Raw genomic sequence first — 137,655 nt, 5'->3', positions numbered from 1 at the left:
CGACTTGCCCAGGTCACCTTGATCATCGGTGTCCAGGCGGGTTTGAACTTCCTGACTCAGCGCACCATCCACAATCTCCTAAATACTGATTAGAGACCTACAGGTCAAGACGACCTAAAGATTCCACCTTATCCCCCCAAGAATGGCCAAGATATGGGTGCACATTTACATATACAGACATGCACACAAACATCCATACGCCCCTTGTTCAGTCGTTCGGCGATGTCAGAGTCTCAGAGTTTCCTTGGCAGAGACATTGGGGTGGTTGGCCATTTCCTTCTCCAGCGTGTACCTATTTTACGGATGAGAAGCTGAAGTAGATAGGTTAAGTGATTTGCCCAGGGTCACACAGCTAGGCTCTGAGGCTGGACTTGAACTCAGATCTTCCTGATACTGCACCGTCTAGCTGCCCCATACATACACACACACGTATCTAAGTGTGTATAGGTATATATATGGACACCTACATGTGGATGTATACACACATACATGTACATATGTGTGTGTTTGGAGGGCAGGAGGGTGGCCCAATGGACTCCTCCCAAAGCCTGCCTTTGTTGAGAGCCTGGACTTTTCCAGCTCCTTTCATTTACCATCCGCCGTGCTTGATTTCAACTCCGGGAACCTCATCCCCTTCCCTCCCCACTCCCTCTCCCCCTACCCCCCCACCCCGACCTTTCCAGCTTTCTTTTGTGTGTTGTCTTTCCTTATAAGATTGTAAGCTCCTCGAGGGCAAGGATTGTATTTTTCTGGATTTGTATCCTCAGAACTTAGTACAGTGCCTGGCACATAGTAGGTACTTAATAAATGTTTATTCACTATTACACACACACACACACACACACACACACACACACACACACACACATTCAGGGTGTTCCAAAATACTTAGTGTGGTTTTAAGCAAATTAAGAATAAGTTGAGGGGCAGTTAGGTGGCACAGTGAGTAGAGCCCCAGCCCTGGAGTCAGGAGGACCTGAGTTCAAATCCGGCCTCAGACACTTGACACACTCACTAGCTGTGTGACCTTGGGCAAGTCACTTAACCCCAATTGCCCTGCCTTTTCCCCTGCAAAAAAAAAAAGTAGAAGGACTAAGCATTGTCAATTGATGTCGCATATAGTGTTTTATCTATTAGGTAAAGAAAATAGAGATAGTAGGATGGAAATGTTTATTTCACAGTAAGATGATAATATCTGCTTGTAATTATCTGTGCTCAAAATGAATTAGCACAGGTTGTATTTAGTATTATTATAGTAAAATGTGGTATAGTAGATAGAACTCCAGGTCTGGAGTCAGGAAGACTCATCTTCCTGAGTTCAAATGTGACCTTAGACACTCACTAGCTATGTGACCCTGGGCAAGTCACTTAACTCTGCCTCAGTTTCCTCATCTGTAAAATGAGCTGGAGAAGGAAATGGCAGACCACTCCAGGATCTCAAATAGGGTCATGAATGGAAACGATTGAACGACAACATAGCAAAAAAAATTTTTTTTTAATTTTATTGTAAAATTATTTTTAGAATTTCTCATGAATTGAAATGCCTATTCCTTTTTAATATTAAAGCTTAAAACTGCACCAAGACTTTTGGGACACTTTATCTACTAATGATAAAATCCAAATGCTGGCAAGGTTTTGGAGAGCTAGGTACTGGGTACACTAGTCCTGTGATGTGGAAGGGCACCCAGAACAAAAGCAATTTGGGGCTTGTTGGTCTGTTAAGTAACTTGGTTCTACCCTGTTAAATGTTAAGGACTTTGTAAAGGCTCAACTCCTTATTCTGTGTATTTAATCAGTTATGTGTTTTTGATGAAGTAAAGACAATTGATACAATGGAAAGCTCATTGCTTCGAAGACCTGGATTCAAATGCCGCTGCCAGAGCTTCTTTGGAGATGTTACTTCCCCTTCTCACGGCTCCCCAACTATAAAATGATAGGCAGGATTAGACCAGTGAATCAACCAAGAAGGCTTTGGTAAGTGCCTACTATGTGTCAGGCATCGTATCGAGCAGTGGGGACACAGAGACAAAGTATCAGTCCCTGCCCTCAAGGAGCTTCCAGTCTAATAAGGTAGCCAACAAATACACGTATGTTGTTGTTGAGTCATTTTCAGTTGTGTCTGACTCTCTGTGGCCCATTTGGGGTTTTCTTGGCAAACATAGTGGTGTAGCCTGCCATTCCTTCTTCAGCTCGTTTTACAGATGAGGAAGCGATATGCGTGTGTGTGTGTGTGTGTGTGTGTGTGTGTATGTGTGTGTATATATATGTGTGTGTATATGTGTGTATATGTGTGTGTATATATGTGTATCTGTGTGTATGTGTGTGTATATGTGTATATGTGTGTATATGTGTGTATGTGTATGTGTGTATATGTGTGTGTATGTGTGTATATGTGTGTATATATGTGTGTATTATATATGTGTGTCTGTGTGTGTGTATATATGTGTGTGTATGTGTGTATATATGTGTGTGTATTATATGTGTGTCTGTGTGTATGTGTGTGTGTATATATGTGTGTATATATATGTGTATATGTGTGTATATGTATGTGTGTGTATATATATGTGTGTCTGTGTGTATGTGTGTGTATATATGTGTGTATGTGTATATGTGTGTATATGTGTGTGTATATGTGTGTGTGTATGTGTGTATAGTGTGTATATACGTGTGTGTATATATGTGTGTGTGTATGTGTGTATATGTGTGTATATATGTGTGTGTATGTGTATGTGTGTATATGTGTTTATATATGTGTGTATATGTGTGTATGTGTGTATATACATGTGTGTATATATGTTTGTGTGTATATATGTGTATATACATATGTGTACACACATATACACACAGATATACAGCATAAACATAAAGTGCAAATAAATAAATATACATAAACATATATAAAGTGCATATGAGCATATAGAAAGTCATAGAATGCAAGGGAGTTTGGGAGGGTGGGCGCTAGCATTTGGGGGGTCAGGAAAGACTCCATGTAGAAAGTGGTGCCTGAGCCCCCCTTTAATAGAATATGTGTGGGACAGCCGGCCGCTAAGCTCCTTTCCAGCTCTAAATCGATGAGGTGATGATCTATGGGTAAGTTGATAATAAGCAGAAAGTTTGTTGGTGTTTTGGTTTTTTTCTTTCAAATTCAAGAATAATTGCTTGAAGAATAATTGAGCTGCTTAGCTGCCTGGCCACAATCTCAGTTTAAGCCAGTAGAGGGCAGGCTGACGCCAGCTCTGTCTTCTGTCGCCCCCAGGCTCCCCTATGTCTATCTCAGGGCTAACCTCCAGTCTGTCTTTGAGTGTAACGAACATCATGGCTCCTCCCCCTTCCCCACCCCCCGCCACTTTCCAGAAACATAGGCATACTCTCTAAGCCAGGAGGGAACCTAGAGGACTTACTTTTTTTTTTTTCCAATTTCATCATTTTGCCAATAGGGGAAACTGAGGCATGAAGGCATATTTTTTTCCTTAGGACTATTGGTGGTAGTGTCTGTCTTCCTCAAATTTAATTTGGATTATTCCTATAAGGAGTAAATTAATGACCTGGAATTTACAGGAATTTCACAGGCATTAATTCAGTTTACTCTGTCTGAAAATGTTTTTCTAGTTCGTTGTATCCTCAGCACCTAACAGTGTTGGGCACATAACAGATGTTTAATAGATAATTATTATAAGGGTTTTGTTTTCTTTTTTTCCAGTGGGATGGAGAGAGGAAATAAATGCTCGTTAACTGAAAAATATAAATTAAAAGTACTCGTTGATTGGTTATTGAAAATCCGTGACTTAGCAGCTCAGCACAGTAGAATGAACGACATATTAGATGTTGTTCCTTGTCTAGAATTTGCCACTGACTTGATCTGTAATCTTGGACAAGTCACCCCAGCTCTCTAGATTCCCTGTTTACAAAATGGAGATAGTGAGTTCATTACTTTTACTGATCTCTCTCTCTCTCTCTCTCTCTCTCTCTCTCTCTCTCTCTCTCTCTCTTCTCTCTCTCTCTCTCTCTCTCTCTCTCTCTCTCTCTCTCTGTCTGTCTCTCTCGGTCTCTCTGTCTCTCTCTCTTCTCTCTTTCCTCCCCTCTTCTCTCTCTCTTCTCCCCCCATCTCTCTGTCTCGTCTCTCTTCTCTCTTTTCCCCCCTCAGAGGTTCACTTACAAGATTGCAAAGTCTTTGAGCCCCACAAAAGCCCTTCGAGGTAGGTATTCTTTGAAATAGGAAGAGGTATTTTACAAATGAGGAAACTGAGTCTCAGGCTGAATAATTTGCCAAGGATACTGTCAGAACAAAATATAGAATTAAATTCTATCTGGGGTGAACAGTGCTCTTTTCCCAACTGTTAGATTCTATTTGGAATACTGGCGAGCCAGGGACTATGATTTCAAGAGTGTCAGGAAATCTTGAGGAGACCTTAAGGATTCTCTGGATCACACCTGACCCCCACCCCACCCCCACTCCCACCCAAGTCCCCAGGCAAAGAAAGGATTTATTGGCACCATCCTCTTTTTGGCCACTAGAGGGCAATAAAGACACACTGTGAAGGTTCAGAAATGGGACCAATTTTTAAACATTCAGAAGTTTGGCTGCTGAAGAGGACCCGTGAGATCACAAAGCCCCACCCTATCATTTTTACAGAGGGGGAAACAGAGGCAGATCTGGGGCTCCCCTTTCCTGATTCATCCTGCCCTAAGATTCTTACCCAGGTTTAATATTACTTTTTCTTTTACAGATAATAGGATCATAAGATTCTAGATTTAGAGCTGGAAGAGGTCATTTGTCCAATTCTTTTACTTTATAAATGAGAAAGTTGAAGCCCAGAGAGGGGCATGACTTTCCCAAAGCCAAACAGCAAGTGTAAGGGCCAGGATTTGAACCCTAGTAAAAAAGAAAAAATCTGAGTTTGATTCCTGGCTTTGCTATGGATTACCTCTGTGACCTTGGGAAAGTCATTTCCCCCCTTTTTGGTCTGACTGGACCAGATGGCTTCTGAATCCCCTTTCTTCTCTGGGCTGCAGGTTGTTCACCTGTAAAATGAAGGGGTTGTACGAGATGCCTCTGGGGATACCTTCCAGCTCCAAATCTCTGAAATTTCTTCTATGTGTTGTCTCCCCCAATTAGAGTGTGAGCTTCTTGAGGGTGGGGTTCTCATTTTTCCTATTTGTAGCCCCAGTCCTTAGCACAGTGCTTGGAACATAGTATGCCTTTAATAAATGCTTTTTCTTTCATTTATCCACCCAATTCATTCATTTATCCTCTGATTCCAAGTTGAAAACTCCTGCCATAACACTTTACTACCTCTTAATGTTTTCAGGGAAAATATTTTGTGTGTCCTCTTCGTAACATTCAATTTCCACCACCAGCCCATCCCCCTTTTTATGGTTAAGTAGATCTAAAACATGAGTGGAGAAAGGAAAAGAAAATGGGGGGAGAAGTGTAACAGAGAAAAACGTCTCTTCTTAACCACTCTACCAGCCCCCTGACTCTCTTCCCAAATTCAAGCATGATCCTGAAGGGTATTCCTCAACTTCTGAGTATTTTTTTTCTTCTTCCCTACATGAGCTGAACAGCTTAACATTCACCCCCAAGTAAGAGTCTTAGACCAGCCTGCCTTCTGCGCAGGTACCGAGCAGACAGCTGGCCAGTAATGAGATGACTGTCCATTGAATGGGAAGCCCCCTCTTGGTGGTCTGTGGGTGGCACAGGCCGTGAAGGAATTGTGTTAGTCAGGCCTGGGACAACGGAACCAAAGGCAGCGGATAAGCTTTCCAAATCCCTTTCATCACTTTTGGCAGTTCTGGGGGGATTTGGTAGTCAGGAAGACACCATCAAAAAATGTCAGGGAGTAGAAAGTAACAGGGCTAAGAGGCAGCCTGCCAGAGTAATCACTGGATTCAGAATCTGGGGATCTGTGTTTGAATACTGGCCCTGCTGCTCGCTACCTGCGTGACCATGGACTGCTAATTTGTCCCTTCTGGTCTCATTTTCCTGATCAACCAAATGAGAGAGTTGGAGTAGCTATAATAATTAATCGGAGAGTCATTAATATTGTGTGCAGCACATCTCCCAATCATCGCTACCTCCCTCCCGCCCATCCCCATCCAAGTTGTCAGGGTTTGATTGCTCTGTGGGGAGTAGGAAGATGCCTGTGAAAGCAGGTGAGATGAGGTGCACCAGCCAAGGGGTTGGTACTGTACACAAGGTCTAAGACGTTGAGGGAGAGAAGGATGATGACTGGGCACTAGAAACAAATACTGAAGGGTTCAAGGTCAGGCACTCCAGAGTTTCCTGGTGATCAGCTTTTCGTGCTAAGTACTAGACATTCACCTTGCTCCATGAGTCAAGGATCAGAGAGTAGTCAGAGGTCCTAGCCATTGAAGGGACACTGAGTGGATAAACACTAGCTGTGTGAATTCCAGTTCATATCAGGACCTGACTCCTTGGCCTATGTCGTGAAGACTCAAGTCTTCACTTAATGACTGGCCCTACTACATGATGTGAGTCCTGTGAATTGAATATTAGTTGGGAACTGTGCTGCATTGTCTTACAAGAGAGGTGTCAAACTCATGGCCCCTGGGCCCCCAGTGGGCCTCAAACAGATAAAATTAATTGGGGAATGTTTAGCAAAATAAAAATAAAAAGCAACATAGATAATGTTAATTTGTGGTTTTCTAAGTTAATACACAGTCAACAGGGATGCATTTCGGTTTGAGTCTTATACCACTGGTCAATAAATCTTTGCCTACCCACAGGAGGAGTGTACTTGGGCACCAAGCAACTGAACACAACCTTTCCTGGTACTCCTGGGTCTGGAGTGGCCTAGGCATTGTCTGGGGGTGCCAGGGTCTAAGACAAGCCATGTATGGGGACTTCTTACTTGGTAGATTTTTAAATACATACTGTTTTATTGTTAAATTAAAGGTATAAAGTAATGCATAGCTAGGCATGTTAGATCCTTTGGGAAACACTTTTATTATGCTAAGATCACTATCATCCCAGTTTCCTGGCTCACCACCTAGGAGTCATCCTGGATTCCTCATCATTTCTCGTTCCCGAGTCCAAGCTGGTCTGATGATTTTCCCTTCGCAACATCTCTGGAATACTCCCGGTTGTCTCCTTTGACAGTCTCCTCACTCTAGTGTAGATCCTCATCCCCTCAAGCTGGCATTATTGTAATAGCCTGCTGGTGGGTCTGCCTGAATCAAGTCTCTCTAATCCATCATCTATTCAGCCACTAAAATGATTTTCCTGAAGCATAAGTTCAACTATATCCCCTACCCCACCCCCTCCATAAATTCTAATAGCTCCCTGTTGCCCCCAGGATCAAATACAAAATGCTCTATTTGGCTTTCAAAATCCTTCATGCCCTCCTCTCCCCCTTTCTTTCCAGTATTCTTACACCTTACTTTCTGACACATACTTTTCTGTCCAGGGCCACTGGCCTCCTGGCTCTTCCACAAGCAAGACCAAAAAAAAAAAAAAAAAGACAAAACAAAACAAAAATCTCTTGACGCAGGACATTCCCTCTGGCTGTTTTCCATGCCTGGAATATTCTTCCTCCTCCAGCCTGACTACTGACCTCTGTGACTTCCTTTAAGTCTCAACTAAATTCCTACCTTCTCCAGGAAGGCTTCCCTAAGCCTTCTTAATTCGAGTGTCTTCCTCTTTTAATTATTTCCGATTTATCCTGTATACAGCTCACTTTGTATATAATTATTTGTATGTTATCATCTTGCCCCTCTCTTCCCCATTAGACTGAGAGCTCCTTGAGGGCAGGGACTATATTTTGCCTCTTTTTGTATCTCTACCACTTAGCACAGTGCTTGGCACATAGTAGGCATTTAGTAAATGTTTATTGATTAATTTTTTAAAACATCATGTGAATAGGAGTTAGTGAAATTTTAACAGCTTCAAGGAAGAGTGAAGAAAGGATTGGGGCTCAGAGCTAGTCTGATTAGATAAACCTCCCTAACCCCATCACCAGACTGATGAAATAGTGCCGTGACCCAGAGAGAGACAGAGCTGGGGAACCGAAGGTCATCTGTTCTTTGAAAACCACAGAAGGCTTGGTTCTTGTACCCAGAAGGATGAAGTCTACCAGGGTGACCCTGAGCCTTTCTGTTGATAAGGATAGTTAGTTGTTAATGGTGCCACCTGGTGGCTAAATGTGCAAGGCACATACAAAACTGAAACCAAATAGTGTCTGTCTTCAAGGAGATTTCATTCAACTAGATGATCTCTGAGATCTCTAAATCTGTGGTCCTTTGATCTCTTTCTGCTCTAAATTCATGATTTGATTGTGGAATAAGTACTGGACCCAGAAAATTATGAACTAGATAAAGGACAGGGCTAGAAGTCAGGAAGACTAGAGTTCAAATCCTGCCATGACGCTAGCTGTGTGAACTCTGGGCATAACATATAACCCTCATGGACCTCAGTTTCCTCATCTGCAAAATGTTTGCAATAGCCTTTCAGGTCCCTTATAGCGCTAAATCTATGAGGCTATGACCTGGGTTTGAATGGATATTTATCATGGTCAAGTCATTTTCCCTCTCTGAGCCTCAGTTTCCCCATTTGTAAAATAAGAATAGGGACATTTACGGGACCTTTCTCACAGGATGATTTTGAATAATGCACTTTTTAAGTGTTCAGATGCCACAGGAATGGGAGTTATGATCATTATTATTTTATATGGGTACTGGGTAACTTCAGCAATGGGTTTCCTCCCCTGCTATAATTTGAAAATTCCCCACTCTAGATCATGATGAAGTTGGGCAGTGGAAACAAGTCTGGATCTAGAAGCAGAAAATCCAAGTTCAAATCTTGACTGCCACTGAGTGACACTGAGCAAGCCCCTTGCCCTCTCTGGTCGCACTGTCCATCCAGGAATGAGAGAGTAGGACCAGATGAGTTCTGAGGTCCCTTCTAGCCCCAAATCTCTGCTCTTACAAACTCCAGCTAGAACTTGCCAGAAGGCTTCGTCCCCCAAAGTGCCAGGCGCTGTTGCTAAGTGGCCACGCTCAACAAGCTTAAACTTTGCATAGCCCATGCTAAACTAATTTGAGTCAATTTGTCTACATCAGCCCAACAATCATTCCTTGCATTTTCATTCCCCCAGGCGAGGCCGAATGATAAAGACCCACCCAGCAGATGCGGGCCGCCCATTCTGTTGGGCCTTGCTGCCCCTAGTTCTTCACCATGGTTTCTTCATATCCTAGTGACAATGTTAGTTTTTCCACTGTGGGGTGAAGGCTCGGCTGGCTCGTGAAAACTTTCTTTACCAGGGACAGCTCCTGTCTGGCCGCTTACAGCCTATTTTTTTTTTTTTAAGAAAAGAAAGCGAGATGAATATTAGCACCAGGGTTTGCTGATACTTTTCTGCAAAACATTCAATGAAGCTGGAAGAATTAAATCATTAAAAAAAAGAATATCTATATTCTAGATGATGAAATGGATTTCAAAGTTTGGTCATGAAATCAACCAATATGGGAAGGATAATATTCAGTAAACAGAAGAAAAGTTAGCATTTCAGACAAAAGAAAGGATGACAAACAGAAAAAAAAAAGAAATTTGAAATTTTGGAGTATAGGAAGAGTTGGGGAACTTTCCCATTTGGTTCATATAATATAGTAGATAAATGATCATAGCATAAATTTAGAGTTAGGAGGGGCCTTTAGAGGCCATCTAGTCCCACCCCCTCATTTACAGATGATTTCTAAATCATCTATGACCTCTCTGAAACTGAGGGTCAGAGAAGTCATGGAATCATAGATTGAGAAATCATCTAATGACTGGGATTTTTTGATCATAGACCCCTTTGATAGTCTGATGAAACCTATAGACCCTTTCTCAGAATAATCTTTTGTTGTCTATAGTCATAATTGAAGGAAATGCTGAATTTCAATGAGAAGTTAGTGGAAATAAAAATCTATTTTCCCCCATCCAAATTCCTGATCTTGGGGTCTGTGGTTCCCAGGTTAAGACCCCAGACCTAGTCTCCAACTCCCTTATTTGACAGATGAGAAACTGACTCAAAGGTAGGATTCAAAGCCTGCTCCCCTCTCTCCAAATCCAGCACTCTTTTCAATGTATCATGATTTTTTCAAATAGATTCAACAAATATTTATGAAGATGGTACAGTGAAAAGAGAAACAACTTTGGTGCCAGGGGCCCTAAGTTCAAAATCCTGCTTCTGAAGGTTACTCTCTGTGTGACCTTGGACATGTCCCTTAATTTCCCTGGGCCTGTTTTCCTGTTTATGAAATGAGTTGAACTAGGTAGCTTTTGATGTCCCTCTGACTCTTGCTCTAAAATCCCATTATATGCAAAGCGTTGTGTTATATTTTGTTTGGTAGAGGACTCCAGACTTGTGATTTCATTAGTATGGGAGACTTTTTGCATTGAAATTGTCCCCACAGATGCAGGTTGACAACTCCTCTGTAACTTGTGTTTTTAGTTTTCTGGTGACACTGAGAAGTTAAGTGATTTGGCCAGTGTGTGCCAGAGGCAAGATCTGAACCCAGTTTTTCCTGACTCCAAGGCCCATCTGTTTTCCAATCCACACAGTCTCTCTCTCGGAAATACGAAAATCAGACTGGCACAGTCCAGGATCTCAAGGCACAAAAACAAAACCAAACAAAAACAAAACGCCCTAAAAGCCTAGGAGAAAACACAAAGAGCCAATGATAGTCAATAAACATTTATCAAGAACCTACTATGTGCCAGGCACTTTAAGCACTGGGGATACAAATTTTTAAAAAAATAAAGTCCCTGCCTTCAGGGAGCCTGCACACTAACAAGGGAAAACAAAACCCAAAAGAAAGCTGAAAAGTTGGGGGTGGAGAGAAGTAGCTGATATGGGGGTATGGTGGAGAGGTCAATTTGAACAGTCCAAAAGTAATGCAGCCAGGTGAGAAATGAGATGTCTGAGCTGGGCTTTCTCTTTAAATGGAGGTTTGGCATTCCTAGCCCTACCCTCCAATCAGAGGGACCAAGGGTAGCAATGAGGTGAAATCCAAGGATACAGAGATCTTACTGGATGTTGAGGTGATCCCTGAGGCATCAGGGAGATACCAGTAAGAGAAATCCCAGTATAATACAGCCAGGTGAGAAATACATACAGAAATAATTGTGTAATGAGGGTCTCTGCTCTGCCCCAGAGGACTGAATGAGTTACAGGAGCAGAGGTGACATGAGGGCACATTTAGGCTTCAGGTCAGGAAAACGCCCTCACAAGTGGAGCTGACCCCAAGTGGAATGGACTGCCTTAGGAAATAATGGGGGCACCCCTCATCAGTCAGAGCCTGGATGATCACTTGTCCAGGATGTCATCCTGAAGATTCTTTTTCAGGTGTGGGTTGGTCTTTGATGTGCCCTCCAACATTGAAAGTTGGTAATCCTAGACACAAATACAAGGGATGATAGATAGATGGATAAACGTACAGATATATGGATGGATAGAGGTAGATGGACAGATGGATAGATAAAAAATTGATACATAGATGATAGATAATTGGATAAATAAATATATGTATAGATAGATGGATGGATAGAGGTAGATGGACAGATGGATAGATAATAGATTTATATATAAGTATATGGATGGAGAGATAGAGGTAGATGGATATATGAACAGATGATAGATTGACATATAGACAGATGATAGATGAATAAATAAATATATGAATGGTTAAAGAGATAGAGGTAGATGAATAGAATAGACTGACACATAGATGGTAGATGGATAAATATATGGGTAGAGAGATAGAGGTGGATGGATGAATAGATAATAGACTGACACATAGATGCTAGATGGATAAATAAATATATGGGTGGAGAGATAGATGGATGGATAGATAACAGACTGACAGATGATAGATGAATAAATAAATATATGGGTGAAGAGATGGATGGAGAGATAGAGGTAGATGGGTGGATGGGTAGATAATAGACTGACACATAAATGATAGATGGATAAATAAATATATGGGTGGAGAGATGGATAGTGGAAAGGTAGAGGTAGATGAGTGGATGGATAGATGATAGGTTGATACATAGACAGAGAGGCAGATAGATAAATATGTGGATGGATAGATGGATGGAGAGGTAGAGCATTTATGAATATCTACCTTGTGCCAAGCACTGTGTGGTAAGAAGATAACTTCTCTGATGTGCTTAAGGTTCCTTATTCCTCCAACATTTTGTTAATATTAGAATTTTAGAGCTGGAAGGGACCTCAGTGACCATCTAGTTTCATCTCTACATGCAAAGAATTGTGTTTTAAAGATCCCCAGCAGGTGGTTCAACATCATTAGGTCAATGCCTTATGATGATGTGGATCCCAATAGGGAGCTCTTGGCATGCCATCCTTAAGCTCATGTTCTCTGAGATGCCTCAGTGTCAATCTGTTGCTGCTGAAGTAAATTGGGGTCAATCTCTCTTTTATGTAGGAAACCCATTTCAGTCTGGAGTAGGTACAGCATCATGCAGTGGAAAGCATGCTGTTTTTAGAGTTAGAAGACCTAGGTCTGAAGGCTGGCTCTGCCTGCCACCTACTACCTTTGTGTCCTTGAGTAAGTCCCTTCCTTTCTCTGTGCCTCAGTTTCCCCATCTGTAAAAGGAAGGGGTTGAAGCAGATGATCTCCTAGGTCACTTGTAGTTCCAAATCTATGATCCTACAATTGTATTTGCAAGATTTGCAAAGCACAGTACAAGTGTTATCTCATCCTCACAACAATCCTATGACATAGGTGTTTTATTACAGATGAGGAAACTGAGGCTGGAAAGGTTAAATGACTTACCTAGTGTCATATAATTATACATGTCAGTATTTGAACTCAGGTCTTCATGAGTGCAAGTCCAGCATTCAGTTTATCAATCACACCTCCGACACCATTTACTCCAAGCTAATTTTATGATGGAATAAATGTATTGAGATGAAAAAAAAAATCCTTTGTAGGCTCTCTGCAAGCATTTGTGAAATGACTAAAAACCTCAGACAAGATGAATGGATGCCGCGCATCTCTTCCTGCTTTCGCATGGCTCTGATGTTTTCACCTGACTCTATATTTTGCAAGCCTTCCATTCTATGTAGTTTGGGGATTGTGAGTATTCCTAGACTCACTGATCTAGAGCTAGAAAGAAACTTGAAGACAATAAAGTCTGATCTCATTTTACAGTTGAAGAAATGTCCAGGGTCACCTAGCTGGTCAGTGTCCCAAGGGTTGTTCTTTTTCAAATGTTCCTGACTCTTCATGACCCTCTTTGGGGTTTTCTCGGCAAAGACACTAGAGTGGTTTGACATTTCCTTCTCCAGCTCATTTTACAGATGAGGAAACTGAGGCAAGCAGGGTGAAGTGACTTGTCCAGGGTCACACAGCTAGTAAATGCCTGAGGCCGGATTTGAACTCTTGAAGATGAGTCTTCCTGACTCCAAGCCCAGTGTTCTATCCACCTAGCTTGCTCATAGAGTCAAGATCTAAATTCAGATCTTAATTCCAAGCCAAGCTCTCTATCTGCTGCACTGTGTACCTTTCTCTATGCAGTTTGGCAAATTAATAATCGTTATTACTATTATTATTAATCATTTCTATTACTACTGTTAGTAACGTTACTATCAGCAAAAATAATATTATTACAATTCATAATAATAGCTAGCAAGCACTGCTAATTATTATCTCATTTGGTCATCACAACAACCATGGGAGGTAGGTACTGTTATCATCCCCATTTTACAGATGAGGAAACTGAGGTTCAGTGACTTGCCCAGGATCATGCAGCTAGTAAGTGTCTGAGGCCAAATTTGAATTCAGGTCTTAACAGTAATGGTAATGTTATTACTAACAGTAATAGCAACATGATGACCATTAGGAACAGCATTACTAATATTATTACTAACAGTAATAGAAATGCTGTGACTATGACTATGACTAATAGTAACATTATGACTACTAGTACCAGTAGTAGTAATATTATTACTGATAGTAACAATACCGCCGTGCGACGTTGTTACTGTTCCACTTTTAGTGATGTTCTGTTTGGAGCATTATTAGTAATGTTACTATAGCATCACTATTCTAATCTTTATCCCTGTTGTTTTTAATTCGGTCTATCTCTATCTGAATTCATCTCGGAGCTGATAGTTCTTTTCCGTTTACTATTCTGACAACTGTTGCTAAAATAACTCCTTTCTGTGTCTGAATGAAAGCATTCGGATATACTAGATCCCGAAGACATAAAAAACAATGTCGGGGGTTTTGGAGCTTGGGAGGGGGGTACAGACACATACCCCACACCAGAGAATGTCCTCATAGCTGAGGGATCTTTGTAGACTCCCTGAAAGCATCTCTGGCATAGCTTCAGTTTATGTGAGCGTCTCTAAGATCATTTCCAAGACTTCTTCAGGGTCAGAGGTTTCTTGTGCTTTGGAGAAGGGAGGGGCACCCGGCTAACAGATGCTCCCTAAGTGGGGATGGGCGGCTGAAGATGAGGGTCCCTTTCTCCATCTACTTGAATGGACTATCCCTTCTTGGCATGTCCCCACTTTCTTCCAGATGCACCTGCAGGTTACGAAGGTTCTTGGCAGGTGAGGAGGATGGTGGAGAATAGGTCCTTTTCTAGAACTGTTCCCCAGAATAACATCTCTTGACATCTGGAGGAACAAATGGTGGGAAAGGCCTGCTGTTGCATGTTAATCCCTAGCCCCTGAATGCCCTGCCAGGCAGGAGGCAGGGAGAGTGGTTTAGCGCTGAAGAGTTCCTTAGGGAGCCATCCGCTTGGGGCTGAGCACGTTCCGGGTGCTCTGAATGAGACGGCTGATGCTTTGTATCATTTTAAAGTGGTCTCTTTTCAGATTGCTGGCACCGGAGGCCAATGACCAATCAGGCCAGAGCCCAGAGTCTCTCCGGGATCTTGGCACGGCCAGACGGGTGGCACTGAATTGAAGCTCTGTTGCGGGGGCTGCTAAGGACTCAAGAATCCACTTGTTCTGGGGACCCCGGGTCTGGCAAGAGGGCTGACCTACAGCATCACGGAATGTTGGAGTAGGAAAGGACCAGAGAAGTCATCTAACTCAGCCCCTTCTTTCTATAGATTAGGAAACTGAGTTTAGTGGCATAGTGGACAGAGTAATGGACTTGGAGTCTGGAGATCTGGGTTCGAATCCTACCTCAGATACTAGCTATGTGACCTTGGGCTGGTCACTCTCTGGAACTCAGAGACAAAGGTAGACCAAGCCACTTCTTCCCTGCCCTAGGGTTCAAGAGCACCTAGGAATAAAGGAAGCAGAAAGCATGGGAGAAAATATGATGGGTTTGAGGATGAAGTTTGCAAGAAGAAGAGATGATAATATATGGTAATTATTATAAATGGTAATAGCTGATATTTACATAGCAATTTGTGGCTTGTCAAGTCCATGGTGTAGTAGATAGACAGCTAGCCCTGGAGCCGGGAAAACCTGGGTTCAAGCTCTGCCTCTAACACACAGTGACTGTTTACCTCTCTGGGTCTCAGTGGAATGGCTACTGTGGAAGGTAGTGAACTCCCCATCACTAGGAGTCTTCAAGTGATATATGGGTGACACTTTATTAGAAATATGTTCAGTGAGCCTAGCTCAGTCACAGGCCAGCCTAGATGACCTCAGAGGCCCCTGTCAGCTCTAAGGTGCCATGAGTCTGTGATTCTGTGAATGGAGCAAGCTGGCTTCCCTCATCCCTCCATTTTTCCCTCCCAGGCCTGAGGTTCTCTGGTGCCAAGAAGGAGGCACAAGTTAGAGCTTGGGGCGCCAGTTTGTCCGGCAGCTGTTGTCACCGCCAAACCGTCTCCAACATGATGAGTGGGGTTCCGGGAAGGGGCTGGAATTAGCAAGCCCTATCAATCGAGGCAGCAGCTGAGAAAGCTAATGAGAGAAGGGTCCAGACCCAGGGAGGTGGGAGCTGCTGTGTCCTCTGCCTCACCCTGACTGCTTGTGGAATGTTGTGCTCAGGTCCGGGGCCCGCATATGATAAGGCACGTCAAGAAATTGGAGCACTTCCAAGGGAGAGCAAATGGGGATGGTGTGGGGACTAGACACCATTCCCTGTAAGGGTGGATGGACAGAAGGAGACTCCACAGACAATATCTGGGCCAGTTCCACCATCCAGCAAACGATTATTAAACAGCTCTTTGTTAAATGTGGTTGGCATGGAGGTGATCCAAATGAAAAGATGCCCTCAATGTTTAGCCTGAGTTTAGACAGAGTACTGGACTTCAGGAAGACCTGAATGTGAATTTGGCCTCAGATACTACCTTAGCTATGTGTCCCAGGGCAAGTCACCCAATCTGCCTCATCTTCAGCTTCCTCATTTGTGAAATGGGGATGATAATGGCACGCACCTCACAAGGGGGGAACAAATGAGACAGTATATGTAAAGCAACCTATATGTAGTATAAATAGGAAATAACAGGAAAAGCACTGGAATGATTTGGGTTTGGGGAAGGCTTCCTGGAGGAGGTGGGTTATTAATCATTGTTATTATCTGTCTCTCCATCATTTCTACCCACTCATCACTCCTAGTTTGTTCTCTGATGTCAATCAAAACAGGCCTGGCTCTCTCTTAGGAAAGTCCTTTCAAGTCTTTGAAGTAGCTGAGATATGAAGGCAGCTAGGTGGCTGAGCGGATGGAGGAGTGGGACCGGAATCGGGAAGACCCGAATTCACATCTGGCCTCAGACCCTTCCTGACTGTGCGACCCTGGGCAAGTCACTCCTCTGAGGCTGTCTGCCTCAGTTTCCTCCTCTGTTAAACAGGTATAATAATAGCACCTGCATCTGAGGGTTGTTGTGAGGCTTCCATGAGATATTTGTAAGGAGTTTATTGATGGCTGGCCCGTCTTCTAATAACTGCTGTTACAGCTATTAAAGTTTTTGCAAAGTGCTTTACATGTATTATCTCACTTGTTCCCCACTGTAACCTTGTGAGTCAAGTGTTATTACCATTCTCATTTCACAGGTGGCTTGCCCAGGGACACATAGTTAAGTATCTGACAGAATCCTTCTCTCCTGCCTAAATTATTGTCCATTGGCAGCATCTGCCCAAGATTCATATACTAATGGATGAGAATTATAGGTTGTCCATTGAACTACATATAATCTGGATAGGAGGTGTTCTTCATTGACTTGGTTTTTCCTATGTAGAGAGTGAGGCCAAATGCTTTACAGCAGGGGTGGGGAACCTGTGGACTCAAGGCCACATGTGGCCCTCTAGGTCCTCAAGTGCCACCCGATTTGTTCTGTGAAGTTTGGATTCAGTCAAAGGGCCACACTTAAGGACCTAGAGGGCCACATGTTTCCTCAAGGCTGCATGCAGGTTCCCCACCCATGCTTTAGAGTGATTATGGATTTTATTGCAGGACCTCTCCAATGGTCTGAGGCTGGATGGATTCAACAAAATGGCATTTGCAATCAGAGACATCTGGAGGAGCTTGCCATCTTTAGGGAATCCTCCCAACTTGGATCTCCTCCATGATAGTGGTGTTTACCATTTGATACAGTATTTGAAACTCCAGAAGGACGGAGACTGCACCTTATCTCAACTTTGAATCTCACCCACTTTGAATCTAGTATAGTACTAGGCAAACAGTAGGTGTTTAACAATTGTTTGCTGAATGGTTGAGCTGGCCCAGAAACTGTGGAGCCTCCACCAGTCTGTGGGGGATTGCTGTAAAACATTGTCGCATAATTAATTCATCAACTGAGTATTGAAAGTCCGTGAAGATTCAGCTCTGGGGGGAGACCAGAGCTTCCTGGAGTCAGGAAGAGTTGAGTTCAGATCTAGTCTCAGACACTAGCTGTGTGCCCCTGGGCTTTAAAGGATGGGTCAGTATGAACCCTCTGGGCTGGTGTGGGTAGGGAGAGTGCATGGCAATGAGTTTAGGGGCAGAGTGAGGGCTGGGGAGTGCAGAAAACTTCTGTCTTGTTTTCTGGAACCTTGATTACATTAAAAAACCCAGCACCAACTGGGAGGGGCATAAGAACTGTCTTTGGCTTTGACTAAAAATCAGGAGGGACTAGAAGGAAAAGCAGTTCCTTCATTGCTAATGAAGCCCCCCAAGGGGCTTCCGGCAGCCACTAGCATTCTTTGTCCCAGCCAACAAAGGGCTCCGGGATGTTATTTTTTTTTTTTAAGGAAACCAGGGCCAAATTTTCAGAAAAAAAAATCTCTCCTCTCCTCCCCTCCCCTCCCCTCCCTTCCCCTCCCCTCCCTTCCCCTTCCCTCCCCTCCCCTCCCCTCCCCTCTCTCCCTGTCTCTCTCTCATTTGTCTACCTTTCTTTTCTCCATACTTAAACCAATAGCAGTGAAACCCATCACTCATAGGAAAATGGTCCCATCCCCCTAATCATACTCCCCTTGGGGTGCATCATCGTTCCCCACAGCAAGTGCCCAGACCCACAACACACCATTTCATCTGCTTCCCCCTCACTCTTATCTGGAGCCTGTGGCAGCCTCCTCACTCATTGGAGGCTGAGCCACCTTTCTGTCACAGATTTCCACCATAGTCTTTACCTTTGGCTGAGCTCAGACAGAGCAGTGACTCAAGGTGTGACTCAATGCTCCCAGAAAGGAAGCTCAAGCCCTATGAGCAGGAACTAAAAAGACTACTGGACAAAGTTGAGGCCAGACCCACATAGACTCATTTAAATGTGGATAGAGACGTGGACCTGGAATCAGGAAGACAAACTCCTGTTTTGCCTCTGACATTTACTATGTCACTCTGGGCATCCTTGTCTGCCTCAGTTTCTTCATTTGTAAACTGAAGATCATAATAGTACCTACCTCTTAGTTTTGTTGTAGGGATCAAATGAGATAAGCTTTGTAAAGCACTCTGCAAACCTTGTGCACTAATGCTAGCTAGTGTGATTAAATCTACTTTTGTGTCCTGTGTCCTGGCTTCCAAATAGTACCAGACTTGACTATGGGCCCTTGGGGTAACACAAGCACACAGACAAGCTAATGGCCATATGTCCTGAAGTGAGGTACCATGGCTAGCATCACATACACTGCCATGAGGGAAGAAAGGAGAAACCCCAGACTGCCTTAGCCACAAGCTCCCTGGAGCTTAACCTTCTGTCCACTTGCTGCTGGCTCATGCTCCACAAGGGAACTCAGAGAAGGTTGGGCAAATCTGACCATGGGGCACCAGCATTGCCAATAGTGCAAAGCTTGCTTAAAAACCAACTTGATCTGGACGGGGGTCCTGGATGCTCATCTCTGGTGCATATCCTCAGTTAACTTTCTATATTATAGTTTTAAAATTTTATATTAACATTTTTTTTCAATGCACAAAGAGCAGTTTTCTCTCCCAATTCTTACCTTCCTGGAGATGGGTGGGAAGAAGAACATGCAAAAACATGCATAGTCAAGGAAAACAAATCCCATGATTGGCCATGATGTCTCTCATTCTTTGTCTTGAATTCTTCACCTCTCTCTGAATAGGAGGTGGGGAGGGGGCTTCATTATCTGTCCTCAGGAATCATGGTTGGTCATAGTAATGATCAGAGTTCTTTATACTTTCTAAGTTGTTTGCCTTTACAACATTGTTGTCAGGGTATAAATTGTTGTCCTGGTTCTTCTCACTTCCCTCTGCGTCAGTTCATACAAGTCTTCCCAGGTTTCCCTAAAACCATCCTTTTCTTCTTTCTTATGGTACAATAGCATTCTATTCCATTTATATGCCATAATTTATATTATATTATGTGTCCCTACCCTTGCATCCTCTATGGATCCATAACTAAGAATCCTAGCACCTAGAGCAAATTCACCTGAGGTGGTGGAGAGGCAGCAGCCACTGGTATAGAGGATAGCAACTGTTGTTACTGTTCTGTCAAATCTGACTCTGTGACCCTGTGAACCACACTTTCCCTGGGGGTTTCTTGGCAAAGATACTGGAATGGCTTGCCATTTGCTTCTCCAGTGGATTAAAGCAAACAGAGGTCAAATGACTTGCACACACAGCTAATAAGTGTCTGAGGCTAGATCTGAATCCAGATCTTCCTGATTGCAGGTCCAGTGCTCTGTCCACTGAGTCAAGTAGCTGCCTCCTAACTAACAGTAACTGTAGCTGCAATCAAACCAGGAGAAAGCAACCTGTTTTCAGGGATGTGTAGGGAAACTAATATTTAACAACTGGCTCTCAGAAAAGAAAATGTATGGAGGATATCCACTTAAATTTAGGCTGCACCATTATCATTTTCTCCATGACTTTCTTAACTCTAGACAGTTAACCCAACAATAAATTAAGCCCTGAGATATAGCATTTGATGACGATGTCTGAGGTGTAAGTGCTCACACTGAAAATTTAATAATTGGCTTTTTTTGAGCCAGTTTGAGTTGGCTCTGGCATGACCCCACCTGTCTTCTGTCTGTATCACTTACAGAGGCTGTGGGGAAAGATGGGGCTCAGAGGGCAATGCTATCTGAGTGATGAGATTTTGGCAGTTCAAGGGAGACAACATAAGGCAAAGCATTCATGGGCAACACAAGGTTGGGTATCCCCCAAAAGAGAATTTTGTCATCCCTACCATAATGGTGCTGTTGCAGAATGAGAAACCACTTCTCTGTTTAGCAGGCAAGATTACTCAAAGATTTTATTTAAAAACAAAACAACTGCTTGGCCAAGTTGGGAGGAAATGGTTTCTTTAGGAAACAATTCCCACCCCAAGTGTTTATATACTTCAGTGAACCAAAGGAAAAAAAAATTACAAGTAGAGTGAATATTTGTTAGGTTTATACTTTTCCAGAATATCTAAACTAATTCATCCTGGAATCAACCAGTCAGTAAGCATTTATTAAGCACCTGCTATGTGGCAGATGCTATGTTAAGCTCAAGAGTTCAAAAGCTTGGAGTAAGGCTTAATGAAGCTAAAGATAGCAAAAAGGGTGTGTTTTTTCCCGCACGCTATAGTAGGGGAGAGAGGAGGATCAAAAAGGATATGGGGCTGCTTTTTAATGTGGGGGATTGTGCTAAGCACTGGAGCTACCAAAAAAAAAGACAAAAAACAGTCTCTCAAGGAACTTATAGTCTAATTGGGGAAGGGGTAGGGGTGAGAAGAGGAGCTAGATCAGCTCAATTCTTATTTTCTTCTGTCTTCTCAGCCAAGGAGAATGACTTTTGCCCTGGAAATGTTGACCAAAAAGAGTAACAGATGCTTGATAGCCAAGAGAAGAAAGGAGATAGTAAGGAAGCACCTGTCTACTTCCCTGGAGAAATTCAAGTTTCTGGGACCAGAGGAACTGCACCCTTGGGTTAACTGTTTATTAACTGACTGGGGTAGTAAATGAACTAGCGAATGTGATTGTTTAGCCCCTGTCAGTGATATGTGAAAGATTGTGGAAAATGTGAATGGAATTGCTGAACTGGAGAAGGCCAAAAACAGAAGAGAATGGAGCATGAAAACCGTAGACTAGTGAACTTGACTTCAATTCCTGGGACATTTCTCCGAGGGAGAGTTAAAGAGATGGCTAGTTAGCACTAAAAGAGGAGGCAGTGATTACAAAGAGCCGGCATGTCTTCAACAAGCACAGTGCATGCCAGACTAACCTTTTCTCTTGGGTTACTAAATTGGTAGGACAACTAGGTAGTGCAATGGAGAGAGTGTTGGGCCTGAAGTCAGAAAGATTTAACTTCTTGTGTTCAAATCTGGCCTTGGACACTAACCAGCTGTGTGACCCGGGGCAAGTCACTTAACCCTGTTTGCCTCAGTTTCCTCATCTGTGAAATGAGCTGGAGAAGGAAATGGCAAACCACTGCAGGATCTCTGCCAAGAAAACCCCAAATAGGGTCATGAAGAGTTGGGCACAATTGAAATGACTGAACAACAAACACTAAATTGGTAGACCAAAGGAATTTTGCAGAATTTACCCAGATTTTAGCAAAAGATTTAATAAAGTTAAATACTTTTATGGAAAACATGGGAAAAGATGATGCAGACCATAAGCTAGACAGATTCAGAACCTGCTGAAAGGCCAGACTCAAAGTTCAGCTGTTAATTGTTTGATGCCAGCTTGGCAGGAAGTCTCCAGGTATCAATGCTTGGCCTTGCTTAACATTTTTGGCAGTGACTTGGAAAAATGCATGTTTGTGACATTCTTTTTTTGTTGTTGCTGGAAAAAGCATGTTTATCAAACTTGTAGGTGACTCAAAGTTGAGAGTGATAGCTAACATCATGGATAAATAAATGGATGAATTAGGCCACTTCTTAAGACACTACCTACCTCTCCATTACCAGTCTAGCTTAGAAGCCTCTGATAGTTAAATTGCCTGAGGTCAGAAATTAATCTAGCAGCTGAGGTAAGTGGGAACATTCCAAGCTTCAAGCTCTGTCTGCAAATTATTCATTTGAAAAAAAGTTATGGCAACTTATTGCTAAGCCTAGAACTTAGTACTTAGTACCAACTGAGAGATTCTCCACCATGATTGTCGTCAAGGGCCTAACTAAATGACTCGACCCATGCTGGGTGCCTTAGAATGTCTTAAGTGTAGGATACACAACTAGACAAGCTGATGTCATAAGTCTCACATCTCAGTAAGATGCTAGCAGAGTCGATAACTTCTTAGCTGGCTCATAAGAGTATGTAGCGCTTGAAGGGACTTTCAAGCTCTTCTGAATCCAGTCCCTTCATTTTACAGAGAAGTAAACTGAAGTCAAGAGTGGTTCCTTGAACATAGTTGTTATGTCCCTCCCTGCCTCCCCTAGTCTTCTCTAGGCTAACTTCAAGCCATGTTCACGTGACATGAACTCAAGGCCTTTCCCTATCCTAGTTTGTTTTTCTCTGATTTGCCCAAGGTCATGTAACAAATTTTTCATGTAGCCAATACAAATGCTCAGGCCTTTGGTCCTGCAGGCCACTTTTCTGCAACATTGTAGTCAGAGAATCTCCAAATTGAAATGTCAGCCACTAGTCTCTACCTACTCCAATCTATCCAACAGACTACCACTATATTTATTTTCCTAAAACCTAGTTTTTCCTTATATCCCTCCTGTCTCCCCCGTTTAGAACCTTTGGTGGCTGCCATCTTCCTATGGGATAAAATCCTTAGACTAACTGTAGTTTGCACTTTTTGGGTCCAACCTCTATCTAGCTCTAGACTTGTGTTTACTTCTTGGCTCGTAGGATTAGCTCTAGAGTTGGAAGGGAGGTCATTCAGTTCAATTCTCTCATTTAACAGAAGAGGAAACTAAGGCACGCAGAGATTAAGTGACTTGTCCGGGTTCACACAGCTAATAGTGTCTGAGGCAGAATGTGAAGTTGGGTCTTCTTGATTCCAACTCAAGAAGTGAATCTACATCACTTTCTAAAGTGTCTTCAACATGTGTCTACTCTCCCATCATCTCTACTGCATGGGAGACTTGGTCTTCACCTAGCTCTGACAGACGAGTGTTGTGTTTTTTTTTCCTTATCTTGTTGGGGACCAGGACTCCATCACAATTTTCTAGTCTCCTCACCACATCTCCCTCCCCTCTTTCCAGGTCCCCTTTATATATTGTCCAGTGCAACAGAGAATTAGGTGACTTCTTTGAGGATCTGTGGGACTCTATTTGGCTTGACTCTGTCTGAATTTGCTCCCAGGGCCCTCGGTGGGAACCAAACCTCATTTTCTGTTCTTTTTTATCTCCTTGTCTTTTGGACTTAGCTTTCCCTCAGATCTCTTTTTGTGGGGTGGGGGTGGGTTTTTAGGGTCATCACAAATCACTGCATTCCTTCCCAGAGTATTTTACACTCTTTTGCTTAAGTTCCCAACTCCGGGACTTAGCATGGTGCCTGCACGTCATAGGCATTTAATAAATGTTTACTTATCAATAGATTATTGCTTGATTTGGTATTCTATGAGAGGCAACATCAGATATCATCCTATCTGATGTATTCCTTCTCCAAGGCCTTCCCAAAGCTCACTTCCCACAAGGGATGGGGGCCCATCACAAAAGTGTTGGGGGAAAGCTGGAAGCCCCAAGTAGCTGAGCAGCCGCCCTCTGTCCCCCACCCCCTATTTCTTTAACCCGAAAAGATGCTGGTGGAGTTAGGAGGTGATTAGCATTCAGGGGATAGTCCCTAGGTCCTAGTTCACTGCTCTCTTGTTGGCCCATTGTCTCTCCCAGCCCATTTGTCCTCAGGAGCCATTCATTCCCCTCTAATTGGATGGGATTGGATTTCACTGCCATTGTGGGAGCCATTCAAAGCCCCCAGGGGGGATCAGACCAAGGTCGGGGAGGTTTCCCGGGAGCCCAAAGTTTAGATTCCTGTCAAAGAAGCTTGTATCTTTTTACAGAAGCCCCTTACTGTTGGACGCACTTAAACTTCATTTGCAAGTCTGTCCTGCGTCTTGAAGATGCTGGGGAGGCTGCTTGGCCTGTGTATGGCTGCTCCAATGGAGAGTTTGCCTTTTGCAGACTCTGGGTAGATGGATGTCTCTGACTGGTTCTCTCACAATAACTGCAGGGTTTATCCGGGTGCCTCTCAGCTCTCTGGGAGTCTCTGACTCCCTTTGCACATTCCCTTCTTCCATAGTCACCATTCATTCTCTCAAAAAGTACTTATTATGCCCCTGATGTTGACACAACTAGAGGTATGCCTAAGGCAGGACATGAGGGCTTGACACGAGGGTGCCTGATTTAATGGGTATCAATAGTACTTGTAGAGGCTGGATTCAGTATTTTCCCTGCCTAGCCCTATTCTCCCTACAGCAGTGGCCTTGAACCAGGGTCCTAGGGTCTGTGTCTCCTCTCTACATAGGGCATGATTGTAGCTGACACTCAGCTGGAGTGGGGTGGGGTAGAATTGTGTTTTTTCCCTTCTGTATAATTTATGATAACAGCACTAGGTAAGTCCCTCAAAAGGATAGAGTCACTCAGTTACTGCCTTAGGGTGGGAAGGGTAATCTCTAAGGTTTTTTTTTCCTATTCTAAATTTTTTAAAAAATTTCTTTTTAAAATTAAATTTTATCTTATTCTTCTCTATCACATGTATAGTTTTTAAAACATTCATATTTAAAAATTTTGAGTTCCCAATTCTATTCTTTCCTCCCTCCTCTCTCCCCACCCCACCTTGTGAAAAGGCAAACAACTTGATATAGATTACGCATGTGAAGCCATGCAAAACATATATCCATATTAGCCAGGTTGCAAAAGAAAACACAGACCAAAAAAGGAAAGTAAAAAATATGCTTTGATCTGCATTCAGACTCCATCAGTTCTTTCTCTAGAGGTGGTTAGCCTTTTTCTTCATGAGTCCTTTGGAATTGTCTTGGATCACTGTATTGCTGAGAAGAGCTAAGTCTATCAAAGCTGATCCTCATACAATGTTGCTGTTACTGAGTACAATGTTCTCCTGGTTCTGCTTAATTCACTTTGTATCAGTTGGTGTTTTTCTGAAGTCCACTCGCTCATCATTTCTTATAGCCCAATGTATTCCATCACATTCATATACCACAACTTGTTCAGCCATTCCCCAATCGATGGGCATCCCCTCAATTTCTAATTCTCTGCCATCACAGAAAGAACGGCTATAAATATTGTTGTACATATAGGTCCTATTCCTTTTCTTTTGATCTCTCTGGGATTCCTATTCTAAATCTTAAAATCATAAACTCTATTGTAGATTACCTAGTCCACTCCCCCATTTATTTCAACAGATGATGAAAATGAGCCCCAGAGAAGGGAAGCATTTTGCCTCAGGTCACATGATTAATAATAATAGCTGTTTGCAGAGCCCTTTAAGTTTTGCGAAGCACCCTCTGTACTTCATCTCATTTGTTCTTCATCTTCATCATACTTCACCTATCTACCCCTTTGAGGTAGGTCCCATAGATCCTCTTTATCCCCAGTTTACAGATGGTAAAACTGAGGCTGAGAGATTATTGTCTTGCCAATACTCACAGAGCTAGTGCCCTAAGTGACATTTGAATCCAGGACTCCAAGTCCAGCATTCTGTCTGACGTACAGTAGAGTTTTTGAACCCTGAGCTTCAGATTCAGCTTCTCCTTCCATTATACGTGTATTTTCCTACACCACACTCCTTCAAAGTCAAATATTATTTTTACTCTTCACCTCTGATGCCAGCAGGCTCTATATTGCCCTCTTCCTCTATCTATATCCCGTTTTTCCTCATTCCTAGAAGGCCTTGTCATGTCTGTTATTGGCCTGCTGTGTGACTCTGGGTTTCAGTTTTATCATTTGTAATTATGAGGAGATTGAAACAAAGGATCCCTGCAGTCTCTTTACTAGTATTCTAAGATATCAGGCTTATAAGGTGCATCTCTCACCTGGACTATAATGGACTCCTAATTGGTCTCTTTCTCTCTGGTCTCTCCGCTTTCTAATCCATCCTCCGCACAGCTCCTAAAATACTCCTCCTTAGGCACAGATTTAACCAAATCGTTCTCCTGTTCAATAACCTTCAATGACTCCCAATAGCCTCCTCGACCGGACATTTAAGGCCATCCCTGGCTTGGCTCTAGCCCACCTTGCCAGTCTGATTTCATATTACTATCTTTTAATCACTCCATGTTCCAGTCAAATTGAGCTATCAATGATTACCCTCATATTATCCTATATTCTTTGTGCATTCACTCAGGCAGTCCTCAATGCCTCTAATACATTTCCTTTTCATTTCTGCTTAGTTAAATCCTTTTCCTTCTGTACTCGCTTCAGACCGTCTTCCTCGTTTTAGCTTTCTCATCTCCACCCCAAGCTGAAAGTGATCTCTCCTCATATTATCCCAGTATATTTTCTCACCCTCTTCTTTGTCCTCATTACATTCTATTGTAATAGCATGCAAAAGACAATATTCTGGTTAGCAGGTAGGTTGTTCAAAGTTTATTACAGACAGGTGGAGAATCACTCCTTTTGGTACTGAATTCCAAGACAGTGTTGAACACTGTAGGGCAGGGGTGGGGAACCTGTGGCCTTGAGAGCACATGAGGCCCTCTAGGTCCTCAAATACAACTCTTTGACTGTGAAGTTTGGATTCCATCAAAGGCAGCACTTGAGGACCTAGAAGGCCACATGTGGCCTCTAGGCTGTGGGTTCCCCACCCCTACCTAGGGCAGCTAGGTGGCACAGTGGATAGAGTGCTGCCTAGGAGTAAGGAGGATCTGAGTTCAAGACTGACCACAGATATTTACTAGCTGTGTGACCCTGGGCAAGTCACTTAACTCTGCCTCAGTTTCCTCATCTGTAAAATAAGCTGGAGAAGGAATTGGCAGATCACTCCAGCATCTTTGCCAAGAAAACCCCAAATGGAGTCATGAAAATTCAGACATAACTAAACAACAACAAATGGACACTCTGGTATTTTATTCAATTATACACACACACACACACACACACACATTATATATATGAGAAACATTAAATGTGGGAAGCAAGCAGGCTTTTGGGGACATCAGAAGCAGGGTTTGGGGAGCATAGACAAGGAGGACAGTTTTGAAATTGAGATCTATGATTCTATTGTCTATACCCTTCAGTAGGCTACAGATCAAGTCCTATGTTGTGACCTCTTTCCTATTATTGGCTAGAACTCATAAATATTTTATTGTTGTTTAATATTTTGCTAGTTTAGGCCTTATCTCACTAATTATGCCACAAGTTCTTCAAGGCCTGGGATGTATGTATGTATTTTCTACTTCATTGTACATCCCATCACACAAGGCATCATCCTGCAGAAAGAGCAGGCATCCAGTAAGTCTTGGTTTATTGGTTGGTTGGGTGGGTGACTGGAAGGGGACAGAGGAGTAATGTCTTTCTAAACTGTCTTCAGGCCTGTATTCTGTTAATCTTTTCACAACAGTGGCTGTACCTCCAACACTGTCATTATAATAGGCTGATTCTGGAATCTTCATCAGAATAGGACTGATTCTCCAATTAGAGAACATAGGATTTTGGCAGGGGATCTAGCCACATGATTATAGAGGAAGAACATTTCTCCTGTTGGGATCCTAATAGGTATTGAGCCCCATGTTATTACAGTAATACCTTGACAACATGAAAGCATTGAGGAATAAATGATTCTAAAGAGATGAGTTTACTAGATTGCTGGCTTAATCATTTTACCAATTTTTTTCCTATTTGAGGGTCTTTTCTCCATTTATTTTTTATTGATACTTTTTGCTTTTATATCACCTACATTTTCCAGTGTATCCCACTTCCTTCCTCTCCCAACCATCCCTTATCACAAAGAATAAAAAAAAAGCAAAAAATAAAAAAGACAGTTCAGCAAAACTAACCAAGATAACAAAAAAGTCTGGCACTGTGTGCAGTGTTCCATACCCATAGTCCACCACCTCTGCAAAGAAGTGGGATGGGGTGGGGGGTGGGGAGATGTTTTCTCATATCTTTTCTTTGGGACAAAAATGGGTCAAAACTTCCCAGCGTTTGGTTTTGATCATTGTTATTCCTTCTATTTGCCTTGTTCTCATCATTTTGTATAATGTCTTCCTGGTTCTGCGTGCTTCAGTCTGCATCAGTTCATATAAGTCTTCCTATGCTTCTGTTTTCATCATAGTTGTCATTTCTTACAATACTGAAGATGTCATCAGATCCTATTTGTTAGCCATTACCCAACTGATAACCATTCAATTATTTTTAATTAAAGTTTTATGGACTAATCTCAATGATTTCCCAATAACTCTCAGCTTTGAAACAAAGAAAAACAAATTAAAAGGCCTGACCAGCGTAGCCATGGATTCTGACAGTGTATCCAATATGCAATAGCTCTATTGAGAGGAGGCAGGAGAAAACATGGAAATGTGTCCTTGTTTGTCCTCAAGCTGACCAAGACTGATCATGGTATTTGACTGGAAACCAGCTTTTACCTTTTCATGTAATCTTCATTTCCATCATTATAATTATTGGATGTATTGTTCTTCTGGTTCTGTTTTCTTTAATCAGCATCATTTTGTCTGGCTCCTCCCACATCTCTCTAAATTCTTCCTATTCTTATGGGATCATAAGATTTAGAGCTGGGAAGGACCTCAGAAAGCTGGCCCAACCCTCCTGTCTTCCAGATGAGGACACCAAGAGCATTATGGAATATTCCTTCAAATTCCTAAACCACAATTTGTTCAGTCCCTCCCCAACTAATGGATATCCACTGTCTTTGTGAACACAAATGCCACTTTGATGATAGCTAGCTTTTATATAGCAATTTAAGGATAGCTAGGTGTCACAGTGGTTAGAGCCCCAGGCCTGGAGTCAGGAGGACCTGAGTTCAAGTGTGACCTCAGATACTAGCTGTGTGACCTTGGGCAAGTCACTTCACCCTGTTCACCTCAGTTTCCTCATCTGTAAAATGAGTTGGAGAAGTGTCTTTGCCAAGAAAACCCCAGATGGGTCACAAAGAGTCAGATACAGCTGAAAGGACTAAACAACAACAACATAGCCCTTTAAGGCTAGCAGGGCGCTTTATGAATATTATCTCACGTTATCCTTACAACCCCCCTGGGAGGTAGGCACTATTATTATCATCCCCATTTCACAGATGAGGAAATTCAGACAGACTCAGCATCACACAGTTAATATTTCTGAGGGAGGATTTGAACTGAGATCTTCCTGACTCCAGGTACAATGTTCTATCCTCTGTACCCCTTAGCTACCTTAAATCCTTCTTCATCTCTTGCCCTTCTCCATCTGTGAATTCTCATTCCTGAGTAACCCTCACCATATGAATTCTGAGTTACTTACTGAGGGTCATGGTTATAAATATCAGTTCTTGTATTTATTTTTTTGGACAAGAGCTATGATTTCATTGGCATAGGGTGCGCCCAGTGAGGAAATGCCCTCTATCAATGCAAATCAGCTCCTGCTTGGCAATTATAATCTTAGTGAGTCACCAAGGTCACTGATAGGTTAAGTCACTTGTCCAGGGTCACACAGCCAGTATACATTGGAGACATATAGACCTAGGTCTTCCCCTTCCCTGGCTCTTTATTTATTATCTTGGGTTCAAATTCCATTTTCTCAAGGAGGTGTAGATATTTACATATTGTCTTCCTCATTAAATCGTGAGCTCCTTGAGGGTAGGGACAATGTTTTTGCCTTTTTTTGTAACTCCTGTGCCTGGCCTGTAGCAGGCTCTTAACGTATACCTGTTGACCAACCAACTGAATGGAAACTGTAACATTCTTCTCTTACACTTTATGGTGCTTTTCAAGGATCCATGACTTTTGTCAGTCTGAGAGCCCTCTCTCCACCACAAAGAATCCACTCACAGAGAGAGGGACCTAAAAGGCCAGCTCATTCAACCTACACTTGGTTTTAATCCTAGCTCTATTGACCTCTGGAATATCATATTCCAAGCCCTTCAATCCCTTAATGTTGAAGCTGCTAGATCTTGTGTTATCCTGATTGTGTTTCCACAATACTCAAATTGTTTCTTTCTCGCTGCTTGTAATATTTTCTCCTTGATCTGGGAGCTCTGGAATTTGGCAACAATATTCCTAGGAGTTTTCTTTTTGGGATCTTTTTCAAGAGGTCATTGGTAGATTCTTTCAATTTCTATTTTACCCTCTGGCTCTAGAATATCAGGGCAGTTCTCCTTGATAATTTCTTGAAAGATGATATCTAGGCTCTGTTTTTGATTATGGCTTTCAGGTAGTCCAACAATTTTAAAATTATTTCTCCTGGATCTATTTTCCAGGTCAGTGGTTTTTCCAATGAGATATTTCACATTGTCTTCCATTTTTCATTCCTTTGGTTCTGTTTTATAATTTCTTGATTTCTCATAAAGTCACTAGCTTCCACTTGCTCCAATCTAATTTTTAAGGTAGTCTTTTCTTCAGTGGTCTTTTGGACCTCCTTTGCCATTTGGCTAATTCTGCCTTTCAAGGCATTCTTCTCCTTACTGGCTTTTTGGAGCTCTTTTGCCATTTGAGTTAGTCTATTTTTTAAGGTGTTATTTTCTTCAGTATTTTTTTGGGTCCCCTTTAGCAAGTCATTGACTTGTTTTTCATGATTTTCTTGCATCACTCTCATTTCTCTTCCCAGTTTTTCCTCTACTTCTCTTACTTGCTTTTCCAAATCCTTTTTTTGAGCTCTTCCCTGGCCTGAGACCAGTTCATGTTTTTCTTGGAGGCTTTTGTTGTAGGCTCTTTGACTTTGTTGACTTCTTCTGGCTGTATGTTTTGCTCTTTGTCACCAAAAAAATATTCCAAAGTCTGAGTCTGAATCTGAGAGCATTTTTGCTGCCTGTTCATATTCCCAGCCAACTGCTTGACCCTTGAGCTTTTTGTAGAGGTATGACTGCTTGTAGAGTAGAGAGTACTTTGTCCCAAGCTTTAGGGACCTTGTGCTGTGTTTTCAGAGCTACTTCTACACAGCAGGCTCTGCCACAGCAGCACTCCTCCTCCCCCAAAAACCACCAACCTGGACCACAACTCAGATCCAAGCAGGCTCTTCACTCCTGCTCTGATCCACTGCTTAATTCCACCCACCTGGTGGGCCTGGGGCCAGAAGCAGCCCCAGAGCTGCACCACTTCCATGCCCCTGGGGCTGGGGCTGACTGCAAACTCCTTTCACTCCCTTCTAGCAGTTCTACCCACTAACCTTCTCTGTTATCTTTGGCGTTTGTGGGTTGAGAAGTCTGGTAACTGCCACAGCTGAATGATTCAGGTCCCTGTGGCCTGTTCTGCCCAGCTTCCGATCTGGTTGGTCCTGGCGTGGCTCACACTGGGCTCTGCTCTGCTCCACTCCAAGCTCTGTGGGATAGACCCTTCCCTGTGACCATCCAGGCTTTCCTGGGCTGGAACCCTGCTTCCCTCTATTATTTCATGGGTTCTGCAGCTCTAGAATTTGTTCAGAGCCATTTTTATAGGTGTTTGGAGGGACCTGGGGGAGAGCTCATGCAAGTCCCTGCTTTCCAGCTGCCATCTCAGCTCCACCCCCCTCAACCTATGCTTGAACAGGACTCTCTTGACAATATCCCAGACAAATGGGCAACCAGCCTCCACCTTAAGATGTCCAGCAGTAGGAAATTCACTTCCTCCCAAAGCATGCCTGAACTAGGGGACCAGAATCTGTTTCTTCCTCTAAGTTCTGTCCCCCTTTTGGGGGTGGGACTAGGCAGAAAGGGATCATCTATCAACCTAACACAGTAGCTTTGAGTGGAGTTCTCTAAGAGGCAATGAGAGGATGGCCACTCTGCATTCTCACCAGAATACTCCATCAGTTCCCATTGGAAGGGAAGGGTCACTCTTCATGTTCCAACTCCCATTGTCCGCAAATGGCACTTGCTGAGCCCTGGAGGAAGGGGGAGCTAGCAAGCAGAGCTTGAACACACATGATCCTGCTTCTTTTTCTCCCTTAAACACAAAATGGACCATCTTCTCTGATTCCTCTTCCCAGGAGTCTCCAAAATCAAATTGGCAAAGACGTCACCAAACTGTTGGACTCTTGGCATTTCAAGAGTCTGATTTCTCTGTGGTAGGCAGGATTCTTTGGATAGGAACCTGGGAGCCAGGGGCTACATAATTATGGGCCATCTAAAAATGGTAGGATTCTTAGCGATCTCTGTTCCCTTTCCCACCATCTTACCCTTTTTAATGCAGAAGAGAAAGAAAATCACACAGGACTCTGGACAATTATATATTTGATTTAGTTTCCTGGGTTGCCATGGTCAATTCCTCACCAAATAGACTACCTACTTGTGATGACCCCCTCTCTATTTGAATGGATATAATCTGCAACTGGGACCATAGATGATCTACCGAATCCTGGTCTGCTTTGGTGGAAGGAAATGTCCTCATTAATCTAATCGAACACCTTTGTTGTATTCTTCTGAGGATGCCCTGAGGCTTGGAGTCACAGAATACTGTAGTCCCCACAGGATGAAGGGTACAGATCGTTTAATGTTCTTTTCTCAAACCTTATCCTTGAGCTGCCGCATTTGAAATGCGGATCATCCTCACGTCCTAGATACACTTTGGGGTTTGTAACAATGCTCTGTCTTGGTCTTCTTGAGATCATTTCTCCCTCGATCTCCTTTGTTGGTTCATCTTCCATATTGATCTTGTAGCCATGGGCATACACCAAGGCTCCGAGGATATAAAGATAAAAGTAAAACAGACCCTGCCCTTGAGCAGTTTATGAGGTTATAATTCATCCATTCGAATAACAGGCATTTATTGAGCACCTACTATGCATCAGGCACTGTGCTAGGTGCTGGGGATACAAAGACAAAAGACCCTAACCCACAGTCCCTGCCCTCCTGGTGCTTACATTTTTGGGGGAATGTCACGGATCCTTGATGTATTCAAGTTATATATAAAATTCAGCTTTCATCTTTATTGTATTATCTGTGGACTAGACACCCACCCCAGGGCCTCACTGTGGCATGAGCAGGACCCTGGACTCTGGAACCCTTTGCCAATGAAATGCAAGTTCTGCCAGGCCCCCCAGCTGGAGAGTCTTGAAGGACCCAATGGTGGACAAAGGACCAGTTCAGTTAAGTAAGGACAGTCTCATCACCAGGTTGGCCACAGGGGAATGGATTTTTTCTGGAAATAGTAAATCTTTAAGACCATCTATTTGGTCATAGAGCAGCTGTGATCTGCATCTAGGGAGATGCAGTAATGAAATCACAAATCTTTGAAATGATTAGATCATCACTCATTAATTATCTGCTAGTCTTAAGATCATAGGATAATAAAACTTAGAGCTTTTAGGGCCCTATCTTAAAAGCCATCTTATAGATCAGGAAACTGAGGTTATTAAGTGACTAGTCCAAGGTCATATAGCTAATCAGTGTCTGAGATGGGTAAGGATGTACTGAATCCTATTTGAACTGGCTCATGAAAGCTGACTGTAAATATCAGTAAATCCTATAAAACAGAAGTGGATTTATTGTTCTGTTGGTTGTCTAGACTTCAGAAAGTGATGGTTGATATGTACAAAAATATTTATAGCAGTTCTTTTTGTGGTGGCCAAGAACTGGGAATTGAGGGGATGCCCATCAATTGGGGAATGGCTGAACAAGTTGTGGTATATGAATACTATTGTGCCATAAGAAATGATGAGCAGGAGACTTCAGAAAAACCTGGAAAGACTTCTATGAACTGATGCTGAGTGAGGGGAGCAGAACCAGGAGAACATTGTACACAGTTACAGCCACAGTGTGTGATGACTGACTTTGCTAGGTTTAGCTCTTCTTAGTAATGCAAGGATCTAAGACAATTCCAAAAGACTCATGATGGAAAATGCCACCCACATGCAGAAAAAGAACTATGGAGTCTGAATGCAGATTGAAGTGGACTAGTTTCTTTTGTTTTATTATGTTTTTCTTTCTCATGGTTTCTCCCATTTGTTCTAATTCTTCTATATAACATGACTAATGTGAAAGTATGTTTAATAGGAATGTATATGTAGAAGCTATATCAGATTGCATGCCTTCTTGGGGAATGGGAGGGGAGGGAGGGGGAGAAAATTTAAAACTTATGGAAGTGAATGTTGAAAACTAAAAATAAACATATTTAAAAAAAGAAAGTGATGGTTGCTGTTGTTCAGCCATGTCTGATTCTGTGACCCTGTGGACCATTGTACTCCAGTACTGTCCTTGGGATTTTCTTGGCAAAGATACTGCAGTGGTTTGCCATTTCTTTCTCCAGCTCATTTTACAGATGAAGACACTGAGGCAAATAGAGGTTAACTGACAGGGTCATCCAGTGTCTGAGGCCAGATTTGAACTCAGGTCTTCCTGACTCTAAGAAAGTGATAGAGGTAGTGTTAATAATGCAATTAAACTTGAAAGTGTGTTGCACATACGTTGGGTGGAAGGCGGTACTGTTTGTTAAACATTTCCCAGCATGCCCTTGGAGATGAGATTTGAAGATAGGTCTTCCTGACACCAAGTCAACATTTCATCCACTATGTTATTAGACTGCAAACTTCTTGTGGGCATGGATCAATTCTTGTCCTTTTCTGTATCTCCCTACAGTGCCTAGCACAGTGTTAGGCACAGAGAAAAAAATGTATGATTTCTGACTTCTAGGATGGTACCAAGAATGGTGCTCCTGGAGTGAGATGAAATTCTGATGTCTTCATTTTGAAAACCTTTATTCTTTAAAATATATATTTTACTGCTCTCTTTTATTTTCACATGACCTACATTTCCCAAAATACTCCTCTCCCCTCCTCCTCCCAGGAAGCCATCCCTTATAACAAAGACTATAGAAAAGGGAGGAAAACAGCTCAGCAAAACTAAACAATGTCAAAAAATTATGTGCACTGTTCTACACCCATGGTCTCTCACATCTGCAAAGAAGTAGGTGGTAGGTAGCACTACCCCTATCTACTCTCTTGTCCTTGGGGCCAGGCTTAGTCATTGTAATTTCATTTCCTTTCGATTGTCCCATGGTGGTCATTTTTTCCATCTACAATGTTGTAGTCATTGTATACGAAGCTAAGTGGTGCCATAGGGCATAGAGTACTGGGCCTAGAGTCAGGAAGACCTGAGTTCAAATCTAGCATCAGACACTTACTAGCTCTGTGACCCTGGACAAGTCACTTAACCCTGCTTGCCTCAGTTTCGTCATCTGTAAAATGAGCTGGAGGAGGAAATCGCAAATCACTCCAGGATCTTTGCCAGGAAAACCCCAAATAAGAGTCAAACACAACTGAAAAAACCAGCTAAACCACAATAGTCATTGCATATGTTGTTTTCCTGGTTCTCCTTATCATTCTTTGCATCAGTTCATATGAGCCTTCCATTGCTTCTCTGTATTTATCATATTATTTCCTATGGCTCAGTAATATTCCATGACACTCATGTGGACCAAAAAGTGTTTGGTCATTTCTCAGTTGATGGGGGACACCTTGATTTTTACAGAATGCCTCCAAATAGTAATAATGTCACATTTCTATAGGATTTGGGGGTGTGTAAAGCACCTTCACAACAACCCTGTGAGGAAAGTGATATGAGCATCTCTATCCATATTTAGAGGGATGATGGAGTCTCAGAGAGATGAAGGAACGTGTCCAAGGTCATGCATATTTTTAATGTCAAGGCTGAGATTTCAAATGCCCTTTGGGCAGTCAGTCTAGTGAAGCCCAGGCACCCCTTCTTAGAAGCAGGTTTTTAAATGTATTAAATAAAAGACACAAGATTATGAAGGAAACCAAAGCTTAGTGAAAAGAATGAATTTTTTTTCCTCTCTGAGTTCATGGATCCCCTGAAATTTATCTAAGAATACAATTTCCCCAGACCTTGGGTTAAGGACCCCTAGATTAGATCTCTATGAGCTCTTTATCCCATGAGACTTTGAGCAAGATTAAATTTGTCCTTCCACACCAGATGCAGAGCGATGCCATGGTGGGGATTCTTCTTCCTCTAAAGGAAGATGTTGATTTTTAGATCAGGAACCAAAGAAACTGCCAAGGAGCCTGGGGGTAGATGTGGTTCAACAACACATACAATTCTTATGGATTTGAGGACATAAGCAATCTGAGTCTGACAATGTCAGAGCCAGAATGGACCCTTGGATGCCATCTAGTTTACCTCCACCCCCCATTCGGTTCATGATGATGTCCAGGAAAGAAAAATGATTTGCCCAAGGTAACACAGCACAGCTAAATCTCCCATCCCAGGACTCCTGGCTCCCAGTCAAGTGTGATCAGAGCATCTTATCACTCACTGCCATTCATCCCTGGTCCTCTTATTTCCCACCGACGATTATTGCATACAGAGCATTGGATAAAGAGTCAGGAGACTGGTGTTTGAATCTCAGCTCTGTTGCTTAACCTGTGACCTTGAGCCAATGCCTCAACCCCTCTGGACCTCAGTTTCTTCATTGTAAAATGGAGGGATTGGCCTGGAGTATCTCTACGGCCCTTCCATCTTTAAAATACCATGAATCGATGAGGGCATGTAGCGGAGGTGAATGGATCTCCCTGGCCTGTCATTGTCAACCAGGGCACCCGCTCCATCTCTCATGCCCTCTCCAGCACTGGAAGAGAGGGGTGCCTTGGCTGCTGTCACAGTTTGCCAGGATGGGCTTTTGTTGTCTCCCTTGGCTGTGAACACCCACCCACCCCCTACCCCCGCCCCCACCTTGTCTGCGGTCACTTTTGCTCATTTCTCTTGGGATCTGTCTGGAAAGGGGAGAAGAAAGGCTTCCCCTGTGAGGCCCATCTCTTTTCAGCCAGGCTTTATTGAATTTGACCTCCATTTTCCCCCCCTTCTCCAAACAGGAGAGCGCCATTTATCTTGGGCTCCAAGTTACAGAGGAGGCCTTGGAGGGGGTTTCCTTTTCTCTTTTCCCAGCTGCATCAGTTGACACACGGTCCATCTGCTTTTGGCCTCCTCGCCCGTCTTCTCCCCCAGCAGGCCATAAAGTATCCACAGCTGTGTTCTTTATTATCCTCCCCATTCTGAGCTCCGCAAGGGGAGGCCTGAAATATATTACAGCCATTACCTTTGTCAAAAAGGGGACAATTTTAAAACATTTTAGCTTTTCACTGGGAAAGCCAGTGGAACAAAAGGATGTGCTATCATTTTATTGTAAATGCTTTTAAAATGTGGGTCACTTGGCCATCATCAGCCAAAAGGATAGAATTGTTCAAAACCTGGAAATGGGTTGGGCCAATAGTTGATTTTTTTTTCTTTTTCAGAAGCTCATCTTTTAAAACATGCTAATTGGTACCCAAGCAAAGGAGAGAGAAACAACAACCTCCCCAAAACCACCTGACTGCCACTCAGTAGTGAGGAAGTTATAAAATAGGTGCAGCAGAAATGGAACTAGGGTGGGGCAATTAGGGCTGAGTCCCAGGATGGGAAAATCTGGAGAGTGCTAATAGTGCTTGCAGTCCTACAGAAATGGCTGCGAACAGTGCTGAAGTAGGAGGAACAGTTAGTTAAAACAGGAAGCTACCAGATGATAACATTTCTTCTTTGGAGGGCTATGCCCCAAGAATTCCTTCTTCTTCTCACTCCCCTCATGTGGCTTTGTTTCCTTGTATTTCCCTCCAAGCCAATCAATCAATCCATAAACATTCATTAAGTGTCTACTGTGTGCCAGGCACTAGGGATACAAAAAGGGAAAAAGACAGTTCCTGCCCTCAAGGATCTCAAAGTCTAACGAAGGAGATAATATGGGAACAAATTATACAAAGCAAGCTAGAAACAGGATCAGTAGGAAATCATTAACGGAGGGAAGGCACTAGGAATAAGGGAGTGGGGAGTGAGGAAAGATTAATTTAGAATGTGAGATTTTAATTGAGACTTAAAGAAAATCAAGTGAATTGGTTTTACTCCGTGCCCCTAAGCATGGTGTTATGATGTTTGCCCAGAGCAGCAGAATCCATAGCTATGGCTCTGGTCAGCAAGTCTCATAAATTCTAGCTCTGTTACTCACTAGCTGTGTGACCTGGGACAGACTCCTTCATCTCTCTGGGCCTCAGTTTCCCAAGCTGTGCAATGAGGGGGCTGGACTAGAGGATCTCTAAGGTCCTTCCAGCTCTTGTCCCATTGTCCTACATGGGGATGCGTAACAGGGGCCCTTCACCCTCAACTTAAAAGCAGGCATCAGTATCTCCAACTTCTTCCTAGAAGCCATGGAGATACCTTTAATTGCTTGCTGAGCCATCATTCTGTGGCTATAATACAGGTCTCCCCTTGGCTATAGGGATGACTCTTTGAGATTTCCTCTCTGTGTTTGATGCCATGACCCTAATCTGGGCTTCCCAGCTTAGACTGATCTGAGTTTTTAAGCACATTGTCTAGCACACAGTAGGCACTTAATAAATGCTGGTGGAATTGGATTATGAACAAAGGAGATAATGGCTGAAAAGCATTTTGCAATGGCAAGCTATTATTTTATTAGCGTTACTATTGTTTTTTGTTAATTCTGGACCTCTGATTTCATATGATGGGACACTTCCATGTGGAAATGCCTTTCACTGTGATACACATCATCAACTCATCTATCGTTTATCATCTTAGAGAGCTGTCTAACAACAAACCCAGAGATGAAAGGATTTGCCCAGTCATTCGGTCAGTGTATGTTAGAGAGTGTCTGAACCCTGGTCCTTCTGGGTTCAAGTCCAGTATTCTATCCAGCACATTGGGCAGTCAAGTCAATATATATATATATATATTATGTGCTAAGCACCTTGCTAAGTGCTTTTGGGGAGCTCACAGTCTAATGGGGGAGATAATACGGAAAAAAGACTATATCCAAACAAGATTTGGACAGGATAAATTGGAAATGATCAACAGAGAGAAAGAATCAAATTGGGGGGACTGGGGAAGTTTCCCTGTAGAAGGTGGGATTTTAGCTGGGACTTGGAGGAAGCCAGGGGAGCCAGGTAGGGATGAGGAGAGAGAGAATTCCAGGCTTCAAGACCAGCCAGTAAAAATGCCTGGAGATAGAAGAGGGAGTGTCTTGTTCGAGGAGGGTATGTGGTGGGCAGTGGTAGTGAAAGACCAGAAAGGTGGGATGGGGACAGGTTGTGAAGGGCTTTGAATGCCAAACAATTGCGTATTTGATACTGAAGGTGAGAGGGAGCTGAGTAGGGGGGCACGAAATAAGCAGACTTTGATAGTTGAGTGGGAGGTAAACTAGAGAGGGGAGAGTCTTCTGGCAGATAGACGGAGCAGCAGGATATTCCAACAGTCCAGGTGTGAGATGATGAGGGCCGGCCCAGGTTGTCAGAGGGGAGAAGGGGCATATCTGAGAAATGTTATGAAAGGAAAGCCAACAGGAGTTGGCAGTATTACACTTCCTGTCGCCATCGTTACCACCACCACCATCATCACCCTCTTCCTCATTAACTGCTCCAGTTGTGATGTTCCTTAGATGCAAATCTAATATTAATCAAACAGCCTCGATCACCCTGAGGCGATGGGCGTTGTCCCCGGGGATGCTTTCATCAGTCTCCACAGGAGCTTATATCCTAAAACTTTTACTCAGCTGAAGAAAGCAATGGCTTCAGCAACCTATGTAGATTAAATATAAAGGGAAAGTAACAGGATAGATGAATCCAGGACCCATCTGTCTGAAGCTTATCCCAAAAAGATAAAAACAGGAAATAATAATTGTGGACTTAGCCTAGTCTCACTTGTTCCTCCCCACAACCCTGTGAAGTTGGCACTATCATTCCCATTTTACAAATGAGGAAACTGAGTCTCAGGATGAGCAGTTGACCCATGGCCACACAACTAGAAGATTCCTGAAATGAGATTCAAACCTGAACTTCTCCTGAATCCAGTTCTAGCACTTTACCCACTACCCCCTCCCACCAGTGTCTTCAGTGAAAATGAACTGTCATCTTCCATTGTCTCATTAACTCTATAAGTTGAGAGTCCCTTAATTTAAGGGCAGGAATGGTTTCTTCTCTTTGTAGGTCAAGCACCCAGCCCAAGCATGACAATTTGCTTGTTTAATCAATATTTATTGGGTAAATGGCGATGCATTGATCTTCTTTCAGTGGATACAGAAAAAAGTGCATAACAGATTATTTAAGGTCTATTCCAGATCCAGTAAACACATTTTCTTCCCTCCTGGTTTTGGGACCACCAAACTCTATTTTTTTCATGGTACAAGAAGAGAAACCAAAAGCAATAGAAAGTCCTTACAAGACTGGCTGGACTACTGATCTGGCCCAGCATGGACTTCCCCTTTTTTTTTTAAAACATTCACTTAAAAAAATTTCAGTTCCACATTCTCTCCCTCCCTCCAGCTTCTCTACCACCTATTGAGAAGGCAAGAAGTAAGTATATACCTATTATAATGTGAAATCATGCAAAACATTCCCATGTTACCCATGTCAGCATAGACTTTCTAAGGGTGATTGATGATGACTGATCAGTCGATATGCATATATTAAGCTCTAACTATATGGGCATCTAAGTGGCACAGTGCATAGAGCACCAGCACTGGCATCAGGAAGACCTGAGTTCAAATGTGGCTTCAGACACTTCCTAACTGTGTGACCCTGGGCAAGTTACTTAACCCTATTTGCCTCAGTTTCTTCATCTGTAAAATGAACTGGAGAAGGAAATGACAAACCACCCCAGTAGCCAAATGGGGCCATGACAAGTCGGACATGACTGAAAGGACTGAACAACAGTATGACAGGCACTGCCCCAGGTGCTGGGAATACAACAAAAATGACACTTCCTTTCCCCTCCGAATCTTACATTCTCAGAGGTCCTTCCAATTTTAACAGCGTAGGCTCTTACCCAGAGACCTGTTATAACACAGAGGTTCTGTGTCCTCGGCACCATCAGGTTCAGCTTCTTCATCTATAACTTGAAGGCAAGAAGATGTGTTCATCAAATTGATAGATGACACATAGCTGGGAGGGACAGCCAGGGCACCAGATGACAGTTAGAATCTAGAAAGGTATCTCAGTAGGCAGGACCTAACCAGCTGAAATGTTATAGGGATAAATGAACAAGTGTCCTGATTTCTCTCTGGCTCTTGAAACTTTTGGCTCCATTCAAACCTTAGTTCAAGTACTGCCTGCTCCCAGAGACCTTTGCTAACTCCCCTTTGTGAGTCTCACCCCTATCCATTACTTTTTAATCTATTTTGCATCTATCTTGTATTTACTAACCTCTTAACCTCCTGTGCTCTTGGGGGCAGAACCCATTTCACTTTTGTCTCTGTCTCTAGCACCTAGCATACTGTGTAGCCCACAGTAGGTCCTTAAATGCTTATTTCTACTTACATCTTTAAAAAACTTAACTGCACAAATACAGCTTGGAGATGTGGGTAAAATTCAAGATTTTAGCTGTTGACTCAATAGGAGAGAATTATAGGGCTGCTTCCGGCCCTTCCCTCTTCTCCCCCCCAAATAGGAAGGGGGCTGCATCCACAGAGCAGCAGCCTTCAGAACAAAGGAAGGGACAGCTCCATTTCATCTTGCCCAGGTCGGACCACGTCTGTGTGGAATCCTGTGGCCTATGAGGATGTTTACAGGTTAGAGCTCACGCAGAGGAGTCATTCTGGTGGTGATGGTTCTTGACAGCATGCCATATGAGGAGTGGGCAAAGGAATGGAGATTTAACCTGAAAAAAGAGAACACTCACGGGGAACACAATGGCTTTCTTCAAACATGTGAAGGGGTAGAATAGGATTAGACAGGCATTGCATTAGGACTGGAACCCACAGGTACAGCAGGAAGGAGGTTGGTTTCTCTTTGGTATAAGCCTGTGGTCTCTAAACATTTTTGATCATTTATTGTTACTGATAAACCTTATCAGTAATATTTGTGAGGATGCATTCCTCAATATATACATTTGCCTATCGGTAACTTACATTTGTGGTACTACTGTATTAACAATTGCGTAATTATAAAAATTGTACAGAAATTGAAATTAAAAAGAGATGAAATCAAGATGGACTATTTGGTCCTAGAAGCAATGGAGAGTTCATTGAGGATGGTAAGGACACAGTCATGGGGGAATGATTTTCCATTTTAGGAAAATTGCTTTGGCAGCTAAAGCAAAGATAAATTGGAGTGGAGTGGAGTTAGAAGTTGGGAAATGAATTAGAAGACCATTGTAATAGTCTAGGAGAGGGTGATCGGGGCCTGAACCCAGAAGTGATATGAAGGTAGAAATGGCAAAGTCTGGTAGCTGATTGGATCTGTGAGGTGCGGGAGGGTAAGGAGCGGAAGAGGACACTGAGGTTGTGACCCTGGTTGATCAGTAGGAGGCTCATGACTGGAGTTCCCTGGGTGCAAATAGGGAATTCTGGGAGAAGGGTGGTTTGGGGTGAGGGCAGAGATAATGTAAGGAGACCTGAGATCTGGACCACGATCCATCCATTCTGTCCTACCCAAAATGGAAAGGCGAGGCTCACTCTTACTGGTTGCTGCACCTAGATGCAGGCCTCACTCTCCAAAAGGTGTCTGTTGCTGTCATGAGGTGATTCAGGGACAGGGAGTGGTAGCAGAACTTCCCCACCCAACTGCTCTGGGTAGGAGCTAATTTAGGCTTTAACTGCCCCCAGAGGAAGGGGGAGGCTGGGAGCCTGTTCATCCAAGGGGAAAAATGGGGGAGCACTGTAGGGTAAGGGTAGTGGTGGTTGTGTTGGCTCTACAGAAAAAGGGTGGGATGCAACTTGGGGTCATGCTAACACCTCCCCAAAACCCAACGGACTCCTGACTCCACTTCCTAACGATGACAACATTCTAAGAACAGAGCACTGTATCCTGTAAAGTGGGAAGTCTTTTTCATGGAGGGTTTCAAGCTTGGACTAACAAGATCCTCTGTCAGGATGGAGTTCATGTAGAGGCAGGGGATTGGACTCCATGACCCCTGAGGTCCCTTTCAAACTTAGGAACTTTTGACTCCACAGCACTAACATTTACTACACCTATCCATAAAGAAACACACCAATGGACAAGCTGAATCAACCCCAATATTTTATTTAATTTAAAGTTTTAAAAGGCAGTGGTTAAGCACATTATCTATATGTGTATAAAAAGGAAAGCAAACTCCTTTTGACTTGCTCTAGTGGGTCCCTCACTCTATGACATGATTCATTTTTCTACCCTTCGGTCCTAAAATCCTGATGCACTCTAAAAATAAAAATGAACATCCCTAATAAGATGAGCAGTAATCACCAATTGTGTGGTCTTACTTTGTGTTTTTTTAAATATATAAAGTTACCATTAACAACCTGATTATGTACGGTAATGAATGGATCTCTAGAGACACAGACACACAGAGAGGCGGCCCCCAACTGACAAAGACACCCCTTAGGCCTAAGCCCTTGGCTCTCTCAGCCACCAAAGTTGGTCTCCCCTATGCTTCCCACCCCCCAATCAGCTGTCATTGCCAGAGACCCCAGCCCTGCTGCCACTGCTGGGGTGATGGGCCAATATCCTAGGCCGTCTGATTTGGAACTCAGAATGCACATTCCCCATAGGGGCAATATCAGCTAGAAACTATTCTATTATTATATACATCAGGGACACTGGAGGCTAAATAGAGTTGGGGGATTAAATAGGGGTTTGTTTGGGTTTTTTTAGGCTGATCTAGGAACCTAACCACCATGCATAATGACCAGTCTATGGGAAATTGCATTCTGAGTTACAAACAATGGACTTAAGAGAAGAATGCAGGCTGGGGACAGCCTCTGTGCAACCGCGTGCATGTTCGTGTATACATATATATTCATATGATAGATTTAAATAGAATTGAGATGTGGTAAGTGGTGAGATGGTACTGGGGTCATGAAGCAGCTGCTCTGGCTTCACCTCATCAGGCATTATCAAACACATGGAACATGATTCAGTCCTCATTCGATGCCATCTTTCAGAAGAGCATGGAAGGGGGCACTGGTCCAACTGGGGGGATGGACACCACCATCCTTTCTGACCAGGGGCCCTGGCAGACCCGGTGTTCTGAGGTGGCCCATCAGTCCCATCCTGGTAAAAATTTGATCACTTTTTGTCCCTACACATCAACCCCACCTCCCCCCAATCCCGCCGCGCCCCCCCCCAGCCCTTGGGTAAACTGTGCCCCATTGACATTCTGTACCAATGCCTCAGTTTCAATATTGCAAATCCCACAGAATCACCCCTTTCAGTATCCCGGACGTTGAAGAAGTAAACCAGTTAATGTGCTTCCAGCCAAAGCAAGGGCCTAGATGTTGGAGAGAAAAGATTCCCCCTGGGGCTACAGAGAAAGATGCTGATGAAAGCGATATTGAGAGTGGAGCAGGTGATGCTTTCAGTCGGAGTCAGAGCTGTTCTCCTTGGTGACGTGGTACTGGCAAAGCGTTTCCTCCAAAGGAGCCATTGTTCCATCCGGCCTCACACCCATTGGTTTAATCACCTCCTCTCTGGAAAAAGGAAAGAGAAGAAAGAGGGGGAAAAAGTATTCACCAGCATCTCCTGCTTGCTTTCGCGTGGGCGCAGCGCGCGTGTGTGCACACACACACACACACACACACACACACCCCAACCTCCCCCCAAATCCACATCCTTTAAAAAAAAAGTCTTTAAAACCAAAGTGTTTTCCCGAAGCTCTGTGTTTGGAACAAGAAAGATGAAAGGGGTGTGGGAAGGGGGGGAAAGGGAAGGAGATAAAAGGCTTCATTCACAGAGGCCAAACCTACTAAGCCAATTAAAAGGCATGAAAAGTCAGGGCCTAAATGGGCTCTGGACAACGGGCAGGTCTCTTCTATTTTAAGTAAAAAGCCATCTCCATTTTCCCTTTTGTGGCTCTGTTTTGTTCTGGGGTACGGGAAAAGCTGGGGGGAGTTATTAAAGTTTCACCTGTCCCCCACGAACTAGGCACACCATTAAGTGGGGGCAATAGAAACATTCATTTGTTTGGTGAAATACATCAGCATTTCCCCTCTGTCCAGTCTCTTGTGGTGCTGAAGTACCTGTTGCTTGATGTTGAATTAGCCCCCTTCCCCCTGCTCACTGGGTCTTTTTTTAAACAAGATTGCTTTTATTTGTGGCAGTTTAATTATGGGATTGACAGCCATTTTAATCTCTCCAAAGCTCCCCGGCCGGCCTCTCCATGGCTAATCCAATTAGATCTACTCCACAAGTTCCAGCCTCATCTAAAGATGGTTAACTATTGATTAAGCCAGTCAAAAAGCATCAGGAAAGATTTATTTAATCCTTTCATATGCTCTCATTTATTACACGGAGATTATGGCAAAGAGAGGGCTGAGCCAACCAATTCCGATCCCTTCTCTACTTTAGATGATCAGTGGCATTTTCTACAATTCCCTTAAAATGCTCAGAAGCTGCTTAAGCTCCCAGCCAAAAAAACCCCAAAGCCAAAACCAAACCAAAAAAAAAAAACCCAAAACAACCCAAACCCTCAAAACCAAACCCAAAAACCAACCAAACAAAAACAAAAACCATGTCTATAACCAGAAAATACATGGTAGTGGCTGAAATGATGGGGAAAGATTTAGAGGGGAAGGGAAAGAACCTTGCTCAGAACCCTCTCTCAGCCCAACCGTGCTTTGTCTTGAGACTGGACAAAAGAGGAGGGTTCTGACTTGGTTAAGCAATGGACAGTGGAAAAGTGTGTTGCAGAGACAGCAGGAGCACAGCCCATGGACAAGTCAAGAATAGCTTGTCAGCTGTCAGATACACCAACAGAAATGTCACAAGGCAGCCACCCACAGCCACAGCCCAGAGGCTGATTCCATAAGTCTAAAAACCAACCTGAGTGATGCCAATGGTGAAAACTCCAGCTAGGTTAAAGGCTCCAACCAGATGGAATATTTTAAGGCTCCTCAAAACAAGATTCCTGGGTTAGTCAAAAGGGATGAGGCAGGAGATGGGGGCCAAAGACTGGACACCTGCTTCTGAGATTCTTCTTTAGGTATGGATTCGGTGAGTCTGAAAGCTTCAATTGTTTGAGAAGTCATGATCACATCACTGTAGGCACTGTCCTTAGTCCTCATCCTTCTTGACCTCTCTGTGGCCACCCTCTTCTTCTGGATGTCTTCTCTTCCCTGGGTTTTCATGACACTTCTTTCATGACACGTTGGTTTCATGGTTCTCCTCCTCCCTGTTGGACCAATCCTTCTCAGGCTCTTTGAAGAATAATTCTGCCTTCTACACACGAGTATGCCCAAGCACTCTGTCATGGGCCTTCTCTTCTCACACTATACTCTCTTTGTGATGTTTTCAGCTTTCATGGATTCAACCATCACCTCTGTGCCAGTGGTTCCTGAATCTACCAATTCAGCACTCATCTGTCTCCTGAACTTCATTCCTAGATCTCCAACAATGTGCAGGACATCTCCACTCGAATATCCCATAGGCATCTCCAACCCAATATGTCCAGATAGAATTCATTATCCATACCCAATCCATGCCTCCTCCAACCATCCCTATTTCTATCAAGGGCACCATTATTCTTCTGGTCACTCAGCTCTGCACCCTTGACTCTTCACTCACACTTACTGTGCCCCCTACACCAAATCCAACCAGTTGCCAGATGCTGCCCGATCTACCTCCCTCAACATTCATCCCACAGCCATGCTCTGCTCACACTGTGACTGCCGTAGCTCAGGCCCTCATTGCCTCTTGCTTGGACTACTACAAGAGAGCCTTCCAGTGAAGTCTTTCCATATTCTATTCCATACTCCATGGTAAAGCAGGGAGCTGGTGCAACTGTTAATGTTGGACCCGGGGTCTGGAAGACCCAAGTTCAAATCATACCTCAGACAGACCCTAGATGGGTATTATTTCACCTTAACTGCCCCAGTTCCCCATCTATAAAATTGGGACAAAAATAGCACCTGTTTCCCATAGTTGTGAGGCTAAAATGAGATCTCTGTAATTTGTTTCACAAACCTTAAAGTACTATACGAATGCTAGGTATTATTATTTTCCTAGAATATGAATGGCTGGCTGACAGTCACTTCAGCATTCAAGAAGATTCAGCGGCTTCCTCTTGCCTCTAGGGTTACTCCAACTCTTTTGTGGGTATCCTTTCAGATGGGCTTCACAGCACTCATTCTACACTGAGGTGGCCCATTGGTCCCATCCTGGTGAAAATTCAATCACTTTTTTTGTCCCTACACTTCCTCATACTACACTTCAACCAAATACCTTGGAGGAGGTAAGCCCTACTTAGGCTCTATCCTGAAGCATGCTCTGGTGCTTTTGCTCAGGCGTGCCCTCCTCTTGGAACCCCTTCTAAGGGCTGCTCTAGGGCCATCTCTTTGGTGAGGCCTTCTGCTTATGCCTCACGTTGTCAACATCCATTCTTGGAAGGCCACTCTGTATTTACTTTATGTAGATCCTGCACCCAAAGGCCCAGGCAGCTTGGTGTAGGGGCAGGAGAGCTGGTCTCAAGGCAAGGAAGACCTGAGGTCAAGCCCAGCCTCTGGCACATCCTGGCTGTGTGACCCTGGGCAGGTCACTTCCCCTCTCATTGCTGTAGGCAACTAAGACTTTAAGTTGCAGAGAAGGTGCCAACCTGCATTGGTAGAGGGAATTTCCTCACCTGGGAATTCCCTATACCAGTGAAATCCTGAGTCTGCCCCTTATCTTCTCCTATAGTTATTCATCTGTGTACATGCAATGTGCCTCCCAAGTAGAAGCTTCTTGAGGGCAGGAACTGCCTCACTTGAGTATTTATAGCCCTAGCACCTGACACATAGAAGGCACTTAATATTCACTGTGTGGTTAATAATGGCATTGCACGATTATTAGGCACAAATATTCATGTGGTATATGACTATGTTGGTGGGACATTAAAAAATCTCCAGACACTAAGCCCAATTTCCTTCATCAGGACACACTAATCCCCAGGAATCAAAGATTTCTGCCTATTGTTCAATGGTCACATTTTGCAAAATGGCCAGCAGATAACTAAAGCCAGTCTGGATGCCTGCTGAAGCTGCAGTGGGTGACCAGGTGGAGCTCTGAGTCCACTCACGGCTGATGAGCAATAGGACTTGCTATACAGACCTCCCCCTCCTGGGCAAGTGGATAAAGCACGCTACCTGATGAGGTTTTAATTAGTGGGAAGGGGCATCTGACAAGGGGAATTAGCTACTGCTATCACAATGAAATTGAGTCTTTTTAGGATTAAGATTTTCACGTATTAACAACTCCATCCTAGCTAATTCATCTCAACCAAAAGTTAAGGGGACAGCCCCCCTCTCCTTAATTAATGAATGAGAGTTAATGTCTACCATTTGGGTGCCATCATGGAGAACCACTCCTTGCATCTCACCTGGCTAAGGAAGATAGAAAATATGTGCCAGAAATGCACAATTGTTCAGGTACTTTGACTATACAATCAGGAACATGTCCTTTATTGGGCTTGGCTCAGAAGGTAGCCATATGGTGACCACCTTGGAGGATCTAAGCCTTAGAGGTCATCCAGTCCAACACCCTCATTTTACAATGAAGAAGTTGAGACTGATAAAAGTTATGGGGCTTGCCCAAAGCCACATCTGGGTCCTGAGTGGCAGAGCCAGGGATTCAACCTACTTGTTCCAAAATGTTCCCCCCCAGGCATGATTGGAAAAAATGTTTTCCTAGTAATCTGGGGGCAGAGGACAAAAGGGAACCTGTCCTGTTTTTTTTTTGTTGTTGTTGTTTTCTGCCCTCAGATTTCGAGATTTTCTCAAGCAACTGGACTTGATGGTCACTAAGGTCCCTTCCAGCTCTAATTCTAGAATCCTATGCTCCTTTGGTATTGTCTGTCCCCAAGCTTCTGTTAATCCTGGAGGCTTCTAGTCTCCTCTGACCCATGTACTTAAGATCGATGGTGGGAGAGAACAGTGAGGCATCATCTGTCTGCCATCAATCTGAAATTATTTTAACTTTCACTCATTTCCCTCGAAATCAGTGTGAAGCCCCTGGTACATCTAGTGCAGTCTGAGGGCTCAAGTTCAAAGGGCTCTCCTTTGTATCCACCAGCCATGTTGATCAAACACCTTACTTGACCCAGGAGCCAGAGAACACCCTCGCCTGCAGCCTGTGTTTGCTGCACCACAAACAAAACAGGCGATTGAAGCGCACTTGTTAGGAAACAGGCCACATTGAAGTGGCTGGTAAAATGCATTCCTGGTCCTCACTCGCAGGTCTCCTGAGAGTCCCCTTCGAATTTACCTACACAAGCCCCAGACTCTCGCTCCCCGTTTAGCTTCATAACGGCTCCAAACCCACTGTTTTCAGAGGGGGGGGGCTCCTTTCTTGTCCTCGCCGCCGTGAACGCCAGGGCAGGATTGACACATGCGGACTTAATGACGGGGGCCGTAACGAGCCGGCAGTCATACAAACACCAGCCTGCTCTTTTGACAAAGAAGCATGTTAGGGACCTATTCACCTCCCTCTAATTGAGTGCTGAAGAATAGTTCCGATCCTTTTATGTAACATGATTTTGTTCTATGATTAGAAAAGAAGAAAAGAGGAGGGGGGCGGGTAGAGAAAACTCTACCATGCCACCGCTTCCTTCAATCACCCCCTGATTAATTCTGTGTTTTTAATGAGCGTGGCTGCTATTTAACCAGGTTCGGTTACATACTTGTTTTGTTGACTTCTGTTCAATGTCTAACAAAACCCGAGCTGGGATAATTGGCAATCATTTCATTGGCAATGGGATTCTTGCTATTAATATAAGGTTGGCTTGGAAAAAGAGCCCTGACATTTTTAAATTAGGCATTTAATATTTAATTCTTCCTAACATTTGTAAGATGGGAGAGGGAAGTTAGTATAGAAATAAAACATTGTAATTAACGCCAAGCCTCTCTTCAACAATGCCTCATAAGAAATGAGGCCTCAGTTGTATCTAAGAGGCGCGGTGCTGTGTGTGCATTGGTTGAAACTCCAGGTTCAGAACCATGATCTTACTTTGAGAGCTGAGTCCCAGGGCCATTTAAAAATATATGCCTGAACTACCCACATCTACAGATTCACAGAGATAACTCTGCCAACTCTGAGGCTTGAAGCGGTTGGCAACAACAGGGGCCCTGCTCTTCTTGTCTCTTCTCATTCCCATAGAGAAATAAAGAGCCCCATAGGGCAACTTCAGGCTGTCCGTGAGGTAGTGTCAAGATGGCTACTTGGGCCTGGGGACCATGACTCACTTTTCCAAAATATGCACTTATTAAGTGCCTACTGTGTGCTACTGCCTATGTGCAAGTATTAAGTGCCTAATATGTGCTAGGAATATGAAATCAAAATGGTCCCTGCCCTCAAGGAGTGACTTTCTCCTTGCAACATGCCAACAATCATCTAACTGGGTGAAAATCCCACCTCAGACACTTAGTGGCTGGGGAACCCTGGATAAATCATTGGCCCTCTGTACACTTCAGTTGATGCATGTGCAAAACTAGGGGGTTGGAGGTGAGGTCCATTCTGCATCAATAATCCTGCCATCCCAGAAGGAGAATACGCCAAGAGCCAAAGGGATCGGGAGAGACTTCTCGAGGCTGTGGCCCCCAAGCTCAGATGCCAAGGGCTCTAGAGATGGAGATAGAAGGGGGTGTGAGGGAGGAGAGGGAATGGATGAGGAGGAGGGAAAGAGAGATGGGAAGGGGAGAGGAAAGGGAAGAGGATGGGGGGGAGGGGAGGAAGGGAGGGAGAGAGAGGGGCACAGAGAGACAGCGACAAAGAGGCAGAAAGACACATAGAGAGAGGACAGCCAAAGAGAGAAGGGGTGTGAGGGACAGAGAGTGGAGGAAGGAGATGGAAAGGAGGAGGAGGGGAGGGGGAAGAAGGAAGGGAGGGAGGGAGAGAGACACAGAGAGGAGAGACACCAGCAGCTCCCGCTGGCATGCATGGAGATTTTCAATCCCAGACTAGCTTCCCTTTCCAGGCTTCGGCTCTCCTTCCCAATCATCAGTTAGCATTCTTCAAACATTAGCCTTTTTCTTCCTCTTCTCCCACCTGCTCAGGGTGAATCATCCCACCACAAACCAAGACCACCATTCTTCCCCTCTTCGGAGGCCAGGACCCTCCAAATGCAGCCAGCCTGGTCCTCAGGTGACAGACATACCATCTGTTCCTGGCTGCCATCTGAGAGTACTCCATCTTGGTGGGGCTGGCCACCCCTTCCATGGGCGTCATGGCCTTTCCAGAGCCATGTGAAGCCTCAATTCTTCAGTTTCGGGCCTCCTTGGAGCCTGGCTCTGCACACTGGGGAGTGAGCAGAGAAATGCAAATACATGCTCAGGGAAAATGGGTCATCTGGAGGGAGGTGGGGATACAGAAATGACTGGGATGTAATGACACCAATAAAACATATGACAAAAGAAAAGGGAAGAAAGAAAAACCAGCGTGCCTGTTGGCACCTGGAACAAGGCACTGGCAGTACTGACCGACCACGCTCTTACCCTGATGGGGGAGACTTAGGAGCTGCAGAGGGGAAGCACCCAAGTGAGCAAACATCCAGCCAAGAGCACCTTCTTTTGAAGTTTCTCTCCTGCTGAGAGAGCTCTTCTAGCAGAGGCCTGAGACGGGAGCTCCCAGCAGCCAGAGCTGCTCCTGATGTGCACGGGGAGATGTGCTGGTGGGCAGCACACAGGGCCCGGGGCATCCAACTGACCGGGCTCCGACAGCATCGGGCTTGGCGGAGACCTTCAAGGTCGTCCCACCCAAAGCCCTCATTTCACACTCACAGGCGAGGGATGCCTAACATCCTAGAGGAGGTTAGTGGCAGAGCCGGGACCGAAGGGCCCCAGATTCCCCATTCTCATTCCAATGCCCTTGCCACCACACACACTGTCTCAGGGAGCTCTGATCCCCTCATTTGACCAAGGAGGTGATTTAGAGACCACTGGTTGGTAGAAATCAATTGCTAAACCAACAAGTCTTTATTAAGTGCCTACTAGGTGCCCGGCACTGTGTAGGTGGTGGGGATGCAGAGACAAAGGAGGAGACGATCCCTATTCTCCAAGGAACTTCCATTCTAAGGGGAGGTTATGGATTTCCAACTAATGACGTGCAAAGACCAATTTCCCTCAGGCTAATTCTCTGTGTCTCTCCCAAACAGAATAAAATTACTTAGATTATAACTAGCCTTCTCTTTAAAACCTAGTTTGAAATAAAAAAAAACAGCTGCTATAAATATTGTAATAATTTATATTATTTTACGTTTAAATAATAAGTTTTTAACATGAACTTTACAGTCGATTAACATGAAATGTTTCCATATACAGACGAGAAAAAGAGGCTTGCCTACGAAACCACCAATCGACCACCAAATTTAAAGAGCTAGTGCCAACCCTGCCCTTCTCGCCTCTGTCCCCTTCTGGACTTCTGCAAGGCTTAGTTTGCAAAGTCTTACATGCTCCTGGCCTGCTCTGGTGTCCTTGACTGTTAATAATCCTAGAACCCAGACCAAGGCTCCATTAAGTAAAGGATGCTGACCATCACTAGGGGGCGGGGGATGGGGAAGAGCGGGCGTTTCTACATGCACCTGGGAAGTAGTTGCTGCCCCATCTTTGAGTCTGACCATGGCCACTGCTTTTTCACAGAGTTGGAAACTGAACCTCAGAAAGATGGAGAAACTTGCCCAAAATTCACACAGCTAGTCAGTGTCAGAGCTGGGATACGAACCCAGGCCGTCAGAGTCCAGCGTGATATAGTGCAGAGAGCATCTGTTTTCAACAGAAAGGATAGGTTTTACTGAGAGAATCAAATGCTGAAGATCCACCCATACAACCCTCAATAAGTATGGACCCACGTGTGGGGAAGAGGGGCATTTCTGGAGGAATCCTGGGATGGCAGGGAGGGGCCGCTAGATACCCAGGTGCTGCCCAAACATGCGACCTACGAGGTGCCTGGCCAACGAGCTCCCATAGCCGACTGGGGGTCAGGATGGGGGGAAGCAGGGATGGGGACCCAATAACTCTCTGCTGGGGGTGGGGCGTTTGGGAACAAAGATTTTAATGGTACAGTGTGTCAACAAGTCCGCCTTGACTTAACTTTGTAGCTCCTCTAGTCCCCAGGACAGTGTTCTGCACACAGAAGGTGCCTAATAAATGTCTGTCCTTTTTTTTTTATTGGGTTCATTTTAATCCAATGATTGAAGCATTTATTAAGTGCCTGCTGTGTTCCAGGCACTGCACCAGACTAGGACTACAAAGGCTGAATTAAAAACAGGCCCTGCCTTTGAGGAGCCTACATTCTACTGGGCTGAGCATTCACACGTGAGGCCCTGGGATTGAGGCCTCCGAAAGGGGCCTACAACATTCACCGACCCAAAATGAATGCAAACATGGAAGGTAAGAGCGGTACCTGGGGGAGCTTACTGAGTTATTGTAGCCAGGCCAAATTGTACCTTGTGGCTGGGCCGATGGACTGGTGGAGGAAAGCTTGTCAAAGCAAGATGAAAAAGAAAGGGAGTAAAGAAACCCCCAGAAAGGCCAGTGGGGTCTTCCTTTTGGTCTGTTTCCTCTGGAAGCCCATTGGACTCACCATTTTTTTCTGCAGGGGGTAGGCAGTGAGGGGCATTAGGGGCCGTAGTCAAGGCAAATGTAATTGGATTAGCCCTGCTGGCTTGGCTGTCGCCCCCACGCAAACCTCATGCCTGCTAGCGTTGCAGGGGGCTTTTCATCTCCTTGAATTCGGGAAGGGCAAGACGAGTTAGAGAGACAGAAGGCCTCCCCTCCCTCTTCCACCTGGGCCCCCTTCGCTGAGAGAGAAAGCATCTAGTGACACCTCAGCCCTGGACGTGCTAAGTAGAGCGAATGCAAGTCTGTCTGATCAGGGGCACGCACGCCAAGGACCAAAGGAGCCATTCATTGGATAAGAGTCTGTAGGCAGAGAAATAGTTCCCCCTCCCCTCCACAAAGCAAACCTACGAGGGCTTTTCATCTCCAATCTTCCTAGGATGTTCTACAGGGGAACAACATAATCTCCAAATTGGGGCATCGGCCAGTCTTGGAACATTCACCATCACATGCCATAGGGTATGTATGTGGGTGGCACTCTTGGTGTTCCTGCCCCCCCCCATCTTATATTACCTTGGCACCAACACAGTTATAATTTGCAAGGCACAGGTGAGGAGGGTAAGCGCTGGCCTTGCTTTCTGCAAAACCCTGGAGACTCAATGGGGAATGAGGGGATTCAATGATCAGCTTCACTGAGGGCAACATCTGGACCTCGGAAGACAAGCACCATTGCCTACTGCCAACTCTTGCTCTGTCCAGCTTGGAGTCCCAGATCTTTAAGCAAGAGGCGGGATCAATAACTCTCTTTGTGCAACCTGCAGGGGTCGGTCACAATCATCTTGGTCATTTCTTTGACCAGGGTCCCTGGAAGGCACATCATCACTGTGGAATGCAATCTTTCTGTGCTTCCCTTTCCCCATCTACAAAACCAAGGTGGCAGCAGCTACAGCTGGCTAAAAGGCATGACCTGTTCTACTAGTCCCATGAAAGTGACGATGATGTACTCAGGGCACCTTGGGAGAAAGACGCCAGAGTGAAACAGCCAGGGGGATTACGATCAGCTAAGCGAAAACTCCATTCTACTCAAGCTTTAAATCTTTCTGCCTCTACAATTCTCTTTTTCATAAAACCAACATAGATGACCTTTAAACTTAAGGAATACAGCAGAGACACCTAGTTCATGAGGAATGAGTTCAGCTTTTGTGGTCCTTCCACACAACATCCCCTGCAACTGGTCCCACTCTATCAATGATCATTCCTATTTTTTCCCATTGTTTATCTTTTAGTCCTGAGGGCAACTGATGTAGACCAAACATGGACCCCACAATGAGCCAGCAGAGGGTTTCCACTAGTGCTAATCTCTATGTCCCCTTATGCCTTTAATCTAACATCCCCAACTTTCCAGGACCAATCAAGGGATGATGCCTGTGGCCTGGTGCCCACTGGCACTGGCATTGGTTCTAAGTTGTGGCGCTCTCAGGGCTCCTGACTCCATGGAAAGCCTTGTCTGAGGTCTCATCCTCACGATGACTCTGGATCGTCCAAGGTTAGGCTCCACCCACATAGCCTCTGGAAGGTCCTACGCTAAGGTGGGAAGGTATCAAGTCACAAGCAAGGTGACTATGTCTGACCCTGGCGGACCAGCCTCACTAAGGTGGGAGAGGCTCATCACCAGAAAGCTGCCCACCAGGGCATGGATTTCTTTGGCCACAGCAACTCACAAAAGCCATTTACTAAAGCAGAGAACAGCTTCAATCTGCACCAGGGGAGAAAGTGCCAATAAAACCTGAGATCCCTCAAGGATCTGAGTAATAAGATTCTCTAATGGTCAGAGCCTCAACATCAGATGTCAAAAATAAAATTAAACATTATGATTGGAGGGAGGGGAGGGGAACTACTAATGATTAGCAAAAGCATTGGTTCCAACATATGGCCCCTTCTGAAGACTGACAGGCTCAGATCAGTGAATGCTCCATTAAGCCAGTGGCCGCCTTCGTATACCAGAGAAAAGAGCAAGAAGGCTCATCCACCATAGGCAGAGAATGGGAAGCCATATCCAAATTTTCTTATTTACTTGTGCTCTCTCCCTCTTTTTCCAATGGTCATATAAATCAGGAGTTTTTAACTTGGGGGTGAGGGGGAGGGTGGTGGAGGGAATCTGTGAGCTCGGATGGGAAAAAATGGCATCTTTACTTCAATATCATTGGCTTCCTTTGTATTCCCATGTATTTTGTTTCATGCATTTAAAAACATGATTCTGAAAAGAGGTCCCTCCTTCCAACAGACTGACTGCCCAAGGGGTGCAGGACACAAAAAGAGGTGAAGATCTCTTTATGTATATGCTTATCTATTTATGTAGATTGTATCCACAATGTAGAATGTAAGCACCTTGAGGGCAGGGGCTGGTTTTCATTTTTCTTTATAAAACCAATGCACACAGCAGGGGCTTAATAAATGCTTGTTGGATTAGCCTGGATCAAACCATAGCAGGTATGAAAAGCCACAAGGGCTGTGAGAGATGTGGCCACCTTGTCTCCATTCATCATGGAAGACTTTTGGAATCCTAAGGGCACTCTCAAGGAGAGACAAAGAAAAAGACGAATTTAAAAAAAGAACCCAAATAAAAAACAACCCCAAGCAAACCCAGATGGGAATACAATACCTGGAGAGTTTATCAAGCATGTTGACAAGTTTCATGGCCTCGTACTCCTTTTGTTCTTCTGTCATTTCATCTATGGGGTTTGGCATGGGCTCCTCTAAATGACCAGTGATAAGGTTAATGCTATGAAAAGAAAAAAAGGTTATGCTGCATGTTTTAAAAGAATGCCCTTCCGTTACTTTCTCTGGCCCACGTTGTGAAAGTCAGTTTGTAAGAGAGTCTAACAGCCAAAGAACATGGAAATAATTCCCATATCAACTTCAAGAGCTATTTCATGATGACTCTCAAGTCAGGGCCGTAGGACTTCTACGAGAGCTTTTTTATAAAAAAAAAAAAATTTCCTTTGCTGGATTTGATAAGTAATCTTTGATTATTGGAGGAGAAAAATTAAGACCGGGGAAAAATTGTGTGGCTCTTTGTTAGGCACACATTTTGGTGGAACTGGGGCCATTAGAAGATATCACCCTGGATACACAAATCTTATTCATAAGGAGACAACCCATCTCCCAGAAAGGAGAAAGGAGGGTTAGTTTTGTGATACAACATAACACATAAACATTAAAAAGTACACTGGGAAATGACGACAGGAAATGATAGCGTGCCAATTAGTAATCCCAATGATGAATTCATTAGCTCTGTCACTTCAAAGTAAAGCACAGAGTCATCAATATTTAGTACAAGAGAAAGAAAAATGCAGAATGTGTTTTAGCATGCTTGATTTAAAGCATAAGATTTCTCAGGAGGCAGGTAAAATCCTCAAGTTTGGGGGGGGTATCACTTTATATGGCATCTAATTATAATTTTATATATTAAATTTAAATTTAATCATTTCATATGATATCGAATCCCAGGTCTACTCCCGGTACCTGTTAACAGGTCTACTTGCATGGCAGTCCCATCATTTTTGAAACTGGGAGGGATCTGCCTGCAAGCCTTTCATTATACAGAACAGTGACCTGAGGCCTAGAATGGGGAAGGGTCTTTCCCTAAGTTACACAAATAAGCAACTGTATGACCTGAACTTGAACCCATTACCTTTTCACTCCACCAAAGGCTGGGCTACCTTTTTTTGGGAGCAGAGAATAAAGGGAGATAATTACTGTGCAATAGGCCACTTTTAGGCTGTTACTATTCTGGACACCCTCCAGTTTTATTTGGGGGCTGGAGGGAACCAGCAGATGTTTACACAGTGTTGTACTGCTTAAGCGGAGGTTCTTGACAACTGGCATCCCTGAAAATAACTGATAGTGAAATTTTTTCTTTCCTGATTGGGGCTCCAGTCTCTCACGGTTCCGATTTGGGCCCTTCCCTCAACTTCAAATTGGCTTCAAATTTTTACCCTCCATCCTGCTTCAACTTTCCTTGAAGACATAGCTGTTAAGTGCTCTTATTAGAAGGCTCAAGAGAAAAGTGGAGGCTTCTCAGTCTTAACTGAGCAAACTCAGACTGACTAGAAGCATATTTTGGGAATGTTTTCATGGAGGGCCCAAATAACGCAAAAGCTCATTTTCTATTTCCTTCTGTTCAGCTGCCCCAAAGAAAAAAAGATGAGAAAAGAACGTTTTGCTTCTAGTCTTTGAGTCTTTCAAAAAGGTAGTTCCAGAGTGTCCACAAAAGAAGAGCAAATGTAGAATTCAACCCTCCTTGAAGCCAAGAGTTGCGAAAAGGGCCAAATTCCAGGCCTTGGAGATAGACAGGAATTTTGTAAGGTAGAGCCTGAAAAGCGCTCAACCTCCACAATGGAAAATGTTGCTGCCATCTTTCTATCATCTGCTTAAACATATAGGATATCAACAGAACAGTTTCTCAAGTGGGGCAAATAATTATCTAGAGAACTTAGAGTGGAAAGGGCCCTCGGAGACTATGCAGGAGGAAAATAAGGCCCAGAGGAAGGAAGGATGAAACCCACAGACTTAAGAGGTCTGGAGCTAGAAGGGACCTCGGAGGTCATCTGATGCAGAGGTCTAGAGAGGGCTCACACAGGGAATAAGGAGCAAAGCCAAGAGCTGAACCAGGAGGATCCTGCCTCTGATACTGGGTGACCGAGGGTCAAATCCCTCCATCTCTCTGAAGTCTTCTGACTTCAGGTCATCACATTCTTAGGCTGTGGCCAGCATGTAGTGAACGAAGGAGTCAGGTCTTAGGTGAGGAAAAGTAGGGGAGTAGCACTGTATTGAATACATAGGATATGTTCAGAAAATGGCTGACACCACGTCTGGTTTTGGTTTCCTGGGAACATTCATTCTAAGAAAGGAAAATCCTGATTTTACAATCAGAAAAGTGGGGGACATTTCTCCCACAGTGGAACACAATTATCCCAACAAGGGATGATGTCCCAGGAAGTCTGACCTATGAAAAACAAGGGACATACTATCCATCTTCATTACTAGTAACCACTATGTCACAGCAGAGAAGACAATGATGAGGACCATGGAACCTCATTACTGAATGAGGCTTGACCCAGGACCTAGTTGGGGGTTCTTAAGAATCAAGAATTGGGCAGAAATTATGCCTCACCTGGAGGGGGTCCCCTGCATATTAAAATGACTGCACTTTATGGCAATTCACTCATCAAGAGACTTTGGTCTCGAAGGGAGCTCTTGACAGCTACCTTATAGAGAAGAAATGAATTCCTGGAGAGTCGGGGCTTCCTGCTTCACCTGTATTCTAGTTGCTAAGCCAGTGTGGGAGAAAGGTGTTATACAGATGAATGTTTCTAGAAGAGACATTTGAGGAACGAATCACATGAAAACGCCATGCCCAATGCAAGGCCAGGAAAGCATGGGGGAATGCCTGAGAGCTCAGGGAGAAGGAATAAGGGCACTTTCACTTTTATCTCACAGGAATGTTTTAAAACTAGAATTTTATATATATTGTAGAATTTATAACAATAGCTGGTATTTAAATAATACCGTTTTCCAAACTTCTTCTATGCATTTTCTCATTTGAACCTCACGGCTTTGTGAGGGGAATATCGCAGAATTTAATTTTCCTATTTTACAGATGAGAGAATCGAGGCCCCTAGAGGGTAACAAGCTTGTGGTCACACAGCCGGTGAGGGCTGGAGGTGGGCTTCAAACCAGCTTCTCCTGACTTGAAATACACCATTTTCCCTACAGACCCCAGTAGGACTAGGTATATCCCAGATATTATGACCTTTAAGTCTCTCTCTACAGCAATTGCCGATTTTTTCATGTAAAGCTGTTCTGTTAACTGTTGGCAGTGATGGATGTGGGGACTGACAAGGTTAGTCTACGGCAGGGGGAGGAAAAGGTCAGGCTAGATGCCAATAAAACATGGTGAAAGTCAAAAATGTGTCCAAGGTGGCAGAAACTTCTTGACGTGGTGTTAGGAGAGACCAATTGGATCCCACCTCTGACACCGTATGACCAAAGCCTGATCCCTCTCTTGCTCTGAGCCTCAGTTTCCCTCCTCTGTAAAATGGGTTAGGGTTTACCATAAAGGACTGTTATGAGACTCAAGTGAGATAATTGGAATAAAATGTTCCCCAATCCTTAAAGCACTAGATAAATGGCAGTACTTTTATTTAATAATCTGATGTTTCATGGATTGGTGATAGGATAGCAGAAAGGGAACTAGAAGTCAAAAGACCCGGATTCAATTTCTGAGTCTAACACTGTCTGGGTAAACCCTGAGTAAATTAATTTACTTCTCGGAACCCTAGTTGCCTCATCTGTAAAATGAAGTTAATATGTGTACATTCTATATTTCACAAGGGTGCTGAAAGGTAAATATTTTATAAGGCTTAAAGCATTATATAAATGCAAATTATTATCATTGTGATTATTATGGCTACTGCTAACTCTGCCAGTGGACAGATCAACAGGGATATATTGATGTGAAAAGAGGACAGTGGGAAATTTTTTATATTATAGGTTGCCACAAAATAAATCTAGTCGTCTGTTCAAAATGTTCAGTGTAAGGGTTACTAGCCCCTTTGTGCCCAGGAGCCTAGTTATATACTCACTGTGCACTGGGAAGGGAAGATGGGCCATTCTAAGGGAAGTGTCAGTGCCCTCCAATTGGCAAGGGCTCATCACAAGGGCTTCTGGGGTCCCAAGAGCCACACTGGATTTTCTCCCTTTTTTTCTCCCTACTTTTGCTATATGGGAGAAGGCAGACAGATGCTCTGAAAGTAGAAAAATTAAAAAGGCAGACTAGTGCTTTCTTTAATGGACTCTCACAAAGGTCGAGCTGCCCAATATCACAGTCTAATGCAGGGGTAGTATGGGAAAGAACCATGTGGCTGCTGAGTTACTGAAGCTTATTCTCAAGAAAGTCTCTTCAATGAGCTTCAGAAGGAAGGATAAAAAGCTACAGGATTAATGAGAAGGTGCTCGCTTGTATCAAGCGGAATTATGAAACGTTTTTTAAAAATAACACCTACAATTATGATATATGATTAATGTTTCCCATGTTTCATTATAGAACAATACATTTGATAAATGAAATTACAGAAAATTCACAGTTATCAGTCTGAAGAAACTTGAATCTAACGCAGAATGCCCACCACTGCTCAAGGCACGCAAGATACCAATGGTGGCACAATGCCCAAATTGCAGGCCCAAGTATTTAACAAGGGGGAGTAGGGGTGGGGGAGACACTGCAAAACCAAACATCTCATGAATGGCTTAGGGGTCGTTTGGAGACTGCAAACAGTAGTCCATTTCAACCGTGGGCTGGTGGAGACGGGAACCTCAAAAATACGATATAATAGTTATCACACGAAATCACTAGGTTCCTGTGATATAATTTAAATCCCGTAACGATATGTATCATCACAATCCAAACTATATATATATAACAGATAGGCTTCTATATCTCAGCAGATGGAATTTTTTTTGAAGCAATATTCCATGAAACAAAAATACAGAATTTGGGATGGCTGGCCCCTGAGAATTTTCTCAGTGGAGCTCACACCTTTCAGTAATGTCCTAACTAAAAGGAGAAGAATGCTCTTATCCTGGCGAGGCAGCATGGGGTAGTAGAGAGGGCAGACCCTGAAGCTAAGAAGGTTCAAATCCTATCTTAGCCACATACTGCCTATGTGACTCTGGACACTTCGTCCAGTGGACAACTCTTTTTTTCCCCCTTTGGACAACTCTTTAAGACTGTAAATTGAAAGAGAACTGCTGACTGGCATTGACAGATGGAACTCCCTCATCTGGGAGGATCCCTATACCACTGAAATCATTGGCCCAGTCCTTATCCCCATCCCAAACAGAGGATGTTTGGAGGAGTACAAGATAGCCATTTGCAGAATACACTCAAGTTGGATTAAAACGAGCAAGAAAGGATGAGAAGTTTTAACCCGAGGCTAGCGAGATAGAGAAATGAGAAAGAGGTTAAAGTTATATTTGTTCTGCCCCACAGCAGGCGGAGTCCGGAATGCCTAAGTTCAGCTAGACTTCAGAATTTGTTGTTTCTCTCCAACACCCCACCCAAGGCTTTGGGGGAAAGGTTTAAAAGACCGGACTGAGCAGACGCACAGACGCACGTACGTGCGCACACACACGCATGCGCGCGCACACACACACACACATGCCTGTGTGGCATGTTGCTCGAGCTTGATTCTAAGCCTGTGATTTCTGCAAGTGTGCCAACAGCAGAAGGCTGGCTTCCAGTCCATTAAATACATTTATTTTGACACAAAAAGGATTGCTGTGATATTAACTGTCCCCCGTAGCATGATTGTAAGCTTCATACAATTCGGGGTCTCAGATTCCTCTAAAGGATTACCGGTTACCTTGGTGCACTAATCAGAATCCACTTACGTTTTTGACAACTGGGCTAAGGCCAACTGGATGGATGGAGAGCTTCCCTACCTCTGCGTACACTAGCAACCATGGCATAAATGTACAGTGTAAGAAAATCAGCAACGTTTGCTCTTGGGAACTCAAAGGGAGGAGGGGACAAGGGGCACCTTGTGGGTAGAGGGATTGTCGATTCTATCCGAGACTGACTTTATAAGCTGAATTAGGTTGGCAGAGCTCTGTGAGACATCAACAAAGTTTTCATCTCCCCTGTTGGGGAGAAAGTTCTTGAGGTCCAGTGGGACCATTTCCCAGAGGAGAGCAGGTCTGTTTCCTAGCCAAGTGTTTGCTTAGCAGCTCTTTTAAAAAGGAGATGAGTTTAAGAAGCTTTTTCAAAATTTTAGGCAATAAATGAAACATCTAATCAGTAATTTTTTTTTCTCTCAAATAAGGGAAGGAGAGAATTTAAGATAAAAACAAAGACCAATTTGAAGAGTCAAGTGATGAAGACTGGAGAAATGGATATTTGGTCTGAGAACCCATTTTAACAGGATTGGACTGCAAAGATTCTTTTGTTTGGATTAAGACCCCAGCTCTAGAAAATACCCATTCAAGATAAGGCAGAAGGCTGAAGATAGCTTCTATTTGGGATATGGGGACTAAAGGGTCTGATCCCAAAAAGGACGTGAGAGACAATACAGGAACAGTTGACGTCCCACTTCTTGCTGTAAATAGGTTTTCTGAGAAAGCTAGAGTGTCTTGAGCCATAATCGGGCTCATAGAGGGCCCCTCGACAAGGACCAGTTCTGACTTGGGTTCTTTTTAAATCTCTTATTCCTATCTGGTTGTGGTACATTCTGGATCTTTCTCTGACACTACTACACAAGAGGCCCCATATGAGATTTCAGCTTCAATTCTGGCAGTGCACAGATTTGGATGCAAGATTCTACACTATAATTCTGATCGCTACATTGTCATGCTGTTTAGGAGACATTGAGAGAGAGGTTTAAACCGAGGTTTTCCACCCCGGTTTACTGTGTCTTATGTACCTTCTCAGGAACCAGGCTTCCTGTAGTTTCTCCTTCATTTTACATTTCTAGAATTCTCAGTTGGTGGATTCTAAGGCCTCACATTCCAATAGAGAGTTTTTGATGAGTTTGGCATGAAAATATCCTTCCCATAAGAATTGATTGATGGAATTCAAGGAACAAAGACAATTAAGGACTAGAAGAAATGAACCAGGAACCCCTTGCCTGGGGTACATGATGCCTAAAGGGAACTATCCTTGGCAACTACTCTGGTGAAAGGGTCGCTGATGGTTTTATCTGAGCAAGTCTTGTGTTTGAGTACACACCGCACAGGAGCCAGCTGGGACTGACTGCACCCGAACTTTGCCAACAGCCCTTCAATCAACCCCCTCTTCCATAAGAAGCCTGCCACAAAAATCCCAAACAATTAGAAGCTTAGACACATTTTCATAGCCTACTTCCACGGTGATGACTGGGGAGTTTGTGCTAGGATTCAACAGTAGATAAACACATTCGCTTTAATTTTGTTCTTTTTATTTTTTTAAGAAGGGGGGGAACCCCATTCTCATTTGGCAGATGTCAATTTTCAATCTCCAGACTCCCACTGTGCCTGTCCCCAGCAGTGTCTGAAAGATCATAGGAGGTGACCAGACACTCTGGGCACCACTGATGATGGCCAAAAAGGAAGAGTATCACCCTCCAACATCATCTGGGTCAGCAAATCCCAAAGACAAGAGTGGAGGTCATTCCTCAGTGGTGGAAGCCAAGAACACCACAAGTGAGGAAAGCATTTTGACTTGGGATAAAATATTGCAGCTGGGAGAGCCTCTAAATCTTATCTTCTGATGCCAGTGAGGCTCCCTGGGGGTCTGGTTTTCTTACCCAAGACACTAATGTCACTTAGGGCATTTGGCAAAGACGAGTCCCCAAGTACTAATCTGATTAAAGCTCCTTCCATGGTGACTAGCCATCACTTCATGAGCCTGCCCATTCATAAAGACTTTACATGGGAGATTCAAGAAAGATTAGAATTTGGGGGGTTCACCAAAGAAAGGGTCCAACCTGAAATAATCCAGTAACTAGACTATCTAGTTGGTCTTTCTACTTTACAAGGGCTTAACAGATGGACTGAGAAAAAACTGCTTTCAGGATGAAATAATGAGCATCTGAAATACATGGGAGCTATATCTGGGACCACCTGGGAAAGGATAAGTCACTTACTAGAAAGGCCATGGCAGCGGGACAGACTGTTCTTTGTAATTTTGCCCTGCCCACGTCACCTAAAACCACCACTTCCGTGGAAGACTGGGAAGCTCTTGGAAAATCCATCAGGGCCAAGCCTGGAACACTGCCATCCAGTCCACATGAAAAAGGAACCATTTGGAAGATGAAAGAAAAAGCAAGACAGAAAGAGACAAATAACCCAATGGGACAATGTCTGATACCGTACTTGGGCTTTGCAGACTTGTATTCTTCGGTGTCTGTGTCTTCATCATCTGAGTACCAATGGTCGCCTCTTCCTCCCGCCAAGAGGCCCCTTGCCGCCAGCAGTCCTGCAGCATTGCCATAACCGGTATACTTCAGGAGGCTGTCCACTGCAAAGTCACAGAGAGCAGGATGGCTGTCACAGTCAAGTCAAGTCAAGTGAGCACCCGTGCCCATGGCCAGCTCCAGCCCTGCCCCTCCCGGCAGGTGCTTCCAGGAACTGCTACAATGGTGAGGACTGTGCCCTATGTGTGCACTCTGGGAACAGCATGGCAAGGAAGGGGGATGGAAACAAGCATTTATTAAGCACCTACTGTGTGCCAGGCATTGTGCGAAGCACCTTACAAATATTATCTCATTTGATCCTCACAACAACGTTGGGAGGTAGGGGCTTTTATCATCCCTATTTTACTGTTGAGGAAACTGAGGCAAACAGAGGTTATGGTGCTTGCTCAGGGCTCAATAATATTGAACGTAAACCCTTTTCTGTTGGGGCCTCTAGGGCCAAGCAGAACAAATCAACTCTCTCTTCCACAGGGAGATGAACCCTCCCAGTACTTAAGGGCTGCCATCTTGTTGCATAGAAGGGAAGCATCATTAAATAAGGTGCCAAGGACTCTCTGGGAGCTTTGGGAGAAATCACTGCACACCATGGGGATTGTCACCAAGGGGGAGGGACCAAGTAGACAAGTTATGGAGACCCTTGGTGAGCCTTTGACCACAGTCCATGACAAAAGCTGACAAAAGAAGGCCAAGGCAATGACGTGGACGATTTTGCAGTGAAAAGATGGGAAACAGGCTGAGCCAAGGAAGGGCAGCAGGCTGAGAGCCCTTCTCTGACTGGGCTAGTGTCAAGAGCAGAGCTCTCTAGGACACAGCGCTGGAGACAATGCGTCTTCATTTTTCATAAATAATCTAGGACCTGAGGTTTGGAGTGAAACGTGTCATCCTGCAGATGTCTAATGTGCACCCCGTGAAGGCAGGGTTTTCAGGGTCACACAGTGCCTGGTACACCTAATAAATAAAAATAATATTAATCATAAATAAAATAATAAATCAATAATACATAATAAAATTAATGATAAATTACATAAAATAGTAATAAATAAAAAGCACTTAATAAATGCTTTTAAATTCATTCATTAGTTCAGCTGTTAGTAGGAGATGACAAAATGGTGACAGAGAATGTACAGGAAGGTGGCAGGTCAGCTTCACTCTGTGCACAGAGGAGAAACAAGTTGGAACAAGGCTTAAGAGATGGGCTCTTTGAGTGATACCAACTCATGAAGCTCCCATGACCAACCCCAAAATACACAGGTCGGGAAACAAAACACAAGACTCTTGTGCAAAATCCCAGTACATCTACACCTGGATGACTGAGTATAACTCTGGTTATCACATCCTATCAAAAAGTATAACAGCTGGAGAAGGTCCCTAGGAAGGCAGCTGAAGAGTGTGTGTGTGTGTGTGTGTGTGTGTGTGTGTGTGTGAAATCGAGAGAGACAGAGAAACAGACAGAAACAGTAGGAGAGAGAGGGACAGAGTTGGAGAAAGAGACATAGTGTGGAAGGGAGAGACAGAAAGACCAAAAGAGAGGGAGGCAGGGAGGGATGGAAGGAGAGGGGGAGAGGGAGAGAGAGAGAGAGAGAGAGAGAGTGTGTGTGTGTGTGTGTGTGTGTGTGTGTGGGAGAGACAGAGAGAGAGAGCCAGAGAGAGAGAGAGAGTCAGAGATGACAGAGCAGGGTGGTGGTGGAGACTTCCATATTCCAGAAAGCAAGCAAACAATGAGGCCTTCTTCTGGAAAGGCCTAGATTTGAGAGGACCAAAGTCCATGGAATCAGGGACCTCTTGTTCAGCACAGCACACTTGGAGGGTGAATCCTCACACTCAGCAGTAATACACAGTTTAGAGAGCGCCTCTTAACAACACTGTGATGATCAGATGAGGGGTTCATCAAATCTTAAGACCCCCAAATTAAAGAGTGTTTCACCGAAGGTCATTTCTTGGCCAAATCAAGAGGGATTCTACCTTATAAAACCTATTCTTCAGTCCTCACCTCAGGCCCATGGGCCCTGAAGGCTGGGCCCATGGAAGGCAGGTTCTGGTGTGTCCTACAGACCTGGAAGGGCTTCTAGGACTAGCCTGGTGACAGACTATACCTGTCAGCCAAGGACCAGAGAGACTCATCAAATGATCAACTGAAAAAAAAAAATCACATTTTTTAAAGTGCCTACTATGTGCCAGGTGCAGGGGAATACAAAGACAAAAATGACATACTCTTGGCCCTTAAGTCACTCCCATTCTACTAGGGAGATATAATATGATGTACAAACACCAAGTGATGGAAGGGGGCACTAACAACCACAGAAATCCAGAAAAGCCTCTTGAAAGGGGCTGGGATTCCAAGAGGTACGGGTCAGGAGGGCATTCCAGGCATGAAGCACAGCCTGGACAAAGGCATGGTAGTTGGAGATGGAATATGGCCATGTATAGAGAATGGTAATTATGTCAGCCTGGTTAAAATATGGAAAAGAGAATTAATGATGGGGTGGGGGGAGCGGGGGAGACATGTAATCAGCCTGGAAAGAAAGGAAAACCAGATTATGGAGGGCTGTAAAGGCTGAATTAGATCTTAAAGGCAGTGAAGAGTCACCACATGAATCCTTCTGGATAACAGAGGTCGAAGTGGATTTTTAAATTTAATTTTTTTTTTGGAGGATAGCATTTGAAAATATACTATCAAGAAAATCCCTCCACTCCCAGACTCCTAGAAGACTGAATAATGACCACAGATATGATCAATCATGAGAATCATTATTCTACCGAGCTGGCTGCCTGGAGATAAAATACTTAGGCCATAATAGCTCCCAAAAGTATCTTGAAAAAAATTTAATTTGTAGTGTTAAATCTTTTGGGGGCTTTTAAATGTATTTTTGTTTGGAGGCAATCATGGTTAAGTGACTTGCCCAGGGTCACATGGCTTGTTAAGTGTCTGAGGCTGGATTTGAACTCGGGTCCTCCTGACTCCAGGGCTGGTGCTAACTCTTTTATCTTTATGTCACTTGCATTCCCCATGTGTCCCCTCACCCTCCCAGAGAGTAACTGCTTGTAACAGAGAATAAAGGGGGAGGGACCAGACCTGATGTCAATGGTAAAGGCTATTTCCAAGTGAGGAAATTCTCTGCTTCAGTATAGCGTGGCACCTTCCCTGCCACTTACATAGCCTTAGAGAAGGGGTCCCTAATTTGGGGTCCATGGAGAGATTTTAGGGAGTCTGTGAAGATGGAACTTTTCACATTTTGCTCACTGTATTTCAATATGATTGGCTTCCTTTGCAATCCTGTGAATTTGATTTTGTGCATTTAAAAACCTAATTCTGAGGAGAGGTTTATAGGCTCTGGCAGACTGCCAAAGGGGTCCATGGCCCCAGAAAGGTGAAGAAGCCCCGTGACCCCCACCCCACTCCCTGAAGCAGTGCACATGTGCTCTGACTTTTCAGATGTACCGATCAGTTGTGCCCATCTGCCTGCTTTGTTGAATTCTGAGGCCAAACAGAAATTACTTTCCGTTAGCTGCTACCTAGAGGCATTTCTGTGCTTGTGTTTTCCTCCAACAGGGTGTATTTGGAGATCTGACTGTAAGTACAGCCTCCTTTCGTTCCAGGATGACCACTTAGGCCCTCTCATTCAAAGGTGCTTCTGCTCTGACCCCAAGGAAGCGCACCAGCAGAAAGCAAGGGAAGCTGGTCTCCACCTACCTCTCTCTTTGCAAAGGACAAAGAGGAATTCGGCTGCAATCTGCTTGACCCCGAGGTCAACGTGCGTCATGAGGCGCACCAGCTTGTTCCTCACGGTGGTGCCGACTTCAGGGCGGTTGGTCACATCTCTCAGAGGAGGCAAGACCTGAAGACACAAACACACTCGTGACTGTGGCCCAGGGTCCTAGGGGTGTTCTCAGACACTAGAAGTGACTCAGAAACCTGCCCAAGGTCACAGTGGCTAAGACCTAGAGCTGGACAAGTCCAGAGGAGCTATCTGTCCAACCTGTTCACTTTACAGATGAGGAAACTGAGGCCCACGACAGTGAGGTGGACCAAGGTCACACAAGTCGACCATGACAAAGTCAAGATAGAACCTTGTGTTCCGCTTCCAGAGCTGGCTCTTTCCACCTCTAACTACCCAACCGAAGTGTTAGAGTGACCCAGGCAGGAAGGTCACATGGGACTCGGTCATCATCAGAGTGGCAAACATCTCATGGGCTCGGTTTTCTAAGACCACAGGAACCTACCTCCAGGATGGAAAGAAGGAGCACCAGGAAGATCTGCTTTCCTCGAGTCCAACAAAATCAGACCCCAAATAACGTGCATGTCTGTAACAAAACCTAGATCTGGGACACTTTGCCCCTTGAATACATGTCCTACCAACGTATGGAAGGTTGGCCATTTGGACAAAAGCATCTCCCTAGGGCCCCCACTTCCCCACCCCCACCAGCAAACACACAGGCCATAGTCATTCACTCCCTGCCTGCTTCCCTCTTGGCACATCCCAATCCACATCTTAATGTAAGACCAAGTCCAACCTTCCTCCATCCAAGAAGGCCCGGTCCAAAGAGATCCTTCTCTCATCTGAACTGTAACACGTACGCACTGAAGCACAGGATTTTAATTCATGCTATCTGATATTTCTTTCCAAGTATTCTAGGCCTTGTCTCCTGGATTAGCCCCCAAGTAGGAAACCAAGTTTCAACACTTCTCTCATAACCCTGTGGGGCCTTGCCCAGAGCTGGGCCTATGGCAGGTGCTCCTGAGCCAAGTAAAGTGATTTTCAGTCCAATTTCTGGTGAAAGAATAGGACCCCGAGAGAGTCTGGCTTGGAGGCCTGGATTATGAAACCTCCTCAGAAAGGGTGTCAGCTGAGAAAAAGAAATGGGGATGTTCTGGGAAGTTATTTGGAGTTTGCTTGAAAATGAGTTCATTTTCTTTCTCTTGGTACCTTTTGTTTTCACTTCTCCCATGTCCTTCACTTCACTTCCGCTCACTCGTCCCACCTTCCAATAGCCTGTACGACATTTTACTCACCCTTCTGTTATTATTATCAATAGTAATCACCCATTGGGAATCACTTGTAGATCCCAAGGTCCTGTCTACCACGGAACCTTACACACGACTGTTTTCTCTTCTCTGTGCCTCTTGCAGAACTCTCACGGGAGTGCTGGTTTAGACTTAGGAAGGATCTTAGGGTCCAACTCCCCCTCCCCATTTTGCAGATGAGGCGACCAAGGCCCAGAGTGGTTAGGTGACGTGCCTAGGGTCACACAGCTAGTCAGCATCTGAGACAGGATTTGAACCCAGGACTTGCTGACTCCAAGTCCAATGCCAAATTGACTAAACCTCACTTCCTTTCTAATGAAAGATTCACTTGCTCTACTGTCTTCCTGGAGGACCACTACCCAATGCAGGAACTCCTATCTTCTCTCCTCCCATTAGACCAGGAGCTCCTTGAGGGCAGGGCCTGTCTTTTGCCTCTTTTTGTACCCCCAGTGCTCAGCACAGTGCCTGGCACACAGTAGGTACCTAATAAATGTTTACTGATTGAATGATCCTGCCCCAACCCCAATACTAGTGTGTTGTTTTTTTCCTGTACTTTACGATTCCAGTCCAGTACCTTGTGGGTCATCACCAAATACTGGAGGCTTCATTTGTTTCCTTTATTGGACATGTCAGCACCCCAAAATGTTGGCTGAGCCTGGCTCCTCGTGTGGAATGTAAACACAGAGAGGCTCACATAGGTGTTCATGCATTAACGGCCACTACGGCTCCTGAGAGAGGCAACAATAAATAACAGCTAACAGTTGCTATTGTGATGCCTGTGTGCCAGGCACTGCGCTAAGAGCGTTATAATTAGTTACGATCTTGTTCGATCCTCACAATCCCCTTGGGAGGTGGGCGCTATGATTACCCTCATTTTACATATGAGGAAACTGAGGCAAACAGGGTGAAGTGACTTGCCCAAGGTCACACAGCTAATAGGTATCTGAGGCCGGATTTGAATTCAGGTCTTCCAGACCCCAGGCCCGGGGCTCTATCTACTGCAACACCCACTGCACACAGACAAGGCCTTACTTAAAACAAAACATTAACCTTCTCCAGCTAAATGGAAACAGATTCCACCCGTGGATTTACAAGTTTTCCTCCCAGCAATTCCACATGCAGAGATGCTCCAAAGTTTCCCCTATGGACTGATCTGTCAATGGGCCTGTGATGGCTTCTCTGTGTGGCTCCTTCCTCGACCCAGCCATGCTTTCTCTTCCTCGAATTCTGGCTCATGTTTTTGCATAAAGCCTCCAAAGAAGATTCACTCGAAGCTCCTTAAATCCGAATATACATGCCTTGCTCTCTACTCCAAGTTTTCCGAGAACATCTACTACAGGCAGGTAGGTGGCACAGTGCCAGGCTTGGAGGTAGGAAGACCTGAGTTTAATCCAGCCTCAGATACTTATTAACTGTTTGACCCTGGGCAAGTCATGTAACTGCTGTCTGCCTCAGTTGGTTAAATGGGGTAACAATACCGCCCCTCTCCCAGGGTTGCTGTGAGGATCCTCAGCACAGTGCCTGGCACATAGTGTTACATAAAATTATCATCACTGTTGCTATAGGGCTCTGTGCACAGTAGGATGCTCCATATTTTTTTTTCAATCTGGTAGATCTACATTCCCCCACCTTCACTAAAAAACAAAACCAAACCCAAAGGAAGAAAAGGTGGATTTGATTCCCAAGCTGGATGAATTCCAAAGGACTCTCCTAGTGCCAATGGGCCCCCGTTTCTCAACTGAGAGGGTGTCAAAAGAAGAAAACGATTCCCTGATGCTTCTGGAGCTTGAAAAAAGAACCAGGGGCACAAAAAGAATACAAGTAAAAGTAAAATAGCAGGCGGCCGGCTTTCCCAGTCAACACGCATCCAGCTGTTACCTGGTCTTTAATGAATTTCCGGATGTTTCGGTGAGCGCGGGAACATTCGGTTAATAAACTGAGTACTGGAGTCAGGCCCTCCCGGTAGCAGCTTCCCTAAAGAAGAACCAGGGAAAATGGGTTAGCTGGTTGACAGGATTCCACAAAAGACACAGACACACGCACACATCTGAGATCAGAGGGTGGCTTCTCTCTTCAAGAATGAAAAACTTGGAGAGGTAAAGATCAGCTTATGGCGGAACATCGATGGGACTGAGGCATCATAAACTCCCCTGAGTCTGACAGCTCAGATGAGCCATGGGGACCAGCCCGTCCAGCCTTTTCATTTGATGTGTGAGCCCATGACTTGCAGCTGAGCACACAAGGTCACAGAACGGTCAGGGTTCAAACTTGAATTCTCTGACTCCAAATCGAGGCCTCTCTCCCAGGCACCACGGTCTCTTTCTCCTACAGTACTTTACCTTACTCCATTCCCATTCACCCACAGTCATTTCCATCCTTCCTCAGCACCTTTGCCCTATATTTTCCTACGTCCCCTGTCTTGGCCAACTGGCTGCCTTGGTTACAACATGGCGGCTGTGAGGTCCACATTCGAGGCCCTGGCGGCTGTTTACTGTTTCACTCTTGGTCCGGCTGACTCCAGTCAAAGAGGAATGGAGGAGAGAGTCAGCCTGGGCAAGAACAAAGCAACACCCAACACGACAGAAGATGGCAAGGCAGCAATCACCTCCACACAGGAAGCTACCAAAACAGGCGATTTTCTAGGATAAGCCAACCAAGGGGAAAAGGAGAAGAAATGGAGGAGAATTCATTTCCTTTAAATGAACTCCCTCATATTTTTTTAAAGTCTGGGCTTATTTTGAGGGGGAAATAGTAAGAGCAATGGCTGTACACACGTATCTTGTACTTCCCAGTTTAGAAGCTGCTTCAATCAACAGCTCTGTGAGGTAGACAGCAATGGTGTGATTATTTCCATTTTACAGACAAGTAAACTGAAGATCAAAAAAGTTCAGCAATTTTACCCAGTATTCTCTAGATAGGAGGCTGAATTTACACTCAAACCCTTTCTTTTAAAAAAAAAGTTTTCCATTTTTTTTATAATAGTCACTTCTAGATATGGTACCAGCCCCCACCTGAACCATCCCTTGTAAGAGTCCTGCAGCATCTGATGGTATATTCCATTTTCTGTCTGCCCCATGTCCGTTCCCCCCCTTCTAATGAGAGGAGGCTGAGTCCTGGGAGCAATGATGGATATTTACTCTAAGTTTAGTTTCTTTAAATTTATGTCTTCTTTTAAATGATTATAGTCACTGTGAATACACTTTCCATGAAGTCAAACAAACTTTCCCAGGTTTCTTATATTCACCCTTCTGGCTCTATCTTACTTGTATACATGAGTTTCTTCATCTATTCCACTCACAATGGTCATCTACTTTGCTTCTGACTATTTGCTGCACAAAAAGTGCCGCTTTGAATATCCAGGTCAATACATTTCATTCTGTCTTTTATTTCCCTGGAGTATGGCACAATACTGAGATGATCTGGTCAGAGGTTATGAACAGCTGAGTCATTTTTCTTGTATAACTGCAAATGGCGTCCCGGAACTTTAGACCAAATTCACTTCTCCACCAACAGTGCATTATTAGGATTCCTGACTCTCCAATATTGCTTCCATTGTGTGTCTCTGCCAATTTGAATAGAGTGAGGTGAAAGCTCAGAGTCATTTTCATTTTCATGTGATCATTACTAGGTGGCCATTTTCCTTTTCAAAAGTATTTCTCATGTCCTTTGACCACTTGTATTCAATTTGATAAACATTTATTAAGCATCTACTATGTGCGAGGCACTGTGCTAAGTGCCGGGGATATAATAAGAGGCAAAGGATGTTCCCTGTACCCTCAAGGAGCTCACAATCTACTAATAACATCTACTGGAGAATGACTCTTGGTCTTATACTCGGAGTCATGACTCTAACATCTTGGATATCAGACTTTTATCAGGAATATTTGATGCAAAGTTCCCACCCACCCCCATCACCACCTTTTGATGATTTCTTTTATTAGTCTATAGTCACAAAAGTCTTTTAATTTTATGTAAACTGAAATGGTGTCTTTTGTCCCTTAGGGTTACCTGCTCCCTTTCTTTGGTCAAGAATTCCCCCTCTGGCCATAACTATGAAAGGCAACTCTTTTAATTTTATGATGTGACCTTTTATGCTTGGGGCAGCACATCAGTCTGGAGATGACTGCTGTAAACCTAATTTCTTCCCAGAAGCTCTGGGGTCTTCTAGGAGCTCTTCTCAGCTAAAGATAAAACCCCAGTAAAGTGATGGTGTTAAGCTTATCAAACACTGTGCCCTAAATTTCTATTGTTTCTGTTTCTTACTTACCTCGTCTGTGCCACTTCTCAGCTTTTTATTTTTAGGCAAACAGTTTTGATGGTCACCACATTATAATTTATAACTTGAATTTGGGTAGTGCTATGCCTTCTTCATTTCTATTTCCATTCAGATTCTAGACCTTTTGTTACACCATATAAATTTCATCATTTGTCTAATTCTACAAAATATGTCTCCCCCTGCTCCCACCTTGGTGGTATTACTGGTTAACCCAGGGAGTATCATCATCTTTATGATACTGGCACCACCTACTTCAAACCTAGACTACTACAATAGCCTGCGGGCTGGTCTCCCCCCACTCCAGCTGTCCAAGTGATCTTCCTAAAGCACATGAGCACGTCTAACCACGTCACTCCTCCCATTCAAATCAACGATAAAAGTCCTCTGCTGGCAATCAGGGCCCTTCACAAGTTGGCCCCCTCCCACTTTTTCAGTCTTCTTACATTTAATTACTTCCTTGGCCCCACCACACTGATCCAGTGACACCTGCCTTCCCTGTCTCCTTGCTGTTCCCGAAACTAGACATACTTCATCTCTCCATGAGGTATTTTCAATGGCTGTCCTCCATGCCTAGAATTCTCATAATTATTCATTCTCTCTCTCCCCCCTCCCTCATTTCTGCTTCCTGACTTCCCTGGCTTCCTTCAAGCCTCAACTAAAATTCTACATTCTACAATGAGTCTTTTCTGAATAATGCTGATGCCTCCCCTCTGTTGATTATCTCCAATTTGTCCGGTTGATGTCTTGTTTGTACAGAGTTGTTTTCAAATTGTCTCTCCCATTAGACTGGGCATGGACTGTCTTCTACCTTTCTTTGTATCTCCAATGCTTAGCACATAGTAGGAGCTTAATAAAGGTTTACTGATTGCCTGAACACCCAACTAACAAGTATCTCTCCAGTTATTTAAATCTTTATTTTTGCAACAAAAAAGGTCTTACAGTTGTATTTGTGTAAATCCTATGTGTTTTGCTATGTTAACTCCCAGAGAGCTTGCATATTTTGTATTTTTTTTAAATCAAACTTCTCATTTCCTTCTGATTTTGTTAGTATTCTATAGAAATGCTGGTGGCCTTGTGGATATTGTATCCTGCTACTTTACTAAAGCTATTAATCCCCTCAATTAGTTTATTTGCTGATGCTTTCAGGTTTTTTAAGCAAATCATCATCTTGTCCACAAATTTTTCTTCTTTTGGTCAATGTTTATGCTTTTAATTTCTTTCTCCTGTCATACTGCTACACACAGCATTTTAGAACTTTGTCCAGGTCCTATTAGAAGGGAAGGAGGGCAGCCTTGTATGTCCTTGTTTGTACACAGAAAGGTTCTAGGTTTGCTTTTTTCCTTCACTCACAGCAAATAATGCTCTCACTTGGTTCCATATACATGATTCTAATCATATCTAAATATGACTCTTCCATGCCCAAGCTTTTGTAGGTTTTTAACACAAATGAGTGTTGTATTTTGTTAAAAGGTTTTGTCTGCACCTACTTATATGAGGTTTGATTTATATGCATAATTGTTCTCATTTTCTTAATGCTAAACCATTCCTGCATTCCTGGCATAAATACAAATCAGTCCTGGTGAATCATTTTCTGGATATCTTGCTGTTAGTTTCCTTGCTGGGTTTTAATTTAAAAAATTGTTGTATCCAAATTCATTAGTGAAATTGATCTAAAGTTCTCTTTTTCTGCTTAGCCTGTCGCTGGTTTGGGTATCTGGACCATATTTGCCTCATGAAAAGCATGTGCCTCCTTTCTCTAGTTTGGAGCGGTAGATATTAGCTATCCTTTAGACATTTGAATTTAAACATTGAATTTAAGCATTGGAAGTCACATGGAAAATTCTTCTAGGACAGGTTTCTTTATTTCTCAGTTTATGCTTATATAATTTCTTTTTCTAAAATTTCACTGGAGCCCTACATCCTTTTTTTGTTAATTTGAGTACTTTATATCTTTATAGATAATCATGCACAGCTTTGAATTCTCAAGTTCTGTTGGTGATATATTGATTTGAGTATAGATTTTTTATAATTCTCTTTATTTTCTATAAGGTGGAAATTCATCTTGCTTTTTCTTTTGGTAATCTGATATTTCTATTAAAACATGTTAACTAATGTTTCATTGATTTTGTTAAGTCTTTGAGTTTTGTCAATTTTATAACTCTTTTATTTTCAATCATCTATTCTACAATTTTCAAGATTCTGTCTTTTGTATTTCTTTTAGAATTGTGAGTTTGTTTATTTTTCTACTTTTAAAAATGGCATTCTCAGTTTTTCTTTTGGGTTATTTATTGAGCTAGTAGGTTCTTTATTTCTCTTTTCCTACTTTGTTAATACAAATTTTCCTCTGAGTACTGCTTTAACTGCAATCTATGATGTTCAGCATGTTATCTTATCGCTATTATTCTCTTTAACATAAATATTTATTGTTCACATGATTTATTCTTTGGCTGGCTTATTATTCAGGATGTTTCAGTTTAGGCCAATACTTACCCTGACATTTCCTTTACTGAACACTCTTTACTGAATTATGGTTGGCAGAGAACTTGCTTATATTAGTTCTACTTTTTGTATTTACTTATGATTTTATTATGCCCTAGCACATGATCAGTTTGTGTAAATGTAGTGTGGGATACAAATGACAAATTTTTTGCAAGAGTACTATGGGATACTAAGACATATGTATATTCTTTATTCCCATTAATAAATCACCAGAGGTCATTCAAATGTCTTTTCCAAAAATCTATACAGCTCTATTTTTTCCTCTTATTTATCTTTCTGTTGTGTTAATCCTGTTCTGAAGATCCCCTCTCCATTCTGGGTACTAGTTTCTTCCTCTTTAAAAATGAAGTTATTGGCCTAGTTCAACCAAGGTCCCTTCCAGCTCAAAAGCTTAAGGGTTTTAAGATTCATTTCCTAAGCTTCTGGTGATTCAGATTCCTTAGTAAGCAGCTTATTTGGGAGCACCTCCCAAAGCCATCCCACCATTGGTATTACCTTGTCTATTCTCTTCTCCATAAAGTCAAGGAGAACACGAATGGCCTCCATGTTCATGCCATTGTACACCATGGTATTGTACTTCAAATTGGCTTCTTCTTCCCTTGTTTCATCCGGGCCTGTTTCAGCTTCTTGGGTCGGTTCATCCAGAGTTGTTGCCTCCTGGGCAATTTCGTCCTGGGCTAATGGGCTAATAAGGACGTCCAAGCATGAGACTGGAACGTTGCTTAAAAGGTTGACTGCATTGCTGGAAAAAAAAGAATTTTAAAATGTTTTAAATATTTGTGAATAACACTTTAAAAAAAACCAGGGCACAATTAACAGTCTGTAAGTGACTTTAAGGAGGCAAATTAAAAAACAAACAACCACCTTTGAAAAGGTGCCATAATATTTGATAAGTTACACAAGAGAAAGAGAATAGAGAACCAACAAATAACCCGAAAGATAAATAAGGAGGGCAAAAGAGACTGATGAACACATAATCAGATGGCTCACTTACTGAAAGGAGAAAATAGGAGTTGATGGGCTTTCATACGTACTTTTCAGTTTATTCTTTATGAGTAAAATGATTTTCTAAATGAATGAGTTTTGGTCTCTTTTCCTTCACCTCGTTTGTGAGAGAAGCCGAGGTGGCCGCCTCTTTTCCCATTCTCTCTCCTTCTGAGAGAACAGAGAAGTGAGCTTGAGCCATGCACCAGCAGGGGGAGCTCACACACAGTTTTTGAGTCATCACCGATGTGCTGTGGGTGATTCATTGGACAACAAATCCCCTGCAAGGATGGTGCAAACTACTTTTAAATTTGGCCTGCTCTCCAATCACGGAGTATCCTTCCCACCAGAAAGGGAAGCCATTCTAGACTCTGCCTTAATCTGCAGGAACTTCAGAAGTGGGAGAAAAAGAAGCCGGTGCTGAAATAAATCCCATTTCTGGCTTCGATGCTTCAGGCAGTATCCTCAGTCTTAAATCCTGATTAAAAGTTGTCCTCTCCTCTCCCTCATCTTGATTTACAGCTCAAAAAACACAGTGGAGTTCTGGACGTGGTCCCAATTAAAGTGACCAGTGGTAACCTTGATTAAGATAACAGTAACTTTGCAGACCACCCCCCAAAAATAAACAACTTTGAAAAATGCTTTTCTTGCCCTTCGGAAACTTGATCTTTCCGCTTCCTCCAAGCAAGAGTTCTGTCTTTCTTTCATCATCAGAGAAGATTTCATTTCTTAGTGGGTGTATTTTATAATGAAGAAAAAAAATTCTAATTGATGCATCAGACAGAGAACCAGGGTGGGAAACAACACAAGGCGGTACATGGGGGCCACTAACCACCCCTTAATGAGCAAACAAGGACTGCTCTCATTTTGATTTGCCTGCTACAGACTTGCCTGATGAAAAGATCTTCTCACTATGGCTATTTATAAGGAAAGAAAACCTACCAACAAGGAACGGATTTTTTAAAAATCCTTTTCTCACTCTTTCATTTTACAAGTGCCTCTTTCAAATAAATGTTTCTTTGAAATCTTCTCTAATTTAAAATTCTTCTTTTTCATTAGGAATTTGACAAGCATTTCCATACACGAGAGGAAAAATAAAGGATCGGATGTAAAACTGTGAATCTCTATTATGTTTAGCTTGGTTTTTTAAGCATACAAAGTAAACAACACCGCCCGGCTGGTCTGTATCTTGTTCCAAATTTTCTTCTGCTCTTTTCTGTGAATTTTCTAAATATTTCATTGTTAGGTTTTGGTTGTTTTTTTAACAGAACTATCACAGCTCCTTGTACTCCACTGGTAAGTCTTCCCTCTCCCCAAAATCCTTCCCTTGTAACAAATACGGATGGTTAAGTAGGACAAATTCAGACACTGGCCACATCTGAAGATAAATGTGGCTCATCCTCTACCTCTGGGTCACCACCTCTCTGCCTACTGGCCTTTCCCTCCTGCATTCAACAGGTAGCAGATGGGATTGAGCTTCATATCTCCAATGGAAATAAACAGAAGGAGAAAAAAATCCCCTTAAATCCTAGAACCAAAGGCAAATCTACAACTGGCCCAGAAATTTCAGCATTCTGCTGATTATTGCTTTTCTAGGTTACAGGGAGGGTGGCTAAGCTAAGATCCCAGAACTCCAACCAAGAACCAAAGATCTCTGAGAAATGGAAGACTTCTTCCTTGACATCATTTTAAAGCACTAGCTCCCTTTTTAAGTGATGTTAAGTAACTAGTTTCCAGGAACTGAACAATTGTCAGAAACCAAATCTGGCATTCGATTCAACAAATATTTGGTGTTTTTTTCGGCTTTTCAAGGAAAAGTCCCCCCCGTTTGCTGGTTTCTTATTAAAGCACCGAGTTCCCAAACAACTACAAAATTAATTTTCTGGATCACTGTGTCCGAGCTATTCTTTTCAAGTCACGAAGTGTGGCTTTCTGATCTCGTCACTTCGCTGACGGTTTCATTTGTGGTCAGAGAGTGTAGGAAATTCTCCAGCTACCGGGAAGTCGGGGAGTTTCAGAGATGTACACAAAAGGTTTGGAATGTCTGCTCCAGGGGGGAGAAATCCTGTGTATCCCACTCTCCCTTTTCTGGCTGCGGAGATCATTAATCACCGGGACAGGACATCCTCCCCCTCAAGCTCCTGAGCCCCTCCCGCTAGGCAGATTCTAAAGCAGGGCCAGTTTAGACAGAGAGGATTCTTTAGTGCCTGGGTTAAGCAAGCCCTTGTTTGCGGAGGGCCGGAGAATGGCCTTCTCATGCAGAGTCCTGGCTTTGGACACAGTTTACTAACAGGGCTGGTCATTTTAATGGGAGGATGAATATTGCAGTGAGAAACACAAGAAGGGGAAAGTAGCGATTCAGGCACTCTCTTTTCTCTGCTAATTCTCTACTGTTTGGGTGTATTCTTTTTAAAACTTGTGGTTAATATTTTCTTCATTCCCACCATCACCCACTCCTCCCCATGGGGAGACCTCCTGGAGCTCTCAGAAGCTGCCTCTTCTGCCAGACTGTTGACATCTACAGCCCCCTGAAACATTCCCAGGCAGCAGGACCTGACTCATGACCAGACTCCTCCACTGAAGGTGACGCACGGTGATTTTTATAGAGGATGCCCAGAAACACCAACCCCAGAATGCACATGGAGCCTTTGCCCACCAGGAACACCTCCCCCCGCCACCCCCTTCTAAATCAATACCATCCATCAAGTGAAAAAGCTGGTCTTGGAGCCCAGAGACATGGGCTGAAGTTCTAGCTTCACCCTTTACTAGCTGGGTCACCTTGGACAAGTCACTTAACTTGTGTGAGCTTCAGTTTCCTCACTTAAAAAGACTCCCTAAATTCTAGTCGATCTGACAACTCTTCGTTGAGCACCCACTGTGTGCTAGAAGCTGAGATTATAAAATCTGCAGAAGCCAAAGCCATGGCCTTGCCCTCATGGAGTTTATAGTCCGGGGTGTGTGTGTGTGTGCATGTGTGCATTCATTATGAGAATCAAATGTCATGCGTAAAATACTATTTCTATAAATATCAGTACTTATTGGGGTTAATGGAGGCACACTCACAAAAATTTGCTAATATCTGACAAATTCCTCCTCCAAAGCCCCCTTAGGGACAGGGAGGCTTTTATGGGCAATGCCAAGACAGCCCACACAAGGGTGGGTCTAACCTAGCTGGAAGGGCCCGGGCAGCAGCTGCATGCCTGTTGTCCAGGCCCAGCCTACTCAGTCTAGAGAGGGTCCTCACCAGCTGGGTTCTAAGGGGGTTTCTGCCCACAGCTCCCAGGGACTTCCAGGCTGTCATCTCCATCAGTGGGGGAGTATCTACCCACAGACAGTAGAAGAATATTTGTATCTAAGGCCTAGCTTGAACCTTACCTACAGCAATTACTGTCTGTGCCTTCTTTCACTGGGGACTTTGAATGGTTACATCAATTTTAGATCCTTTCTTTTACAATTTTTAGTTTTCTTTTTTTAATTCTGAGTTTAATCAACACCAATAAAGAATACTTATCTATACCTACATAGAACAGAGAAAGCAGCCTATATGTGACACCATAAATTTCTATTATATAACTATACTCTTTAAAAATTAGTGTATTTCATAAATTCATCCTGTTACTTTCAAAGCCTGTTTTCTTCTGAGCATTTAAAAAAAAATATTTCAATGACATTCTCTCTTTTCTCTTCTTTTTTTTGGGGGGGGGGTAACCCTATCATCAGCTCCCCTTTTGTCCCCAAATTCATTTCCCAAAATGAGAAAGGCGCAATCCTGTCACAAACAGGCAGGTGCACAAATCTTGTATTGTCATTTAACTTCTGATCTATGCCTGGGGACTCCCCAAGAGACAAAGTCCTGGAGGGAAGCAACTGCATCTTCTTCCTTCTATCATTATTGTAGCACTTGAGGGACATGTGGGACACAAACTCAGATCCTCTGGGTTCCAGATCCAAGACTCCTTCTACAACATGCTGACCTTCTGTAGAAAGCAGTGATATCTCTAAATTTAAACTCTGCACACGTGTGTGTGTGTGTGTGTGTGTGTGTGTAAACCCCTTCCTATTACAGAATCACAAAATTAGTAGGGACCACCTTGTCCAACCCAAACCCGAAGAGGAGTTTCTCCCTACCCTCACCTATAACATTCTAGACATGTGGTCACCCAGCCTTGGCTGATGCCCTTCATCGAGGGGGAACCTACCATTATTACAAGGCAGCCCCCAGTCCCCTTTGGGACACCTCTGATTAGTAGGAAGTTTCTCCTTGTATTGAGCCCACACATACCTCTCTGGAACTTACAGCACCAAAGAAAACAAGTCTCCTCTCTCTTCTGTGCATCAGCCCTTCAAATGTCTGAAGACAGTGAGTGACCCTGGGGCTGCCTCCACCCTGCCACCCAGAAGGCAAAGATCCCCTTTCCCCTTAGCAGAACAGTATGAGGCCCTTACCCATCCTAGTTCTCCCCCTCCGGAAGCTCTCTAGCTAACCAGTCTCCTGGCTACAACATGGTGCCCAGAACTGAACACAAACATTCTCCCTACAATCTGAGCAGAGCAGAAGACAGCGGGACTCCCACCTCCCTGAATTTCCCCCAAATGGAATCCTAATATTTTCATTCTCTATCCCATAGGGTTGTTTCAAGGGAAGTCTGCTACCAAACCTGAAAATGCTATTTGTGGGTGGACGTTGTCATTACTACGACCGTCATCCTTTCTAAAAGATTTCACCAAGACCTCTCTTCTAGCAAAGGGCTGAGGCTCCAGCAGCCCCGCATGTCACAGTAATAATAACCTAGATATCACTTTCAGCTTGCAAAGTGCTTTACAGACACGATCTGACTGATCTTCACAGCAGCCCTGGGAGGGAGGTACCACTGTTGTCATTCAGTTGTTTTCAGTTGTGTTCGACTCTCTGTGACCACATCTGGAGCTCTCTTGGCAGGCAGAGATACTGGAGAGGTTTTGCCATTTCCTTCTCCAGCTCATTTTACAGATGAGGAAACTGAGGCAAACAGGGTGAAGTGACTTGCCCAGGGTTACCCAGGTAATAAGGGTTTGAGGCCACATCTGAACTCGTATCTTCTTGGCTCCATGCCTGGCACTCAATCTACTGTGCCACCTAGCTGCCTCTTCTATATTACAGAAGCGGAAACTGAGACAAACAGGATGGACTGATTTGCCCAAGGTCACACAGCTAGTAAGTGTCTAAGGCCAGATTTGAATTCAGGTCTTGCTGACTCCAAGTCCAGGCCTCTACACCAGCCAGATCACAAAGGGAAGTTTGGTAATTCAGAAGAAGGAATTCATTTTAATTTGCTTAACTCTCTGATGCTGACAAATTTCATGTATTCCATCAAAAAATTTATGAGGAAAAATTCACAGAAAATTAATGTACTTCTAGTGGTGACTTGATCTTTTTAAAAGTATCCTTTAAATCCAATGCTCAAACCTACTGGTAAATAATTCTTTTGCTTTAAAAAAGAAGAAGAATTCTTAGGCTCATAGCAGTTCAGCTCTTCTGGATGACCATTTTGGAAGAAGCAAACTCATCCTTCTCTACTTGGTGGTGGTCACCATGGTTACTAATCAAGGGGCCTGAGTGAAGCGGCTCTTTTCTGTCTTCCACTGGGCCACGGTAATGACTTCTAGCCTGATGGTGACCTTAAGTTTATCACAAGGCAGAGGATTAATAACTTGTTGTTTAGACATACTTAAAAAAAAAAAAGGCATGAAATCTAGACTCATCTGAGTCCCCCACTCCCACCCGCCTGTGAGGCCACCCTCTCCAGCCAGAGCTCACCCACCTGTGAAGCTCCTCCGTTTTGTCTTCAGTTGGGCCCATGGTGAGTAAGCAGTGGCGCAGGACTGCAGCCATGACACGGAACTGGTGAGAGTCACTCTATTGCAAACACAAGACAAGAAGGAACAAAGACAAGTGTTTATTTGGAAGGCCTGAAGGCAGCTGAACAGAAGGGAGCCATGTGGTCAACTTGTCTGCCCTTTGCCCTTAAATAATGTAGAAGTGGCCTCGATGGTACACCTGGAGAAACCAACAGTCTGAGTCCCTTTGCCTCCAAGCCTGGTCATGGGCCAGTGGCCAACGTGACCCACTCCAGGGAGGACGAAGACCTAGAAGAAGTCGGGACCCACCCCTCCTGCTCTAGCTTACAGATAATTCCCAGTGGACTGGGGGTGGAGATAGTGAGAGCCAGCAAGGCGGGAAAGGCAAGAAAACATATATTTGTTAACTGTCACATAGCTTAGAAGCATTTCAGGCAAACACAATAATCCTCCCCAAATATTGAAAGGGCTGTCTGGTGAGAGAGGAATCAGACTTGTTCTGCTTTGACCCAGAGGGCAGAGGTAGGAGGGTGTGTGTGTGTGTGTGTGTGTGTGTGTGTGTGCATGTGCATGCATACTGGTGGGGGGAGGATGTTGCAAAGAGGAGGACTTAGGGATGATGTAAGGGGTAACTTCCTCATAATCAGAGCTAGCTAAAAGGGAAAGGGCTGCCTTGGGAGTTAGGAGGTTCCTTCTTTCTTCAAGTAAAGGCTCTCATTGTGGTGGTGTTCACATTAAAGGGTAGACGATGTCTGAGCACCCTTCCGACCCTGACATTTGGTGATTCAGGATCATTAATGACACGGGATGACTCAAGGCCTTCTGAGAGATGCTTCCATCATCATGCCGCTCACTTCCAATGAGGCAGCAAAGAGGACTAGGCTAAACCATAAAAATGCATGGAAAATCCCCCAAACTCATTGTGACCAATATCCTCAACCTACTGCGCTTTCCCAAAGTTGGAGGTCACGATATTTCTTGGGGGAAGCCAGCGTGAGTGGACTTAGCTCTTCTTCCTCGGTCTACCTGCTTTCTACAAGATACCAAAGGGCTCCCAAGTGCCCCAAATCTTGGTTTCAGGTTTGGAGAAGACCAGTTTTTGGCCATTATTCTTCATCTGTCAGAATACCACAGTTGCTTTATTGCTTTTGATCAAGGTACAGATACCTCCTCTGTCGTCTTGTGGCGAAACGCTTTTAAATGGAGGCCATATTAGTAGCACCCAGTGCAGACTGGAGATTGCAAAGATATGACGTTTTAGAGCTGGGAGGTACCGTCAAGGTCATCTGAGGAGAGAGATGAGGCCAGGAGAGGCAAAATATCTAGCCTTGGTCATTAGGCACTGAGAGACAGGGCAGGGACCCAGCTCTTCTGACTACAGCAGGGATTCTTCTCCTATTTTTATATCCTGGACCCCTTGAGCAGTCTGGGGAAGCCTCTCAATATCATGTTTTTAAATTAGTGAAGGAAATGCTAAATTTCAGTTAGAGGCTGGTGAAAATGAAGATGCTGCTTTTCCCTCTCCTCCAAGACCATGGACCCCTGCACCGTATCAGATACCGGGGAGGTCAGGGCAGGAACACAGAGGGGGAATAGAAGACAAAACTGACCGAACAGAAATGATCAGGGAGTTTCTTATTATTATTATGTGCCTCTGAGGGCCTCAACCAAAACTCTAATAGTAATTGATTCATGATGTCAAGAATATGTGGAAATCCTTCTAAAACCCTTTGTCTACAGTTGCCTCTGACCCAGTGAACCCTCCAGGGTGGCCTGAAGCATTCTTAACCCCACAGTCTAGTGCCCTTTTACTTGATTTTTGATGGAAGGGAATACATCTCCCTTAAACCAAATGTCCCTTTACTGTTGGAAATTACCAGGAAAAAAGTGATCGCTCCCTGTCCCTTTCCCTGATTCTGTAAGCTGCTTGCACAAAAAAGCAGTCTAGCTTTCCCTCACTTGGCAAAGTGGATCTGACATCTAATTTTTCCCTTCCCCATTCCCAGTCTCCAGTCTAGTTTCAACATGGCAGAAATATCCTCAAAGCACAAGGAGCTGCTCGTGATGAGTGACGACCACTTACTCATCAAGCCTTCCCCTTGTCTGAAACGACTCTTGAAACCCCAGCTCCTCTTGAAGGCCTTCCCCAACCACTTTGTAAATCTGGTGATGATTCCCCAGGAAATCACGAGGCTAGTCACCTCACTCTCTGTTCACTCACTATTCCAGCAGCCGATGAATGGACTTCTGATAGCCTTGTGTTTAACACAGCCCTGGTCACTGCAGTGACTGTACAGAAGAGGGTGGAGCTGTGCCCAAAGTGCCAGCTATGGTGTCTAGTGGTGCATCGTTGGCAACATCAGCTAGTTGGTACCCAGGCGCCAGACCTATCCAGCCAACTCCCAGACACCATCTACTAAAGCCTCTACAGATTCTGGATTTGAGCTCTTCTTCTTGGCCACAGAGGTCAGGATTAGGGGTGATTTTTTACATATTTAGAAGTTCAAGAGAAAGACACTTCAGCTTGATTAAGGGCAAACTTCCTAATAATTCAAACTATCCATGTACGGAATGGGCTGTCTCAAAACACAGTGAATGAATTCCCCTCACTGAAGGTCTTTGAGCCAATTGTCAGAGAAACATTAACAAAAAGTCTTTCTATTCAGGCCCAGGTGACCTCTAAGATGCTGTGATTCTAGGTTTCTGCACACAGGAAGATTAATTTTTTTATAATGATGATGGTGGTGGTGGTGGTGGTGGTAGTGACGACATATTGTTTATTAAAGATGACATCTCACACTCACTTCTCGAATCACATCTGGAGTACTGGTATCTCTCGGGCCAGAATGGCACAGGGGAAAAAGTATTGAGTTAGGACTCAAGAGTCTCTAGACCAGGGGTGGAGAATGTGCGGCCTCAAGGCCACACATGGCCCTCTAGGTCCTCAAGTGCAGCCCCAAAGGGCACTTGAGGACCTAGAGGGCCACGTGTGGCTTCAAGGCCACAGGTTCCCCACCCCTCCTCTAAATTTTTTTTTCCTCATTCATAAAATGAGAGGTTTACAAGCAGCATACCATGCATGGCATAATGAAAAGTCCACTTCATTTGGAGTCCTATGGGAATCTAAATCCTAGCTCTAATCTATAATTCATGTGAGACCTTGGCCAAGTCCCCTTCCCCATCTGAACTTTAGTTTCTTCACGTGTAAGATGAGGAGCCGGCCTACCTTAGTCGGGAAAAACTTTAATTGAGTTGGCAAACTTTCAAACGTTGCATGACCAAACTTTTTGGATTAAGCAAGATTTCCATGTGGCAGATATTTACATTTATCTTCTCCACCCTTTTGTTTTCCACTTCCTGTGGAAAGCCATCCCTTTGAAAGATCCGAGATCATTTTCTTTATTATTGAAATGCAGCTACCCATTCAAAGGCACAAAAAGTTAAATTAGACAAAGCACTGAGATGAAGAAGAATAAAATGTCCAAATAAAACTTGGTCAGAAATATCTGTTTCTGAAGTTCCCACCACCAAGAGCCTTAAGAACCTGTATTTCATGTTGTTGTCCTACTATCTGTACCAATAATATCTCATTTCAAACACGAATAATATACCAGAGAGAAGCCAGCCATTTCAACACAGGAAAGAGTACGTACGCTCACATAATGTCCTTGGAGTCAGCGAGTAGAAGGCTGAAAGCCCCCAAACAGGGAACAATCCCAGAATTGGGGTGATAAGTTTAGAAAAAATGTTGTCCTCAGAAGCTAGGATGAGTCAGTATTAAATGAAAGCTATCAGCAAGCTGATTATTCATGAGCATCATTGGGGTGGTGTTGGTCCCAGAGAACCTCCCAAGTGAAATTTATGAAACTGCCCTCATCTGGTGGATTTGGCCACTCATTCCTAAACATCTTCTATGGATCACAGTCCTCACCTCTCATATCTCGCCCAAATCCCAGCCTTAAACCTCTTAGATGTTTGTGGTTGGTCCTTTGTTTCTCTTTGTGCTCTGGAGTTGCTGGTTAGCTTGGAAAACTTGTTTGGTTCCTGTGTTCTCCCAATTTTAATTATCATCTTCCAGGTATGATCATCTCCTGGCAGGCACTGCAGGTCAGGATGCATGATGGGTAAAGAACAAAGACACTTCTGAGCCATCAACGTGAAGGGTTAAAGGAGGAAGGGACAGATAGAACCGGGCGAGGCGGTTCTAGAAATGACTGAGACCTCCCACCGGAGGAACGAAGCCATCTTCCTGCTTTGCCACTCACGGGAAAAATGATGGCCAAATCCTTAGGGTATGTTTACTGGAGAAGGGAACCTCTCAACTTAGATTCACCCATGGGCAGAAGCTAGAAACTCCATCCCTAAACCAAGAACCAGCATGAGCACATCAACCCAGCACAGAACTGAACCGCCATTTTGTTTCTTTGTGGAGTTAGAAGCCAGACAGTGGAAATCAAACTAACAAACACCTCATCAAGTCAGTCCAAACTGGAGGCAAATCTTTATTTCCTTCACCTAAAATGGAATAAAATGCAGCCACAGACATTAGGAAAGGTCTGGATTTTGAGTTGGAAGAACACAGATGGAGTTCTAGCTCTGATACTTAGCAGATGTACTACCTGTACCTTGGGTGGATCAGCTCACCTTAACCCTCTGGGGCCTCCACTGAGCCCTCTGTAAAATGAGGGCTGTGGCCTAGACCTTAGACTATCTCTTAGGCCCCTTCCAGCTCTCAATCTTATGAACCTATAATCAGACTGAACTATAGAGGGCAGTAAGATGACCACCCCGCTGACCACTCTCCTCACCAGATTTCCACAACCCTGGTCTCTCCTGGTTCTCCTCCTAACTGCCCAGCTATTCCTTCTTAATTTCTTTTGCTGGATCACCACACCTGTCCCATCTCTATGCATGAGTATACCCCAGGGCTCTCCTGGGCCCCTTTCTCTCTCTCCAAATGATCATCAGTTTCCATGAGTTCAACTACCACCTCCATGCGGATGACTCCTAGATCTATATTTTCTGCCCCAATCTTCCTCCTGAAATCCAGGCTCTCCTCACCAATCGCCTGTCAGACTCCTCAAAACAGATGTCTTATTCTCATTCAAATTCACCATGACCAAAATAGAATTCAATATCTTGACTTCCAGATCCACCCCTCTTCCCAACCTTCCATACACTGTCCTAGCTTCCCAAAGCTATGGATAACAGATGCCTCACTCTCTTTTGGTGCTGTCACCTCCCATGATGACCTGCCACTCAAACATTCTCAAAGTTTTGATAAGCAGCATGGTAATGTCAAAACAATGGGGGAGGGGGGAGGAGGAAAGAGAGACAGAGACAGAGAGAGAGAAAGAGACAGACAGACAGACAGAGAGACAGAGAGAGACAGAGAACGCGACAGAGACAGACATAGAGAACGCTAAGTCTTCTGGCATTACTCCTCTTGTCTCCTCTTGTATTTGTCCTCTTGTATCTTGTATTGTCTCCTCTTGCATTGCCAAAGTAGAGATGGGTCATCCATCTAGCATTTTTTTATACCTTTAAGAAAGTTAAAGGATTTTATCCTCTCTCCCATGAGATTCTCTTTAGCCAGAACAAATGGCTATTTTTTACACAATCACATCCTTCTTCAGCCCTTAAGTTTCCATCAATAGCTTTCTTATTTTAAGACTGCTATGAGGTAGATACTGGTGCTGATCAACCGAAGGAAAAACCTTCTGTTAATCTGACAATCAATCAGGAGATCTGATCCAGGCAGAAGGGAAGAGAGCTCAGGCATCAAATTTCTCTGTGCTGTGATTATGACTGTTTTTGTGGAGTCTTCTGATATACAGCATCCCTGAGACACTGAATGAAATAAATGATTAATCTGCAGAATAACAAGGAGGTTAAGTTAAGTTTGATAATACAGTTGGTTCCCAAAACTGGAATAACTAGGACCGTGCTCTAAGATGGGAGGGGATCAGAAGAAAACGATATATATGTGAAGGACTTAGATCCTTAATATTGTTAAATCTGAAGACTATTCAGCCTCAATTGTCTACTCTAAAAAGGTATAATGACATGAAAAATTTAAAAATAATTTATATTTGGATTGAGAATACACTTTATATACAATAACAGTTAGCATCAATAACAGTTAACATAGATTTGATCATGTGTTTGTGTATACACACAGGTACATGCACATATATCTCACAGGTATATGTCAATTCCAAGTCCTGTGGAGAGGAGAGAAGAGGGAAGGTGGGGGGGGAGAGAGGGAGAGAGAGAGAGAGAGAGAGAGAGAGAGAGAGAGAGAGAGAGAGAGAGAGAGAGAGAGAGAGGAAGAGAGAGAGAGGGGGAGAGAGAGAGAGAGAAGGAGAGAGAGAGGGGGAGAGAGAGGGAGGGAGAGGGAGGGAGAGAGAGAGAGGGAGGGAGAGAGGGGGAGAGAGAGAGAGAAGGGGAGAGAGAGAGGGAGAGAGAGAGAAGGAGAGTGGGGGGGAGAGAGAGAGAGGGAGGGAGGGAGAGAGAGAGAGAGAGGGAGAGAGAGATGAGAGAGGGGGGAGAGAGAGAGAGAGATGAGAGGGGGAGAGGGAGAGAGAGAGAGAGGGGAGGGGGAGAGAGAGAGAGAGGAGAGGGGGGGAGAGAGAGAGAGGGAGAGAGGGAGAGGGAGAGGGGGAGAGAGGGAGAGAGAGAGAAGGAGAGAGAGAGAGAAGGAAAGAAAGAGGAGAGAGCTCACTAGACCAGCTGCTTCCCTTTCCGATCCATCCTTTACAAGGTTACAAGATCTTTCTCATGCACAGATCTGATCACTCTCTGCTACCACACAAACTCTTAAAAGTCTCCCTTCTGACCAAATAATAAAGTCTGGCATTTCAGACCTTCCATGATCTGGTTCCAACCTCCTTTTCTAGCCTTTTCCCATACTAGTCCCTCTATGTGCTCCATTCTCCAGCCAAATTCAGCCATTTGCTACTCCCCCAAATGTGTTCCACACTTCTCCTTGCCTTTGTGGCCCCTGATGCTGGTTTTCAGAATATAACCCACACCCCCATCTTTTGAATTCCTTCCTATCCGTCCCCAAAAGCCCAACCTAAATGTCACCTCAACCCCCCAGGTAAGAAAGACCTTTCCACCCCAGACCTCACAAGGCTGGCAATTCACATGTACTTATGAGGCATCATTTCGTATCCTGGTCATTTATATTCATATTATATCCCCCCTCTAGGAAAACTTTGTCCCTAATGCCACGCAAATAGCAGGTCCCTAGTAAATGTTTTTCCAAATACAGCATCTCAATCACCAGAAGGATTCAATACAGGGAGACCCCTCTCAATCTCAGCAAGGCAAAGAAAGGTCCCTAAAGCCAGAAGACTCCAACCAGCTGGAAGACTTGACCTGGTCAGCAAGATCAACTGTCCCCCCATCTCCTTTATGTTGAAAGATCAGCGTGCTCATTCGCGTTAGCTCAGAAGCAGTCCCCACCCCCGACAAATCACACTAACAATGGCCAACATTCCCACGGTCCGCGCTTTAAGGTCCGCAATGTGCTGCCTCACTGGGTCCTCGCAGCAGCCCTGGGAGGTAGGTGTTCTTAGTACTACCCCCATTTTACAGATGAGGAAACAGGCTGAGAGGCTAAGGGGCTTGCCTAGGGTGACAGAGCAGGGCAATGTCTGAGGCAGCATTGGAACTCAGGGCTTCCTAGCTCAAGGTCCCGCATGCTATCCTCTGCCCTACCAAGCTGCTGCCCACCAGGGGATGGAGTGGGATGCCAGGATGCTGGAAAAAGTAAACAAGTCTAGAGGCTGAATTAAAAGCCAGAGAGCCTTGGACTCAGCAGAAGCCTAGGTCTGAACCCTGACTTCCACCTTTACGAGCTGCGTCACAAGCAGACTGACCTTTCTGAATCTTGGATTCTTCATGGACAAAGTAGGTGTAATGATGACCTTAGTGCCCACATCATGGGGGTGTGCTGAGGATCAGGCCAAGAGCACGCTGCAACCCTGAGGTTGTGACCCTCCAAATGCCAGCCTAGCCCCTCACTCTGCCCAGAGGCCAACTTTCAAGCTATTCTTGGTAGGCCACGGCCAGGCTCCCCTGGGATCCCAGGCACCAGCCTGCCTTTTGTGAGCTCCTCCTACACTGGCATGACTCACATTTAGGCAGCACTGGACAGTTCACCAAATGATGCTACACTTGCCTTTCTGGTCTTCAGCTTCTCCAGCTGGAAAACAAGGAAGTGAGACTGCAAAGTCCCAGGTGCTCTAAGCCTGACCTGTTGCAAGGGTAGCAGTGGTAGTAGGAACTCATGGAATCTCCCCTATGGGAATGAAATGAAAGCTGGGTCTGCAGCCCCACAAACACACACCATTCTTGGCTATCTGGTCTAGAAAGAGGTCTTGGCCAGACCCCCTGTACTCCCTCCCTGACCTACCAGAAGTAGCTGACCTCTCCCAGATTCTTAGGAACTTGGTGAACATGCCTGAACCCAGCCACAGTCCATCTCCCAAATTTAGCCTAAGAAAGGTCAAAGGAGATAAAACCAAATCCCCAAGCTCTCTTCCAGATCAACAACCCAACCAGCTATTTCTGGGGCACCAATGTGCCCAGGACTGTGTTAGATCATACTCAGCTGATCATACTGTGGAGATGGAAAGTTTAAGCATGCCAGAAAAAATTATATGGGCTGTAGGACATAAACAATGCAAACTGGCACTGGAAAGCAACAAACAAAGGAGAAGTGATGAAAAAAAATAAAAGGCCTGATGAGGAAGGCCTCTATTTATGGTCATTAGAGCTACCATGAAAATGTCTCATCTTCTTCCATAAATGAAATCGCAAAGGGTCCTCCTAACTAGGGTAGTTTTAAGTTGTTCAAAGGGCAGCTATATCATGTGGTAATGTAGCCCGGGAGGTCAGACATTCCCCAAGGGGTAAGAAGGGCACTGCCAGCTGAGGGTAAAGGGCTGCCTGGAGATTTTCCACAGTCTCATTGGACTGGGGAAGAAACATGCCAAGGAAATTACAGGCAACAGCAGTTCCCTTGACCCACTGTCCACACAAGGAGTGAGTGAATGGCAAAGTAAGAAGATGCCAGCCAGAGTGATATGCCCTGAGATCACTACGGTAGCTGTGAAGGCAAAGCGGGGACTCTGTGATGTTGGCCAATGGAGCTCAGAGGGTACCACTCATGGGGCTGGCGCCAATCATGATCAGTGGGAGGTCATTTCTCGTAAGGGTCAAAGAAACAGATGGGAAGGCTTAGGATTCCAAGCTGGTCCTACTGGAGGATCATCAGGATGATCAGTTTGCCACAGAAAATGATGGCCATAAGGAGTCCCTTCATGTTCTGGTGCTACAGGAAGACAAGACCCCCAGAAAGAGGAATACCAAATCCACCGCCTGCTGGAACTGGTGAAGCAGGCAAACCACAAGGATCCATGAAATGGCCTGAAGAGAAGAACGGTCTCATCATGCACCAGCACCAACCATATCATAACTAAATGGGAAAGACTTCACCAGCTATCAGAAGGGGCTTCGGACGACTAAGCGCCAACAGTCAACAGTCATACAACAGTGCTTTGTTGACTACTGCAGGCCAGTTATACAAATTATCTACACTCCTTAGCATAGATTAAATAAGCTTAGAGATGAAATGGAGGAGATACTACAATCTGAAAGAGGAAAAGTTGAAGAACTTTGGCTCACTGAAACTCTTTATTCAATGCGGCCACTAAAAAAAAAAGTCTTAAATGATTTTGAAAAAGAGAAAGGGATACTTAGAATGGAATTCCCAAACATCCTTTTGGAGTTTGACAACATGAACCCAAATAGAAGATAAATTATGCTGAAATGAAATAATTTTAAGAAGCTCCTGCCTAAAAAAGTTCACTGCACTTTGGCCATCTCCCTGGCATGCTATTACTGGGTATATCTACCCTTTCCTTTTCCTTTTCCTCCAACCAGAACCCAGTGTTCTAGCTTCTGCCCAGGGGCCTTGAGAGTTCACTGCATCTTAGCATCTTCAGACCCACTACAATGCATTCTGGCCATCTCCCTGTCAGACCACCATGCACAAACCACTCCCCATTCCCCATTTAAAACATACCACCAACAAGATAATGTCAAGCAGAACTAATATAAAATGTATTTTTGAGGGAGATAGTTCAAAGGCAGGGTGGCTCAGACTAGCCTTAATCTATTAGCGTCTCTCCTAAATAGGACTCAGCAAGGCTTCCAAATGGAAGGAACTGAGCCAGAAGATTTTATTAATCATGTTTTGTAAAGAGATGACATCAGACTATGTGGCTCCACCAAAAACAGATGAAACAACACTTCTGTCTCCTGAAATCTCTCTCTAATGATATTAAAATGTCATTTGGACTTGATAAGTGTAAAAATTCTGAACTTATGCCAGGGAAAGATAAGAGACTCAAGGCTTGAATCTGGAGGCCACAGTGAACCAATGGATGAAGGTGATACCTACAAATACCCTGGGTCTTTTTCAGGCAAAATACATCAAGAATAAAGCTATCAAGAAGACTGTGGCTGACTATGTTAGAAGTCTTACCAGCATCCTGAAATCAAAGTTGAATGAGATGAACACATTTAAAACAATTCACATCTATGTTATATCGGTCTTAATGTAAATCTCTGGAATTTCATGATGGACCTGGAACATATCATAGCATCACCCTAAGGCAAAAGCTTAATATTTCTACTTCTAAAAAGGAGGAAAATGATTGAAAGGCATTCATGGAGTAAGAGGAGCTCTTTGTGTTCTGGTACCAAGAGAAGAAAAGACACTCCGAACAAATCAGAAATACCAAATATACAACCTGCTGGAACTTCTTTTGAGCAGAGTAAAATCCCACAATTATGAGATTAAAAAAAAAAACAGAAATACTTTTGGAACAAGCAAGTACCGCTTCAGCAGGCAACAATAAATAATGATAACAGGTACACACACAGCATTGGATTTGTCAAGTGTAACTGAAAGCAGCTTACCTCTCAATACAACCTATGAAACCACCAGGATCCAAGACTGGAATTAAAAAGCCCGTGGGTGACATCTACACAAACTCAGACAAAGAAACACTAAACAAATGGCTGAATCAGGCAGGTCTGATGATGGAAACAGAGAGGGTTATGACAGCAATTTAGTACCAGGTCACTGCCATGACATCCTACAGAAGTGTTATTGTCAAGGAGCCCAGACTCCATGATCAATTTTTTTAATAGTATTTTTTTTATTTTAAATTTATTTATTTAACATATTTAGTTTTCAGCATTGATTTTCACAAGAGTTTGAATTACAAATTTTCTCCCCATTTCTACCCTCCCCCCCACTCCAAGATGACATATATTCTGGTTGCCCCCTTCCCCAGTCAGCCCTCCCTTCTGTCACCCCACTCCCCTCCCATCCCCTTTTCCCTTCCTTTCTTGTAGGGCAAGATAAATTTCTACGCCCCATTGCCTGCGTATCTTATTTTCTAGTTGCATGCAAAAACTTTTTTTTTGTTTTTGAACATCTGTTTTTAAAATTTTGAGTTCCAAATTCTCTCCCCTCTTCCCTTCCCACCCACCCCCCACAAGAAGTCAAGCAATTCAACATAGGCCACATGTGTATCATTATGTATAACCCTTCCACAATACTCATATTGTGAAAGACTAACTATATTTTGCTCCTTCCCAACCCATCCCCCTTTATTGAATTTTCTCCCTTGACCCTGTCCCCTTTCCAAAGTGTTTGTTTTTGATTACCTCCACCCCCATCTGCCCTCCCCTCCATCATCCCCCCCTTTTTTATCTTCTTCCCTCTTCTTTCCTGTGGGGTAAGATACCCAATTGAGTATGCATGGTATTCCCTCCTCAGGCCAAATTTGATGAGAGCAAGATTCACTCATTCCCCCCTCACCTGCCCTCTCCCCTCCTCCCACAGAACTGCTTCCTCTTGCCACCTTTATGCGAGATAATCCACCCCATTCTATCTCTCCCTATCTCCCTCTCTCAATATATTCCTCTCTCATCCCTTAATTTGATTTTCTTTTAGATATCTTACCTTCATCTTCAACTCACCCTGTGTCCGTTCTCTCTCTCACTCTCTCTTTATATATATATATATATATATATATATATATATACACATACATATATACATACATACACATTCACTTATAAACATATATATATGCATATTCCCTTCAGCTACCCTAATACTGAGGTCTTATGAATCATACACATCATCTTTCCATGTAGGAATGTAAACAAAACAGTTCAACTTTAGTAAGTCCCTTGCAATTTCTTTTTTGTGTTCTTTTTCTTGATTACCTTTTCATGCCTCTCTTGATTCTTGTGTTTGAAAGTCAAATTTTCTATTCAGCTCTGGTCTTTTCACTGAGAAAGCTTGAAAGTCCTCTATTTTATTGAAAGTCCATATTTTGCCTTGGAGCATGATACTCAGTTTTGCTGGGTAGGTGATTCTAGGTTTTAATCCTAGCTCCACTGACCTCTGGAATATCGTATTCCAAGCCCTTCGATCTCTTAATGTAGAAGCTGCTAGATCTTGGGTTATTCTGATTGTGTTTCCACAATACTCAAATTGTTTCTTTCTGGCTGCTTGCAATATTTTCTCCTTGATCTGGGAGCTCTGGAATTTGGCGACAATATTCCTAGGAGATTTCTTTTTGGGATCTATTTGAGGAGGCGATCGATGGATTCTTTCAATTTCTATTTTGCCCTGTGGCTCTAGAATATCAGGGCAGTTCTCCTTGATAATTTCTTGAAAGATGATATCTAGGCTCTTTTTTTGATCATGGCTTTCAGGTAGTCCAATAATTTTTAAATTATCTCTCCTGGATCTATTTTCCAGGTCAGTGGTTTTTCCAATGAGATATTTCACATTGTCTTTCATTTTTTCATTCTTTTGGTTCTCTTTTATAATATCTTGATTTCTCATAAAGTCACTAGCTTCCACTTGCTCCAATCTAATTTTTAAGGTAGTATTTTCTTCAGTGGTCCGTTGGACCTCCTTTTCCATTTGGCTAATTCTGCCTTTCAAGGCATTCTTCTCCTCATTGGCTTTTTGGAGCTCTTTTGCCGTTTGAGTTAGTCCATTTTTTAAGGTGTTGTTTTCTTCAGTGTATTTTTCAGTATTTTTTGGGGTCTCCTTTAGCAAGTCATTGACTTGATTTTCATGGTTTTCTCGCATCCTTCTCATTTCTCTTCCCAATTTTTCCTCTACTTCTCTAACTTGCTTTTCCAAATCCTTTTTGAGCTCTTCTGTGGCCTGGGACCAGTTCATGTTTTTCTTGGAGGCTTTTGGTGTAGGCTCTTGCACTTTGTTGACTTCTTTAGGCTGTATGTTTTGGTCTTCTTTGTCACCAAAGAAAGACTCCAAAGTCTGAGACTGAATCTGGGTCAGTTTTCACTGCCTGGCCATATTCCCAACCGACTAACTTAACCCTTGAGTTTTTCAGCAGGGTATGACTGCTTGTAGACTAAAGAGTTCTATGTTCCACGTTTGGGGGGGGATGCGCCAGCTCTGCCACACCAGCACTCCTCCTTCCCCAAGAACCCCCAACCCAGACTGGGCTTAGATCTTCAGCAGGCTGTGCACTCCTGCTCTGATCCACCACTTAATTCCTCCCACCAGGTGGGCCTGGGGCCGGAAGCAACTGCAACTGTAGCTGCCCCACCTCCGCTGCCCCGGGGGCGGTGGCCTAACCGCAAACTCCTTCCACTCCCGCAGCTTTTCCCACTAACCTTCTCCGCTGTCTTTGGTGTTTGTGGGTTGAGAAGTCTGGTAACTGCCGCAGCTCACTGATTCAGCGCGCTAGGGCCCGCTCCGCCCAGCTCCTGGTCTTGTTGGTCCGCGCCGCTCACGCTGGGCTCTGCTCCGCTCTGCTCCCAGCTCCACGTGGGACCCAGTGACCATCCAGGCTGTCCTGGGCTGGAGCCCTGCTTCCCTCTGCTGTTTTGTGGGTTCTGCAGTTCTAGAATTGGTTCAGAGCCATTTTTTATAGGTTTTTGGAGGGACTCGGCAGGGAGTTCATGCTAGTCCCTGCTTTCCGGCCGCCATCTTGGCTCCGCCCCCAGCATCCCTCATGATCAATTTTAAAAAAGTATTCTGAACTCAACCAACAACTCCATATACATAGCAGAAGAAAAAAAAGACTATTGAGCATGAAATCGCAAATTTCCACCCAATGCAAGCTTAATCAATGTAAATTATGCAAGGAAAGGGTGGAAACAGACACATCACTGCAGACTGAAAAATTTAGAACCTACTGAATACTTGAGAAGAGTTGGCCTGGTAGGTAGAATTACACATCAGAAGCTCACTATATTATTTCATGGACTGACAGATTAAAAAAATTCCCATTTGACAGACTCAGTCCTCAAAATATCAGCTGGAGATATCAATAAAACAATAAACCAACCAATAAACTGTACTGGAACCAAACCATAATCACAGACCAAACTCTTGTCCACAATCAGTTGGACATAACATTGATTCATAAAAATGTAAGAACAATGTTTTTGAATAGGCAATACCATCTTAAATATCCATAATTTCCACGTTTTAGGGGACAAAAGTTATTAAAATATAGAAACCTGGCAAAAGAGATCAAAACCATGTGGGCTTAGCCTGAGGTCTGTCTCAACCCTATGATCCTGTTGGTTACTGGGGTTGTAGAGAAGTGAACCTAGAGAAGATGGGTGTTGACCCCAACAAGAGTCCAGTCTTCTGAATGAAGCCCTTCCTGACCCCTAGCTGCCAGTTCCCTCCCTCTCAAACCACTCTGGGTTTAACTACCTCCTATATATTGGTATTTAATCACTTCATATTTACGCTGTATCTATTTATATGAGTGCTTGTCTCCCCCATTAAAATGGAAGCTTCTTGTGAACAGGGACCATTTTGTTCTTTGCCCTTCTATCCTCAGGGCCAAGCATAGAGCAGACGTACAACAGCTGTCTTTGTAGCAGCTTGATAGGCAGTGTGATGTGGTGGAGAGAGTTGGCTTCCAGGAAGATGTGGGTTCAAGAACCACCTTTGACACATTCTGGGTGTGTGGCCCTGGACAAACTGTGCTCTATGTTTCAAAGAAGAGGCCAGTCCACACTGGGAAAGTCCATGAAATCCCAGGGCTGGTTCAACCCCAATACTTTGATCAGGTTCTCAATTCTGCTCTTGGTTCTGGGCCACACAGGCCTGAGGGTGTCTCTAGGACGCACCTGCATGACTTTTGGCAAACCACAAGGGCCTTCCTGCTTTGCATGCCAAGCTAAAACACCAAGCTTATGACAACAGTCCCACAGGGAACCATGTAGCTGCAAAGACAGATTCACAAATCAATGATGCAGAAGGAACATAACTGCAGAAAGTCCCCAATGCATACAGACACTTAATACTACCAATCTTTCTCAATATCTGCTTTCAAAGTGTAAACAGAAGGTGTGGGCTTCCCTTCTGGCCACAGCCAGGCTTAGCTCACTGTACCACGGCCATCCCCAACAGCTGCGGGGATACACCTTCAAATGTGTGACTGCAAAATGCAAACCTATTTGGGTTCAAAATCCAGTTATTTCCATACTCAGACGTTCCTGCGCTGAGCTGATCCTTTCCAAAGCAGCCTACTGGTAGAAGAGGACCTTTAATCGTGGGCAAGGACAATACAGAGGAATGAATGAGCAGAATTCCTAAACTCAGTATGAGAAGGGCTAATACGTTATTGGGGATAAAATAACCTATGTTATTTAGGCCAAGATTCAAAGGGCCTGGCTCTGGGGGGAAGGAGAGGTGGAGAGGGTTTAAGAAATTACTGTGAATGAAGTGACTGAGAGAAAGAAGAGGAAAAATCCAATAACCACAGGGGAAAATAATGAAATCATTTATGAGAAGCAGAGCTGATCACTTCACATTTCCTACTTTCTAGTAATCACATCCAGTGTCTGGCACATTGTGGAACTTTGATTCTGAAATGTCAGCCCTGGGGTGCCTTGGGTTGTTGGGATCTGGGAACATAAGAAGGGTTCCTTGGCCCAGGAAAGAAAGGGCAAGTTAGCAGCTAAACACCAGAGTGGAATGAGAGTAAAATCATGCTTCTATCTCATGACTATGAAGCAGATTCAAGTGGTCAGACAGTTTCTGTTTAACCTGAAAGATAACCAACCAAACAAGGTCACAACATGGAGAAACTGGTATAACACATGAAATGTACAATCCACGTCACTCTTCTGGAGATAAAAATCATAGTCTGGAGACAGCGATCTCAAAAGTCCCAGAGTCTAACCCCAAAACTACCAAGAATCCTTCTCTTCCTTTAGGATGCAATCAGGTACACTCTTCTACACAACCCCCCCACCCCAACTGCTGGTGCGCCCCCTCCCCAGCAAGCTTGCATTTAGCTACACTGTCTATATCTGTACTCATTCACTTGATACTGGTGTTGTGTGTGTGTGTGTGTGTGTGTGTGTGTGTGTGTGTGTGTATGTGTATATGTATATGTATACCTATATGTATCTATATGGAGAGAGAGAGATGTACTTGTCTCCCCCATTAAAATATAAGTTCCATATATTTGTATGTGTACATGCATGTTTGTATAATATGTATAAATAAATATATATAATATATATTAATATTTATTTTATACATCTGTGTATATTTAACATATAAATATATATAAAATACAAATGAGTAGGACCTTTCATTATTCTTGTATCCTCAGAACCTAGCACAGAGCTCCGCACACAGTAGGGGCTTAATAAATGCTTGCTGGTTAGTTGATTGAGCATGTTCCCCCATGTATTCTCTTTTTAAGGCTAAGTGTACCCCATTCCTCTAGCCCACCCCACATGGTAGGCCCAGTTCTCCACCCATCTGATCAAACTCCTATGTATGGATCACCTATAGTTGGTGGGTTCTCTTCCTCCAAACTCACAGGTGCTCTGGCTTTTTTGTTTCTGAAGATAACATACCCTCATTACTTCATAACTGAATCCTCAGTTTGGGGGGATTTTCAGTCCATACTTTAACCACTTTCAAAAGATGCCTGAGACAAACCATATTTAAAGGGGGAAAAAAAGCATGCTGATGGTACCATGACAAAGCAAGCTACATTGTGCACCTTATAAAATGGTCAGTGGCCTCTTCAGAGCACCCATGTGGTAAGCTAGGCTTTATTGATGGAGACACCAATACTCGCCAAAGTTGGGAAGCTGACTCTGGCCTGAACAGCTCGCTATGCCCCTGAGCCTGAGCTGCACTGCCCAATCACCACCCCTTCCTCCCAGCAGTCTCGGTGGTCTGGCAGGCCTACCTCACTGTGGACATTCCAGCTGTCAACCGTGACGTTGAAGAGGGCCTTGAGGGCCTCAATGGCGCAATCCGTCTCCTGTGGGGATAGGGGCGGCCCGTTGTGGTCGATGGCTGCCTCGTACTCATCAGTCCACTTGATGCTGAAGGCGCTCTCCAGGGCCTGGGTGAGCAGGGGCAGTCCCTGGAGCTCGTACCGAAGCTGGGACCTGATGTCGGTGTGCAGGAGGGACAGGAGGAAGAGCAGGCGTAGATCAAAACACTTAATGTCGCTGATGACCTGCTGGTCCTTACACTTCCGCAGCAAGTTACACAGCATGGCGGCCAGATTGAGTTCCAGGCTGAGCTTTTGGGCCATCTGGCTGTTGAACACTATGTTACACAGGCATTTCAGCGATTCCACGATGACCGGGAAATCCGCCACCTCCTCCAGAGACGCTTCAGAGTCGTCCAGCTTGGCGAGCCGCATCAAGATCTGCATGTTCTCCTTGGTGGTGACTGGAACGAGAACCTTTTTGTCTCTCGAAAGGATGCGGAGGGCTTCCAGACAGGTAACTTGGCATGACGTCGTGATGTCTTTCTCCAGGACCTTAAATATCCCTTCACATAGTTTCTGAAAAAAGAAGTAAGAGGAAACAAAAACAAAATCAGAATTTCAGACAAAGGATTTTAAGATATAATTCTAACCTGCCGAAGTTAACATCCACAGCTAAGGGCTTGTATTGTCAAAGGCCCCTGGTCACAAACTTGCTTTCAATTTACTTCAGACTCATTTCTCTTGATTTTAACCCAAGAAAGAAAATTATACATAGAACAGAGTTCCCTGTTTTTCTCCCAAACCTCACCAGGAAAGATGCACATCTCTTTAGTGATAAATCAAGAATTTCTCTACACAGACCTCCCACACGGAACCAACCAAAGTCTCTTCACAATAAAGCCTTTACTACATCATAACCAATGCCAACCTTATCACCAGGAGACCTCAAGGGGCTTATCACATTGATAACACTGCTCTCATGGAGTAACTTTACTTTTTAATATTGTTTCATCTTATGCCATGTTTCCATGCACCAGTAACAAGGTTGGGTGGTCTGTATCCATATGGAGACAAAGTTTCCTATAACCAGAGGTGAAAGGGACCTTAGATATCATCAAAGTCAACCTCCTCTTTTCACAGAGAAGGAAACTGAAGCACATGGAGGTGACTGATTTGAAGCATCACATGGGGGATTCTCATTGCAGAGTCAGTGTTCAACATGTTAGTAGAGGAAGCAAGATTATTCTTGGCCACCTAAACTTACATACATATAAGTCATATATATATATATATATATATATATATATATATATATATATATATATATATATATATATATATGTATGTATGTATAGGTTATATATAGGAAGCCCTCAGAGGCACTGGAGCCCAAAATCCTCATTCCTACAAAGGAGAAATCCAGGGCTCGCAAGTAACACAGAGAGTGAGGATCTCTGACATCAGGGGCATTTGTTTAAAACTTTGTAGTCGACTTTTCTATTATCTATTATTTTCAAATTAAACTTGGGAGCCCTTTTCTCTCTCTGCTATAGTAGAAAACCACCACCTTTGAAAAGATACATTCAGTACTGTTTATTATTGAACAGGTTTATGTAAGTGAAAATGAAACTCCATATACTTAACAGCATATCTATTATCTTTTTTTCTCCAAATTAAAAAAAAATTGCAGGTGCTGTGTCCTTTTTCCACTCTTCACTGCCAGAGCCCCCAAAGAAAGGAAGACCAGACCAAGTGGCAAAGGCAGAAAGCCTAACAGATAGCAGCACTCTTGGACAGAATGAAGATACCAGGAGATCACAGAATCTTCATGACACCCACAAAAGTGACAGTCAAAGGCCAGCCCGATCTCAGAGCTCTTACTCAGGAGGTTACCCAGCAACCAAAGATGGGATAAAGGACTGTTTACCAGCGGCTGCTAACACTGTTCTGACTTTAACACACAATCTCATAAAACGTATCAAAGTATTCAACTTCAGAAGCCTATAGGTTGGGATCTTCCAGTGATGAATTACAAGAGAGGGAAAAAAATTCAACAGAAGAAACTTTTCCAAAAAAAGTTTCATTTGCATCCTAATGTCCATAGCTGAGGCTCTGGACCTTTCAGCAGCAAAGAACTACTCTGCTGACCACCTGGAGTCTCACCATAAGTTAGGACCAGTGAACACTGACAATCCATCATGGAGGAGGTCCATTTGGAGGTAGGGGTGGGGACAGAAAAGGGGACGAGAAGTTCCTACTTGGGAGGGAGTGGTTTCTGGCTACCCTGTTTTCCTGAAGCCTAAACATCATCATCATCATCATCACCATGATCATCATCGTGGTCATCTTCATCACCATCATCATCACAACAGCTAACACTTGTATAGCATTCGCTATGTAGCAGGCATTGTGCTAAGCACTTTACAAATATTGTCTCATTTGCTCCTCACAAAAAAATTCTATTATCCTCCTCAATTTACAGATAAGGAAACTGAGGCAAACAGAGGCTAAGTGACTTGCCCAGGGTAACACAACTACTATGTGTCTGAGGCTGAATTTGAACTCAGGTCTTCCTATCTCCAGGCCTAGGGCTTTATCCACTGGGGACAGGCACTAGCCTGCAGCCAACCAGGCCAAACTCTACAAGTGACCCATGAAACCCGATCAAGCAGATGGGGAAGCGTGGCCAAGCTTTGGGTCAGAAGAAGCCAGACAGCTAAGCTAATATGATAATAGCTCCTATCTTGTAATGCCTGCCTCATGCCTATGGGGCTGCTAGGGGCAAAAAACTGAGCCTGGAGTCAGGAAGACCTGAATTCAACCTCTGACTGCCTCAGTTTTCTAAGGTTTGTAAAGCATTTTAATGTTAGCTCAATCACACCTAAAAATAACTTTGTGAGGTAGGTGCTATAATTATCATCCCCATTTCACAAGTGAAGGAACTGAGGAAAACAGGTTGGGAGACTTGTCCAGGGTCATACAGCTAGAGTGTTGGAGGCCTAGGCCTCTAGCACTACTCCATTTGCGGGGGGGGGGGTGGGGGGGGGGGGGGGGGTGGGTCAGGGCTCATCTCCATGAGACAAAAGACAATGTAGAATCCTGAGACAAATTGTGTGGCCAACCTAATAATAAGTATGTACTCCAGGAGTGCAGAGGGCAGAAGAAATGGGAACTGAGGGATGAGGAGCACTAGGATTGGGAAGGGAGGGGGCCAGGGAGATGAAGAAAGGTAGGCATTTCAGGCAGAGAGAACCAGGGAAAAAGCTGAGGGCAGAGGAGGCAGTTGCCCAAGGATTTCTGCGCTCATTTGCATGATAATCAACTTGGACCAGCTCTGGTCACTCTTAGAGATGTGAGCATTCTATCTACACCCGCAGCATACCAATTTGGCCTAGGCACTCTGGCAACCTCCTATTTGCTTCCAGTTTCTTAGTGACAAGTCTCAGAAAGTTGAAGGGTTAGGCAGAAATCGTTGGGCATCCAAGACCTGAGCTGGAGAAGGAATCGCCAAATCTTTCTGGCCTCAAAGATCACCAGCCAGTAAACGCAATCAACAATCGACCACAGAGACTGCCTCTGGTCAAGTGGAAAGAGCAGGGGTTAGACGCAAAAGACCTGGGTTTAGGTCCTGCCCATGCCACTTGCTCTATGACCGTGGATAAGTCACTTGACTTTTCTGCACCTGCTGGTCTATATAATGAATACAATGATGCCTGTACAACCACTTGTGGAGGGCTGTGAGAATCATATGAGATAATATAAAGCCCTCAGGGAATTATTAGCATATCCCTTTGACTCCCTTCCCTGTGTGCTCACAGAAAGGAAGCTTCAATAACCTAAATAAAACATGGCAAGGAAGAAGGCAACCAGCAGTAAATTATAAATGTAAATATACCAACAAAAAAGCCAGCTGTGGTGCAAAGGGGCTAGGGACATTAGCTGGGTGACTTTGGACACATCATTTCTCTTTCCTCATTTAAAAAAATGAAGGCATGGGACTGGCTGGTCTGTCCAGTGGCTGGTGCAAATAAAGCTTCACAAAATGTCTGGTGACTTGCAGCATCTCTGCGGCTGTAACTCCCCTCATCTGATGAGTGTTGGAATCTTAGCTGCTTTGAGTGACTTGTTCCATCAGCACCGATGGTGAGAACTAAGGGATGGGAACAATTTTCACTCATTTGTTTTGTTGTTGAGTTGTTTCAGTCACATCCCATTCTTTGTGACCCCATCTGGGGTTTTCTTGGCAGAATACTGGGGTACTCTGCCATTTCCTTCTCCAGCTCATTTTCCAGATGAGGAAACTGAGGCAAACAGGGTGAAGTGACTTGCCCGGGGTCACACAGCTAGTAAGTGTCTGAGGCCAAATTTGAAATTTGAACTCAGGAAGATGAATCTTCCTGATTCCAGGTTGGGTGCTCTATCCACTACGGCACCCCCTAGCTGCCTCTTTCACTATTTAGTCCCATGGTTATCATTTTCCCATCATGAGTAGATGGGCATGAACCCTAGTTTGGTCCATTCTTGAAGCCAAGCTTCATCATGTTGCTCTAAAGCCAGAGACGTAGAAATGGAATAAAACCGTCCAAATTCTACATACTACGTACCGTGGACTAAAACGTTAAATTCTTTATCAAGCTGAAATTTTAATTATTATTATTTTCTAGACTACAGGTTGCTGTCCTAGAGGTATCACCTGCTTAGGCTCGAAGCTCTAGAGCTAGAAAGGGCCTCGTGGATGCCCTTGTTTCCATCTGACTGTATCCAAAGGTGACAAATGAAGGAATGAGGCCACTTGAGAGCAGACAGAGGATGATGGGTGGAGAACTGGAAGGCATCTGCTCTCCAGGGAAAGGTCACCTGGGCTTTCTTAAATACAAATAGGGGCCACTACACTGTATGGAAGGATCCTTGTATTTATATTATCTAATCTAATATTATCTAAGCTCTATTGCTTTTGTATTTATCTTGTCAAATATTTCCTGATTCTATTTTAATCTGGTTTGGGCTGTACTTAGGAGTACTGCCTGCCACAGGCAATGTGTTTAATACCTCTGATCAAGCCCAACCCCCTAATTTTGCAGATGAAGAAACTGAGGCCTAGGTAAGTTGAAATGATTTGTTCAAGGTTACACAAGAAATGGTCAACTATCTGAAAGATCACATAAGAAGGAAGAATCAGAAGAGGGATTTGAACTCAGATCCTTTGACTTCAGAGTCAGTGGTCTTTCCACTGCCCTATGATGCTTGCCATAAGATGGTAGGGAGAAAGGAATTTAGATCTCATCTCGTTTATGACTACCATTGTACATATAAAGAAACTGAGGCCGAGAGAGTATAAATGTGCCAAAGATCATACAAGTCTGATGGAACCAAGGACTGAACCTAGGTCTTATGGCCCCAAAGGCAGGGCCTTTCCAGAACCCCACAGAGTGAGGGGCTCTAGAGTGATGGGATTGATTCCCCAGGGGCTTACAAACTGTTTTTTATACCCTCACTCAGCATGGGAAGGGGGTTGGGAGCCTTTTCCAGACAGTAATTACAAATCACGATCATTTGCATGTGCAATATTTGCAAAACAACACTGCATCGTTCACTCAATAATATCAAACTATCATTCCAGTGAAGAGAGCCGGTCTCCCTCTCATTTCTTCTCCAACTAGACTCAATCGATTGGCATTTATTAAGCCTCTGCCATGTGCCTGGCATAGACATAAAAAGGCCATGACTCTGGAGGAATCAGAAGCAAATGGGGGACACAGAGGCCTTAGGTATCTTTGTATCCTCCAGCCACGGGAACTTGGACCAACGTCTTACAAATACCAGGGCTTTATAAATGTTTGCTGAATTGAAAATGAACCACAGAAGGCTAATCTCAGATTGGGAATACTGAGGACACATTCATATATAATAGCATTTTGTTAAAAAAAAAAATCTAGAAAAAAAAGGAAGAGCAGTAATTCTGGAGTCACCTCCACCCCCCTACCCAGGCACACCTGAAAACCCCCCATTTGGGTCACTGGTGGATTGACCAGCAAAGCTGGGAAGCCTCCTTTCCAGGAAAACAAAGTTAAAGTGTACATACGTTCCTTGGGCTGGGGGTGGGGGGGGCAGAGGGGAGGTGGCTGCCTCTAATCTCCCATTAGAATTCTTTCTTTAGATTAGCTGGTTATCAGCTTGGAACAAAGGATCTTGACCCAGTGTGAGTCTCAAGGGCTCTTAAAGGTTAATCTAGTGCAGTGGTTCTCAAACTTTGTGGTCTTTGGACCACTTTACACTCTTTAAAGTTCCTGAGGATCCTCCCCCTCCCCAAAAGAGCTTTTGTTTGTGTGGGTTATATTGATATTTAATGTATTTAATTGATACATATTAATATTTAATGTATTTGAAATTAAAACCTTTTAGTGTTACTGAAATAGCTTTGACCCCCTGAAAGGATCTCAGGGTCCCCAGACCACATTTAGAGGACTGTTGTGTAGATGAGGAAACGAAGGAACAAAAGGTGTCCGGTGACTGGCTCAATGCCGCCAATCAGCAGAGTTGAGCCTGGCCCCTGAGTGTCTGGGTGGCCCAGGCCAGTGCCCTTTGCTTTCATCCAGGGGTGTATAGAGAAAGGTGCCCTTCCATTAGATGGGGGAGCAGAAAGTGATAGGAAGGTGAGCAGAGAATCCCTCAGGCTGGTTATCAGAGAGGGGAGGGGAGAGAGAAGGGCAGTGGAGGCCGAGGAGGAGTCCTGGGTCGGGGGTGGGGGTGGGGGGGTGGAGTGGAGGCACAGGTGTCCAAAGGATCACGTCACTGGGGGCAGACTTGGCTACTCTCAGGAAACAAAGGCTATCCAGAGGGCCCACACGACAGTCAAATTCTCCATCAAGAGTCAAATGCTATGGCCTTTGTTTTCTACAAATACACTGAAAATTGGATTTTGCCTATGAAGGAAATTACTTGGCTGAAACTGCACGTGAATCAGACTATTACTGAGCAATACTTGGATCACCCAATAAAGGGCTCTAGAATCTCCCCATCAGAGCTTCTGAACCAGACAAGATCTTGGATGTCTATTGAACAGCCTCCCCTCATTTTTCAGAGGAATCTCAATTGTGATGTGCCCTGTGACAAGGTCCTCTGAATCCAATGAAGTTTAAAGGCAGGGATTCCCCTAACATTCCCCTTAGTAGATTAGAAACTCAATGAGGGCAGGGGCTCTGTTTGGCCTGTTTTTGTACCCTCACCATTACTATCCCAGCAAAGTACCCCAGCTCTGACAGGGCTGGGTGAGGATGTTATAAAGCCATCATTGCTAAACTTTGGGGACTGGCACCCTCCTTCAAGTTCCTGCTCACTTTGTTGGGTAGTGGAAAGAATCCCAAGTTTGAACCCTGGCGGCCATTTTTTACCATCAAGTGTGAGCCCCTCATTTTAAAGATGAGGAAACAGGGCCAGAGGGGACAAAGTAATTTGTCCCCTAGTAAATGTCTGAGGTATGATTTGAACTTGACTGCAAGTCCCGCCCCCAACCACTACTCCTCACTACCTCTCATACTATTGTACTAAGGCCAACTTACTAACTGGACAACAATAGAGACTGGTCTCAAGGGCTTGATCTCATAGCAAAGGCTCCCAACCCTAATTCCAGCCATCTGTCTCAAATCTATATGGCTGATCATAAAGTCACTTGACAAAGCATGGGTAGATGGGAAATTCCATTTCAATAACTGGAAAAATAATCTTAGTGCACGTCTCCCTAAGAATACAGGGGTGGCAGCAGCATCTATGTCTATAAAAGACGGCACATTTCAAAAGCTAATTACTGCAGATAGAAATTACCCCAAATCAGAGACTACGAGGAAATTGCAGGCCTGTTTTCTAAAAAAGATCTGCTATAGGGGCAGCATGGGGGAGAAGTGGGACTTAGCTGATCTATGCCTCAGTTTCCTTATCAGTCCCCAAGTGCTACCTCCCTTAGAGGTTTGTTGGGACTGGATTCAAGGGCCTTAGGAAAGCAGTAGACAGGCCAATCGATTGGGGAATGGCTGAGTGTGCTAGGGTTTATGAATCTGATGGAACACTACTGTACCATCAGGGATGACCAAAGCAAGTTTCCAAGAAACTTGGGAAGAGTTGTATGACCTGATGCAGAGCTAAGTGAGCAAAACAATTTATAAAATAGTAACCAGGTTGCAAAGACAAGCAATTGTGGAAGACTTGAGAGCTTGGCTGACCGCAACAAGCAGCCATAATCCCAGAGCTCCGGTGGTCATGAAACCTGCTCCCCATCTCCTGACAGTGAGGGGACAGCTTCAGGGGGCAGAATGAACACACATTGCAGGGCATGCCCAATGTGGGAATTTGTTTTTGCTTAAATATGCATACTTGTCATAAGGATTTTGTTTTTCTTTTTTCCAGTGGCGGCTGGGGCCAGGAGGGGGGAAAGTGCCTATTTACTGAAAAAAGAAAGAAGAAAAGACTATGCAAATTGTGACTGCAAATGGAGCACTCCGGTCTGAATATCAGCTAAGTGCTTTACAGCCAGTCTCATTTGAGTCTTACAAGCAGCCTATTTCGTAGGTTCTACAGGTCTTATTACCCTCATCAGACAGAAGAGGCTCAGCAAGGCAGACTGACTAAACTATGTTCACACTGCTACTAAAGGACAAAAGCAGGATTTGAACCCAGATCTTTTGGGTCTCCAAGGCTAGCTTTCTTTGCACTCTATCATACCACCTCTCTGCACACAAGATGTACACTGACATACTTACCTAAAGGTTACTTACTCTGCAATTTGAGGTATCAGTAAATAAGCCAAAAAAAAAAAAAAAAGCTTCCTGGGCAGCCCAAAGAGAGGCCCCAAAGTCCCTTCGCTAAAGCTCTCAGAGTCTATTTGCCCTCATTTACACCCAATTCTAACTGACTGCATTGGGTGGCTTTCCAGCGCCTTGCAGATCAAAGGCAGTCGGCTGGGAGGGCTTGCCAGGGCTTCCAGAGCCTGCACACTGACAGCTGACAGAAGTCACAGGTGACACTCCTGGGAAGGGGCAGCCTCGGGCCATTTGGCATTATCATTTGTACATGTCTAGAGTCCATTGGATGAAGCATGGCAGGGGAGCCTGCAATGGAGGAGGGGGTGGGGCTTACAGTAATAAATGAAATGCCAGTTTCTCAATCCACAAGGGCTCTTCTCCTCCCTGCCCTTCCTCCTCCTCCACAGCTTAACTGGGCCCAGTACATTAATGACTGGATTCAGCTGCTGTTCTGAGGCCTCAGGGATCTACACCAGAGTCCAGGACCATGGCTGTTCTTTCTCCTTTATTTATTTAATATTTTAATTTTTTCCCTAATTACATGTAAAAAACAATTTTTAACATTCGTTTTAAAAATTCTGAGTTCCAAATTCTCCCCTTCCCTTCCCTCCTCCCTCACTGAGAAGGCAAGCAATTTGATATAGGTTATACATGTGTGGTTATGCAAAACATATTTACATCAGTCATGCTGTGAAAGAAAACAGACAAAAAAAGCTAAAAATAGTCTCCTTCAATCTGCATTCAGACTTCATCAGGTCTTTCTCTGGAGATGGATAGCATTTTCATTAGAAGTCCTTCAGAGTTATCTTGGATCACAGCTGATCCAAGATACAACATCGTTGCTACTGTGTGTACAATGTTCTCCTGGTTCTGCTCATTTCACTTTGCATCAGTTCATATAAGTCTTTCCAGGTTTTTCTGAGAGCATCCATCATAATCATAGACCACAACTTGTTCAGCCATTCCCCAATTGATGGGCATCCCCCCAATTTCCAATTCTTTGCTACCACAAAAAGAGCTGCTAGAAATAGTTTTGTACAAATAGGTCCTTTTCCTTCTTGTTTGTTCTTTCTCCTTTCATTCTCATTCCAAACTCCACAAAAATCTCAAATCCAGGAAGATCCTATTGTTGACTCTGGCTCCCAGCCATAAATGCCCCCTCCCCATCTGAGCTCTGGGGCCATTCAGTGTCTGGGCAAAGAGTCTTCTCCATCCCTCCTCCCACCCCAAGGCCTGACTGTATTACAGTGCAGTATTCGAAAGCCCTCAGAAAAGCTCAGGACCAAAGAAACTTATTAGTATTCTATTACAGCAACTGAGGTTCCGATCATGACCTTGCGTCATTAAGGAAAGGTTAAATTTTATAAATTATTTTTATAAACAAAGGTTAAATCACATCTCTGTTTAAACCTTGACTAAAAGGCTCCTCTGACACTTTATCAATGGGGAGACAACCCTGAGTTCTCCAAGGCTGAGTGGGTCAGAAGGGGTAAACTCTAACAGGTCCTACCCCAAGCATAAGAGGCTCCAAGAGCAGATCCAGCCAACAACGCCTTCTGTGTTTGCTGTCTGAACACCAGCGGAATAAAAGCTGGCCACTGAAGGAGAAATTGTTTTGATTAGAACTCCTAGTTTGGCTTCCACCTCTTACCAGGCTCTCCAGCTCCAGCCCTGGGCTCTTGATTGATGAGATGTCTTTACATCTGACCAAACTCCCACTTTGCACATGGCTCTCTGGTCATTTTCATGCCTTACCACCAAAGTGCCATCTCTACCTCCTACCCCCAGTTTTCCCCCTCCTTTAGGGAACAGTAATCAAAAACACACAACTAAATCAGGGAAAAGAGGCATCAATCAATTTCCCTATGGTTACATTGACCATCCCTGTGACTTCCTGGACCAAAACCTCTCTCCTCCCTGGTCACTATAGGACAGATGTAATTTTTTTTTGTTATTTTCTCTCCCTCTGAACAGTTTCTCCTCCCCTTCCTGCCACTGGGTGGAGGGGTACTGGTTTTGGAGTCAGAAAGACATGGGATCAAATCCAGACTCTGATCCTGATCCTGGCACCAAGTCAATTCTAGGTGATCTGTATCAGGCGAGGCATTCTCATGGCAGGAGTGTCCTTCCCATGTTTATGTGTGTTCTCCCCACTGGTCACATCTCTATCCTGAGACAGCATTCCACTCTCCCCACTTCTTAAGAAATCATCTCATTCTCCATCCTGACTTCCCAGTCTAATATTGGTGGTGCCATCTTTACCCCGGCTAGGTATTTGCCTTCTGAAAGGCTCAGATCTGGAGTTTTCTTCTCCTTGTGGTCACAGCACTAACCACCTGCTCCTACTCATTCGGTTATAGGAATCATGCCTTTCATAGTCATTAGATAGGATCTGGGTTCTTAGATTCTCCTGCTGATTAATGTCAGGCCACCCAGGTAATCCTGACAGTTCTGGATGTCAGTCTGCAATGAATATGTGTGGCGTGTGTGTGTGTGTGTGTGTGTGTGTGTGTGTGTGTGTGTGTGGTGTGTGTGTGTGTGTGTGTGTGTGGTGTGTGGTGTGTGTGTGGTGTGTGTGTGTGTGTGGTGTGTGGTGTGTGTGTGTGTGTGTGTGGCATGTGTGTGGCATGTGTGTGTGCATGCTTATGTGTGTGGTGTGTGTGTGTTGTTGTTGTTGTTGTTGTTGTGTTGTTGACATTAACATTTGTAAAGAGAAGAAACTGAGCTTCTATCCCAAGGTCCTGACATAACTGGAGCCTGACATTCCGTGATGGGCCCCCAAAGAGCCATCAGAAATTGGCCGCCATGGTCTCCAGCAATGCTACAGCACTCTAAGTTACAGATCTGCATTCTATAGGGAGTTTCCACACCAGAAGCTCCTCTGAGTGATTACAACCACACACTCTAACACCTGTTTAATGGCCACTATGCAGGGACAAGGCCTACTGCAAAATAAAGAGAAATAAGGTTGCAGGGAGGTGCGACAGCTCAGAAACAGTCTCCAGTCAACACATGAACCCTAACACTGGGGCCAAGGACAAGCTGGCAAATGGCTCAAAAACACTGGGAGACTTTCCCAAGCATCCCCAAAACACAGAAGCCAGTGGGGGGGCCCTACCCAGGAGAAGGGGGAGGGCAGGAGAGTAAAGGGTGGTGGGAAAGGGAGAGAGAAAGAGAGGAGAGAGGAGGGAGGAGAGAGGGGGCAGGGGGAGAGAGAGAGAGAGAGAGAGAGAGAGAGAGAGAGAGAGAAAGAGAGAAGAGGGAGGAATATGGGGCGAGGAGGAATGGGGAGACAAAAAGAGACAGAGACAGCCAGAGATGGAGAGAGACAGAGAGAGATGGAGACAGATGGAGAGAGAGACAAAAGACAGAGACAGTCAGAGATGGGGCAGGAGAGAGGAGAGACAGACAGAAAGAGATGGAGAGAGATGGGGAGAAAGAAATAAGGGGAGGGAGAGAGATGGAAAGCAATCCACTAGCCCACCTCTTTGTTAAAATAAAAAATGACCCCATTCTTTGTCCGATCTCCTTGTCCAACATTGGTGGCGCCATCTTTATCCCTGGCCAGGCACTTGCCCTCTGAAAAGCTCAGATCTAGGGTTTTCTTCCTCTTGTGGTCACAGCACTAACTTTCTGTTCCTACTTATTCTGTTTTAGGAATCATTTGTCTCATAGTCATAAAATAGGATTTGGGTCTCCTCCAGGAGACAGAGAAAGAAAGAGGAGCAAGAGATGGGGAGAGAGAGAAGGGAGAAGGAGTGACAGAGAAAGAGAGAGAGAGGGCAAGACTGAGACAGAGAGCACAACAGTCCTTTTTTTATAATCAAGTTTGGTGTGAGCTCCCTCTTAATTAGTAACCAAAAGACATATTGCATCAACAAGTGTTCCTTAAACAGATGGGAGACGTGCAGCTTACATGGAGATGAATCAGAAAATAAACACTCACACACACACACACACACACACAGAGGCTCGTGGCCTTCTTCTGTCTTAGGAATGGGCCATTCAGTTTTGTTGCTTCCCTGCAGCTCCTCCAGCTTGGCTGCTGTTGCCTCAGTGGTGCTCCTCTGATAAATGGCCAAATCCAGAAGTACCCGGACTTGTGAGAGGGCAGGCTGAACACCTGGGTCCGCACAAATGAGTGACCATCTGTGACCTCCTCTGAACCTTGGTTTCTTCATGTGTAAAGTGGGGGCAATAATATCTAAAGCCCCCACCTCCTATAGAATTGCTGGGAAATGTATATAAACAATCTCTTTAGAGACAATATGTGTGAAGTATTTGGCACCCTTCAGAGCCCCACAGGGCTAGGAAACAATCTTTACAGCCAGTGTCTCTGATAATGGCCTCATTTCTAAGATACACAGAGAAATGAGTCAAATTCATAGGAATACAAGTCATTCCCCAATTGATAAATGGTCAAAGGATATGAACAGGCAGTTTTCAGAGGAAGAAAATATGAAAAAATGCTCTAAATCACTATTGATTAGAGAAATGCAAATCAAAACAACTCTGAGATACATCACACTTACCAGATTGGCTAACATGACACAACAGGAAAATGGTAAATGTTGGAGAAGATGTGGGAAAATTGGAACACTAATGCATTGTTGGTGGAGTTGTGGACTGATCCAACCATTCTGGAGAGCAATTCAGAACTATGCCCAAAGTGCTATAAAATTGTACATACTCTTTGACACAGCAATACCATTTCTAGGTCTGTGTCCCAAAGAGATAATAAAAATGGGAAAAGGACCCACGTATGCAAAAATATTAATAGCAGCTCTTTTTGTGGTAGCCAAGAATTGGAAATTGAGAGGATGTCCATCGATTCGGGAATGGCTGAACAAGTTGTGGAATGTGAATGTAATGGAACACTATTGGCTATAAGAAATGATGAGCAGGCAGACTTCAGAAAAACCTGGAAAGACTTATATGAACCGATGCTGAGTGAGGGGAGCAGAACCAGGACAACACTGTACACAGTAGCAGCCACACTGTGCGTTGACTGAGTTTGACAGACTTGGCTCTTCTCAGCAATGCAAGGATCTAAGACAACTCCAAAAGACTCATGATGGAAAACGTTATCCACATCCAGAGAAAGAGCTTTGGAGTCTGAATGCAGATTGAAGCAGACTATTTGCTTGCCTTTTCTTTTCTTTTGTTGTTTTGTTTTGTTTCTTCTTTCTCGTGGTACCTCCCATTAGTTCTAACTCTTCTTTACATCATGACTAATGTGGAACATCAGCTATCACCACTGTCAACTGATGCTTCTAATCCAACAGGCCAAGGGCTGTTCAGGCTATTTTTCATCCATGGGGTGGGTGGCATGGAGTAGTGGATAGAGAGCCAGCCTCCAAGGCAGGCAGCCTCAGGTCCAAGGTCCTCCTCTGACACATGGTGAAGCTCTCGAAGATGCCAAATTGCTAACAAGGGGCTGCTCTGCACTGGTGAAGGGTCTCTCTCTGGCTCCACACCAGAAGTTCCTCACACTAATGGAATCACATATCCCATCCATATCCCTGTCCCTCACGTCTCCATCTAGAATCAGCATGTTAGCGCAGGAAATGATGCTAGAGGCCATCTCAGCCAGGGCCTCATCCCCTTTCTTATGTCTTGGGCTCCTCTGGTCACTGGTGAAGCCTGTGACCCCTCTCAGAATCATGTTTGTAAAAGCAAAAAATAAAATCTGTACGATTGCAAAGGGAACCAAATGTATTATATTTTTAAAAAACCAAGCTTATGAACCTCAGGTTGGGGACCCAGTGTAGTTCCATATTTTACACAGAGGGAAACTTCTGGTTTTCCTGAAATCAGGCTGAAGTCTGCCTCTCTGCTGAACACTCACTCAACACTGCTCTAGTTCTCCTCTCTGGAAACACTTGAGGACAGGCATCATAGCTAAACAGCCCTGGTTCTTTCACCTAGTTCTCATACAGCACAATGTTTTTTGTTTTGTTTTTATCAATTAACAAACATTGATTCTCTCTCCCTCGCTCCCACCCCTGTCTCCCTCTGTGTCTCTGTCTCTGTCTCTATCTCTCTTTCTTCCCCTATCTGAGTAACAATAAAAAAGAGAAAACCTTTTGTCACATGCCCTGAACTGGAGGCCCTTCATCACCCTGGCAGCCAGGATCCCTGAAGCAAGGATGGGTCCACCCATCCATCTCTGTGATTTCTCAAAACTCCTCCCTAATCATGCCCACCAGTCATATCCTGGGGGCGGGGGTGGGGCGTAGTAGCTGTTGTCAGGGCACTTCAGCTCAAAGGAGTGTTTTCTTAGCATCCCCTCACCTGGCTGAGCCTTTAAGCCCCTCTTCGTGAAGCTTGCCCTGCCCCTTTCTTTTTGAAGATGAAGAAGACAGAAAGTAAACAATCTGATAGCTCAGCTCACTCTGTTCTCTCTGAACATGACCTCACTTCCCCTAAACAATGTCCCTCTTCTTCCTTTGTGGATCATCTTGCAGCAAGCATAGCTTTGGAAGTTCTTTTTGTAGCACCCCCCCACCCCCCAAACAAGGCTCAGATCCTTCAGGCCTCAGCCTTTCTAACAATATTCTTACAGGCTCTGGCTCACTTTCCTGTATTCATCCTTTCATCTCTTATCCATGTTCTTGGACAATTTGAACTCAAAAAAGTTCTCCGTGAAGCCACACTAGTTTCTTTGGGAAGGCACTCAATTCTGTCCATCAGGCTTATTTACCACCAAACATGCCTTCATTCATGTCTTTCATCCATCTTTAGCAGGTTTCTTAAATATGATCCTGTAGTGATGATATCTACCTTTTCTCTGAATTTGTGGAAATCTTTTCTGAAGTCTAGGTACCTGTCTGCTTATGACTAAAATTCCTCCTTTGCTATTTATTACAAATTCATGACAACATGAACATTTTCTCTCAAAGTTCCTATCATTCTTATATCACTAACCAGTCTTTCCCTGTAAGGAAGAATTAAACTCCAGTAAGTATGTTACATTCTTTCTATGATTATAATTCATTTAATTACTAAGAACCAAATGCATTAACAATTTTGTTAATTATTAATATTAATTACTTAATAAGATTGCTAATATTAATTACTTGCTGACCTACAAAACTTTCCACAAAACATGTCAAGAATTTCTAAGATACTCTGCTTTTGAGAAAATCAGACTTCCACCAGATATCTGAGCAGCTAAAATCCCTGCACTACTATTATGTACCAGTTTTATAATCCATCCTTCACATTAAGAAAACAGTATCCATATCCTTCATCTGACCAGTGGGCTGTAGCAAACTCCCATGATTATACCCAAAAGCTTAACATTATGCTTCTATCTTAAGTATGTGGATTTCTATGACAGCATACACCATTCAGTATGAATCTCTCTTCTACATACACCATTCAATAGGACTTTCTTCTGCATACACCATTCAATATGACTCTCTTCCCTTCTATCAGATCTGCTTTTACTGAACAAAGAATATGCTTCCATGGCCTTCTTCCAGCCATGAGTCCATGTCCCAACCAGTCCTATGAGATTGTACTTACCTCTTTATATGAAAATCCCAAGTTTATTTCATCAACCACACTCTATACATTGGCATGTTGGCAGCTGAGGCCATAGTTATCAATCCTAACCTCTTCTCTGTTTCTTCCTGATAAATGCTTCTCACTTCTTCTATCTCACATCTGCAATACTATAGTAGGTAGTGGTAGCTTTGCCTGAATATTTCCTGTCCTCCCCAAATTTTATATAGGAGAGTGGTGGATTTGTCTGATCAATCATATATTTCCTATGAGGTTCCGGATAACTTTAAAGAGTTCCTAAATTGTCAAGATTCCCTTTTTACTAGAAGGACATATTATCGAAGTTAATAAAAATGCTGAACTAACTATAGGGAAAAAAAACCATCTGAAGTTAATTGGAGTAAGGGGGACCCTCAAGAATCATCAGTCTGATTCAAGAAGTATTTAGTACCCTGGAGTCTTACAGGCCACACATTTGATTCCTCACAGGGAGAATTCAAGTCTGACCCTGGGACTTTTCTCCCTTGATAATTTATTGAATAGCTCCCACCATCCCTTCCATTGGAGAGCCAGGTCATCTGCGTCACTGTTAACTTGGGCACTCAGTCTGGTATCCAAGCTTCTCTTTTTGCTCTGCATCAAAAGGCTCAAAGCTTTGATGTTTAAAACCGGAACCTGCCTGGATTCCCTGAACTCTCCAGATCAATCCAATTACTATACATGAATATTCTATTTAAAAAGTCAGCTTGGGCCGCTGAGACTCCAGAAGCACTGGCATTTAAGCAGCTGTCACAGCAAAACAACACGGGCCTTCTGACGACAGAACGGGAGGCTGACGATAGCATTGAGGCTCCTATCTGGGCTCATCCGTGGCACTGCTAAGTTGTCCCAAGCAAAGTCTCTGAATATAAGGGTTTTAGGAAAAAGGAGGAGTCATTATAAGAAATAGCCAGGTGGTTAGCTTGCAAGCCTGAAATTCTATAAAGAAAAATGACAAGGCACCAACCACTGTTTTAAAATGCAGGAGAATTAAGAGAATGGTAAACCACAGTTGAACAAAATGATCCCAAGCTTCCTTTATGTGAATCATAAAAGCCATTCTCCCTCCTCCAATATTTGCCACATTGAAGAATTTGCCAAGAGAGCTTCTCTGATGTTGGAAAGTGCTGCTTCAGGGGGAAATAGCATAAGCATCTCTCTCATAACTTGTTTCCAGATTGGTTCTGCTGGAGATAAATGGAAAAGAAGAGAGTGCATCTTCTTCAGTAGCTACTTTGAATCTGCCCAACATGATACCCCAGGGACCAGACGAATAATCACTGACATTGGCTAACGGGGACACTTTACAAGTGGCTTCATAATTCTGTTATCTCGCTGGAAAAAGGAGAAGGTAACCAGGCCTAGCTACAGATTGGGAAATTGAGGCTTGGAGAGGTGCTCAAAGGTCACACAGGGAGTGAGGCCTAAACCCAGGTCTTCCAAGTCTGGATCCAGGGCCCTTTCCACTATAGTAAGGGTGGGGAACTTGGGGCTACAAGACCACATGTGACCTCAAGGCCACATGTTCCCTCCCCTTGCACTATACCATACTGCACTACAGCAGGGGGAAAAAAAAAACCTTTCTGATGAAGAAATTACAACCCAGTAAGAAGTAAAGTTGCTTTAGACCAATTATAGAGTAATATGACAGTAAGTTAACCAGTGTAATTATGATTAAGACAACCTGAATACTTAAATAGGCTAGCTGCTGCAGCCGCAGAAAACAATTGGGTATGCTACTGCTTTAGGTACAAGAAAACGATGCTTCAGGGAAGAAATGTCTTTTGTACAAGATCTCAAACCACAGCCTTTTTGTCTTCTAAGAACAGACCCAGAACACTGCATCTGGAGTCAGAAGAGGCCTAGGTCCAAATCCTGGCTGCCCAAATCAAATCACTTCCTGTGGCTGGGTCTCAATCTCCTCTGGCATAAGATGAGGCAGCTGGCCTCAACAACAGTCCTTTCTGGCTCTAAATCCTGGGGTCCTTGTGATCTCTAAACAAGGGGAGATCCCAGCATGTCGTACACAGAAGGCACTTTCTCACAAGCATTTGCTGCATGACTAAGAACTATCCTGTCGACTTGTGGTTTAAGATACTATGGGACACCAGGCAGGTTATTAGCCTGGATTTTTTCAAAGTTAACTTCTACCTACTTGTTATCCAGGACCACTGGGCTTTAAAGACCTCACCAAAGAGATTTCTGGGAACACAGATTTTGAAGAAAGGTTAGTGGCACACAGATGGAAGAGTGGTGTGTACCAGTGAAGGTGGAGAAGCTGATTTCAGGGAACTCAGAGGCTTCTCCTAAAATGTGGAAGTAACAGAAGAAAAGGGAATGCACCAACACAAAGCAATTCAAGGTTGGGACACTTCAGAAACAGTCTAGGGGTAAGTATTGGTCTCTAGGATATCTACATGATGATGATGACAATGATGATGATGGCAGCTGATGATGAGATGGTGCTTTCCATTTGGTCCCTAACCCCTTCCCCAAAGTGCTTCCCATTCAGTCCCTAACCCCTTCCTCAAAGTGCTTCCCATTCAGCCCCTAACCCCTTCCCCAAAGTGCTTCCCATTCAGCCTCTAACTCCTTCCTCAAAGTGCTTCCCATTTAGTCCTTAACCCCTCCCTCAAAGTACTTCCCATTAGGTACCTAACTGTAATGGAAAACAAAGTGGGACTTTTTGTTTTGCCTTTTTTTCTTTTGGAGTTCTAGTTCTTCTCAGCACTAAAGTAATCAAGTGCCTTTGAGTGAGACGTGCCTTTGTTTGAATCCAGAGTCTTTGATTGAATCAAGAATCTTTGATGACCTGCTTAAGTCACAAGAAAGCCTAAGTCACATGAGTTTGAATCACTTGCTTGTGACATCCTCTGACCCTGAAGAAGTGTGTATATATACTCTGAGGTTAGCATTTTGCTTTGGGGGCTCACTCATTGGAAGAGTGTTCCTGTGACTTGGCCAGAAGAGACTCTGAGTAGCCTTTAAGGAGCCCCCTCCTCGGCTTTGAAAACCCAGATGTTGGTGCTTCTATCTCTCTCTGGTAACTATGTATGTATTGCTATGGTCAGAAAGAAGCCTGTCTGTTGATTTATGTTATTTGCTCTGTTCATTATGTTTGTAATTTGTTTGGATTTGCTATGAAGTTCAGGGTGCTGACTTTTCCCCCTAAACTAAATGAATGATATATGTATGTTTAACTTTTAAGTTTAAAGTTGTTTAAAGTTGCTTTCCTTAGAAAAGCAGATCAAAGAAGCTGTGCTAGCGGCCCTCTTGTGTGCTAGTGTTGTTGGTCTTACACCTCCACAGCAGCTTCTAGTAACACTGTTGTTACACTAACCCCTTCCCCAAAGTGCTTCCCATTTGGTCCCTAACCTCTTCCCCAAAGTGCTTCCCATTCAGTATCTAACCCATCCTCAAAGTGCTTCCCATTCAGTTCCTAACCCCTTCCCCAAAGTGGGGCTGAACCAGTTGACCTTTGAGGTCCCTTCTAGCTCTTGTCCCATGATCCTACCTGAATAACTTTGAGCAAGTCACTTAACCCCCAAGGCCTCAGTTTCCTCAGCGGTAAAACCAGGGGACTGAACTCTGAGGGCTCTTCCAGCTCTAGGTCTGTGACCCTATGAGCTCTGAAGAGGTTTGCCCAGGGTCACAAAGCTGGTCAGCATCTAACATGGAGTTCTGATCTAGGGCTTCCTGGTCCCAAGGTTAATGCTCTTTCCACTGGACCACGTTGCCTCTCAGTCAGAAAGGCCCTTAGAAGGCATCTCTTTTTTGGATAGGTGAGGCCCAGAGAGGTGAAGGAACTAGTCTGAGGTCACAAAGGTGTTTAAGGACTAGAACCCAGACCTTCTCATCGCTTACCCCAGCAGTTTTTCAGCTACACCATCTACAAAAACTGGCATCTAGTTCAAGCTCCTATACTCTCAGACCACCTTCTTATGGCTCATCAGTATTATCTCTACAGAAGAACAGACTCATAGAATGCAGCATCTACAGAACATGGAGACATATGGCTTCAACGGGACCTGGAAACAAGAGAAAATCAGGCACCAAGACTTCTTCACATGCTCCAGAATATCCCTCAGTGACCATTGTTCTGTTAGCTTTCTACACAAGAACAATAAGGAATAAGAGAAACAAAACCTTCTCGAATGACTTCTTGCTTTCCCTTACAACTCAGCAGTCACCAAATGGGTGCCAAGAATTGAGCAGAAAAGGATCTGACAGCCTTTGAAAGATTTTAAGGCTTAATGGAATGAAAAACTCCCCAAGCATGAGAGCTCCCCACAAGCAGAACGGGCTGCTTTGAATAGTGGTGAGCTCCTCCTCATTCCTGGAGGTCTTCAAACACAGGCTGGATGACCACTTGTCAGGAATGCCAGAGAGGGGAATCTTGTTCAGCCAGGAGTCAAACAAGATGGCCCCAGAGGTCCCTGAAAGCTCGGATGGGATGTGTGTGACTTTATCCAGAAAGGAGCTCACTTTGGTTCAATAAGAAAAAAATTGGACTTTATCTCAATGTAGCCTAATGAAACATCAACATCCAGATTCTTCCAGTGAACTGGCAGTACAGTTGGCTAGCTGACATTTCTATAACCCTTTATGGCCTATAAAGCACTTTACACATAGTAAGTCATTTGATGCTTACGACAATTACATTAGTTAAGGAGTATACCTATTATCCTCCCTATTTTCTAGACAAAGAAGCTAAGGCTCCCTGTCAGTGCCTTGCCCAAGGCTAGTAGCTAGTGAAGATCACCTACAAACCAGGGCCTCTTTGTACCGCCCTACCTGGGAGGGAGGTAGTAGGTTCTCCCTCAATGGAGGTCTTCAAAGGTCATTATCAGGTGTATCATAGAGGAAACTGCCTTCAGGTAGAGTTAGTACCAGAGAGTCTCTGCCATCCCTTCCAACCCAGAGGTTCTGTGAGATGGACTTTGAACTGGTTTTGTTACAGAGGGTGTGTGTGTGTGTGTGTGTGTGTGTGTGTGTGAGAGAGAGAGAGAGAGAGAGAGAGAGAGAGAGAGAGAGAGAGAGAAAGAGAGAGAGAAAAAGAGAGAGAGAGAAGGGAGGGAGGGAAGAGGGAAAACAGGGAGGAGAGAAGGGGGAGAGGAAAGAGAGAGAGAGAGAGAGAGAGAGAGAGAGAGGAGAGAAGATGGAGAGAGAGAAGGAAGGGAAGGGGGGGGGAGAGAGACAGAGAGAGAAGGAAGGAGGAGGAGGAGGAAGGGGGAGGGGGAGAGGGGAAGGAGAGAGAGAAGAGGGGGCCCGAGTTTTGAAGGGGGTACATGTGTGTAGCATGTCCTTCATCCTCAATGGAACCAGCCTGACATGACACAGACTGCGTGGAGGACAAAGTTCCTAGTATCATGTATACATACACCTTGGAATCCCATGGTGAAGATTTTTTTATCCAGTATAAATAACTGAAAAATCTCCAAGTCTTGGATAATCCTGCCCTTTCTATTCACCAAGAATGGATCTTGTGCATGCCTTCTCTTTTCCCACCATACAATGTATGTAATAGAGCAGACATGTAAACTCCTGGCCCTCAGATGGTCAGCAAGCTGGTGGGAGCCAGATTAATTAATGCACAGGGGAAATGTTTAACAAAATAAATAAAAATACAATACAACAAAAATACACAAATAATGTTAGTTTGTGCTTTTCTAAGTCAATCTGTGGCTCACAGTGATCTGTTTCTATTTGAATTTGGAATAATGGTGTCAGAGAATGGTTAGCAGGTCCTCAATGGAGGCCATACTTATTTTCTCCTATAAATGGCACCTAGGCCCTCCTAGCTGCAGACTTTGCACACTTTCTCCTTCCAGTAGAATGCAAGCTTTTTGAGGGCAGGGACTGTCTTTAATTTAGTCTTTGTATACATGGTTCCTTGTGCACAGTAGAGGCTTCATAAATGCTTTTTTATTCAGTGAAGCAAATTTTATGAACTTAACAAAAGACCCCTCCCTCTAATCCCTCTGCACTTACTTCTTGTTACCTTCCGAGGAACCTTCCATCAATTAATCAACACATTTATTAAACACCTGCTGTGTCTAAGCCCTTGTTTACTAAAGTGGTTGCTCTCCTCTAGTGTTTGGATTTATGGGCTTGTCATGCGCAGGTGCACACAGGTGCTACAGATTTCCACTTGGGGACCATGGGAAATGGGGATGTCCACTGGGAGCCTGCCAAGCGGGAGACTGAGAGAGGGCTGCCTGCTATAAAATCCTTCTGGGCTACTGTTAGATATGGCTTGATTTACCACCAAAACAAATGCCATCTTCATGTACTTTGAAATCTATTCATTAACTTCACCCCAGGGAGATCCTTCCCTGTTCAATGCAGGTGCTCATTCTGAAGCCCCAACACCTCTTCAACACCTCTTTGTGCTTCCTAGGAAAATGCACACAATCTCTCTCTCTTCTCTCTCTCTTCTCTCTCTTCTCTTCTCTTCTCTTCTCTTCTCTTCTCTTCTCTTCTCTCTCTCTCTCTCTCTCTCTCTCTCTCTCTCTCTCTCTCTCTCTCTCTCTCCCCCTTCCTCCGTCCTTCCCTCCCTTCCTCCCTCTCTCCCCCCTCCCTCCCTCTCTCCCTCTTCTCTCTCTCTCTGTCTCTGTCCATCTCTCTGTCTCTCTCTCCCTACCTCCCTTCCACCTTCCTTCTCTCCCTCTCTCTCTCTCTCTCTCTCACTCACACACACACACACACACACACACACACACACACACACACAAAGTCCATGAGGACAACACTAGCAGATTGGTATTTCTAGAAGTCAGCTCTTCTGCAGGAAACTAATAAATGCATAAATGAATGAAGACCCACTCAGCCAGGCAATGCTCCCCTTCAGGAGCTCTCATCCTTTGGTGAAGGAGGCCATCCTCCCATCCTATTCTGAAATAAATCCCTCCCACATTGTTAGTCCTTTCATGAAACACTTGATGCCACATCAGCTCTAACTGGCACTCTTTATAGGTCTGTGGCTGTTTGGGATTAATAACAATCCCTGTGCCCCCAACTTCTTCAATTTAACTTTTCGGCTGGGCTTTTTTTTAAGCCTTTTTGCCCCACCCCATGTGCTTTCATGGTACATCTGCTTCCGTGTGAGCCCTACCTCCCAATCCCTCCCTCAGCATCCATCACCCTGGAAGCTCTGAGTGGGGGAAGCGCCAGGACAGCTGGATAAGCACAGGTGTGAACAATCAAATGCCCAGGAAGCTAACATTTGCACCCATAATGCACCACATTCATTGCAAAACCATTCACACCCACAAGCACCCAATTTTATTTTGGCTGACCCACAACACCAGGATCTTCGGTTGGCAATTCGCTTTGACATTTTCCAAATGGAGTTTAGCTTCCCAACACCAACAAATTCTAGGTAATGCATCACTCAGGATAAAAGGTGTCTGCATCTAGACTATAAACTCCAAGAGGGCAGGGAACAAATCCCAGTGAATCTTCTTCTCTCCCTTGGTGCCTAGCACAGCGCAGTCTGCAGGTAGTAGGTACTAGATGTTTGTTGATATTGATGCTAGAGGTGATAATGGAACACGTGAGCGCTCTAATTTTACCTACTCAAACATGGCGCCCCTTGGGAGCCCTGATTTATGCCACAACTCACAACGTATTCGTAAGCAGCTCGCTTCACCTTAAGTGGCAGGCCTTCACTGAGCCGTCCCTACTCAGGGTTACCATTTACCCACTTCTCAGAAACACTTCTCTATGGGAACAGCTCCCTCCTTAGGATGAAAGCGCCCTGAAGGAAAGGGCTGTTTTGATTTCTTCTTTGTAGCACCCAGGCCACAACTCCCCCCATAGCTGAGATCTAATGAATGCTTGTTGATGGATGGATTTCACCATTCTAGACCACAGATGCCCTGCTTGGTTTCTCTGAGAATGAGGAGTAAATGGGAGGCAACAAGGGGAGGCCTGAAGTCAGAAGAACTGGGTTCAAATCTCACCTCATACAATTAGTACTACCTGTGTGACCCTGACTGAATCACTTTCCTTCTCGGGCCTCAGTTTCCTCATTTGTAATTTAAGAAGGCTAGACTAGCTGGCCTTGAGGTGCCTTCCAGCTCTGGCTCTGCCATCCTGTGCAGACAAGTCATGCTCTGCTTAGGGGATCAGGACTAAATGATCACCAATGGATGGAACTGGTGGGTTTTCAAGTCAGCTCTACAGGAGACATTTTCAAGTCAGCACAAAGGTTTTGTATTCTTGTGTAACAAATAAAGAGAGAGAAAGAGAGAGAGAGAGAGAGAGAGAGAGAGAGAGAGAGAGAGAGAGAGAGAGAGAGAGAATGAGAACACGGAGGGAAAGGGAGGAGAGGGAGAGAGAGAGGAGGGAAGGTTTCCAAGGTGCTTTCCTTAGTACAATCCCATGAGGTAAAGTTGCGCCAGGATTGCTCCCCTAAAAGAGGACCTGAGATGTTTGGTGGTAGTGAGACCACTTTCCCACAACCCATCAAAATCTGCCTGAGCAGGGAAGTCCTGAGGATTTACCTGAAGAACAGTGAGATTGCCCCCAGACAGTAAGTTCCAGAAGAAGGAAAATGAGTGTCCCTGGGCCCAAGGCCAGCAATCACACCACCACCCCACGTGGCCTCTTGGTGGAAGGGGGGTGGTACATGGGGGTTACCCCAATTTTAAAGAGGATCCCACCTGTCAGGAATGCTACAGGAGGGAGTCCTTTTATTCAGAAGTTGGAGTACATGACCTGCCCAGCCCTTTCTACTGCTCAGATTTTGTGATTCAAGCCCACTCTGGGGAACATACCTAGCAAAGATGTGCGCACGCGAGCACGCACGCACACACACACACACACACACACACACACACACACACACACCAAGGAACAAGCCAGGCTCATGCTTACCTTTCTCTTCTCTTCATCAGCAGGGTCAAATTTGAAAGTAGCTCTGTGCTGTGGAGAAAAGAGGGGAAAAAGAAACCACACGTCATTGTAAGGATACAAAATTAACTTCTGTGCTCCTACAAAAAAGGCACAGGAGACAAGCCACTGGGAAGGGGCTAGCCTTCTCTGTCCTATTGGGAGGACAAGAAAAAAACTCCAGGACTTTTCTTATTTCCTTTTTTTGGAAAATAATTCTTTCTCATAAGATGGTTCTCAAGAAGGGGTGAGTGGAAGGGGATCCAGGTGATTTCAAAACAAAAGATAGGAATAAAATTCTCTTTTGTTTTTAACATAGGAGAAAGGACAGAAAACCCAGGACTTCCGTTTAATGGGGAAAGGTGGCTGTGTATCAGTCAACAAGTGATAAAAACAGCAAATGACATTTTGAAAATGCCTTATAAAGGGTTTTCCCAGACATTCTCTCTTTGGAGTTACCAAAGTCCTCCAAAGTAGGTAGAACATAGGACTGGAGCATCCGGAGGATCTCAAGCTGGAAGGGACATCTTACCCAACTGATTCTCAAGAAGGTGAGGTGATTTGAGCAAGGTCACACAGCTAGTAAGGAGCAGGATAAGACAGAACCCAGGTCCTCTCACTCCAAAGTCAGCCATATTTTATTATCCCTAATTTAAATATGAAAGGTAAACTGAGGGAGCATCAGTGAGAGGAAGTGACTTCGGTCCTAGGCTCCGTAGCAAGTTAGGGCCAGAACCAAAGACTTGTAAGTCAGCTCTTTCTACTACTTTGCACTCCTCCTTCTTAAGTACCTACTGTGTGCTTCACTGTACCAAGGGCTGTAGAGATACAGAAGCAACACAGACATTGGTTCCTGTCTTCAAGGTTCTAAAAACTGATGATGATAATGGGTCCAGAAAAGTTAAATCATAAGCCTGAGATCACTTCCATGATCTTGCCCTTTATGGGTTGTTCTCCTCAAAGAAGGACATGATATAAGTTGAAGAACAGTCTGTGTTTAGGAATGGACTTTCTGCTCAACTCTGTAGCATGTGTGCATGTATAATTCCACAGCTCAATGGGAAAGGGGGGAGGTGAGCTGTTGAGTGCTGGAAAAATGTGTTGGATTTGAAGTCAGACGAACTGAGTCAGAGTACTGGTGCCATCACCAATGACCAATATAACCACTGATAAGGGCCTCAAATTCCTTACCCACAAAATAAGAGGATTACACTGAATGTCATCCAAGGGTCCTCCTAGCTCTAAAGCTATGGTCCCATCATCTTCTGGATATTTTCATAATATCTCCCCCTCCATCCTACAGTTGGATGAACATGAAGAACCAGTGATGGGTACAGGTGCTCACTCAATAACGGTCTATGCTGATACCAAAAAGAGAACATGGGACTCCTAAAGCCATGCCAAGGCTTTTCTCCATAAGACCAAAAACCTAGGAATTCTAAATACTTCAGGCTTTCAACGGAAATTTCCATTGGTTCAGTTTCTGTCCTTCCGATGTGTTTTGTTAGTTAGTTCAAGAACAAGTATTTGCTGGCACCATCTTGGGTGTCAGAAACTTGGCAGATTGCATGTATTGTCAAGTTAAGAAGATTTCTTAAGCACCTATTATGTGTTAGGCACACTAAGTGCTGGGGATACAAAGAAACGCAAAAAACACGGCTCCTGCCCTTAGGCAGCTTACCTTCTAATGGGACAGACAAAATGCAAGCAACTATGTACAAACTGGACACGTATACAAGAGAAATTGGAGATAATCAACAGAGGAAAGGCCTGGGAAAGTTATCAGAAAAGTCCTGGAGGTACATGAAAAACAATGCAAATTCCAGTCACCGCTCCAAGACTTCCTAGTTGTGTGACCTTGTATTGGTCACTTCCCATCTCCTCACGTCAATTTCTTCACTTGTAAAACAAAGCGACTGACTCAGATAGAACCCCTTCATGCCCTTCTAGCTCTAGGTCTGTGACTAGACATGGAATGCTGCAATGGGCCAAACAGGCCGGCACCGGTACGGGACATCACCAGAAGGAACCAGGAGGTAAGAGATAAATACCACATGTAGGAATCCTTGAGAAGATGTGCCTTGGAAAGGGCACAGATTTAAAGGAGCTGGGATTTTCTGGGTGGTGGATGCTCCCTGAATCAGCACGGATCAATCACAAACCCCCCATCTTAGGTCAACTGTTTTTGTGAGCTGCCAAGGAGGAGGGGGAGGAGGAAGAGGAGGAGAATGGGAAGAGGCAGAAGAAGAGGAGGAGGAGGACAGAGCATGTGGAGCACTTCAGTCAGTAACCAACAACCACATGCCTTACATGCATCCAAAGTGATTGGCTTTGAGATGAATCGGGAGGGGTCACAAAGAGGAAAAGACACGGGCTCAGGACCTAATCATTGCTCAGCCAGGGTATTTCAAGAAGATGAGCTGGAGCCCACCCAGAGGGAGATGCTGCTGCACTGATCTCTACCAATCCCCACTGGATTTCCCACTAAGCCCAAAATGAAGTCACTTCTGGGCCCCTGCTGTCACCCAATGGACTCTGCCAGACACACAACCTAAGAGGGTTACTCTTTTGCTCTTATAAGAAGCACCCACGCTAGAGCTGATATCTCTGTTTTTCCTCATCTCCCAATTCTGAGTAAACAGCCTGTTTAAAGATGTCAGCTAAGGCTTGCTTTAGTTACTACACACATCCACCTTCCCCTGTGTATTGTCTTCCAGGTTGAAGCAGACACCCAGGTGACACCAATAAACACTAACCAATCTATCTGAGTTATGTGGGGGAGGGAGTGTCATGCTAACCCACTTCCCAAGTAGAGAGAGAGGTCCAGGCCCAGAAAGGTGATGAGCCACCGAGTTTCCAGGACCCCCCAAAAGATGACAGCAAGTAGTCTGAGTGGCCTCCTAAGCCTGCCCTTGTGTGGCAACTTTTTAGCTTCCACTAAAGCTCATTCCCTGGCTTGAGCTGGAGAGCAGATGCCCTTTGACGTAGTTATCTGTATCAAGGCTGCTCTGGACTAAGTCAGAGGCTGTGTTTCCAAGGCTAACCCCCAGATTAGGGTTTTCCAAACACTGAGTCAGACGTGCCAACAAAGACCTTGCGCTCATCACGAAAGGATTTCCCACATGGCCTGGGTGGCCTGGGTTCTTCTACAAGACTGGCCCCTGGGCTCACTCCTGCCCAAGTATCTTCTAAGCCCTTGCTCCCCCAGACCAGACATCCCTTCCTCCTCCTCCTCACCTGGAACTTTAGAGAAGCAGCAAGAACAGAAGACTCGGGTTCAAATCCTGACTCTAATGCTTACTACCACGGGCCAGTTTCTGACTCCATAAAGTGAGTGAGCTGAAACCAGACCCTTCCACTGCTAAATCAATGATCCTAAGATCCCCGCTGGGGAAATTCATGGGCAATCAACAACGCACCCCTTCGATGCTACAAAACGTCTCCTAGGAGACAGGGTTTAATGCATAAATGAATGAGTGACAATAGACACATTAAGCTCTTGCTAGGTGCCAAGCACTGTGCTAAGCATTAAGGACACAAATAGGAAAAAAAAGACAGTCATTTGCCTCCAGGAGCTCCCATTCCAATTGAAGGAGACAGCAATAGAAGGGTTCCGCTGCAAAGCTGATGGAGAGGCCCAGAGGTTCCAAGCCTGCAGCTACCAGGTGGATGGCAAGGCCCAAGAGAGCCTGGGGTCCTCAATGGCACAAACTCCATCCTAAAGGTTTTTATTCTTCTCTCCTGCTGCATCAGCACCCACCCAGCTTCTGAGACAACGCAAAGTTCCCCCTTCACTCATGGTCTGGGTTGAAGAGAATCTTTTCCTTATTTCAACAGACGTATTCTCAGATTTAAAAAAAAAAAGACCCTTACATTTTACTAGGCAAGTGGTAGGGGGGAGAATGAAATAAAACAAAGTGTTACCTTTACAAAGATCCATACAGATTTTCAGTTCAGCCCCAGCTGAGCCTGGGTCTCAGGACTAATTCACCACAAGATGTCCAAGGAACAAATATGGCAACCCACTGACTCCTCTGGTTATGGAGGCAGAAGCTTGCACATATCCTCTATAGCTTGGACAAGTCACATCCCTGGTCTGGGGCTCAGTTCCTCATCGATAAAAAGAGCGAGGGAGAGAATTTGGACTGAATGATCTCAGGTCCCATCCAGTTCTAAATGTACGATCCTATATTTCTCGCTAGGTCTGTACTCAAGAAATAGTTTTCAAAGGTCTATGGAAATCCCTGTAATTTGTCTCAGCAGCCGCCCACCCTTGTAGAATTCTATGTGAGAAGGCACTATTCAGAGGCATGCTCTGGGCATCTTAGAAATCCCAAAATGTGGGGCAGGTGGGTGGTACAGTAGATAGAGCACCAGCCCTGGACTAAGGAGGACCTGAGTTCAAATCCAGCCTCAAACACTTGGCACTTACTAGCTGTGTGACACTGGGCAAGTCACTTAACCCCAACTGCCTCACAGAAAAAAAAAAAAGAAACCTCCCAAATGTGCCACAGAATGGAAAAGGCTGACCACTAGATTGCAAGCTTCCTGGGAGCTAGTTGTAACTGGACATGACCAACCCAAGGGCATCCACCATGATCCCATGAACCCGGGGGTCCCTAATTAATAGTGAGTGCTTGCCATAGATAGCAGCTGTAAGGATAGCCCCAAGCATCCTTTACTGGATCTGTTTTCATAACAGAAGCTCAAAGAGAAGGAAAAAGAGGATTCCCAATGATTTGGAGGAAAAGGGAGGACGTGCTTTGTATTATTGATGTGAGTGACCTGGAGACAAAGGAAAATATTTGGATCTTCCTGAAAAACCTCTTTTGTCTCTTTTTTCCCTCTCCCAGACCACTGAAAAGAAGAGGAGGAAAACAAAGTTCATAAGAATCTGCAAGCTCCTTCAGTGAAGGGACAGTTTCCACCTTGCTGGAATGTGGCAGCTGCCCTGGGGTCTGTCAGGTCTGGTTACAACCAGCACCTGCTTCCCCACAGCTGAATCCAACTGACCCTTCCCTAGCCCTGCTCTAGTGGAGACCTTGGGGAGTGCCCACCCAGCTCCTTCTATTATGTGGCACATTTTTTATGAAAAGCCACAGTGAATGGCACCCAACTGGCACTTAATAAGTGCTTTATTGATTGGCTGGATCACAGATTTGGAACCAGAAAGGAGCTTAGAGATCATTTAAGTCTAGCCCTTCATTTTATGGAGGAAGAAATTCAAAAAAGGTTAGTGACTGGCCCAGCATCACTCAGATGATTGCTGCGGTAGTATCTGCAGTAAATTGCAGAGTTGGGAATCCAGGGCCTTGGATTCAAAACCTCCTTCTCTGCCATGCTGCTCCCAGTGAGCACATACAGCATAAGAATTGGCTAAAGGAAATGGGAAATTTCAGCCTGGAGAAGGGAGGACTATGGGAGACCTGACTGCTATCTGTAAGCATATGAAAGCCTGTCTTGTGAAATTAGATTAGACAGATTCCTCATAGTTCTGGGGACAGGCCTAGGACCAGTGGATCCAAGTTAGACAGATTTTAACTCAAAATTGGAGCTGTCCAAAAAGAGAACGGCTATCTCATACAGTAGTGGATTCCCAGAACCAGTGGCCAGAGGATCACAGATTTTAAAGGCTGGAAGGTGCCGCAGAGACCCTCTAGTCCAGTCCATTTATCTTCCCCTCACAAGGGAAGAAAACGATCACTAGTGGAGGATGTCAAAAAGGGTTGTCACAGAGTGGCCAGGGGGCTAAATTAGGTGACTTCTAAGGACCCTTCCAACTCTGAGATCTTGTGAACTAGAACTGAAAATATAACTGAGAAGGTTCCCTACCCCTGGTCTAGAACATCCCTGCTTCATCCAGAGCCTATAACATGCCTATGGCCAAAGAATCAAGTCAGGTGACTTGGAAACTAACCAATGATGTGGTCTCTGTGGCACCGCTGAAATCCATAGCTCCCACTCCCCAAGCCCCTCACCACCAGGCAGATCTGCCAGCTATTCATAGCTCATAGTAGTTGGCCAAAGACCCTTGTTGTCCATGAGGCTCTGAGTGGAGGGGTGGGAGGTACAGGCAAACATGTATGTTCATTTGCTTATTTCCAACAGCCTGGGGAGGTAATCCCATTCAATCCCCAGCCCTGATACTAGAACATCATCCACCATGGAAGTCAAGGGTCAAAAAGTCAATACTCATTAGAGCTGAGACTAACCTTCCCCACAGTTGAACCCAACTGACCCTTCCCTAGTCCTGATCACTATCATCAGACCCTTTCTGCTCTTCCTCAAGCCTCCATGTCTCTCACCAAAAAGACAAGACACCTGTATAGGTCATCTCCCCCAACAGAATGGAAGCACCATGAGGTCTTTGTATCCACAGCACTCTGCACAGTGCCTGGCGCCTAATAAACACTTAACAGATGCTTGCTGATTGATCAGTAAACTGGTAGTTAGCCCCGACTCCAACCAGTACTAAATATGGTGGGAGAGGGGTTGAGTATCCCATAGCTACTCAATCAGTGGTGTTGCCTGAACCAATTCCAAGCATCTCCACAGATGACCACTGACATGAGGAATCTCCGGGTGTTTCACAGACACCTCACACCACAGAACAGGGGAAGATACTCTACTCATCCTACCCACCATTCCAACTACTTTTATGTTACACTTCAAGAATGATTCCAAAGATGGGAAAGGCCATTAGAGATGACCTCAAAAAACATCCTCTACTTGGAGCTAAAGCTTTGAGAGGAGACCAGTTTCTCTGAGCAGGAATAAAAGAAGAATCAAACTCTACTTCTCTGGACTTCCTTGCTTGTGAAGTGCCAGAGCCTGCTCATGCCCTCCATGGCTATCTCCAAAGGCCTTTGGAAAACCTTCAAATAGGATTCTCTCTAGATTGTAGGTTTCCATGACTTGCATCCACAAAATGGCCCTGGAAAAATCTTGATGTTAAAGAAAGATGGCCCTTGTTTCAGGGAGAAGTCTGGGGTCATTAAACAGGCAGTACAGTTTCCTAAAGGCAATCTAGCCTTTGGACTGAGAAAGGGAGTTAGGGCAGCTTGAGCTCCTCTTCATGGCCATTATGGGCCCAAACCACTGTCCATTTGCAGGGTCTGTCCAAGATGTATGTACTAATGGACAAGCCCTAAAAGGTATCTATCCATTATATATCATAGCCCAGAACAGAAGAATCAAACCTGTGGCCTGCACTAGATTAAAATGGAATTGGGAAATATTTAACAAAATAAATAAAAATGCAATACAATATAGATGATGTGAATGTGTGGTTTTCTAAGTTAATATACAGCCCCCAGGGATCATTTCTATTTGAATTTGATACCAATGGCCTTGACATGGCTTTCTTAACCTGCAGTCCACAGATCTTCAAGGGTTCTATAGATTTCAGAGGCTCTTTTATCTTGGATGAAAAAAAATAAGAGTTTTACATTTTTATTTCATCATACTGTTTTCTTTCATAATCTTACGTACGTTATTCAGAGAAGGGCTTCACCCAACTGCCAATGAGGTCCAGGACACAAAAAAAGCTCAGAACCCCTGGTCTAGACAATAAGCACCCTTCAAGCACTTGGTTTCTCCAGTGTTAAAAGGAAAGTCAAACTCTTGAGTGATTCTGGAGCTCAGGGCACCATCCAACTGGCCCAATTTCACCCAAGGATAGGGGCATCTGAAGGATTTCAGAAGGTATAAGGACTTGGTGCTGGACATCTCCCATGACACCAGCAATCACACTTCTGGCAAGCATCTGATTCCCTGTTTTATGCCTCCCTTGGTATTAAGGACCAGAAGGTTGTAAAACAAAGTCATTTCTGTGGTTAGAGTTTTCAAAGACTGTTGTTGACCTATGCATGGGACCTACCTCCCTAGAGGACAACCTTTAACAGGAGCTTTGCTCTACCAAGTCAATTTTGTTTTAATCATCCACAAACAAGCACAGTGAGGAATCGTATTTGCTACATTCTCCAGTCAAGTGAATGATGGTGAAAATGTGCCTGACCGCAGTACACAGCTTGTCTGTTCTAAAGCCTTCATTAAGGATGCCGTCAACATTTGTGTTAGCTTATTCTCATGAAAACTGCATACAGATGGCAGAGGTGCATGAGTGTGCATGCACGTCCGTGTGTGTGTGTATGTGTGTGTATGTATGTGTGTGTGTGTGTGTGTGTGTGCTGCAAAAGGAGTGGAGATAGATACAAAATGGAATTGGGGAGCTCAAAAAGCAAAGCTCAGTTGTGGAATATAAAGGGCACCACCATTTAACCAATCCAAGAAGACAGAGAATGGAGAAAGATTTGACATTCAAGGTGTGGGAGTATATGTTTTCACACGGAGTCAGAGATATGTCTAATAAAGAAAAACAAAAAACGCTTGAAATTACCCCAGGCAATCTGGTTCCTGGGGAATGCTAGGTTTGAAGTCAGAGAACCTAGATTCCAATAGGTCTTCTACTCTTCTTGTTACCTGTGTGACCTTGGACAAGTCACTTCACTGGGATTCACCTTCCTTCTCTGTAAAAGTACTAGACAATCTTTGGGGTCCCTCCCAATTCCAAATCTGAGTTCTGGTCCGTGTTCTGACACCTGCTAGCCAACCCTTCTTCAAATTCTTCCACCTTGCTGATTGGCAGTTTCAACTGCAAAATGATTTTCTGTTTTTACCGACACCTGCCCCACCTAGAACCTTCTTACGGTTCTAATGAGTTCCAAAGGAAAGACAGGAGGAGGAAAACCATAAAGTTAAGATGGGGCTATTACTGCTAATATATTTTAAGGGTGTCAAAGGTCCAATTTCAATTCTGCTGAATAAATATTTCCCTGGTAGCTGCTATGTAAAAGGCCCAAGACAACAAGGTAAGCCCTAGGGCCACAGAAATAAACAATCCATAATCCCTGCCTGGAAGGGGAAAGTCCAAGACATAATTCCTTCAGGAAGTTCAAGATGATTGGGCTACACGAAAAATTCAAACAAAATACTGAGAGGCTCCTGGGAGGAGAGGCTGCATCTGAGGAAGGGAGAGGATTCCAAAAGAAGTTCAGGGCCCTGAAGGGTGGGATTCTCCCAAGGGAAACTGGGGCATGAGACAAGGCATTTGAGGGGTGTTGAAGGAGGTCCCAGAAAAATAACAACCTCAAAAGTCAGAAAATAGGAAAGCCTGGGGCCACTTGGTGACCAAGCAGAAGGCCAGTTTGACTGGAGCCTGGGGCTCCAGCAGCACTCCCCCACATCACTTTCCATCTTGCCCTATAAACTTCCTGAAGGTAACTGGTTATTGTCCTCCTGGAGAATGTGCACTCCTTGGGAGAAGGAACTACATTTGGCCCTTTTTGTACCCCCAGCACCTAGCAAAGTGGTCAGTACATAGTGTTTGTTGGCTGCTAGCTGCCTGCCTGCCTGTTACAGTGCAGTACACTACAGGGTAGTGATAAGGGCTCAGAATTTGTAATCAAGAAGACCCGAGTTCAAATCCCACTCTGCTACATACCATTTGTGGGTCCCCTGTAAAATGAGAGAGGTGGGATTTTAACAGATATGGGGCTCTTAAGGTGTTGTTCAGGAATTTTTAAAAATATTTTGATAACTAGATTGCAATATAATTGATTTCCTTTGTGGTTTTATGCATCAACATGGTTCTTGGAAGGGGTTCATAGGCTTCCCTAGACTGACTGTCAAAGGGGTCCAGAACATCCCTGGACCAGATGGTATTTAAATTATCTCCTATCCTAACTGACCCTACCCTACCCTAGTGAGATAAGGCTAGTAGATTAGGGCCAGAGCAGGAAATGTCAACACTTAATTTGTAGTCTGACACTCCCAGCTTGGTTCTGTTTTTCACTCCCAGTGTGACCTTGGACAAGTCCCCACTCCACTGGGCCTCAGTTTCTTCATCTGCAAAACAGTGGGGAAGGGGGGAGAGGGCTGGGCTACTAGAGGATCCCAAAGGTTCTAAATCCCTCGGATCCAATAAATGCTTGTTGATTGCTCGATTGCACTCGGAGCCCGGAGTTTGGGTTTTATTTCAGGGAGCAGCGGGGAGCCGCTGAAGGTTTCTGAGTAAGGCAGCTGCTTCCTGCAGCTGTGATTGGGGAAGATTGATCTAAGCAGGGGAGGGTGTGCGGGGAAAGGAAAGGTGGGGGGGGGGGGAGGGCTGGGGGAAAGGGCGGGGGGATTTGCCATCCTGGTTGGGAGAGGTGAAGACGGCCTGCGCTAGGGTGGTGGCGGGGGCTGGGGGGGGAGGTGGATGGATGGAGGGAAGAGGGAGGGAGGGATGGATGGAGAGGGAGGGATGGATGGAGAGGGAGGGAGGGATGGATGGATCGATGGACGGACGGAGGGAGGGAGGGATGGAATGGGCTGGAGCTTGCAATATGAATCAGAGAGAGGAAAGCCTCGGTGAGGAGCCTGGGGATGGGGGGGCTTGCATGGGAGAAGCCTGGGGGGGATCGCCGGGGGTCTGGGGCGGGGGGAAGGCGGAGTCCCGTGCATGCACAAGGGGAGGTCAATTGCACGGATGGGTACGCCTCGGCGTACACTCGCATGCCCGCTCAGAGCCTGTCTGGGCTGGGGGGGTTTTGGGGAGAGGGGCGTTCGCACAGGGCGATGCGACACGGCCCGCCAGGGGGAGGGGGCCCGCGCCGGCTTTACCTCTTCGCTGTACTCCCGCAGGACCCTCTCGATGGCCCCCGCGTCGCCCCCCCGCAAGGTGTTCAGCGCCCCCTCCGCATCCATCGCTGCAGGTGCGGGGCGGCCGCGTGCTGCTCTGGGCTCCGGGTCAACGCCTCGCGCCCCCTCCCTCTCGGGCCGCTCTCTCGCCCGCTCTCTCCCCCTCCCTCCCACCCGCCAGCCTCCGCCTGGCTCGGCCTGACGTCACCGCCCCTCACCTTTCACCTTCATGACGTCAACATCCCCATGGCAACCGCCGCGCTGCGCCGCGCCCGCCCGCCGAGGGAAGGAGGACTGTGTTCGCCGCGCCGATTGGCTGCGCGCCGGGGGGTGGGGTCCCGGGTGAGGCATCTCCCTCGGAGGGGCAGACGGAAAGCGGGACCATGGACAGAGCGCAGAAGGCGGAGTCACCGCCTCGGCGCTTCTTCCTGGCGGCCCCGTTCTTTCTACGTGGCCCGGCGGGCCCAAAACTCTTTTTTAACGTTGCCGCGGCCTCGCCGGACTACTTCTCCCAGCATGCAGTGGGGCAGACCTGCCTCGTCCTTCCTCCGCCGCCCCGCCCACCCATCAGCTGATAGGTCTCGAACTGCATTCTGGGAGTGGTAGTCTCCGTGCTTCTCGGGGAAGCTTTCCGTTCTCGCCGCGGGGCATGCTGGGAATTGTAGTCTTCTTGGGGGGGCCCTAAGGACCACCTGGGCAGAGGGAGGAGCCCCTGGCACTTCGGGGGTTGGGGAGGCTGGGGCTAGTGCCCCAGGAAGGCTCTAGGGACCTCCTCCCTTTATGACTCCAGTCCTCGTAAGGAAGCTGCTGCCCGGGGCAGCTTTGAGCCGAACCAGTCAGGCCCAGAGTGTTCCCAGGACTGATACCAGGAACTGTAGGAGCTGGGCGCTGAGGG

At 44.4% G+C, this 137,655-nt stretch overlaps 1 protein-coding gene across 3 annotated transcripts; it reads right to left on the bottom strand.

Moving 5' to 3' along the window:
* Positions 1-43,365: 43,365 nt before the first annotated feature.
* Positions 43,366-136,994, bottom strand: RIC8B (RIC8 guanine nucleotide exchange factor B). Of its 3 annotated transcripts, none has more exons than XM_036760418.1 (11): positions 136,743-136,994; positions 126,066-126,113; positions 100,810-101,418; positions 83,458-83,552; positions 77,168-77,414; positions 71,776-71,871; positions 68,566-68,710; positions 64,774-64,918; positions 56,525-56,644; positions 53,027-53,067; positions 43,366-44,811 (listed from the first exon to the last, which is right to left on the bottom strand). In XM_036760418.1, the coding sequence occupies exons 1-11, from the start codon at positions 136,824-136,826 to the stop codon at positions 44,801-44,803; spliced, it is 1,641 nt and encodes a 546-aa protein (XP_036616313.1). In that variant the 5' UTR covers positions 136,827-136,994; the 3' UTR covers positions 43,366-44,800. The 3 variants fall into 3 exon arrangements, with proteins under 3 accessions (XP_036616313.1, XP_036616312.1, XP_036616311.1); XM_036760417.1 differs by having other exon boundaries at positions 43,369-44,811; positions 52,983-53,067; XM_036760416.1 differs by lacking the exon at positions 53,027-53,067 and having other exon boundaries at positions 43,372-44,811.
* Between the last annotated feature and the right edge of the window lie 661 nt (positions 136,995-137,655).

The sequence above is a fragment of the Trichosurus vulpecula genome, chromosome 5 (genome assembly GCF_011100635.1).
Source record: "Trichosurus vulpecula isolate mTriVul1 chromosome 5, mTriVul1.pri, whole genome shotgun sequence".
Taxonomy (NCBI): Eukaryota; Metazoa; Chordata; class Mammalia; order Diprotodontia; family Phalangeridae; genus Trichosurus; species Trichosurus vulpecula.
This window is presented reverse-complemented; position numbering and strand designations above follow the sequence as displayed.

What these genes read in the sequence shown, in the direction of transcription:
- RIC8B (XM_036760416.1), bottom strand. Translation starts at nt 136,826, where the DNA reads ATGGATGCGGAGGGGGCGCTGAACACCTTGCGGGGGGGCGACGCGGGG. An exon ending in GCTGGAATGTCCACAGTGAG is followed by an intron (nt 83,553 to 100,809) that starts GTAGGCCTGCCA and finishes TGTTTGCAATAG; the next exon opens with AGTGACTCTCACCAGTTCCG. An exon ending in TGTCCTTTGCAAAGAGAGAG is followed by an intron (nt 64,919 to 68,565) that starts GTAGGTGGAGAC and finishes GTGACTTTGCAG; the next exon opens with TGGACAGCCTCCTGAAGTAT.